Source organism: Staurois parvus, unplaced genomic scaffold (genome assembly GCF_062004578.1).
Source record: "Staurois parvus isolate SC_StPar_1 unplaced genomic scaffold, SC_StPar_1.0 ptg000276l, whole genome shotgun sequence".
NCBI classification, from domain to species: domain Eukaryota; kingdom Metazoa; phylum Chordata; class Amphibia; order Anura; family Ranidae; genus Staurois; species Staurois parvus.
In genome coordinates, this window is record NW_028318072.1 from 6,912,216 (window position 1) to 7,056,394 (window position 144,179).

Below are 144,179 nucleotides of genomic sequence, written 5' to 3' on the forward strand. Positions count from 1 at the left end.
TGCAACGCAGAATAGTCCGGATGGTGGATAAGCAGCCCCAAACATGTTCCAAAGACATTCAAGCTGTCCTGCAGGCTCAGGGAGCATCAGTGTCAGCGCGAACTATCCGTCGACATTTAAATGAAATGAAACGCTATGGCAGGAGACCCAGGAGGACCCCACTGCTGACACAGAGACATAAAAAAGCAAGACTACAGTTTGCCAAAATGTACTTGAGTAAGCCAAAAGCCTTCTGGGAAAACGTCTTGTGGACAGATGAGACCAAGATAGAGCTTTTCGGTAAAGCACATCATTCTACTGTTTACCGAAAACGGAATGAGGCCTACAAAGAACAAAACACAGTACCTACGGTAAAATATGGTGGAGGTTCAATGATGTTTTGGGGTTGTTTTGCTGCCTCTGGCACTGGGTGCCTTGACTGTGTGCAAGGCATCATGAAATCTGAGGATTACCAAAGGATTTTGGGTCGCACTGTAGGGCCCAGTGTCAGAAAGCTGGGTTTGCGTCCAAGATCCTGGGTCTTCCAGCAGGACAATGACCCCAAACATACGTCAAAAAGCACTCAGAAATGGATGGCAAAGAAGCGCTGGAGAGTTCTGAAGTGGCCAGCAATGAGCCCAGATCTAAATCCCATTGAACACCTGTGGAGAGATCTTAAAATTGCTGTTGGGAAAAGGTGTCCTTCCAATAAGAGAGACCTGGAGCTGTTTGCAAAGGAAGAGTGGTCCAAAATTCCGGGTGAGAGGTGTCAGAAGCTTATTGATGGTTATAGGAAGCGACTGATTTCAGTTATGTTTTCCAAAGGGTGTGCAACCAAATATTAAGTTAAGGGTGCCAATACTTTTGTCCAGCCCATTTTTGGGGTTTTGTGTGACATTATGTCATATTTGCTTTTCTGCCTCTGTTTTATATTTGTTCCAATACATACAAAGGGAATAAACATGTGTATAGCAAAACATGTGTTAATGCAATACCTTTTTTGTGTGAAATACTTGATTTTCAGGAAAAATATCAAGGGTGCCAACAATTTCGGCCATGACTGTATATATAATTACATGAACCTGCTTAGCATAATTATTAAGGTCTTTGAGTGCTAATTTTTCTGATGTAGTGTGGCTCAATGCTTGTGATCGCACCAGATCTAAATGTGGCACACAAGCTACCACCTAGCTACCTTAATAACTACCTGTATATACAGTAGCTTTTCATATGGCTTGCCTGTATTTAGAGGAAAGATCATATGATAATAAAAGAACACTCTTCAGCAGATAATGATTTACGCATAGGCAATGTAGTTAACCACTTCAAGTCCAGACACTTTTACCCCCTTCCTGTCCAGGACAATTTTCAGCGCCATCACATTTTGAATGACAATTGCACGGTCATGCAACACTGTACCCATTTGAATTTTGTAGCAATTTTTTTGAGACAGATGAAACTTTATTTTGGTGGTATTTATTCACCACTGGGATTTTTATTTTTTTTTGCTAAATAAAAGAAAAAGTCCAAAAAGTTTGAAAAAAAGTGTGTTTCTTATAAAATTTTGCAAATAAATAATATTTCTTCATAAATCTTGACCAACATTTAAATGATTATCATTTTAGTAAAAAAAATTAACCCAAATTAGTTTACAACCAAAAACTATACTTTAAAAAAATGTTTTTACATTTTTATTTAACTTTTTTATATTGCGGTGCTGCGTTCTCTCAGGGAGCGCGCACAAGCTGAAAATGCGGGCGCCGTTTATTAACGGCAACCTGCTCCTGCACTGTTCCTGTCCAGCCGTTTATGTACATGGGCCCGGCGGGAAGTGATTAAAATATTTTCCAAGAGATGCTCAGCTAATCACATTGAGTTTTCCTTCTTCAGAATTCCTTTACTATAAATTAGGTTTGGGCTCAAACATCGGCTGTTCGTGTGTTTGCCAAACATACAAATGGTAAGGGTGTTCGGTGGGCTGTTAGCCCGCCGAGCACTCCACAATGCTTTACACTTTCACAATGCATTGCTAGCCATGATTGGCCAAAGCAATGTACCTGACCATAGGTCAGGTGCAATGCTTTGGCCAATCACAGCAAAATGCACTGTGAGAGCCATTATTGGTCCCACACTATATAAGGCTGCTTATACAGCAGCCTTGTGTATTGTGTTGCTGGAGTTTAGTGGAGTTAGTGGTGTGTTAGGAGTGTAGTGTAGTGTAGTGTAGTGTAGTGCGTAGTTGTGAAGAGCAGTGTAGTGGTATCAGTGAAGTGTCAGTGTGTTTTACAGCACTTCTGCATCACCGCTGTTCCCTTTTTTTACTTTGCTATTTTTTTTTATTATTATTATTGCAGCATCAGGTTCTGTTGCTGGATCAGTAGTGTCCCCCCTACTGTGTGACAGGTGTTCCTTCTTCTGCGTCAGCAGTGGTTTCCATTTTCTTTATTTTTTTGGCTTTCTGAATTTTTTTTTTAATTTAATTAATTTTTTTTGCCAAAGCAGCAGCAGTATAGATATTTAATGCATAATTTCTGTTCCCCCTTGTGTGCCGCAGGTGTTTTTCTTCTGCAACAGCAGTGGTTCCCTTTTTTTGGCTTTCTGAATTTTTTTTTAAATTTAATTTATTTATTTAATTATTTATTTTGCCACAATAGACACAAAAATATTTGGGGCATAATTGCTGTTCCCCCTTCTGCATCACAGGCGTTCCTCCTTCTGCATCAGCAGTGGTTCCCTTTTTTTTCGCTTTATGATTTTTTTTTCCAGCAGCAGCAAAAAAAATGTCCCCATAATTGCTGCTCCTTCTGAGTCGAGGATGTTCTTTCTGCTGTGTCACCAGAGTTTTTTTGGCTTTCCTAATTTTTTTACATTTATTTAATTCAATATTTATTTTTGCAGCAACAGTAAAAAAAAAATCTCCATAATCACACTACCCCCTATTTTCTTTATTAAAAAAAAAACAATAATAAAAATGGTTTATAGTACACCAATCATACAATTATTGCACCCAAGTGCTAAATTCCCATCCTACACTTAAAATAAAAAGCTATAAAAATCCCCATCATGTCCAAAAGGCCAACAAGGAGAGGCAGACGCTCACAGGCAGCTAAAAGAGGGAAAGCAGCCTCTGTGTCCATAGTGAAAAGTGGTGGTCATGCACATGGTGTATCCTCTGCAGACAGGGCATGCTTGTCCTTTTTTTCTGGTTGGTGAAGAGTTGGTGGAGTGGATAACTGAGACATTCTCATCCTCTGTCACCCGGGCTCATACTAGATTGCCTTCCACCGCTCCTTGTCCACAGCTATCAAGCTGTGGACAACATCAAGCTCAAAGGAGTCAGCTGAGTTATTTGAACATAGTGTCAGTCCCATGCTGCTGAAGGATGAGCAGCAATTTCAATACTCCGATGTTGGTTCCCAGGTTGAGGAAGGGAGCGACGTGAGCCTAGAGAGATGTACCAACAACGGACAAAAAATTGACAGTCATGTTCCCCCTGTCGCAGCACACTGCCAAGTTGGCTCCAGTGATGAGGAGGGAGAGGATGATGAGGTCACTGACTGTACTTGGGTGCCTGAGAGAACAGAAGAGGAAAGTGAGGAGGAGGCACAACTCCAATGAGGCAGGATGTCCTCCAGGGGCAGATGTAAGGGCAGCCACATTGGATCACATGACAGAGCCCCACAGGTGAAGGTTGCTGCTGACACCCCTCTGAAATCCAAAAGTTCAGTGTGGGCTTTTTTCAACACATGTACAGCAGACTGCAACATTACTGTTTGCAGTTCTTATCTGAAGTGGATCAAGCATGGTCTAAACACCAGCCACTTGTGCACCACATGCTTGACAAGACATATGACAACCTGCCATGCAGCCCATTGGCAACAGCACCTGAAAGACCCACATCATAAAAAAGTGCAGACTTCTCCTTGCTCCTCATATGGGATCTCTACCCCTATTATACCTCAATTGTTCTCAACAGCCTCCACTCAGAAGAATGATGGTACAGGGTTCCACGGGTCCTTGTTCCCAATCTGCTAGCAGTACACTACCGGTTGATTTCACCAGACAAATGTCGCTACCCCAGTTACTGAACTGTAAAAAAAATACTGTCCCACCCATCCACATACTCAGTGTCTAAATGCTAGCTTGGACAAATTGCTAGCATTACAACTGCTGCCTTTCCATCTGGTGGACTCTGCCCTCATCCGTGAATTTGTGGAATGTGCTGTGCCACAGTGGTAGGTTCCAAAAAGAAATTTCTGTTTATATAAGGCCATTCGAGCTCTATACCATCATGCGGAAGGCAATGTTTTGGCCTTGTTGGACAGGGCGGCCAGCAGCAAGGTCCACAATACTGCTGACACGTAGTCCAGCAGGCAAGGTCAGGGACATTACATTTCCTTCCCGGCGCACTGAGTAACTCTGCTGGCCAGCAGGCAAGGTCAGGGACATTACATTTCCTTCCCGGCGCACTGAGTAACTCTGCTGGCAGCTGGGAAGAATACAGGACAGGGTTCAGTGCTGGAGCTTGTTCTGTCACCACGCCTCCAAAAAGCTGGTGGTAACTTTGCCACATCTGTCTGCTTCACTCCCTCCTCTTCCTCTTCAGCCTCTTCTGCTGAATTGTCCTCTAAACTAGCAGTGCTCCCTGTGCATTTAAACGGTCAGGCTAAAAAATGCCATGTGGTGCTTTAGCTGGTCTGTCTAGTAGACAGAAGCTACACTGGGGTAGAGATTCTGTCATCTCTGCAGGGGCAGGCTCAGAGGTGGTTGACTCTGCACCAGCTTGAGCCAGGAATGGTTGTATGCGATAATGGAACCAACCTTCTCTCCACCCTCCAACAGAGACACTTCACACATGTTCCTTGATTGGCACACATCCTGAATTTGTTGGTGCAGTATTTCTTGAACAGGTACCCAGGCTTACAAGGTCTGAGACAGGCCAGAAAATCTGTGGCCATTTCCGGCAGTCATCCACGACTAGTGTTTGATTGGCTGACATTCAATGAGAATTCAACCTGCCCACCAACCACCTCATTTTTGACATGCCCACCTGTTGGAACTCAACTTTGGCAATACTGCAGCATCTGCACACACAGTAGAGGGCCATCAATGAGTACCTGTGTGAGTATGGCACAAGGACAGGCTCAGGGGAGCTTGGCTTCTTTTCACTACACCAGTGGCTGCTGATAAAGGATGCATGCATTGTCCTGTCCCCATTTGAGGATGCCACAAGGATGGTGAGCTGCAACAATGCATGCATCAGTTGTTGGTTATGTGTTAGAGAAGACACTGGTAGCTTGTGATGAGGCAGAACTCTGTTTTACTTGTGTGGCTTAAGTTGCAAACATACAGAACACATTTCAGCAGACATCTTGGTTTTGAAGAGAGAGAGAGAAAGGAAGAGAGAGAACCAACAAGTTTACAGATATGTACAACTGGTAACCTTAGTGTACAGTGCCATCTACTGGTCAAGTGATATTAACACACAATACGCTATATAGTACATGCTGTTGCATACCCAACATCAGTGACACTAACCCTCTAGTCTTCCTGCTGGAGCACGCGTTGCGTGGAATCATGAACAGGGCACTTGAAGCAGAACAACAGGAGGAAGAGGAGGACTTCCTTTCCTCTCAAGGCCCCCTTTATGCAGTTAACATGCCTGCAGGGATGCAGAACACACAGGAGGAGGAGGAGGAAGAGGAGGAGAAGGATTTTGGTAGCATGGAAGTAGAGGATAACATAAGGCAGTCTTAAAGGGATGGTTTTAAGTCACCAGAAATCCAGCCAGGAGTTGTTCGCTGCGGGGAGGAGGAAGTTCCTGACAGTGTTATCCTCAGTGACCCAGAGGACTCAGAATCTCATGCCTCCTCAAACTTATGTTGTGCTCGCTGATTCTGCAACTTATGTTGTGTTGGGCTCGCTGATTCTGCAAAGCCTGCAAAAGGACCCGAGTATTCATGGTAGCAAGGAAAGAGATCATTACTGGTCGACAACCTTTCTTGATCCTTGTGTCACATACTTGGTTGGGGAGCCTGAAGTGGAGAGGAGGCGTCCTCTTACTACTCCTGCTCGGAGTCCCTGATAGTGGGAACAGAGGGCGCAGAGCCAGGAGTGGCACGAGTGCCGGGTAGGTCTGGAGCTGGCGGTAGGTAGGTGGAGTCCCAGGAGATCCGGATGCAGGCCTGGTGCGGATGCAGGAACGTAGGTGCAGCAGCAGGCACGTATGGCGGAAATAAGGATGCTGTCGGGGATCGCCGCACCGCTGGGCTCGGCGCAGGCGCAGTGCGCCGCCCTGTGCAGGAACGCGGGCGCCGGGACCTGGCCGACCCTGGCAACCAAGTTCACGCATGCGCAGTAGAGATCGCGGGCGCGTGCCTGGCACCAATGACAGCGCAGGGCGGGATATTTAAACGGCCCTGAGCTGTCATTCAGTGCCTCCTGGTCTCCTTGTATCCTGTGAACCTGTTGTAGTAAGTTATTGACCCGGATTGTGCCCTGGCCTTGCTGTTTTCTCCTGTTCTTGACCCTTGCTTGCCTGACCTCTCTCCTGAATGCCCCCTATTGAATCTGACCTGCTGTTGTTGACCTGGCGTGTGACCCGACTATTCTTTGCCCGCTGCTCTGTACCACACCGTCCCCATAGTTACCGACCCGGCTTGTATGACCTTGCACTTGCTCAGCCATCCATCCATCCATCCATCCATCCCTCTCAACGGGGTCTCCAGACCTCCTCATACCTGGCTCTCTCCCGTGGGAGCCCCTGGCGAATACCCCTACCACTGACGGGTGTCCTCAGTAGTCACGACCTGGTACCAGGGTACTCCAAGTCCATCCCCACCATCAGGGGCCCTGGTGAACAAGTACTCTGGGGCTTAGACTCCGTGCGCTGGGAACATCCGATCAGTGGAGTGCTAGTGGTACCGCCGGGCGGTCCCTTACAGTACCAGAAGGCCATGACTGAGCCTAGAGGAGGGCCCTCCCCGCTAGAGGAAATTTGCAGGCAGCTAGCTAATTTGACGCAGGCCGTAATGGCCCTGCAGGACAGATGTATGCAGCTGGAAAATCGCTTCCAGACTTGCTCTATCTCTGACCCGGCTCCACAGGCCCCGGTTTCTGCACCCCCGGCCCTGGTAGCTCAGGAGCCAGTCTCAGGGGCTCCTGCCCCGCTCCCTATGGCGGAACCCCGAGTACCCTTACCTTCACGGGGACCGCACACGCTTCCGGTCATTCCGTGATTCCTGTCTCTTGTTCTTTGAGCTACAACCCCGTACCTTTCTGACTGAAAATGTGAAAGTAGGATTCATCATTTCACTATTGCAGGGTGAACCCCAGGATTGGGCCCACCGGTTAAGGGGAAACAATGATCCTCATCTGGGATCAGTCAATAGTTTTTTTGAAGCGATGGCCATCTTATATGATGACCCACAGCGGGCAGCCTCTGCCGAAGCGACCTTGTATGCGCTCCGACAGGGCCGGCGGGCGGCAGAGGAATACACCTCTGATTTCAGGCGGTGGATGGGGGACACACGCTGGAACGAGTTTGCTCTGCTGCACCAGTTCCGTATGGGGCTCTCCGATCCCTTGAAAGATGAGCTAGCCCGGGTGGAAGTTCCTGAGTCTCTAGAAGACCTTATTGCCCTGACAATTAAAATTGACCAAAGACTGCGGGAACGCAGGCTCGAGAGGTCCGGCCAGGGTCACGGAAATGCCTGGGGTCCATTCCTAGGCCCCAGCCAATCAACCCGACAAAGCATCCAGAATCCACCACCAGGAGATGTTCCAGAACCTATGCAGCTAGGCCTGGCGCGGCCTAAATTACCACCGGAGGAACGCCAGCGCAGACGAGCCCAGAACCTCTGCCTCTACTGCGGTGAAGCTGGTCATATGGTGCGATCCTGCCCACAGAAAATGAGTAAGTGCACCCGCTCTTCTTTGTTATCTATTAGCAATACCTGTCCTTCGCAATACTTAGCAGTGCCCCTCTCCTTTCAGCTTCCAGAAAGGACCGTGGAGGTGACAGCCATAGTTGATTCGGGGGCTTGCAGCTGTTTCCTGGATTTAGATTTTGCTCACCAGCAGGGCATTCCCCTCCAACACAGACAGAAGGGCTTCAACATCTTTTTGGCCGATGGTTCCCAGATAAAATCGGGGGTAGTTAATCAGGAAACTCCCCCCATTGCCACTACCATTGCCAACCAACACCAGGAATTCCTCCGCCTGGATGCTATTGCGTCACCTCTTTTCCCAGTCATTCTGGGGCTCCCATGGCTACGGGCCCACAACCCCCAGGTTGACTGGGAAACCGGGTCAATCTCGTTCCCTTCCCCATACTGCCGGGAACATTGTCGCACTTCGGGCCCTGCAGGGCCCCAAGTTCTCGTATGCTCTGAAGGAGACTCTGATTTGAGACAGGTTATTCCCGCAGCCTATCATGGGTTCCTGGATGTATTCAGTAAGCGGGGAGCCGATACTCTACCCCCCCACCGCCCGTATGACTGTCCAATCGACCTATTACCAGGCTCTGAGATTCCTTTTGGGCGAATTTGTCCCCTATCTGAGCTTGAATTGGGGGCCCTAAAGGAATATATTGAGGACAGCCTCCAGAAGGGATTCATCCGCCCCTCCACTTCTCCAGCAGGAGCGGGAATCTTCTTCATGGAGAAAAAAGACAAAACCCTGAGACCTTGTATCGATTATCGGGAGCTGAACAGGGTCACGATCAAAAATCGTTACCCGTTGCCATTGGTACCAGAACTATTTCAGAGCCTAAAGGCTGCGGTCATATTCACAAAACTTGATTTAAGGGGAGCCTATAACCTGGTACGCATAAGGGAGGGGGACGAGTGGAAAACGGCTTTCCGTACCCGGTTTGGGCACTTTGAATACCTGGTCATGCCATTTGGGCTGTGCAATGCACCAGCCACCTTCCAACATTTCGTGAACGACATCTTCAGGGATTTTTTGGATGTCTTCGTTATCGTCTACTTGGACGACATACTAATTTTTTCACCCTCCCTGGAGGATCATAGGTTGCATGTGGCAAAGGTATTGGGGCGGTTGTGGCACCATGGGTTATATGCCAAGGCGGAGAAATGTTGCTTCGAGCAATCTAGCATCACGTTTCTAGGCCTGATTATCTCCACTGCGGGGGTCGCGATGGACCCCCAGAAGGTCTCTGCAATTTTAGATTGGCCTGAACCCACGGACAAAAAAGGCGTCCAACGGTTTATAGGGTCCGCAAACTTTTATCGGAAGTTCATCAAGAACTTCTCGGGTCTGGTCTCCCCTATTACTCAACTAACCAAACTTGGAACCCGGTTCAAATGGACACCAGAGGCTCAAGAAGCCTTCGAAGCCCTGAAAAAGCTTTTTACCTTGGCACCCATTCTGGGCCATCCGGATGCGGCCCTGCCCTACATCTTGGAGGTAGATGCATCGGAGAATGCGGTAGGGTCCATCCTGTCTCAGCGGAAAGGCACCAAAGAATTACTCCATCCCGTAGCATTCTTCTAGAGGAAACTCACCTCAGCGGAGAAAAATTACGATATCGGTGATCGAGAACTGTTGGCTATCAAAGCCGCGTTAGAGGACTGGAGGTACCTGCTGGAAGGTGCCTCACACCCCATATTGATTTTCACAGACCACAAGAATCTAGAGTATCTGAGGACTGCCAAGCGTCTACGCCCACGGCAGGCGAGATGGGCCTTGTTCTTTTCCAGGTTTAATTTTCATATTACCTACAGGCCCGGATCTAAGAATTCGAAGCCCGACGCGCTATCCCGTATGTATGAGGACTCCGAAGAAGAACTGGTACCCGACACTATCCTGTCTTCAGGGAACTTCTTGGCGCTCCAGACGGACCTTCGCTCCAAGCTAATAGAAGCATCTACGGCTACATCAACCCCAGTCGGGATATCCCTCCAGAACAAGGGGGGACTCCTGTGGAAGGAAGATTCAATCGTAGTACCTGAGGAGGTCCAGACCCTGGTTTTGGGGCATTGCCACGATCACCCGCTGGCTGGACACTTTGGCCCAGTCAAAACTCTGGAGCTTCTCCGACGCTCTTTTTGGTGGCCAAACATGGCTAGGGATTGCAAGCGCTACGCGAGATCCTGTACCATCTGCCAGAAGAGCAAACCATCGTGGAGCAAAGCCTGGGGGCTGTTGCGACCTTTGCCGATTCCCGAACGGCCTTGGCAGAGGATCGCGATGGACTTCATAGTCGAGCTCCCACCGTCGCAAGATCACACAGCCATTCTTGTGGTCATTGATCGCCTATCCAAAATGGCTCACTTCGTGCCACTAAGGAAGACTCCGTCAACAGCCGAGACGGCGCGAATATTTATCCAGGAAATCGTTAGACTTCATGGAGTACCTGAGGACATTGTCTCTGATCGAGGGGTCCAATTTACATCTAAATTTTGGAGGGCTCTGTGCAAGGCCCTGAACATCAAGTTGTCTCTCTCCTCTGCGTTCCACCCTCAGACCAACGGTCAGACTGAGAGGACGAACCAGACCCTGGAGCAATACTTGCGTTGCTACGCGTCTTTCCTGCAGGATGATTGGTTGTCTCTCTTACCCCTGGCGGAGTTCGCTTATAATAACGCAAGCCATTCTGCAACAGGGCAGTCCGCGTTCTTTTCTAATTATGGGTTTCACCCTGTCTTTCTCCCTGATTTTGTCTCTGAATGCCCAGTTCCGGCGACGCAGGATGCATTAACCTTCTTCTCCGCCAATAACAAAATACTCCAGGAAGCCATCGCTCGGGCCCAAGAGGACAATAAGAAAGCATTTAACAAGAAACGAAGAGGAGATTTGGCGTTGCAACCTGGGCAGAAGGTGTGGTTGGCCACAACCAATTTAAAGATGCTCTGTCCCTCGAAAAAATTGGGACCTAAATTTGTGGGGCCTTTTCGGGTAAAGCGGATGGTCAATGAAGTAGCATATGAGCTTATCCTTCCTGACACGTTCAGAATTCACCCAGTTTTCCACGTATCATTGCTGAAACCAGTGATCCCAGATGCCTTCCCAGAACGAGAATCCAGACCCCCGGAGGCCATAACTGTCGAAGGACAAGAGGAATTTGAGGTGGAAACGATGCTTAAGTGCCGAAGAAGGGGGGGCCAGACCCAATTCCTAATCAAGTGGAAGGGCTATGGTCCAGAGGACAATTCCTGGGAACCGGCTCATAATGTCCACGCACCTAGACTAGTCCGGGAGTTTCTTCGCGATCACCCGTGGTGGAGAGATCGGGTGGGCATCCGGAGGTTGCCCGTAGGGAGTGGCAATGTCAGGGATCGCCGCGCTGCTGGGCTCGGCGCAGGCGCAGTGCGCCGCCCTGTGCAGGAACACGGGCGCCGGGACCTGGCCGACCCCGGCAACCAAGTTCGCGCATGCGCAGTAGAGATCACGGGCGCGCGCCTGGCACCAATGACAGCACAGGGCGGGATATTTAAACGGCCCTGAGCTGTCATTCAGTGCCTTCTGGTCTCCTTGTATCCTGTGAACCTGTGAACCTGTTGTAGTAAGTTATTGACCCGGATTGTGCCCTGACCTTGCTGTTTTCTCCTGTTCTTGACCCTTGCTTGCCTGACCTCTCTCCTGAATGCCCCCTATTGGATCTGACCTGCTGTTGCTGACCTGGCGTGTGACCCGACTATTCTTTGCCCACTGCTCTGTACCGCACCGTCCCCATAGTTACCGACCCGGCTTGTATGACCTTGCACTTGCTCAGCCATCCATCCATCCCTCTCAACGGGGTCTCCAGACCTCCTCATACCTGGCTCTCTCCCGTGGGAGCCCCTGGCGAATACCCCTACCACTGACGGGTGTCCTCAGTAGTCACGACCTGGTACCAGGGTACTCCAAGTCCATCCCCACCATCAGGGGCTCTGGTGAACAAGTACTCTGGGGCTTAGATTCCGTACGCTGGGAACGGCCGATCAGTGGAGTGCTAGTGGTACCGCCGGGCGGTCCCTTACAGATACAGACTGGGACTGGACACAGGAGCGTGGATGCGGCAGCAGGCACGTATGGAGGTGACCAGGATGCAGACCAGGTGCAGGACTGTGGGTGCAGCAGTAGGTAAGTATGGCAGCAATCAGGATACAAGCCAGGTGCAGATACAGGTAAATAGGTGCAGCAGAGTCAGACAAGCCTGGTCAGGATCAAATGAGCAAATCAAGTACAAGGGAGCAGGCAAGCGGATAGTCAGGGATAGCTGGGGTCGGTGCAGGCAGAGTTCTTTCTTAGTCAGGTCAGATCAGAATACAGGCAACAGAATCAGGTTATGGAGTGCAGGACGTTATAGACCAAAAGGAATTGATTACACTGTATTGGAGGTTTAAATAGCCTGCAATGCGGTGACATGTACACTACTGAGCATGCATGCACTTGCACGCTCCTGTGCATGCGCATTTGCACCGCCGCGGCCCGAGGGGATCTGTAGCTGTCGCATGGCTGCAGGATCTCTGACACCTTGTTACAAAGATAAAGTTGCAGAGCTCGTCCTGCCTTCGCAGAGGGATCAGAAGGTGAAACATCTTCAGGACGCCTTGAAGAAAAATTTGTGTAACACCTTTCCAGACATTGGGAGGTTACCATTTCCTGGATAATGTGTTTCTGAGGCTTTATTTGGTTAAAGAAAGAACAGTGAAGAAGGTGGCTGGCTGACTGATGCCTTTAAGCAATTCTTTAGTCCTCAGGTCTGTTAGGTTTAAGCACCCATCGGCAGTGTGATGCTGATGTAACTGATTAAATTTGTTAGGGATCTGGGATCCTTTGAAGACTCTGCTGCCTATCCTATTCCTGATTATGCTAGCTTCCAACAATGTTTCTGGTTTAGGGGACCACCAACACCCAAGATCCAATTTATCTGCACCTGTTTGACAGTTGCATGTCATTTCAATTTTTTTATTTTTTTTCCCACATTTTTAACAGCAGGGTCCATTCCTGCGCCCAGCAAGAGTAACTGTGAGGAGTTACAGTGTTCAGGCACCACCAACACCCAAGGCCCAATTTTTCTGCACCTGCGTGACAGGTGCATCTAATCTCAATTTTTTACAATTGTTTTTCAAATTTTTAACACGTTTTAACAGCAGGGCCCATTCCTGCACTCATGAAGAGTAATTTTGAGAGGTACAGTGTTCAGGCATCACCAACACCCACCCGCATGTGACAAGTGCTTGTAATTTAAAATTAAATTTTTTTTTCCACATTTTTAACAACAATTAACAATTTTAAAAATATATATTTTTTAAAGCAGTGCCAATTCCTGCACTCATCAAGAGTAACTTTAAGTAATTACAGTGCAGACTCACCAGCACCCACGGCACAGTGTGAAGGCACCATCAACTGTTCGCCTGCCAAACATTTCACAATGCACTGCGCTCTCACAGTGCACAGTCCCCACCCCACACTATGTAAGGCTGCTTACACTGCAGTTTTATGTAGTCTGTTGCTGGACGCTGCCGAAGACAGAGGGGAGAATACCTACCCCGGAAAAATAAAATAAATAAAAATAATCAAAAAATGTATATATATATATATCAAAAAAGTACATTAAAAAAAGAAACCGCGTGCCCCCCTCCGGCAATTCATACCAGGCCCTACTTTTTCACTAAAGGGTTAAATTTCGAAAAAATAAAGATGCAAGATTTATGAAACATTCCTTTAATTGAAAAAAAAAAACCAAAACAACAGTTTTTGGCATGTCATTTAATAAAAAAAAAAAGGCAAAAAAGCCAAAAACAATGGTTCCATCAATGTAATACATTGTCAATCACAGCATCCACTGTTGTCTCGACAATGCTGACTTGCCAAAATAAAAAAAAAACAAAAACGTTGCCTGCCAACCCGTTTGCACTCAGCAAGTACTTGTCGCAATATGACAGGTCTGACAGTTGCCAGGCAGATGTAAACAACTGGGCAGAGGTAACGGTGATATCTGTGTCGCCGTGACAATGCTGGATGTCATGATTGACGATGGATTGCAACAATGGAACTTTTTTTGGCTTCTTTTTTATTAATGGACTTGTAAAAAATTGTTGTTTTGTTTTTTGTTCAATTAAAGGAATTTTTCAAAAGACTGGTCTCTTTTTTTTTACTGAAATTAACCCTTTAGTGAATGGGTAGTGGTACAAGTATCCCTTACGCATTCACAAGGGGTGGGGGCAGCATCAGGGTGCCCCCTTATTTTAAGAGGTACCCTGATGCTAATAAACCCCCCTGTCCGCAGACCCCCACAACCAGGCCAGGGTGGTGGGGAAGAGGCTCTTGTCCCCATCAGCATGGATACATCATCCCCATGCCGAGGGCCTGTGGCCTGGTAAGCTGCAGGGAGGGGGGCACTCAATTGCCCCCCCCCCTTTCCTGCCCTGTCAGGCCTGTGCATGGATCAAGAGTCTAGTAGGAATTTAGGGGGGACCCCACCCCCCCATTTTTTTTAGGTGGGGCACCCCTTAAACATCCTACCTGGCCTAAAGGGCCTTGTATGTTTTTTTCGGGAAAACCCCACGTACATATATATATATATATATATATATATACTGTATTATTTTTTTATTTTTTGGCAGCAGGTTCTGTACATTGTACAGATGTGCAACTTTACAGGTAGTTTAAGGGGACCACCCAGGTATATTTATTTATATTTTTCTTATTTTAAGCAATGAAAAATGACTGTCCCTTTAAAAACTTTATTTTTATTTTTTTTTTGTTTTTCACTGATTCATGTCTGTCAGTGCAGTACCCATACCCCTTTTATGGCCAATAACTGGCATAAAGGCCTTTAAAATGGGCACTTTTTAATTTGCAAGTTCAAGTCCCATAGATTTGCACTGACTTCAAAGTTCGCGCTCGAACATTCATTAGGTTCGAAAGTTTCAACCGTGAACTGAACATGGGGGTGTTTGGCCCATCACTACTATAAATATTGTACTCAGGACCAAAGACCATCAACATGTTATTAATGAAGTCCTACAGTAAGCCAATGTAGTGCATTTCTTCCTGGAAAACTTATTTTTTCTATTTTTTTTTGTGCTCATTCTTTCATGGAATGACTGTTTCCATTAAACTGACTATGATTTAATTGCTTTTTCTTCTATAGGAGCTAATTATGCTTTGTAGGTAACGTTACAAAACGTAGCAAATTATCAGAGCGACAATTAACACGGGTATTTTAAGCAAACCCATGAAAGAGTAAATTTAAGCTATTCCTTTGATGTATTAAAACTGGCACTTCACTAAAAGATGTCGGTACAAATGGTTAACGGCCATTTACTGCTAGTGTAGTTTCTGTCTGGATTTGAACTGGATCCACATTTATTTTGCAGTTGGTGGAATCTACAGTACAACTTCTTTGCGCCGAGAGCATGCAAATATGCAGTCTCTTGGCAGGTGGGCCTTGAGGTTGTGAGGCCACATATTTGTATACCAAAGTGTAAACAAACCTGTACCAAGAGCACGCCCCTGTGCGCTCCCAGAACAGTAAGCAGCACCCAATGGAAAGCTCCCGATCTCTACTTACAATTGAGTGCTTTCCAATCATGTAATTGCTGTGCCAGCCAATCATGGCAGTCAAATGATCATAAACCGTGCTTTGCCTCCAAGCATCAGAAACCCCGCAAAGGTCTGGGAGGCCCCAGGTGGTTAAGGGGTTAACAATTTAACTAAAGCTAGGGATTCCAGATCCACAATTTAAAGCTGATGTTTATTCTGCCTAAATGTACCTTCCCTGGTTCCCCCTTTCTCCTCCCATCACTTGATAATTAAATGTTTAACCAGTTCCCGACCAGCCACAGTACATATACTGTGGCAGGGCAGCACAGCTGCAAAAAAACACGTACATATACGTGATTTTGCATATCGGGTAGGGGCGCGCACGAGGTGCGCGACCGTCCTACCAGCGCCACCGATCGTGGCCGCAGGTGTCAATCACCGGGTCCCGCCCGGCGATTACTGGCAAACAGTGACAGAGAGGAGGGCTGCAGTGTTTACCCTGTCAGTTTCCAGCACACTGTTCCGGAGAGCGGAGTTCAGCTTTCCGGGACAGTGTGTTCCTGTGAAGCACACCCCCCCGCCCCCTAGTAAAACACTCCCCTCACACAGTTAATCCTTTGATTGCCTAAAAATGTTAACCCCGTGTCATTAGTACAGTGTCAGTGGGGTTTTTTTTGCACTGATCACTGTATTGGTGTCACTGGGGATGTCAGTGACCCCAAGTCAGTTTCCCCCCCAGTGTCAGAATGTCCGCTGCAGTCCCGCCACCATTATTAGTATAAAAAAATTAAAATTCCAGTATATACTGTATACCATCATTTGTAAACGCTATAACTTTCACAGAAACCAATTAATTTACATGTATTGGGATTTTTTTTTTAGCAAAGACGTGTTTCAGAATACATTTTGGCTGAAATGTATGACAAAATTAGATTTTTACATTTTTTTACTGGACATGTTTTATAGCAAATAGTCGAACATATTTTTTTTCTCAAAATTGTCGGACTTTCTTTTTTATAGCACAAAAAATAAAAAAGCACAGGCGATAAAATGCCACCAAAAGAAAGCTCAATTCATGGGGAAAAAAAGATGTAAATTTCATTTGGGTGCAGCGTTGCATGACTGCGCAATTGTTAGTTAAAGTAACTCAGCGAATGAACACAAAGCGCTTCTGTAAATAAATTCTTTCTGTTTTTATAACATACTTTTTTAGACCCAGTGATGTCAGTGATATCACTGGATTGATGTGTTTCTTTGTGCAAATCAAGAAGATCATGGCAGGTGGGAGGGGCCAGCAGGTGCTGTACATAGTTTCCTGAAAACATCATAGCACCCTGCTTCCGTCAAGAGACCCCATACCTGGTACAAGCAGTGGGTTAATCCATGGGAGGAGTTAGGCAAATATCACAATGTCTTGATGGGTAGATACCAGTCTGAAGGACAGGGCATTCCTTGACAGGCTTCAATTGCTTGCAAATTGTCTTAGAAAACACCCAAAAATGATGCTAAGCCCCCATGCTTGACATAACTTAAATTCAATGGAGGAGGCAGACCAGGTACAGTTAAGCTTGATGTCAGGAACCTTTTATCAGGTGGTAGAGGGACTGTGCTCATTTTCATGTGTATTTGCAAATTGCACATAGAAATGCATGCACAGCAGTAACAGAGAATGAACTATGGGAGAACTGGCATAGCTACCAACACTCAACATGGCCGCACTAATTTGCAATGAAATGTGCACAGAAATGGTGTATGGGTGCTTGGGCATGTGCCTATGCATGCTTGTGCGTATGCACGTCTGCAAAGTGTGACAGATGCTGGTGCCCTGTGGTCTATTTTAAGACAGTAGGTTGGCCCACAAGTTGCTAGATAATAATCAGCCCCCTATATCTTTTGCTCCCTGTTGCTGTATTCTTGGAATCCCCATTGCTGATCGGGCATGCCCTTGGACCTGTCCTGGCTTCTGTTCTGGCTCTGACCTTGCTTGTACACATTGGCTTTGCTTACTGTGTAGGACCCTGGCTTGATCTTGACTACGCTTCTGTTCCTGACTGACCTCCTGTGCATGACTCTAGTGCTGGCTCCTGATTCCGCTTCCTGTTCTATTCTAGCTTACATCTGACAGATGAGTGTCACCTGCCCCAGATGAGTGTCTCTGCATGCCAAGACTTCACTTGCACATCTACAGTGTCATGTGCCTTGCTGACGTCACTGCATTGTCAAGTCTTCCTTTGGTGCCTCATCTACTCTGATCTTCAGGCAGCTACACAGCTGGAAACCCTTGCTTTTTTGGGCACAGCACTCCCTGTCTCCACTTTCAGGGGTGCTTTACACTCAGCCACAAGGGGAACCAATTAAAAAGTGAATACTTGTGAGCCACTATGTCTCAGATGTTCAGTATAATATGTGCAATAGGTGGTAGTGAACTACCTGTTGTGTTAGGTGCGCTGGCACTTTCACAAACTCACTTAATTGTGTATATGTAAATTGATTAGACGTATTTATAATGCCGCGCTCCTACTATAAATACTTAATACTGTATTGTATATCACTCATAAACATCAATAAACTAAATAAATTAATAATAAATATAATAAAAATCAATAAATTAATTAATGTGATATAGTGAATGAAAAATCAAATCATGAATATGCTAAATTGTGCCATTAGTGCTCAAACAATATTATCAATGCCATATTCCAATTTCATGATTAAATAAAGAGTCTTTTATATCTTTGTGCAAAGGTGCATACAAAAATGAACAGTCTTATATATCTTTGTGCAAAATGTGCAATGTGCAGGTGAACTCCTTAATCCCTCTTTCCAGGTGCCGTGTAGTCTCAATATGCGCTCACCTTAATATTTGCCCAAATAAATTTAGGCAAATAGACTTGTAGTCCTTCTAGGACTGGTGGGATAGTGCTCCTTTATGCAGTATTCCAGATGGATGTGCAGACCTGCTCAGATCCTCCTCCTATAATCTCCTCTTAATTCATCCACGTGGCCACTCATAGATAGATTTTTGAAAGGGGTATCAGTATCTCCTATTTCCCCTCCTGGGGACACCTCCTTCTTATATCCACCTTTCCTCAATGTTGAGTATATAGATCTGGAACTCCGTGAACCCTTTTGTCACTTCAGTCTCCGACCAGGTACGTAACAGTATGCACCTGGAGGCATGAGCACATTCACCACAAATTCTGGTGCCTAGTGGACTACTGCTGGATTGTCTTTCAGCTTTTATCTCTTTTATCTTTGATCCTGAATCCTGCTTGACTCTGTTATTGACTTGGCATTTATCTGACCTGCCTCTGGACTACCACTGCCTGTTTATGACTGCTGCCTACCTGTGTTACCAACCTCAGCCAGGACTCTGCCTATGAATTCTGCACCTCATTTCCCCCATGTTGCTAGCATCTACTTGTCTCTGATTTTGATCCTGCTTGTGAGTTGATGCCTTCCTGCCCAACTGTTACAGAAATCAGCTCTGCTGTGTACTGATCTGGGTGAATTTGGGGTGCCCTCATCACTGCTCTTTTGTTTAGCTGACACCAGTGCACCCAAGTTCAAATCCAGGGTTCCAGCTTCTTACCACCTGCGCCCTTATATTGCCCTAGCAGTTCCTGTCTCCAGTGGTACCCAGACAAAAATTGTGCAAGTGGCCACCCTCATCATCTTAGGCTTCTCATAAGGGTATGTGACGCTGCAAAGGAAAAGGCTACATGATGCTGGACGTTCACCATTCAGTAAATGAGATTGTCTTTATCTGATTTGCTGCAACTTTTAATGCACACTGCATGAAGCTCACAGTATTTAGTAAAATTAGAATAAGCAATTTCAGTAGCGGAGATGAGCATGTACAGTATGCAAAACTGAGGCTAAGGCTGGAGCTCAGTTTTAAAACACAAATCTATCAACTGCTAACATTTTTGGATGTTGCCAGTTGTGGTACTTCAGCTTGCAGCACCACTAACCCAACTCTAGTGATGGGCCGAACACCCCCGTATTCAGTTTGCAGTCAAACATTCGAACCTAATGAATGTTCGACCGTAAACTTCAAACTCAATGCAAGTCTATGGAACTTGTAAATTCAAAAGTGCCAATTTTGAAGGCTTATATGCACGTTATTAGCCATAAAAGGGGTATGGGGACTGCCCTGAAGGACCTGAATTAGTGAAAAAAGTTTTCAAAAAGTACCTTTTTAATGGGACAGTCATTTTTCATTGCTTAAAGAAAAAAAAATATTTTATTTTCTTCCCCAGTGGGGCTCCTGCCCCCTAGGCAGACCAGCTAAAGCACTGTGTGGCATCTTTTAGCCTGATTGTTTCGTAGCCCCTTGAATGCTGAGGGAGCACTGCTGGTTCAGAGGACAATTCAGCAGAAGAGGCCATAGAGGAAGAGGAAGAGGAGGGGGTGGAGCAGACAGATGTGGCAAAATCACCACCAGCTTTTTTGGAGGCGTTGTGGTGGAACAAGCTCCAGCACTGAACCCTGTCCTGCATTCTTCCCAGCTGGCAGCAGAGTTACCCAGTGCTCCGTGAAAGAAATGCAACATCCCTGACCATGCCTGCTGGACCACATGTAAGTAGTGATGTGGTCCTTGCTACTGCCCACCCTGTAAATGAGACCAAAACATTGCCTTCCACATGATGGTACAGAGCTGGAATGGTCTCACGTGAAATGAAATTTATTTTCGGAACCTACCACTGTGGTACAGGCAGCCCATTCTGCACATTAATGGAAGATGGCAGAGTCCACCAGATGGAAAAGCAGCAGTTGTAACACTAGGAATTTAGCCAAGCTAGCATTTAGACACTGAGCATATGGATGGATGGGACAGTATTTTTTTTTTACGGTTCAGCAACTGGGGTATCTGGTGAAATCAACAGGTGGTGTACTGCTAGCAGATTGGGTGCAAGGACCTGTAGCACCCATTGCTATATCATCATCCCTCTGAGTGGAAGCTTTTGAGAAGAATTGAGGTATAATAGGGGTAGAGATCCCTTATGAGGAGCAAGGAGAAGTCAGCACTTTTTTATGATGTGGGTCGTTCAGGTGCTGCTGCCAACGGGCTGCATGGCAGATCGCCATATGTCTTGTCAAGCATGTGGTGCTCAGCAGCTGGAGTTTTGGCCACGCTTGATCCGCTTCAGACAGACTGCAAAAAGCAATGCTGCGGTCTGCTGAGCATGTGTTGAAAAAAGCTCACACCAATGAACTTTTGGAAGTCAGCGGGGAGTCAGCAGCACCCTGCACCCTGCACCCCGCCCTTACATCTGCCCCTGGAGGACATCCTGCCTCATTGAAGTTGTGCCTCCTCTTTACTTTCATCCTCTGTTCTCTCTGACACCTAAGTACAGTCAGTGACCTCATCATCCCCTCTCTCCTCATCACTGGAGCCAACTTGGCAGTGTGCTGTGGCTGGGGGAACATGACTGCCAATTTCTTGTCCGTCATTGGCACCCCCACTCTCTAGGCTCACGTCACTTCCTTCTTCAACCTGGGAACTAACATTGGAGCATTCAAATTACTGTGCATCCTCCAGCAGCATGGGACTGACACTATGTTAGAATAATTCAGGTGACTCCTCCAAGCATGATAGTGAGGCTATGGAAAGAGTAGGAAAAGGAGCCTGTGGTATGGGCCGCTTTCGCAGCTGTGGTGGAAGGCTAACTAGTATGAGACACAGAGGCTGCTTGCCCTCTTTTAGTTGTCTGTGAGTATCTTCCTCTGCTTGTTGGCCTTTTGGACATGATGGGGATTTTTATAAATGTTTATTTTGAGTGTGGGATGGGAGTTTGGTGCTTGGGTGCAATACTTTTGTGCTTGATGTACTATAAACCGTTTTATTATTGTGTTTTCTTTTAATAAAGAAAATAGGGGTACAGCAATTATGAAGAATATTTTTTTACTGCTGCTGCAAAGTGCTGTGATTGACCAAAGCATTGCACCTGGTGTGTGGTTAGGTGCATTGCTTTGGCCAATCATAATGCACTGTGAGAGCACAGTGCACTGTGGGGCATGGAGGGCAAACAGCCAAACACACAAACAGCCGATGTTCGAGTCAAACTTAAATTCGATTTGAATATCAAGCCCATCACTACCCATCTCTAGTAGAGTTTGCTGCAAGGTTTTAGGCTGACTCTAATATTTTTAGAGGGGGTAGTATTGAATATGACATACTGAAGATGCTTGAAGTCTTTAGTTTTGCTAATGCTATGGAATAATGGGTTCTTAAGAAGCCCTGCTGCCCTCATAACACTGGATTTCTGTCTATAGATGCAAAATAAATCTCCTGGCATCTGGAAAAGGCCCACTTGAGTCATATTAATTATGCAGTATTATAAAATGACATCAAGTGCCTTGACCTGAGATCACCTAAATGACCTGTTATAGAGAAGGAGACACTCTACACTATATGTAGATGAAAAGTGATAATTGAGATGTAGTTTAAAGACAACAATGTTGACCTACACAGTTACCGAGGCAGAAGCCATTCATGAAGTGGTTGGTCAAAAGCCTATGCAATTACATATAATAATTACATGTGATTAATGTACATTTCTTCTCTGCAGTCCTTAGAAGACCTGTGCCTTGCTCAGGATCCTCTTGGTGGTTTTTAAAAAGCGCTGGGGAAAATGCCAGTATGTGTAATGAAAGATTAAAAAATGTGTGTTAGCGTAGAATCAATTACAACATCAGGCACCTTAAATAATTTCGCATCTGCAGCAATCTATCAGTTTCATGGGCCTTGTCAATTTCAAAAGGCTTTAACATCAGTTTGACATCAATGAATCTAGCGGGAATTCAAAGAAACATCAAAGTAGCAGTGATAGAAATGAGGGATTTGCATATCTTGGGAATAATGTGAAATTTCATTGCCAGCTCTGTGTAGTCAAAAAGTCATTAACCCCTTCAGCAGTGAGATGGATTTAGGAAGGTGGGGCAGGTGATGTGCTGCAGTTTAAAAGGTATCCTGAATTTATTGATACTGCATCTCATCATTCTGTCTCAATTTATCAAAATATATGGGGCAGCACAGTGGCTAAATGGTTAGCACTTCTGCCTGGCAATACTAGGGTCGTCGGTTCGAATCCAAGCCATGGCACCACCTGCCTGGAGTTTGCATGTTCTCCCTGTGCCTGCATGGGTTTCCTCCCACACTCCAAAGACATGCTGGTAGGTTAATTGGCTCCTGTCTAAATTGACCCTAGTATATGTATGTATGAATGTAAGTTAGGAACCTTAGATTGTACACCCCTTGAGGGTTAGGGACTAATGTGAATGTACAATATATATTTGTGTAAAGCGCTGCGTAAATGGACAGCACTATATAAGTACCTGAAATAAATAAATATATGTTCCAAATAATTTACTTTGAGGACATGATTTGATAAGTGATGGTAGGGGATGATAATTGCAACAAAAGAGAATGGTAAAACAGTTACGCAAGTTGTTAATACTGTAAGTCATTTTCAAGCTGTTTGGTGATTATTCACAGTCAAAATCTAATGCTTAGCAATATATGGATAAGTTGCAGGTAAGAGTAACCCAGTCTGTGGGCTGAATGAAAAAAAAAAAGAACTTAACAGATTCCTCCATTCATATCAATCAATGTTGATGAAGGAGTCCCTACCAGAAAAGAGTGAAAAAAGTGTATGCCAAGCATAGCAGCTAGAGATGAGCGAATCGAACATGACGAAGTGGAATTCGTTCCGAAGATTTGGAAAAATTCTATTTGCGACGAATCCAAAGATTAGCAAACTTCGGATGCACGAATCGAATTTTCCCAAAAATGGCGGCGACATATGTGGCGACGGAGAAAATGGACAGAGAAGATGGGGCGGGGATCTCTGCGAAGGCGCGCAGACAAGGCGCGCTGACCCATAATGCATTCATGACATGTGATTGCATTAGCCAATCAGCAGCCAGCCAGCACTGTGTAATGGTGGAGCTATAAATCGCGGCCATCTTAGAATTCTCCATTAGCCTCCGGTCATTCAAGAGAGACAGACCTGTGTGTATTAAGGGACAGAGTTAGGGCCACAGAGACTTTAGGGCCACAGAATCGTTACTGAGGGCCACAGAATCGTTACTCAGGGACACAGAATCGTTACTCAGGGACACAGAATCGTTACTTAGGGCCACAGCTATCAAAGAATCGAAAATTTAAAGTGACATACACCCTTTTTTTTGTTGGTGGCTGTTGTGCACAGTTGGTGCTGCAGTTTGCCGATTGTGCAAAATAAACTGACTTTCTGCTTCACAACCACTATTGTACATTCAAAGAGTTAAATCCATTTACACGCCGGGTGGCGGTAATATTTTTTGGGTGATTAGTGCATTCCAGTGACACAAACGTACAGTTTCCAGCCAACGGCAAGCTGCAATTGACCGATTGTGCTAAATAAACTGACTTTCTGCTTCACAACCACTATTGTACGTTCAAAGAGTTAAATCCATTTACACGCCGGCTGGCGGTAATATTTTTTGGGTGATTAGTGCATTCCAGTGACAGAAACGTACAGTTTCCAGCCAACGGCAAGCTGCAATTGACCGATTGTGTACAATAAACGGACTTTCTGCTTCACAACCACTATTGTACGTTCAAAGAGTTAGATCCATTTACACGCCGGGTGGCGGTAATATTTTTTGGGTGATTAGTGCATTCCAGTGACATAAACGTACAGTTTCCAGTCAACGGCAAGCTGCAATTGACCGATTGTGCTAAATAAACTGACTTTCTGCTTCACAACCACTATTGTACGTTCAAAGAGTTAAATCCATATACACGCCGGGTGGCGGTAATATTTTTTGGGTGATTAGTGCATTCCAGTGACATAAACGTACAGTTTCCAGCCAACGGCAAGCTGCAATTGACCGATTGTGCTAAATAAACTGACTTTCTGCTTCACAACCACTATTGTACGTTCAAAGAGTTAGATCCATTTACACGCCGGGTGGCGGTAATATTTTTTGGGTGATTAGTGCATTCCAGTGACATAAACGTACAGTTTCCAGCCAACGGCAAGCTGCAATTGACCGATTGTGCTAAATAAACTGACTTTCTGCTTCACAACCACTATTGTACGTTCAAAGAGTTAAATCCATTTACACGCCGGCTGGCGGTAATATTTTTTGGGTGATTAGTGCATTCCAGTGACACAAACGTACAGTTTCCAGCCAACGGCAAGCTGCAATTGACCGATTGTGCTAAATAAACTGACTTTCTGCTTCACAACCACTATTGTACGTTCAAAGAGTTAAATCCATTTACACGCCGGCTGGCGGTAATATTTTTTGGGTGATTAGTGCATTCCAGTGACACAAACGTACAGTTTCCAGCCAACGGCAAGCTGCAATTGACCGATTGTGCTAAATAAACTGACTTTCTGCTTCACAACCACTATTGTACGTTCAAAGAGTTAGATCCATTTACACGCCGGGTGGTGGTAATATTTTTTGGGTGATTAGTGCATTCCAGTGACATAAACGTACAGTTTCCAGCCAACGGCAAGCTGCAATTGACCGATTGTGCTAAATAAACTGACTTTCTGCTTCACAACCACTATTGTACGTTCAAAGAGTTAAATCCATTTACACGCCGGCTGGCGGTAATATTTTTTGGGTGATTAGTGCATTCCAGTGACCTAAACGTACAGTTTACAGCCAACGGCAAGCTGCAATTGACCGATTGTGTACAATAAACTGACTTTCTGCTTCACAACTACTATTGTACGTTCAAAGAGTTAAATCCATTTACACGCCGGCTGGCGGTAATATTTTTTGGGCGATTAGTGCATTCCAGTGACATAAACGTACAGTTTCCAGCCAACGGCAAGCTGCAATTGACCGATTGTGCTAAATAAACTGACTTTCTGCTTCACAACCACTATTGTACGTTCAAAGAGTTAAATCCGGTTTTATTTTTGGGGTGCTTATTGAATTAAAGAGTATGTCAGACAACACGCAGAGGAGTGGCAGAGGAGGCAATGTTTCAGGAGCGAGCAGACGTGGCAGCAGAGGAAGGGGTCGAGGCAGCACTAGTCGCAGCCAGAGGTCAGTGCTCCCGGTGTCATCCAGCGGTCGTGTCTCCACCGACAACCCTGCCGTCATCGATTGGTTGACTCGGTCGTCTTCCTCTTCCCAGGTCACCTCTGACACCTACAGCCAACGGTCGGTGGGTACATCAGACGCAACCGTTAGTTGGCATGGCCCGGGAGCAAGCCCACTGAAATCACGTGTCCTCGACCTGCCCCTGTCCTTTGGTGTTCCCTCACCAAGCGAAGTATCGCATGCTGTGGGCTCAGCCCCACTGTACAGTGAGGAAGAGCTAACAGAGGGCGGTCAGGAACGGGGGGAGACATCCGCCTCTTCAGCAGCCAGGCGAAGAAGTAGTGGCGAGGAGAGTGGCTCGGTAGCCGGTCTAGAGACAGGTCTGTCTCCTGACCCACACGCAGCCGAGGGGGCTAGTAGTGACGCGGAGACCCTAATTGATGATGATGAGGCTGATCACACTTGGCAGCCTCGTCGTCATCAGGCTATTGCTTCCGCATCATCAGGAGAAAAGGGTGCCAGCTTGCCAGCGAGCAAAACAGTCGGTGGGTTGCCCAGGAGGCAGCAGGGTCGCAGCAGTGTCAGTGGAGATAAACGGCCACGAAGTAGAGCACCAGCTCCACTGCAGCCTACCACCACGGCCAGTAGTGGTGCCGGTGTGCACGGAGGAAGTAGCAGTCAGCCAGTGAGGAGTAGCGGGGGCAAAGTTTCCTACTCGGCGGTGTGGCAATTTTTCGTCAAGCCGCCCGAGGAAGTAAACGTAGCCGTATGTCGACTATGTGGCCAGAAAGTCAAGCGTGGCCAGGGGGCCAATGTTGGGACTACAGCGTTGCGTCAGCATATGCAGCGTCGCCATTCGGTGGCCTGGGAAAACCGTGATAAAGATACGGCGGTTCTGCCTGCCCCAGCCCCCGCTCCATCACCCGCTCCGTTACTTGCTCCGTCACCCAATGTCAATCGCCCTCTGTCAGCCAGTCAAGGCTCCAACACCTCTGCTGAGGGGAGTTGTCGCTCGTTGGCATCTTCCGCTCGTTCAGATGCTCCTTCTCCTGCTACTCCTCTTCACGGATTCCGTCAGCAGTCTTTCTTGGAATCCGTTTCCAAGAGACAACAGTTTGCGAGCACGCACCCGACGGTGCAGAAGCTGAACGTCCTCCTGTCCAAGTTGCTGGTGCTGCAGTCCCTCCCTTTCCAAGTGGTGGACTCAGCACCTTTCCGAGAAATGATGGCTTGTGCCGAGCCGCGGTGGAGAGTGCCAAGCCGGCATTTCTTCGCCAAAAAGGCAGTGCCAGCCCTGCATTCACATGTAGAAGAGATGGTGGGCCAGTCTTTGAGCATGTCGGTCTCTGCCAAAGTGCACGGCAGCGCCGACGTGTGGAGCTGTAACTACGGTCAGGGACAGTACATGTCATTTACGGCCCACTGGGTGAACGTGGTGCCGGCACAGCCGCACCAGCAACTTGGACAGGTCACGCCGCTTTTGCCTCCACGTTTGCACGTCCTTGGTCCAGCAAAGATGTCCGCCTCTACCATCTCTTCTTCCGCCGTGTCCTCAGCCGCCACCCCCGTGCCAAGTCCCATTACCCGACCGGCATATCACATGTGCAGGGCGCAACGGTGTCACGCTGTGCTGCACCTGGTATGCCTTGGCGAACGTAGTCACACAGGGGAGGAACTTCTGAGTGTAATGAACAGAGAAATCGACAGATGGCTGTCTCCGCGCAAACTGAAAATCGGAACCATGTTGACCGACAACGGAAAGAACATGGTGTCTGCTCTGCGTCAAAGAAGGTTGTGCCATGCGCCATGCATGGCTCACGTGTTCAATCTGGTTGTTAAGCGGTTCCTAAAATCCACCATCCCACTTCAAGACATCCTTAAAATGTCACGTAAACTTTGCATGCATTTCAGCCATTCCTACACCGCAAAGCACACCCTCCTTGAGCTGTAGCGGCAGAACGGAATTCCACAGCATCGCCTGATCTGCGACGTTGCAACAAGGTGGAATTCAACCCTTCATATGTTAGACCGCCTTTACGAACAGCGAAAGGCCATCACCGATTTCCTGATGTTACAAGCGGATAAAGGTACTCCCCCTTAGATGTCAGCCATTGGCAGCTCATGCGTGACACCTGCCGCTTGCTCAGGCCCTTTGAGGAGGCCACGCTATTCGTGAGTCGGCAGGACTATGGGATGAACGACGTCATTCCTCTGTTGCACGTCCTGGAACAAATGCTGTTAACAATGGCTGGTCAGGGTGCGGTAGACGTGGCGCACAGATCTCAACGCCACATGACCCCTGTGGGGGCAGGACAGGAAGAAGAGGAGGAGGTAGAGGAGGACATTGGTGCTCAGGAATTATTGAGTGAAATGGGTGGTTTTTCCACTCAGCGGACAGGAGTGGAGGAGCAGGAGCATCTGGTAGAGGAGGAGGAGGAGACAGAGGACCCAGACGCACCGTGGCAGTATGCTGTGGAGATGGAGGCAGGGAGTCCCTCGCATTCCTTGGCACAAATGGCCCATAGCATGCTCGCTTGCTTGCGTAGCGACAGCCGAATAATAACCATCAGACAGAGGGATGACTTTTGGCTGTCCACCTTGTTGGACCCTCGCTACCATTCAAAAATGGTGGCCTTTTTCACACCTGCTGAGAGGGAGGCCAAAATAAAGTACTATAAAAACCACCTATGTAGTCAGTTGGTCTCTGCCTTTCTGCGCCAACGTCCATCCTCAGACACTGTGGGCCCTGTGCGCTCGCGTTCCGCTGCCATGGCAGCAAGGGAGGGGTGGGGTGGTAGGAGCAGTGGCAGCTCCACCAGCAGCGGCTGCCTCAGTCTGCAGTCGATGATGAGTAGCTTTCTTCACCAGCGCAGTGAGGAAACTACTAACCAGCCGCAGCAGCAGCAGCATCAGGTGGACCTGGAGCAGGACCTCAAACAACAGGCTTGGGCCTACTTGGACAGCACCCTGCCAACCGAGGTAGACAATCCCCTTGACTACTGGGCAACGAAACTTGACCTTTGGCCCCAACTAGCTGAATTTGCCCTTGAAAGGCTGTCATGCCCGGCCAGTAGCGTGGCATCGGAGCGCGTGTTTAGTGCGGCAGGAGGTATTGTAACTCCGCGGAGGACACGACTGTCCACCCAAAGTGTGGAGAGACTCACGTTTGTGAAAATGAATCAGGCGTGGATTAGTCTGGATTTCAAACCACCAGTTCCTGACACAACTGACTAAATCCGCCATGAATCATGCCCCAAACATGTTATTAGGGACAAATGGAAGATCTCCACCTGATCCGTACATTTGTATATATATTTTATTGAGAGGCTGCTGGTCGGCCGACTCATGTTTTGCACATTTTTAATGACTTATACTCTGCAGGTCGGGCCCCTCATGAATTGGGGTTTTTAAATTATTTATACTTCGCTGGACGACCGTCACATGAATTGAACCTTTTTAATGACTTATACTCTGCTGGTCGGGCCCCTCATGAATTGGTGTTTTTAAATTATTTATACGTCGCTGGACGACTGTCACATGAATTTAAACTTTTTAATTATTTATAGTCGACCAGTTCCAGACCGATGGAATAGCAATTTTTTTAAATATTTATTTGACACGTGTTGTCCATCTCATCAATGAGGTGGACTGTTTATTTATTGGCCACGGTTTGGCCCCCCTCCTGTTTCTTACATTGTTAACTTGTTGTATCGGTCACGGTTTGGCCACATGTTTGGTTGTCTTGTTAAGATTTTCTGTAATGTACACAGTTACGCTTGACTTGTCGACTTTCCACAATCTACTAAGGTATAGCATCGCATCAAATTTTTTATTTATTTTTTTTGGTCTAAACCATTTCTTATAATGTCAATTTGTAGGATACGCCGCTGTAAGGCGACCTACTTTTTTGTCACTGTGTAGACATCTATTTATAGGCCGATGTTTGGCCAGAAAGATATATTTAGTAATAACCTAGCCGTTCAAGCCGCTCACTGAACACCTCGGGAATTGCTTTGTATATCTGTCGCCTTAGGGGCCGCTGTCTGGCGACATAATTTTTTGTCACTGTGTAGACATCTATTTATAGGCCGATGTTTGGCCACAAAAATATATTTAGTAATAACCTAGCCATTCAGGCCGCTCCCTGAACACCTCGGGAATTGCTTTGTATATCTGTCGCCTTACAGGCCGCTGTCTGAACAGCTCATGAATTGCTTTCTATATGTGTCGCCTTTGAGGCCGCTGGCTGGACAGCTGATGAATTGATTTGTATATATGTACTTATTGTCCGCTGTCCGGACAGCTCATGAATTACTTTTTGTATATAGCCTTCCAAACCACTCTCAGAATAAGTCATGATATTCATGCTGTGTATAGCCTTATAGGCCAATGGTCAATCAAGTCATGATTGTTATAGTGTGTATAGCCTTATAGGCCGCTGTCTTTACAACTTTATAATTCCATGCAGTATATAGCCCTATCGGCCACTTTCTGGCATCCAGTTGCTGTAGCCCCCATCACCACACTGTGCCACGGGCCTCTGTACCACCTTCTCATACTGCTGCCAGATCCATCCTCTGCCATGTGCGTCTTTGTCGTCTGCTCACGCTGCTGGGTTCCAGTTTTAAACCTAGGCCTGTGTATGGCTTCCGAATACTGCTGCCTCCACCGCCACCCTGCGCCATGTGCCTCTGTCGTCTGCTCACGCTGCTGACGGCTTCCGCTTTTTAACCTAGGCCTGTGTATGGCTTCCGAATACTGCTGCCTCCACCGCCACCCTGCGCCATGTGCCTCTGTTGTCTGCTCACGCTGCTGACGGCTTCCGCTTTTTAAACTAGTCCTGTGTATGTCTTCCGAATACTGCTGCCTCCACCGCCACCCTGCGCCATGTGCCACTTTCGGGTCTCCTCACACTGCTGCCAGGTCCATACTGATTCATGGCCCCCTGTACCGGCTCCTCATGAACGTGGTTCAGCGGGTTTGCATCACTTAACGGCAAATCGTTGACAAATGCTGGGACGTTCAGTGTTGTGCGCATTAAGCCAGACACCAAAGGGCAGCACAGACCTGTTATTACTCGCTCAAGCATGGCTGAACAAAACCAGTCTCTACCACAAATTGGACCCAGACCTGCCCAGGGTCTCGTAACTAGATTGCACGGAGGAGTAGAGTCCGTTATCGGAATTAAATAGACAAAACGCCACACCAAAAAGAGTGGCCATTTCCAACACTTATTCCAGAAAGAGGAACAACCCGTTTCATATACGGCCCGTAGATGTTTCACGTCTGCCACATTCAGTCGATTTAAGACGCAAGCTCCACTTCCTGTGGTCTCTGACCATCGATATACCTTTAAGTGTCAGCTTTGAAGCTATATTCCCTCCGGAGCACTGACACTGGTGCCCTTCCGTCAACATGCCTTTAAGTTTCAGTTTTCAACCATATTCCCCACAGAAGCCAAACTCTTGGGTATCCCAGAAGCTGCTCAGCGGGTCAGGGCAATAAAGCTCCCGGTTCGCAGGTTGTTCCGTCTTATGGATGGAAGCACGACGGTATATGATCTTCTTCGCACCCACGGCATCACCTCATAGAATCTCTGCATTGCATCTGCAATCACAACGCTGACTTCCCGGATCGCCACTCAGCCATTGGACTCTTGATAGTCGTCTCCCCACACTGCTGCTGGGGGGACTTTTTAACCTAGGCCTGTGTATGGCCTTCAATTGAAGCTGCTTCCGCTCCGCCACTCTGCCATTGGACTCTTGATAGTCATCTCCTCACGCTGCTGCTGGGGGGACTTTTTAACATAGGCCTCTGTATGGTCTTTAATTGAAGCTGCTTACGCTCCGCCACTCTGCCATGGGCCTCTTGGGTATCCCAGAAGCTGCTCAGCGGGTCAGGGCAATAAAGCTCCCGGTTCGCAGGTTGTTCCGTCTTATGGATGGAAGTACGACGGTATATGATCTTCTTCGCACCCACGGCATCACCTCAGAGAATCTCTGCATTGCATCTGCAATCACAACGCTGACTTCCCGGATCGCCACTCAGCCATTGGACTCTTGATAGTCGTCTCCCCACACTGCTGCTGGGGGGACTTTTTAACCTAGGCCTGTGTATGACCTTCAATTGAAGCTGCTTCCGCTCCGCCACTCTGCCATTGGACTCTTGATAGTCGTCTCCCCACGCTGCTGCTGGGGGGACTTTTTAACCTAGGCCTGTGTATGGCCTTCAATTGAAGCTGCTTCTGCTCCGCCACTCTGCCATTGGACTCTTGATAGTCGTCTCCCCAAACTGCTGCTGGGGGGACTTTTTAACATAGGCCTCTGTATGGCCTTCAATTTAAGCTGCTTACGCTTTGCCACTCTGCCATGGGCCCCTGTACCGCCTCCTCTTGCTGCTGCCAGGTCCAGAGTGTGTCATGGGTCCCTGTACGGCCTCCCATTGCTGCTGACTTCATCGCCAGACTCTGCCATGTGCCACTTTCAGGTCTCCTTACACTGTTGGTGGGTTCCATTTTGTGATAGGGTGCTGTATGGCCTTCCATTGCTGCTGCCTCCACCGCCACCCTGCGCCATGTGCCTCTGTCGTCTGCTCACGCTGCTGACGGCTTCCGCTTTTTAACCGAGGCCTGTGTTTGGCTTCCGAATACTGCTGCATCCACCGCCACCCTGCGCCATGTGTCTCTGTCGTCTGCTCACGCTGCTGACGGCTTCCGCTTTTTAACCTAGGCCTGTGTATGGCTTCAGAATAATGCTGCCTACACCGCCACCCTGCGCCATGTGCCTCTGTCGTCTGCTCACGCTGCTGCCAGGTCCATACTGATTCATGGCCCCCTGTACCGGCTCCTCATGAACGTGGTTCAGCAGGTTTGCATCACTTAACGGCAAATCGTTGACAAACGCTGGGACGTTCAGTGTTGTGCGCATTAAGCCAGACACCAAAGGGCAGCACAGACCTGTTATTACTCGCTCAAGCATGGCTGAACAAAACCAGTCTCTACCACAAATTGGACCCAGACCTGCCCAGGGTCTCGTAACTAGATTGCACGGAGGAGTAGAGTTCGTTATTGGAATTAACTGTGAGGGACTTTTAAACCTAGGCCTGTGTATGGCCTTCAATTGAAGCTGCTTCTGCTCCGCCACTCTGCCATTGGACTCTTGATAGTCGTCTCCCCACGCTGCTGCTGGGGGGACTTTTTAACATAGGCCTCTGTATGGCCTTCAATTTTAGCTGCTTACGCTCCGCCACTCTGCCATGGGCCCCTGTACCGCCTCCTCATGCTGCTGCCAGGCCCGTAATCTGCCATGGGCCCCCGTACCGACTCCTCATGCTGCTGCCAGGCCCGTAATCTGTCATGGGCCCCTGTACCGCCTCCTCATGCTGCTGCCAGGTCCAGAGTGTGTCATGGGTCCCTGTACGGCCTCCCATTGCTGCTGTCTCCATCGCCACACTCTGCCATGTGCCACTTTCAGGTCTCCTCACACTGCTGGTGGGTTCCATTTTGTCATAGGGTGCTGTATGGCCTCCCATTGCTGCTGCCTCCACCGCCACACTGTGGCTCCACACTCTGGTTTTGGCCTCGTGACTGCCCAAATGAGTGAAGTGTGCGGTGATTCTAAGATCGACGGCACTCATCTGCATGTCATACTGACTGACAGTATTATTTCTCTTCCCCAGCAGACTCCAAGGGCATTTAAATTAAAGGTACAGTGTTCTGCACTAATATAAAGGCTCTCTGAAGCCTAGAAACACCCTTTTTATAAGTTAAATTCGCAGCGAATATATTCGGCTCGAAGCGAATTTATTCGGCGAATTCGGCGAATCAGCCGAACCGAATTTTTGAATAATTCGCTCATCTCTAATAGCAGCTACTGAAACCTGACTACCCAAAGCTCCTAATGCTGGGCATGCAAATTCTATTTTTTCTTTTTTTAACTGTGGATGGAGAAGTTTCCCCCTGCAACGCTGCTGTCAGAATACACAGATCAGTGCTGCAAAGCAAACAACAACTGTTAACAACAACAGCACACAATAACAATGTAACAATATAACATTAAAAAAAAAACTTTTTTTGTACTTTAACTTTTTTTTGTAACCTAACTTTTCAGAACAATAATCTTTCCAGCATTTGATTTTAGTATCTCCAATTGTGTGGAGCTCCATTATGCGCTGTGCTGTACACTAGACAGTTCACTATGGTGTGGTCAAGACAAGAGGAAAAATAAAATGGGTGTCACATCTTATTTTGGGTTTACCACAGACACATAATCTTTTTTGGGGTGACCTTTATGTTGGGGTAGGTTGGAGGACATCTGGAAAATTCCTCTTATGCATCCAACTAACTGTATCAGGACTTGGGCTTTGGAGCACAGTGCCTTCTGGATACAAAGGATCCAGTTACTTTGTAAATAACAAATATATAAATTGTAAAACGGTCAGGTCTTAGCATGTAGGACCTTTACAAAATAATCTAGATTGGGTGACTAGGGAGAAAGTGAAGGCAAATTCAGCTCTGTGTATACAAAAGTACAAAAGAGCATGGGGGAGCTCATATCAATAAAGGGGATTTTTATTGACACAGCTCAAACTTTATATGGTCTAGAAATATTTAAACAGGATACATGCAAATAAAGCACCTGAACCAGATGGCATACATCCAGGGGTTCTAAAGAATTTAGCTCTGTCATTTCAAAGCCATTGTTTCTAAGTTTTAATGACTGACATAATACCACTGGACTGGCATAAGGCCAATGTGGTGCGTATATTAAAAAAAATGATATTAAAAATTTATATTAAAGTCTTTACCAAGTAACTATAGACCTGTTAGTTTAATTTTTATAGTTGGGGAAAATACTGGGAAAGAGAGTTTAGTTTAATGTAAGACCACACAGATGAGTTCTTGCTGGAAAAAAACAGACAGTATGGAAAGACAGAAGTTGTCAAACAAATCTGATTTCTTTTTATGAGGAATAAGCAAAACCTTATACAAAGGAGTGGCTGTGGATGTCGTATATTTGGATTTGCAAAAGTGTTTGACACATGGCTAATGTGTAAGGTAAAGTCTACAGGCTTGTAAAAATCAGTTTTTAAATGGATAGAAAACTGGATAAAAAACTGTATTCAGAGAGTAGTGGTAATGATTCATACTCTGAATGGTCTACAGTTGGTGGTGTACCCCAAGGTTCAATGTTGGGACCATTACTTTTTAATTTATAAATGATATAGGGTCTGGGATTAAAAGTATAATTTCAGACTTTGCAGATGACACCAAGCTGTGCAGTGGAATAACGTCCTTACAGGATGTCTCCAACTTACAAGCCAACCTCAATGCACTGTTTAATTGGGCAACTTTGTGGCAAATGAGACCTAATGTTGATAATTGTAAAGTTATGCACTGTGGGACTAAGAATATGCATAATTTAGGTTAGGGGTAGTACAACTGGGGCAATCAATGGTGGTGAAGGATCTAGGTGTTCTGGTAGATCAGAAGTGTAAGAATGGCATGCAATGCAAAGCTGTGGTTTCCAAAGCGAGCAAAATCCTTTCTTGTATTACAAGAAATACAGACTCCAGAGAAAAATATATTGTTTTATAAATCATTAGTAAGACCTCATCTGGAATATGCAGCTCAGTATTGGGCACCAGTTCACAAAAAGGATTCTGGGGAACAGGAGAACGTGCAGAGAACAGCAACCAAACTGATAAGAGGCATGGAGGAGCTCAGCTATGAGGAAAGATTAGAGAAACTTAATTTATTCTCTCTTGAGAAGAGGAGATTAAGGGGAGATATGATCAACATGTATAAATACATAGGTGATCCATATAGTGAACTTGGTGTAGATATTCAGTTTAAGGTCATCACAGAGGACAAGGGGGCACTCTTTACATCTGGAGGAAAATAAAAAATGTTTTCTCCAAATATGGAAAGGATATTCACAGCTGTGAAAATGTGTAATAGACTCTCTCAAGAAGTAGAATATCCAATTGACTCTTGGGGGATCAGGAAGGAATTTTTTCCCATGCTGGAGCAAATTGGATCATGCATTGCTGAGGTTTTTTTGCCTTTCTCTGGATCAACTATGGGTATAGAATTATGTATATAGGATTGTATAAATAAATATTTTTTCCTTTTTATTGGTTTAACTAGATGGTCTTTTTTCAACCAGACTATGTAAGCAAATTGTATAGAGCCAATTGAATTAAATATATAGACTTTTTTTTGCAACCGATGTGTTGCTCTTGGGGGAGGCTAAATGGACATGGACTCAAATATTTTCAACAACACCAGATACTCTGTGAATTTGGACCAATATGTCTGGGTGAATGTAAAACAGGATGAATACACCATGTCTTTTTAATTTTACTGCTAGTAGTTTTTCTTTCTGCAAGCAGGTGTTCTCCCCCTTTCTAAGGGGGGTGTTAACTAGGGATGCCACTGTGATTAGGTCGCATGGTGCCACAGCATTCATATTTTAGAATGTTTAAAAAGTGTCACACTTGCATAAAAGTTGTCCACGTACAAATGGTACCCCATATGGAATTCTTGGTGACTGCAGTTGCATTACGCTACTAATGCTAGCCACCTCACCAACTTGTACTGCATGACTGGTGATCACCACTTCACTATGAAATACTGCAACTCTGGTGTCTGAAAGGCCAGGATGTACTACTCTGCTGGTGCTTGCCAGATAACCAAAAAATGGTGCAGCACTAATACTTGCGCCCTGCTTAATCTGAGCATAACCATGTGTTTCTAGCACTTCAACAACATGGCGTTGGGTACGCTTGATTTTTGCAGGAACCTCTTCACCATCATCTGAGCTAGCTGTCAGGGTACTGCTCCTTTCTACAAGTTCATATTCTGAGCCTGGTTCTGACAGTGAGGCCTCCCCTTCACTCTAATCTATCATACTCAGAATCCTGTATGTCTCCTCACTAGTGTACCTTTTGTTGACATTTTGGGCGCTAACTTTACAGGTACCTACTGGTGACTATAGGAAAAAGAGCTCTTGGCTATCAATCAGGAACTGCTTGCATGCTAGAAATAAAATTAACTGCTAGTACTAGCATAGATCATGCCTGATCTTGGTAACACTGCAGTTTTGCAAACAATATATTAGAGGTGGCTGTGATCAGAAAAATTTATACTGACATTGCACTTGTTGGGAGGGAGGGGCCAAACATGAACATTGCATTTTTGGGGACACTATACTATTGAGGACACTAGCATAGTTCTGACATTGACCAAAATACTGATCCAGAAAGACACTATACTAGTAATGGCAGTGATCAGTGACCTATAGTGTGACTGTGATAGTGTGGTAGACAATCAGGGATTGTCAGAAGTTGTTGCTGACATGAAAAAGAAAAAAGTAGTCCAAAAAAAAAAGGACTGTTTGGTCATATGAAAGTACAATAAATGTATGAGAGCTTAAGCTCCACTCTCCTTAGTCACACAAACTGAAATTCACTGCAAATTATCACTGGCAATATAAAGCACTGAATACAATTCTGTATATAATGCTGTCTAACTAGATTGCACATTGCGCTGCAAACTCTCTCTAAAATACTGCCAGCTGTCCCTTATACTAAACCTCCACATATCGTATGTACTCTCCAGAGCCTCAGGAAATGCACAGCCAAAAGGGAAGCCAAGGGAACCAGGACAGCGACAACCAAAAGAAATGCTTCAGGGGTGCAGCCCTCCTGAGACAGGGAGATCAGCCACTAGATAGAGAATAAACAGGTGGCGCACACATCTAGTGCATTATCCAAGGTTTATTGAAAGGTATGAAAGGTAAAAACATACTCACAGACAAAGCATGTATCTAAAAAGCATTTGCATAATGATGATGGCCACAACGACAAGCAAGGTGTTCCAACTGTCAGTGCGGTCAAACGGCTGACGCGTTTCAGGGACGAATACCTTTCCTCAGAGCTACTGACCAGCCTCTGGTGCAGATGTGTAGTGGATGGATGATGGGAGCCTTGCTGGTGATGCCTCTTCGTCATTATGCAAATGCTTTTTAGATACATGCTTCGTCTGTGAGTATGTTTTTACCTTTCAATAAACCTTGGATAATGCTCTAGTTGTGTGCACCACCTGTTTATTCTCTAAACCTCCACATATAGACAAAGGCCTTCTGGAATAGTAGCGTTTTAGAGTGTGTGGGCTGCAACTGCGTTAAAAACCATCTTTATCCAGTGTCTTGCTCTTGACCACAGGTCAGGTGCAAGACTTTGACCAATGCCACATTTGCCAATATATTATATGATGCACAGTGATGTAATTTCTGTTGAATGTCCCAAATGTTTGAATTAAATCCCAACATTCAAACAGCTGAACTTAGATTTGGACTAAACTCTCAACTCACCCCCTAGTCACCGTCTTTCACCCCGTTTAGACATAGACCATTTGTGCCTCCCTTCCTCTTACTTCTTCCATTTCTACCTTTCAAGAATACATGAGACAAGGGAAGGAGACTGAGGTTACTATAGAAATCAACTTCCCAAATTACAAGTCTTAGCATTCTTATAAAGCAGATGGCATGCTGGGAACTGTACTTTACAAACAGCTGGAGAGAAACAGGTTGTCTATGCTTTCTCCTCTCCTTCCACTTGGTGTACATCTGTACTGAGGTCAGTATGCAAACACCCCAGCAGTGACAATGACATGCATCCTTTTAATAAAATTTGCGACTGAGGCATGCTGGTAGACTGCTTAATTAGTAAACGTTTGCTTAATTGTGTTTGTGGTGTCTGTTGTGTGAATTATGAATGATCTACATCTGTTCAGCTGTATGGAGACAGGATACAAAGCTCATCAGGGAGGTCACAGGGTGGCAGGCCTTATCCTTTTCATGATATTTGTGTTGAGAAAATTGTTTTAGTCTGTTAAGTTGTCATACTATATCTGATCTTCTTACATTTGCATAGCCAAAACTAAAATGGTATGGCAGTTTTAATTCTTAACAGGTGTCAGAAAAAAAACTAGGCAAGATGGTTGAAATGTTCAGGTCATACAAATAAAGCTTTCATTTCAGACAGCCTACTCTGAAATGCTGATAGCTATGCATTAGTATTTAATGTAAAACTGGGTCTCTGTAGATGGGCTTTTGTTCGGATCAGAACTGCTTCTCCTAAAACAAGGCAATGAGCCAAAAGCAGCAGATTAATGCTACTTAGGCTTTACTCACGCAGGCACTGAGCCCATAGACCTTGAATAGACTCTTTTTTACATGGCTTGAGCCACCAAGTGATGCATTCGTGGGGATGCAGCTCCTTCTGATTTGACTGGCATGCAGGTGCGGGTGAGTGGCCTATTTATGGTCTATGGGTCTCAGCGCCCGCATAATTGAGATTTTAGAAATAGTTCAAATACAAAATAGAAGGCGGTCAACTGTAGGTCATATTCACCCATAAATTTATTCTGAATGATGTCAGAAGATTACAAACTAATGTTAAATGCAAGCAGAATGCATCTCAATGCACAATTTTCCTACACAAGCCATTTAAATGTTTGCTTATCTGCATTGCTCCACGCCATCATTTCATATGTGCTGACAAGTCTTGTGCTGCGTATAACAATTTCATAGTGGATAGAAAACGTTTCCCTGTCTTGACATATGTGTAGAGCCAGTGTAGGAACTGTCACTTCTCCCTTCTGTTTGTTGGAACAACAGTGCATACGACTGTAAAGCTGACCCAGCAGAATCCAATAAGATAGGGGGTTTTGCTTTGTTTTTCATATTTAGTGTTTGCTCAGGTATATTTCAAATGTAACAGCTGAAGGTAAGATATGAGCAATCAATTTTTTTTGCATCTTTAGAGGGTTTTGTCAACTTTTTATATTAGAATAATACTGTAAATAAAAGAAGCTCTATAGGAGTCCAGTGTACTGCCTATGTGTGACAGTGCGCAATTAGCATCAGTAGACTAGGGATCAGGAAATAGGATATAGCTTTGAGTTTGGGTTGACCTTGAGTTTGACCTGAACCCAGGCTGTGCACATTTACCAAGCATAAAATAAGTATAAATGAACGAGCGCAAATAAATATAGATATAACCTTATAAAAAAGTTGATATGATAGTACAAAGCCGCTAGCATAAAAGGTATACCTCAGCACCTCCGTAGTAAATAAAAATCAAAACATGCAGCGCTGAAATTAAAATTGTGGAAATGACCATAAACAGTGCATGTTCATCAAGCTTGTCAGTTCATAGTGTAAATGAATATAAGAAGTCCTGTAATCAAAAGGTACTTAAAAACTGTAGAACTCACAATGTTGTGGTAAACTTCTGGCTGTTCCGTGAGGTGATAGTACAATTTGCTGTATTGCATGTGAGTGTTCTACAGTTTGCAACAATATTTTTGATCTTTAATAAACGGTATCACGCTATAAGCACTATTTTGCCTCCCTGGCTCGTTATGTTCTGAGCCACCCAAGGTGGAGGAGTCCCAGGAGTCTGGACGGCATTGGACCCTTCTGGGGAGCCTATGATGACCCCCATGAGTGAGTGACACCATCCCTGCGAGTCTGCTGCAGCCCTAGATGACGCCATTCTGATGACCAGATCCTGATCTGGTCATCAGAATTTACATACAACGCTCAGTTTGTATGTACTTCTGGTAAGTGCATTATTGTACTATCACCTCACGGAACAGCCAGAAGTTTACCACAACATTGTGAATTCTACAGTTTTTAAGTACCTTTTGATTACAGGACTTCTTATATTCATTTACACTATGAACTGACAAGCTTGATGAACATGCACTGTTTATGGTCATTTCCACAATTTTAATTTCAGCGTTACATTTATCAAGCAGATTTGACCACTGTGCCCACCTGAACCTCTGGCTTCTGCAGCTGAAAGGTATTCATTTAGTGGCAGTATCACTACCACCATTGAGTTAATTAATTTTTCGGTAAATAACTCCAGTCTGTTGCCCCTTTGTTTATATTCTGCTGCTGGTTGGGAAATGTAATTTACAGCAAAATTATCATCAGGGTAGATTGTCGGAGCAGGATAAGCCTGGTGCTGAATTTTCATGGAAAATAGTACTTGGACATTTGGGGACTAGATAGTCACTTTGTCTACCCTTGACCTTCTTCTGCCTGCTTGTAGCTTAGTGCGAATGGATTCAGGGCCTGTGCAAAAGGTCCTTCAATGTGTGCAGGAACAGACAACCTGGGAGTAGATATGTCAGAGAGTGTGCCCAGCAAGGTGGGCCTATGCCTAAAGTGGTGTGACCCTCCTGCGCTCACAATAATATTAAATAATATTACTAATTAAATGTGAGAAGCTGCCAACATTAAATCATATATCTAATGATCCTTAAAGCTAAAATGTTACATGTGAGTGGTTAGCGCAGTATGTGATCCTGCCTGGAGAAGGAGCTATTATTGGAGTCCTGATCCCTAGAGGGAGATCCGCATATATTGGGAGCAGTCATTTGGAGTGATATCAACCTGGAGGATCTGTGAGAGGGATCCTATATAAAAACGTTTTGACTCGCAAGGGTCGAGTCTGGAAGGTGAGAGGCTCATTCAGCCGGTGATCGGATGATTTTCTATACAGCCACCAATTCACGTTTTTTTCACACGGATATCAGCACGAGCTATTTTGTTCACTGGAGTGTGATTATTGAAAGTTGGACTTTAAAAACGCATGAAAATTTATTATTGTGTGTATTTTTGCACTAATTTGAGTTCACTTTTGCACATGATTCTGTTTTTATTTCACTTTATGAGATTTGTGGTGTGTGTATATATACATATGTACATATATTAAGTGCATCTTATGTGTCTATGTATATTTGGTAAAACACGCACTATTATCAGTCATTAGGACCGTTTTTTTCACCATCACTATAGGAGTTTTTGTGTGTTTATAAACACGAGGTTATTGAATAGATACGTTTATTCACTTATAATTGAGGGGATATATATATTTTTTCACATTGTTGTATTTTGATTTGCTAGTGATTAGCGCCACATTTTTCTCACATTTTACCTATGCCTAAAGTGTCTCTGACACCCTGAGAAGAGGACATTCTGAGAATAACAGTATGCTAATAGAGGAAAGATGCCACCTTTGGCCTTCAGCTGCAGACCCTGTGGATTGGTGTACAATGGCCTTGGGCTCAAGGACTAGCATACTATTGGTAAGCTGTCCCATGTCTGCGGTGCTTCCTAGAAGAGGGCAAAAAGGAAGATGGCTAAAAATGTGTAATTCTGCTCTGCACTGATACGATTGCTGCATGTTGAATTTAATTGCTGCACTAAAGTCAGAATATCAAGGCAATAATTGGACAAGCATTAATTGTAGTAAAGTGCTGAAAACATATCTATGAGTGGCTATTCCTTTTTTCATATGGGTCAATGATCAAGGATGTCGTGAGTGGACCTATGGCCAGGAGAAACATGCCCAAGATGGTGAGCCCAAAGACTGGTATGTGGTGGCTCTCTCAGAGAATAAGTGCCAATTGCTGTCCAATCCAGGTCACCCACAGGCTACCAGAATTGAGAGCTGTTGTCTAGCACTCACTTACACAGAGCTGCAGTTTGCCAGATCATGTGACTGGACCAGAGCACCTTAAAAATAGGTAAGTATACAGTTCTTTTTTGGAAGGTTAGACAGAATAGGTGGTGGGGAAGGGGATATGGAACATTTGCAATAATAAATATAGTTAGGCCTTTCTTCTACTTTAGGAAAACAGATAAATATACAGGTGAAATACATATATGCAAACTGTATTCTCTACTAAAGGATTTGTATTCTGTTCATCCAGCTGTGAGATTTACACTGCTCTGTCACAAAGCACAGTTCAGTTAAATAGTATAGGAGACCTGATTTTTTGCAGTTGCTGCAGTTCAGTAGACCCAACAGGACTCTTTCACATCGAAGCCTGTAAAAGGACAGAGAAAGGAGAAGCAGCAGGCTGCTTAGCTCATCTGTCACTCTGATCATTCCTCCTATCAGCATGCCTTTTGCGCTGCACCACAACTGATTCACTTTTGTGGTGTTTTTACACCCCTTGCCCTCTTTAGCCTGAGCTCTGCTGTACAGTGCATTGCAAGAGGCTGGTAGTAGGGCAAATTCAGGTATTTATACAGCGTGCATTTACAAAATACATTGAAAGATATATTACGCCTGGTTCACACTAGCGTGCAGGCTGCTTGCGGGTGCAGGAAGCACACCTGTTCCTATATCCGCAACCACCAGCAGCCAAATCGCACTGCTCTTACGAGATGTGCAGGGCTGCCATTCATTTTGAATGGTACCCCCATTCATCTCAGCTCGCAGCACGATCTCGGTTGCCAGAACTGCATGGTAAAGAAGAACATGAGGTCTCCCTGTGGCTGCATTTTTAACCACTTCAATACCAGGCACTTATACCCCCTTCCTGCCCAGGCCAATTTTCAGCTTTCAGCTCTGTCGCACTTTGATTGACAATTGCACGGTCATGCAGCACTACCCATATGAAATTTTTATCATTTTTTTCACATAAATATAGATTTCTTTTGGTGGTATTTAATCACCACTGAGTTTTTCATTTTTTGCTAAATAAAACAAAAACACCTGAAACGTGAAAAGAAATGCACTTTTCTTCGTTTTGGTTATAAAATTTTGCAAATAAATAACATTTCTTTCTAAATTTAGGTCAAAATGTATTCTGCTACATTTCTTTGGTGAAAATAATAATAAAAATTGAATTTGTATTTTTTTTTAAATGATTCTATTTTTTTTTTTATTTTTTATTACGATACATTTTTTCTTTTTTTTACTATTTTATTTTTCAGCACACTGTGACCAAAGCAATATAATGTTACCAGAGTAACATTGAACTACTCTGGGCAAGTGATCAGAATTTTTTTTTTAACACATTATGATTGCTGATACCAATGTATTTGACTGATATTTACTAAATTAAACTAATTAATTCACTCTTTTGTTGTGATTAGCTGTGATTGGGTAAATCTGATCATATGATACAGATGGGCTGTGATTGGCCCTGTCTGTATCATGTGACTGCCTTGACCAGTCACAGCTAACATAATTGTATACAATGGATGGCATGACAGGAAGCCATCCAGTGTATACAATTGACATGCGATCTTCTGTGATTGGTAACAGCTGTCACATGACACTGGCAATGGGCAGGTGTAGTGATATGTCATCAGCTGTGTCCCGTGGACACAGCCGGTGACAGATCGCGCCGCTGCGCAGCCCCACGGCTGCGTGAGCATCTCGTTTTGATAGGATGGCATATGACGCCCAGTCACAATGGTGAGTGTCCCACCCAGCTGTCAATCCACTATAGGCCTGGAGGGAAGGTGTTAAAAGGGTGCATGCACCTTTTTTGTGTGGGACATTCAAATGAATGGGCTGCCATGCCCGAACAAACGCACTAGTGTGAACGAGGCCTTAATATGTAGCACCCTGCTAACTGCTAGGCAAATTTAGTTCTTTTTTGGCTCCTCTGTAATCAGTGGAGCAGTTGTTGATTTCTTTTGGCTATTCTGGATTTCACAGGCTGCAGGTTTGATTGCTCTTCCCTGCCTTCTAGAAATTTTTAGAAAATAGGGGGTGGAGAAAGGCAAATGGGGAGCATGAATATTTATGGTGCTGCAGCCAAGGTGGCTGAGGAGCAATTAAATAGCCTGAGCTTTAGAACAGCAGGGTCTTCTATTTGAAGGCATTCCACCTGTTTGAGAGGGGCTGGCTATTCCTCCCCCCTTTCCCAAAGGTGTTTTACTGATACAAACTGTTGTTCGTCGAGGTCCTGATTGTGACAAAAGCCGGGGAGGCTTACACCTGAAAGTATCTCTGACACCCCAAAACTTCACCTAAAGGATCTAGTTCGCATAGCCTCAACTAGTAAGCATCTGGAGGAAGCTGAATGGTCACAGCTGCTCCTCTGGCCTTGTTGAGTACTCACCTTATTACAATGTCCTGGTGACTGTGACTATCGGGATAGCTGGGCCAAGTAGTTCTTCATTGAAGGGTCCCTACCTCTGGCCTTCCCTAGTCTCTCCTGGGAGAACTGTACTCTAAAGTTAATTAGATGATTTTTTGTTTACAAACTGTTTATTGAGAAAAAAGCCATCAATCTATATATAAAGATTGTACACTCCTTGAGGGTTAGGGACTGATGTGAATGTGTAATATATATGTAAAGCGCTGCGTAAATTGACAGCACTATATACTGTAAGTACCTGTAATAAATAAATAAACAATTAAATCCAGATGATTATATAAAAAGAATCATATACATAGCCAATGAGGAAATTAAAGAGAACAAAAATACAAAAACCTAGAGCCATACATTGTAATGCCTGAGTAACAAAATGGTTTAATATATAAACTGAAAATCAGCAGGACATACCTCATTCAAGTTGTACATTACACAGCCCTCAAAATTAGGAATACAGTAATAGAATTATGAAAACTGGTCAACCATAGTAGCCCAAGTGTCCTATTTAGCATTAAAGTGTTGGATTGTATCATGCAAGCATGGAAGAGACACTCCATTGTTACAACACAGTCAGTTCTGCAAAGCATTTGTGAAAATGGGACACTGGGAGCTTTCCAATTGAAGGCATTTGACCATAAGCAGGCTACACAAAAAGTATGGATGAGCCTTTGCATATAATAAGAGACTCCTGTGATAGGAGCAAACAGTAGACAATTAGAGGAATTCAATTGTACAACCTGATCTGTAACCATGAAGGAAATAATAATCCGCTGCCAAATTGGGGTAATCTTGTCACAATCCCAAAAAGTTTGAATAAAGGTTCCAAAAGCATAACAATCCCTAAAGCAAGTGTTAGGTACTGCAGGAAACATAGAGTGGAGGCGAAGAGGAGTGTAAAACAAGTGGGTAATCAATATTAAAGCTGTTTCTCTGTTAGAGATAGATCTAGTGTATTTACATTTTTAACATAATATGCCAGTCCTGCTCCGAAAATGTATACACTCTTCCTCCCTTTTGAGAAACTTGGGACATGTTCTGGAGGTGTAGGAGGATAGAAGGTGTTTATAAAGCTGAGAGATTAAGCCTTTGCCTCTGGGGGTCCTTTTGCACATACATGTGTATTCAGTAGGGAAAAGGACAGAGTTGCGGGAAGTGGTGAAGGTAAAAGCAAAAAATAGAGTAATCTGTAGGTAGCAGAAGTATTCCTCTCACGGGGCTTGGTATTGTTGTTGGTTTAGTAGAATATTTGTTTACAAAGATTGTTTCATAGAGAAGTGGGTCCTCCTGTTATAGTTAGTGGTCCTGGAATATCTCATACCAGCCTGCACCCTCTCCAAGTTTATTCAGCAATAAATCACAAAAATACATCACCTAGATTGCGTCTTCTGTAAGCATGCCTGAACTGGGCTCTGTGTGAGCTGGCAGACCCAATACTAGGGAGGGAGAACTTCAGTAATCATTATTATCTAGGATGCTACTATCAGAAATTGCACAGTGACTGTGCTCTTGTAATATTAAATCACCATCATCCAGTGGCCTTTCGGGGATACCACTACAAATTAATACATAACTGCACTATATCTTTCTTTTACTTAGATTTAGCCTAAGTGTAACTTTAACAGATAGCACTTTTAATTCAATAATGTTTAATGAGGTCCTCTTTGTTCTTGTAAATATGACTATTTCCAAAGTAATGTGTAGTGATAACACACCACAGCATTGGAAAGCCTCTAGTGTATATGACTTTACTTCGTTGTTGAACATGTACCTGATTTATTATTTTCAAAGAACACAAAAATGGGCTGTTTAGAAGCTGGGGATCTGAGTACTGTCAGACTATGCGGTAATGTGTCGGATGGGGCATCATTCCATTCTCTAACCTCACAATTGTTATTTACTTCAACTGCTAGCAATATTTCACAAGGGTTTAACCAACACACATTAAGACGGCAGAGGGCCTGACAAGCTCCTCTGCACTAATGACAACAGTGATTCACAACAAAAGGCCTCTTGGATATACTCATAGTTTAGCCCCTCTGTAGAAGTAGTAGAAATGTTCATGAAAGAAGTGTACTGGTTTTTCCTTAGTATGAGAAATTCACCGCTCATGTTTTCATATTTTTCAGTTATGGATAAAGAAATGCAGTATTCTTTTTCAGATACTTTTTATTTACATTACCTACTCTATTAAAAATGATTCAGTTCAGTTTGGCTTTTAAACTACATGTTGTATACAAATCTAGTTACAGCATGAGGAAAACTATACTGAGAGAGGATGGTTGCTGTCAACGGTGACCTCCCCTGCTAATAATACTAGTTGCCTGGTTTTCATACCAATCCAATGGTTTTAAATGATATGTTCACGTTTCATAACAAACCAGCCCGGCTCCCCCCAATCTCCAGCTTTGACAACTAGCGGGGATCTTCTCCCCCTCGCTAGCTGTCAATTTTTTTTAAAAAGTGGCCGTGCAGGGCTCTGCCCACCTGGCTGCATCACTCATTCACTGTGTTTTGTGAATGAGAAACTACAAGTCCCGACAGCCTTAGAGGCTTTCGGCTTGTAGTTCTCAATGAACTTTGGTGCGCTGTGGTAGTACATTGAGTCTTCCTGTCAGTACATCCACTTGCTCGTACATCCTGCACAGGCAAGCAGTTATACTGACAGGTTTGCAGGAGACCTGCATGGCACCAGCAATCTGCTGATCGCTGGTGCAATGCTTTGCAGGCTCCTGCAACAAAAATGTGTATGTATTATATTTTTGTATAAAGGTGAACTTATCCTTTAATGCCATGTGAGCCACTGACCTTGAACAGGTAAGGGCATCAAGATCCTCAGGCTTTTTCTGGATAAGTGAACTGAAAAAGCAGCACCCTGTATTTCTAGAAAAAATAAAAAAATAACTCTTGGCAAACCCTTCAACAATAAAACAAAATTATATTATGCAAAGAAATATAAATACTAAAATGCGATGTGTTATGTGCTCCTGCTGAAATCTAATCAGTGCTCCACATACTGTACTGCACTCAGTATATAAATTAAATAAATTGATTTAGCACTGCACCGCTACAAATAGCATTATCAATATATGTGATATGTCAATATTAAAAAGTACATGTGTCCTATGGTGAATCCCAGTGTTTACATAATATCAAGACCCTGTACAGTTCATTAGTCTAATGTAAAGGGTCTTCCATGAAATACCCCGCACTACATGAGAACACTCACCATCACCACTAGCAGCTTACCTTACTGATAAAACAGCACATAAAAAGTTCAAAAGTCCTCTAAGTGTCACCTTCATGTCCAAATAAAGAGCATCCGTTCAATCATGTGTCCTTTAAATTCATGATAGAAATTTCTCTCCCAGATATCCAATCTCAAAAAAAAACAAAAAAAAACTATATAGCGTGATACGCATGAAAATTCCAGATGACAATGCTGAAAAATAAAATGTAAGCAATCATATTGTTTTCTGTGAAACAACCAACATTTATTAGTAAAAACAAGTAGGAATACACTCACATTATTATGTGCACGTTCCTGGTGCACTACAGATATATCCCAGGCAACATGTCCCAACTGGTGTTCTAATGGAGGCCACAACTTGTGGACATACAGTATGCCTGCATCCAATCCAATCTCCTGTCCCTGTCCCCGTCCCCTTAAAACAGAGGATACTTTGCACCAAAGATCATAACTTTCTGCATTACCTCTCAAACATGGTCATGTTATCACTTCCGACATCAAAGGCTCGGCCCCTTACGTGTTATGCCACAGACATGGCTTCATTATGAACTGTACAGGATCGTGATATTATATAAACACCGGGACTCACTATGGAATGTGGACTTTTTAGCATTCATGTATCACATACACTATATCGCCAAAAGTATTGGGATGCCTGCCTTTACATGCAGATGAACTTTAATGGCATCCCAGTCTTAGTCCGTAGGATTCAATACGGAGTTGGCCCATCCTTTGCAGCTATAACATCTTCAACTCTTCTGGGAAGGCTGTCCACAAGGTTTAGGAGTGTGTCTATGGGAAGGTTTGACCATTCTTCCAGAAGCGCATTTGTGAGTTCAGGCACTGATGCCGGACAAGAAGGCCTGGCTCGCAGTCTCTGCTTTAATTCATCCTAAAGGTGTTCTATGGGGTTGAGGTCAGGACTCCACCCAAAACCTGTTCATCCATGTCTTTATGGACCTTGCTTTGTGCACTGGTGCTCAGTCATGTTGGAACAGGAAGGGGCCATCCCCAAACTGTTCCCACAAAGTTCAGAGCATGAAATTGTCCAGAATGTCTTGGTATGCTGACGCCTTAAGAGTTCCCTTTACTGGAACTAAGGGGGTCAAGCCCAACCCCTGAAAAATAACCCCACACCATACCCCCCCTCCACCAAACTTTACACTTGGCACAATGCAGTCAGGCAAGTACTGTTCTCCTGGCAACAGCCAAACCCAGACACGTCCATCAGATTGCCTCTAGGGTCCAGTGCCACTGCATCCGATTCTTTGCATGCCACTTGGTGATGTAAGGCTTGGTTGCAGCTGATCGGCCATGGAAACCCATGAAGCTCTCTATGTACTGTTGTTGTGCTAATCTGATGCCACACGAAGTTTGGAGGGCTTTAGCTATTGACACTGCAGACAGTTGCCAACTTTTGTGCACTGTGCACTTCAGCATGCTCTGACCCGGCTCAGTCATTTTACGTGGCCTACCACTTTGTGGCTGAGTTGCTGTTCTTCCCAGTTCCTTCCACGTTGTTGTAATACCACTAACAGTTGACCGTGGAATATTTAGTAGCAAGAGATTTCACGGATGGACTTATTGCACAGGTGGCAACCTATCATGGTACCACGCTTGATTTCACTAAGCTCCTAAGAGCAACCTTGCTTCTACAGCAGTTTGTAGAAGCAGTCTGCATGCCTAGGTGCTTGGTTTTATACACCTGTGGCCATAGAGGTGATTAGAACACCTGAATACAATGATTTGAAGATGTGTCCCAATACTTTTGGCAATATGGTGCATATTGATTATTCTATTTGCAGTGGTGCAGCGGTAATTTTATTTATAAGATGTATCACAAGAATAACATACAATCTTTTAATTTCTTTTATTAAACCTGAACTTCTCTTTTAAAGTAGTGGCAAAACCATCAACATTTTTGACTTGATATGCTATACATATAAATGTTAAGGACAGTAACATTCAGCTTGTATTTCGGTCTCATTCCCAGACAGAATATGGCTAATTACATGCATCCAAATATGTCTTCTTGAAACCTACAATCAGCAAATCAAATAAACTGGAATTGCCAATGAATTCAAGTATTTTTTTTTCCACGTTCCTAGGAATTGCAAGGTTTTGAGTCATGAACAGCTATTTTTCAAGCAGGCTCACTTCAAAAGGCATTGTAACAACTTTTTACAAAGCCCTTTGAAGTGTGTCTGCTTGAGAAATAGTTGTGTGAGACTTTAAATGTAAGATTTCTGGAAACTTAAAATAAAATAAAAATAGATTTACATTATGTCTCAATTTCTTTGCTTCAACTGGTTATTGTAAATGCACAAAGTGGCCAAACTCCTTATTGAATTGTAGAATTCTTGTGGTTTACATTAGGGGGTATACTATCTAATTTATTCTTATTATTACCAGTATTACTACTACTATTAGTGCCTGGTCATACCGGGTGCAACTTGCCATGAGATTTTCCATGCCATGCCAGTTTCAAATCGCATGGCAAGTCGCACCCTATTGTCTACAATTAAAGCGGTCATATCGGTGCTAATCCGACTTGGTCGGAGCCGCACCAATTTCCAAAGTAGTGCATGCACTACTTCAAGTGCAACTTGCATAGACATCTGTGTCTTGTAAGTCACAGCACAAGTCGGAATGACATCCGACTTAGAAATTGTGCGACTTCACTGGAAGTTGCACGATTTAAACGTCTGATCGGTGTATCAGGGCCCCCCTCTGTATCTCCTTTCCTAGCATACGATCAACAGTGGGAAACAGACTTACGGATAGTCTTAGATGAGAAATATTGGTCTTGAATCTTGACCATGGTGCAATCCAGCTCATGTGGATATGTCTGGTGGCTCAGGTATATTGGATTGGTATTTTTTTCAATGATTGCAACAGTGATGCAACCTGGCATCCTTTGCAGAGCAAAGTATGCCCTTTACTGTGAAGGCCAGCTGATTTTATTAATGCTAAATTCTAACGATTTATCATGTTCTCACTGCCACTAAGCAGATGAAAAGCGTGGAAAACTTCTACTCTCTCTATAACTGAAACCAGGTCTAGAATCAGGCAGATTATATTCCATGAAAAAGTGGAGGCTGACCTGTCTGGCATGATGAAGTACTCAGGTACCTGGTACTCCTGGTTCACTAATTTCCACCCTTCTTTGACTGAAGCAGATCTTCTAGGCTTTTAGGTACAGTCATACTGCAACCTATTTACCAAACCCCTCTTTCACCCTTTCCCCAAGTACCTATCATGTTTTCTATTAACTTCCCCCCACCCCTTTGCAATTTCAGGAACTTTTCTAGGTGGACATGACTCAACCAGCCAACAAAACCCATTACATGTTGTCTACCCATTATCAACTCTTTAAAAACAATTGAACCATAATATATTTTGTGTTTTTTCAGTATAAACTACTACTAAAATGCACTGTTGGTTGCAGTACTTGATCTGCTTTATATAAAAAGTTAACTTTTCAACCACACAGAATATCCAACAATGAGAGAAGAGAGATGGTTTCATGTTTCTTAATCTTCCTAGAGCCTTCTGACGCCACACCACATTATCTCCTGTTCCACCTCTCCCGACAGTTTCCTTTTTGAATTTAATGCAAATGTACAGAGATGACTAGAAGAGGGAGACAAATAAACTAAATGTTATAATGTAATTTAACCCTTAGCCACTAGCTCACAAGTTTCTACAGTTCTGATTACTATAGCAACATCATATTCAGTAGAGCTTTAGAGTGGCTTTACACTTATACATTGCATTAACATACCATGGATCGAGGATCACTGTGTTTGATAAATGGTGTGGTTATGTAGTTTCCTTCACTGCATAATGAATGGGCTGTCTTAACAGAACACATAATGTGGCAAATAATGCATGTTAACAAGCATACAGTAGTACACTGAAAAACAGCAGTAAAATGTGATTGGCTTTTAAAGTTTATGTAAACCCAATAACTAAAATCTCATATAAGCTTTAACATGTTAATGCAATTTCAAAACTTTTTTTTAACCTGCAACTTTCAATACATATTAACAGATGATCCTGCTAGTAAGGTTCTTGTTCAGTCATCTCCTCTATCACTATTGTGCTCCTCAATTGTGATTCTCTAACATGAACCCCTGGTGGAGAGAATCCAAACAGCTGTGAATGAGGTTAGGAAGTGACTGAAAATGGGTGGAGGAGATTAACAGCACTGCGATACAAAAAAGAACAAGAAAATGTTGAAAACAGTATTCTATTAAAAATTGATTATGATACACAGTGCTTTAGCAAATTAAACATCATCCAACAGTGAACAGGGGATGACTCAAAAAAAGTGAGGGAGAAGCCATATATTAGATCAGAGGACCTATAACTACTATGTTTTTGTATGCTAGCCAAATGCAGCTTTTGAACAGTGAGTCCTTAATAGCCAGGTACCTGTTAAAAATAAGAAAGCAGCTTTGGCTGGTATACTTACCTCCACTATTGCCTTATCCCCTGAAGACTTACTTGGTCATTATGTGGCCTCGCTCTTTTTGGCATTTAGAATTTAGCCACTGCTGGAAGGATGTAAGCACCCCCTAGCTGTCAGATGGGCTATACCATGTGGCCATGGCTTTACAATAAACTGGGTTAGCCTACTGAGCCCCACACACACAACCAAAAGGTAGGTGACTATACCATGATGGGATCTTTCCCTTACCAGCAGCCATCATTGCTGATTTTCTTGCAAAATGCTAGGTGCTCACCTCTGACTTGTCACAGACCAAGAACAGTTGTATTAAAGTAGTAATAAACTCTTTTGGAAGAAAACTGCTTACAGAAAGGTTTTAGTTGCTCTTTGTATGTCACTGCTGTAAACTAAGTACCTGTTCCTTCTGATTGTATACTGGGATGCACATGTGCAGCTCAATGATGCCGGAATAAAGTTACATCATCCCTGGTTTGCCAATCAAATGGTTGAAGACAGGGTATAGATGTCAACAGCAGTGTTAGAAATACAAGTGAGAGTTCAGATGTCACATTGTGGGAGGAGGATGCTTTGAGAAATGTGCGTGCCGTAATGTGCAGTGCACTGCAGTGCACATTATGGAAAGAACCCTAGGAGTCCCTAGGATTAAAGAGGACATTTACTCCAAAATGTTTTTTTAATGCCCTCTTATTCTTAAATCTGGGTTATCTTAAGTAATCATATTCACATGCCCTTCAAATTCAGTGTTCACCCACTGGGATCTGCTACTCCGTGCTGTACACTGGGTCCTGCACCACAATCTTCTTTTCTGACGTTAATTGGAGCTAACTGTCTCTTTCCGGTTCCGGCAGCCGACCCATTGATGATGCACCATAAGGTCTACCCTCCTCCGGCTGCAGCATTGAAAATGATGCCCCCTAGTATGTGTTGTGTTTATCAAGAGTTTATCAAGAGTGGAGGAGATGTCATTCCCACTTGGTGAGAATGCAGGCAAAGGGCAGGACAGAGCTAAAAAAAAAGGTTAGCACTATAGATTGCGGAGAGGGGATAGATTCCAATAAATTAAAGTATCGAGGTCTGCTTTAAGTTCTGCTTTAAAGCTAGAAGCAGCTGGGCAACTCTTTTTTTTTTTCAGAAGGACAGAAATAGTAGCTTCCATATTTCATTTCATGCACAGTGAAGTGAATTGTGCATATACAGGGATTCATTGAAGACAGAACTTGTGGTTATGAAGCAGGGGAGTGTGAAGCTGTGATCACTGGAACGTTGCAAATTCAGGTAAGTTTATCACAATGTGCAAGTATGCTGTCAGCTTTAAGAAAACAAAGGATATGCTGTGGTGTGTGATATTCATCCTTTACAGAAAGTGAACTTGGAGACATTAAATAATTCATAGAAGACCTAAACAGAGGTAAAAACATTTTCACCAAAAATGCCCCTGTTGCCAAGAATACACAGTATCCTAGTTCTCCAAGATAAAAATAACTAACTGCTAAACTGCATAAAAAAAAAAAGTTTATGCTGTTTAAGATTTTATGTTTCTTTTGTGCTATCCAAAACACATTATCTCATCAGTTTTCTGTTAATTTTACCAATGGGAAATCTTAGCAAAATAGCCTATTTTTCTGAACATCTCAAAAAATATTTTGACCAGACATAACCGAACATGAGCCTCACCCTACAGTGGTATCTCCACGCTAACCATAGAGCTATGGGAAAAAGAGGCAATTATCCTGGACAAATTGTGACCTGAACATACTAGAACATTTTATAATTGCCCGAAGGGTTTCTGAAGTTCTCCCACTGAAATCTCCTTGTAAATAATTTAAGTTAACTGATTTACTTTGCTGGAGAATTTACCAGGAACAATTTTTAAAAGGCTGGGCCTGTCAAAAGTTCTTTAAATTAATTGGCTCTTTAACTTCTCAACAAATCAAATTAGATCACATTTCAACTTCAATTCTCCACTGTTCCAGCTTCAATTAATGATAGATCGGTATGTAGGATTGCCATAAAGTACAAGTATAAACCACTGTACCCATGCACGGTAACGCTAAGTGATTTTACCCACTGGCATACAGAAAATCTTTATGCAATTAGCAGTGCTAAATCCACTTCAGACAATCTACACTTTTGTTACAGCTGAGACATGATTAGGCAAATAGCAATAAATAATCTGTGCCTACCTTGCAGTTAACCCTTTAGCTGACGTGTATTAGAGTCAATGTAAGGAAATTACTTCTATCGACAAAGCAGAGCTGTGTTCTGCACAGTGAAGCATTGCACTCTAATGCTGAAGGGAACATCATCAAGCATGGTCTTACAGACAAGAGCTGACAACATTTGGATGTCCATTAGAGTGGATCAGTGTTTAAAAGAGAACCAGTCATGACTGGGCTTTTGCAAGAAAAGTCTAAATGTAGAACTCTTAATAGAAAACAAAAATTGTGCTGCAGCACTTATTTATAAATACATCTGCACTAACAGTTTTCTCCTAGCCCTCTTGCAAAGTTCTACAAATACCTGTTGAGCTTGTCAATGAAGTCCACTTAGAGTGTTACTAAACCCAGGAACCTGCATTCACTATACCTGGTCTCCCACAGTACACAGAATATGGAAATGTAATTATTTTAGTAAATATAAACTGCTAAATACCTTTTCTCATCAGCAGTTAGAGCAGCCTTGTGACTTCTATCAGTGTTCAGCAGAACACTGGTTAAAGCTTGTAGGAGTTTTCTTTCTGCTCTAGGAGGATGTAAAACCCCTGACCTCTGTCTGGACAGTGCTGATTGGCCTTGTGCTGATCACATGCACTCTCCCACTCTCCCAAGAAAACAAATCCTCTCTAGCAATACATACCAAACTGAGCATGTGCAGAATGGCTATGGGTTCAGTCTGTCTGATCAGGAGAGAAGAAGTGGACATTTGAACAAAAGGAGGAGCAACTTGACCACTGCTGATTCACAAGCCTGTAGCTCTAAGTCCAGGGGTCTCCAAACTATGGCCCTCCTGGTGTTGAGGAACTGCAAGTCCCATGAGGCCTTGCAAGACTCTGACAGCCACAGGCAAGACTCCGAGAGGCAGAGGCATGATGGTACCTGTAGTACTTCAACAGCTGAAGGGCCATAGTTTGGAGACAGCTACTTTAATCAATCAGCACTTGGCCACAGCTAGTCCTGCTCACTGCTTCCAGGATTAACAGCCCTGCCTCTGTTGCTGAAACATTCCAACTATGAGCTGCAGTGTCTTGGAGGGGGAGAAAGTGACCCTCAAATAAAGGAGGATTTGGCTCAGTCAGTGAAGATAAAGGAAGTTTTTTTGTTTACTTTATGATGCTTTTGCGTCACAAAGTAATTGGATATGGGATTTGTTTAACCACTTCCCATCCGGCCCATGTATATAAACGGCCAGATGGGAGCGTTGCAGGATCAGGTGGCCGTTTATAAACATCCTGCTCTCTTCCCTGCCTGTGCGTGCTCCCTTGGAGCGTGCGGCACCATGGTCCAGTGCCTGCTGTGTCCTCAGAACACAGTGGAACACCGATCGCTGTATGGGACCTCTGTGTGAGGTCCCGATCATGTGATCACTGATTGGCCAATCAGTGATCACATGAATAGTAGTAAACAAGATGTCACTTCTGATATCATTACTTACTACGTGTGAAATCTGTGAATGATCACAGAGGTCACATGATACAAGGCTTTTCACAATAGCCTTGTGTCATGTGACAAGCTGTGACCAATCACAGCTCACACTGTATTTCTCAATGGCTGCAAAAATGCAGCCAGAGAGGAGGAGAAATGATTGCTTTTACAGACTTTATGGGTGTAAAAGCAATCAGTGTAAAAAAAAAAAAAATCTTCATCACCCCCACTATGGTGACATTGTACTGCTAGGGTGACAGTATGTTAAAATAAATAATAATATCCCTCCACTGGCTTCCGATTGCCCAACAGATCAAATTCAAACTGCTAACACTGACGTACAAAGCTGTCCATAATTCTGCCCCAAACTACATCACTGACCTAATATCCAAATACCACCCAAAACGCACTCTCCGCTCTTCACAAGACCTCCTTCTCTCTAGTTCCCTGATCTCCTCCTCCCATGCCCACCTCCAGGACTTCTCCATGGCATCACCCATCCTCTGGAACTCCCTACCCCAATCCATCAGACTATCACCCACTCTTCTCTCCTTTAGGCGCACGCTAAAAACCCACCTCTTCAGGGAAGCCTACCCCACCCCCTGCTAATTGCCGATCTCCTCCACTCTTCCTACTACTCCATCCCCCACAGGTTTTCCTCCCGTACCACTATCCCCTCCCTCCTTGATTGTAAGCTCCAAGGAACAGGGCCCTCGAACCCCTCGTGTATCGCACTGTATTGTTATTGTACTGTCTCATCTATCGTCCCCCATTGTAATGTACAGCGCTGAGCGAACTGTTGGCGCTATATAAATACTGTATAATAATAATAATAGTATTGTAACACATAAAAGAGAAAGAAAAACTTAAAGAGAACAAGATCCACAAATTGTCAACATGCAACAAGACAAAAATCATTATCCACAGAGAAAAGCGCCTGGAAATAAACTATCGTGAACATTGACTATTGAATAGTAGTCGTTGCCAACCCGTTGTACTGTCTTAAGTCTCCCGAGAAGCTCTATTTAGCCTGCCACTGGCAGAGGCCTGAGGGTGCTTCAGCAAACAAAGAATCACAAGGTGGAGACAGCCGTTGCCACAGCATGACTCAAACCGATATATTGAAAAAGATATATAGCATAGAAGAGAAAAACTAAAATTTAAGAACCATAACACCTCCACCAATGTAGGGTTGGGCTGACTCAGACTAACATGTCAATCCGACACTGGCATTGTATGAGCATCCAAGGAGGCTATACCCCTATCAGGAGTGAGAGGTAGGATAGAAATTAAAGGAAGGGAGGTGAGCACTAAAGAAAGGAAGAAAGGAGAGAGAAAAGAGGGTGGGACAGGGTGTGGTGTGCTCTGGATAAGAATGGGCCTAGCACATCTACCAAATGCTGATAGTACAAGCAGTCATTGTACGCCTAGATTGTAAGCTCCAGGGCCTGCTATCTTTCTTGAATTGAACTGTATTGTTGCTGTATTGTCTCCCGTTATATTGTAAAGTGCTGAGCAAACTGTTGGCGCTGTATAAATCCTGTACAATAATAATACACTGAGGTTCAAGAGGACTGTTGAAAGTGAATCGCCTTTTTTGTGATCATCTATAGTTCTGTATTCTGTCCAACAAGCCAAAGTCATATAATGCTTAGTCATACGGTCAATAAAAGTGGCTATCAGTTACTACATCCCTTCTGTCTTGTTGATTCTCAAAAAATAAAACTCTTAAAGAAGGGACACATTGTTGTCTCCAATAGACCGGGACACACTGGCGTGCTGCATTAATCGTATGTATTTGGGGAAACTTATGGTAGGATTTCCCCAAGAAAGTAGAGTGATGCAGCAAGTACTGTGCAGGAGAGTACTCCAGGGGGAGGTTGGTAACCTTGGTAACAATGTTATGTGCATTTTTCCAAAATGTGTGGGCAACTCCACAAAATGTGGAGAAATGATCCAACTGCCTGCTCACAGTGCCAGCTTCTCTTAGATAGCAACAAAGTAGGCACCATGGAGTACACCTTATCACAATGTTTCTGTATGGATACGTTAAGGTAGGGGTGGGCAACTGTGGTCCTCCAGCTGTTGTAGAAATACAAGTCCCATGAGGCACTGCAAAACTGACAGTTACAAGCATGACTCCCAAAGGCAGAGGCATGATGGGACTTGTAGTTCACCAACAGCTGGAGGGCCAAAGTTCCCCACCCCTGCATTAAGGGAACCTTTGTGTGTTATTCTACATGCTGATTCTCATTCCTGTTCTGATAAGGGTTGGGTTAAGTCATCATTCCAATTTCTAGAAGCTACATCCTGTTTAGAGATCTTGGTGTCTGCAAAAATAGCATACATGAAGGAGAGTAAATGCTGCTGCAGGGACTGAGCCAAACATTGGTCCTCAAAACCAGTAGTCGGTCTCCTCACCGCCTCTCTTCGAGAGGTGTGAAGTAGAAAGGATCGTAACTGAAGATAGGACCAGAACGGGAATGCTGATATGTACATCCAAAATGAGAGGGTCTGTAGGGTCACGAAAGAGCTATTGAAAAAAAATTCTTCAGCTCTGGGACGTTTATGGAAGCCACACTGGTGCTGGAAGGAAATTTGAGCTTGGGTGGGAAGTCTGGGTTATGGGCGATACAGGTCATGAACCTGATACAGATACAGTCGTCAAAGAAGCCATCTGAGATGAGCAGTGTGCCCAGAAGCCATTTAACACTGAAAGTAGTGGAGGGTGGGCCTTGAGTTCTGGGTAATTGATCGAACAAGAATTCCAGGGTAATGTGTTCAGATGGAATTGGAAAAAGGCCTGTTCTAACGGAACCCAATCTCCAAAGTGGTTCTAAAGCCTAAAGATTTTTTACATTCATGCATCCTATGAAGGTAAAAAACTTTTAGTGTGTAGCTTCCTCCAAAGCCCCCCTGTTATACTCACCTAAGCTCAATCTCGATCTAGCAATATGCACGAGAACAGAAGCTCTCCTGAGTCTCTGCCTCCACATTGGCACAGCAGTGAGAGCCATTGACTCCCACTGCTGTTAGTCATAGTCAGTGACACACAGAGGCGGCTCAGGAGCAACCACACACTAGTGCCCCCAGAGCAAGCAGCTTGCTCTGGGGACACTCAGCAGGGGGGAGGGGCCTGGAGCACCAGTGGGGGACCCGAGAAGAGGAGGATCAGGGCTGCTCTGTGCAAAACCTTTGCACAGAGCAGGTAAGTATGACAAGTTTGTTATTAAAAAAATCAGAACCCTTTACAATCACTTTAAGCTTAGTATGAATATGCCAGTCCACCAAAAGCATTGAATAGCATGTGTAGTAGTAGCATTTGAAATTGGAAAGCCTATGCCTCCATTTTTCTTAAGGTGGATGAGGTGACACAAGCTCACCTGTGGGGAAGGAAAGAAGGAAAGAAGTAAGCAGTTTGCGTAATCCTAAAAAAAGGAATTATGGGCATTAATGAGTCACTTGCATAATTTACAAGAGTCTCGTAAGAACAGTAATTTTTACTATTGTGCAGGTGATCATTATCTATCATTTTTACTATTGCCATCCTACCGAATCATGAAAAGCATGTTTTGTTCCAGCTGACTGTATCTTGCTGAAGGGTGGACAGCGGCAGGAGATAATTACGTGCATATAGTTCTCTAAGTTTTTCAGGAGCTGTATGCCCAGGTATGTAATGGTGTCCGTCTTCCACATAAATGGAAAATTATCTTGACACTATATTTAACTGCAGCAAGACATTGAGCGCATAGGATTTCATGTCATTTATCTTTAAATTTGAGAGCTCCCGATAGTATTTAATTTCTGGCAATGGGTTGGGAAGTGTAATTACCGGGGTGGTAAGGAAAAGTAAGATGTCGTTGGCGTAGGCAGCCATTTTATACTCCAGCACCGCTATATCTATTCTGCTGATTTTTGCATCAGATCGTAAACAGTGCAAAAATGGGCCATAGGGAAAGGATGAATAGGATTGGCTAGAGCGGGCAACTGGTGGGTCCCATTCATGGTGGGAAAGGCATTTTACAAGTGGTTGTTGACTCACACCTTGGTTTGAGGTGATATGTACAGGGTGAGGATCTTGGAGCACATATGGACTGTCAAGCCAATTGAAGTAAGTACGGCTTCCATTAAGTCCCAGGCTACTCTGTCACATGCCTTCTCAACATGCATGGACAGAAAAAAATGTGTTTGGACTTGTGAGTAAGCCAATGATGTATATTGAGGGCCTTGATATTACTGTCACAGGCCTCTCACTCGCCCAAGGGGTGAATCCCACTTGGTCCAACAAGCCTAATTTAGGCAATAAAGGAAGCAGTTTATTAGCCAGGATCTTAGTATATAATTTGAGGTCCACATTAAGTAAGGATATTGGTCTGTAATTAGTCACCAAGAAGGATCTTTTCCTTTCTTGGGTATGACCAGGGGCAGACTGACAACTCATGAGGCCCCCAGGCAATAGGGGATCATGGGGCCCCTGTGTCTTTGCCCAAACTCAAAAAAGCCTATGAAAAAGGTACCAGGGGCATCTCATGGGGCCCCCTATTGACCCCGGGCCCTCGGGCAGTGCGGAGTTTCCAAATGGTCAGTCCACCCCTGGGTATGACCATAATGTGTGCTTCCAACATAGGTATGAAGAAACCATGACCCTGCAGGACTGAGTTAAAGTCACTTAAAAAATATGAGCTTAAAATGTCTAGAATGCCCTAATAGTATGGTGACTAAGATGGGGTGTGGGGCACAATGAAGGAGCAGCACCAGATATCCATAGAAAGGAGCCACACCTCAACCCCATCTGAACTGTCAATGAATACTATACTGTATGCAAATAAGAATATTAGGCAAATTCCTTGAATTCAACACAGCTGGAATATGGTTAACTGCAGATGGAGTACATGAAAGCTAGTAGAGCACTCAGCCGGGAAGAGAGGGTTAACTTATTCTCCTTGGAACTCACAGATTCTCGCATGTTCGTCCAACTACAATATCTCAGTGTCCTGGTCAAGAATTCTCAACTGGTCTTCTCTGTTGATATTGTCACTGCAGGCGATCCTGACATCAATGGGTAACTGGTGTCCACCAAATTCAACTCGGTGGTGGACTGGAGGCCCAGGAGGAGAAACCCTGTACCATTTTGGCACCGGGATGAAAGGCAATTGCAATATACCAAAGAATCTTTCTAGGTCGTCAGGCATTTGAAGGACTGCTGTTTTCCCTTGACATGTTGCTTGTAGGGAAAAGGGAAACCTTCCCTTATAATTAATATTCCATTCCCTCAAAGCCGAGAGAATAGAATATAAAATTTTTCTATTTTGTAGAGTGATTGGTGACAGGTCTTGAAAAACATTCACCTCAGCCCCATTAAATGTGAACTTGTTCTTCTCTATGGCTCCCTGGCTGATCTCCTTTAGCTTAAAGTCCACCAGACAACAAACCACATCCCTGGGGGTTCATTGTCTCTGCCACAAGGCCGCAAAGCCCAATGAGCTCTTTCCATGTCCAAAGAAGTATCCCTAGGGCATTTAGGCAACTCACTAAAAAATAATTTAGCGAGTAGAGGAGAGTTGATCTTGTTCAACCATTTCAGGAATCCTGCATTTCCAAAGATTCTTTCTTCATCCCCTTTTTTCCAGATTCTCCAGCTTACTCTGCATCTCCATCAGCTTCCAAGAATACAGTAAGCCTGCATGTCCCTAATATCATCATTATGGTGGCTCATCCTCTCCCACACTTCCATGATGCGGCTGGCTACTCCCCTAAGCCCTACCTTCAGGTCCGACACAAAGGGCGCTTTAATAAGATCCACCTCTTAGTAAATGTTGAAACACTGGCCCTGTAAGAGCAACCAGATAGATCAATGACCTCTAGGAGCAGTTTATTCAGCACTAACCAGCTCCTCTGCGACACTCCTCAGCAAAAAGATTCCTTTTCAGCCAAGCTTTCTTCAAGTATTCACTTCAGTTTTAGTTTACATCCCTGGGTTCCAAGCACATGCCCAAAGCTGAGGCATGGCCCAAGTGAAGAGTGTGTTAGGAGTAGAGATGAGCGAATCGAAGTAGGCGAAGTGGAATTCGAGTCGAATATTGGAAAAATAGCCTACTTCGGACGCGCAAATCGAAATTTTTCCTAAAATGGCAGCGGACATGTGCGGCGACGGAGCGGGGATGTCTGGGAAGGCGCGCAGACAAGGCGCGCTGACCCATAATGCATTCCTTAATGACATGTGATCGCATTAGCCAATCAGCAGCCAGGCAGCCAGCACTGTGTAATGGTCGAGCTATAAATAGCGGCCATTTTAGAATTCTTCATTTGCCTCCAGCCATTCAAGAGAGGCAGACCGCTCTGTATTAGGGACAGAGTTAGGGCCACAGAAACGTTACTTGGGGACAGAGAAACGTTACTTAGGGACAGAGAAGCATTACTCAGGGACACAGAATTGTTAATGAGGGCCACAGAATCGTTACTTAGGGCCAAAGAAACGCTAGTTAGGGCCACAGAATTGTTACTCAGGGACAGACAGAATTGTTACTGAGTGCCAGAGAATTGTTACTTAGGGCCACAGAAATGTTAGTTAGGGCCACAGAATTGTTACTCAGGGACAGACAAGAATTGTTACTGAGGGCCACAGAACTGTTACTTAGGGCCACAGAAACGTTATTAGGGCCACAGAATTGTTACTCAGGGACAGACAGAATTGTTACTGAGTGCCAGAGAATTGTTACTTAGGGCCACAGAAACGTTAGTTAGGGCCACAGAATTGTTACTCAGGGACAGACACAGAATTGTTACTGAGGGCCACAGAACTGTTACTTAGGGCCACAGAAACGTTATTAGGGCCACAGAATTGTTACTCAGGGACAGACAGAATTGTTACTGAGGGCCACAGAACTGATACTTAGGGCCACAGAAACGTTAGTTAGGGCCACAGAATTGTTACTCAGGGACAGACACAGAATTGTTACTGAGGGCCACAGAATTGTTACTTAGGGCCACAGAATTGTTACTCAGGGACAGACAGAATTGTTACTGAGTGCCAGAGAATTGTTACTTATGGCCACAGAAACGTTAGTTAGGGCCACAGAATTGTTACTCAGGGACAGACAGAATTGTTACTGAGTGCCAGAGAATTATTACTTAGGGCCACAGAAAAGTTAGTTAGGGCCACAGAATTGTTACTCAGGGACAGACACAGAATTGTTACTGAGGGCCACAGAATTGTTACTTAGGGCCACAGAAACGTTACTCAGGGACACAGAATTGTTACTGAGGGCCACAGAACTGTTACTTAGGGCCACAGAAACGTTAGTTAGGGCCACAGAATTGTTACTCAGGGACAGACACAGAATTGTTACTGAGGGCCACAGAATTGTTACTTAGGGCCACAGAAACGTTACTCAGGGACACAGAATTGTTACTGAGGGCCACAGAACCGTTACTTAGGGCCACAGAATTGTTACTCAGGGACAGACACAGAATTGTTACTCAGGGACACAGAATTGTTACTGAGGGCCACAGAACCATTACTTAGGGCCACAGAAACGTTACTCAGGGACACAGAATTGTTACTGAGGGCCACAAAACCGTTACTTAGGGCCACATAATTGTTACTCAGGGACAGACACAGAATTGTTACTGAGGGACACAGAATTGTTACTGAGGGCCACAACCGTTACTTAGGGCCACAGAATTGTTACTGAGGGACACAGAATTGTTACTGAGGGCCACAGAACCGTTACTTAGGGCCACAGAATTGTTACTCAGGGACACAGAATTGTTACTGAGGGCCACAGAACCGTTACTTAGGGCCACAGAATTGTTACTCAGGGACAGACACAGAATTTTTACTGAGGGACACAGAATTGTTACTGAGGGACACAGAATTGTTACTGAGGGCCACAGAAACGTTAATCAGGGACACAGAATTGTTACTGAGGGCCACAGAACCGTTACTTAGGGCCACATAAAAGTTAATCAGGGACACAGAATTGTTACTGAGGGCCACAGAACCGTTACTTAGGGCCACATAAAGGTTAATCAGGGACACAGAATTGTTACTGAGGGCCACAGAACCGTTACTTAGGGCCACAGAATTGTTACTCAGGGACAGACACAGAATTTTTACTGAGGGACACAGAATTGTTACTGAGGGCCACAGAACCGTTACTTAGGGCCACAGAAACGTTAATCAGGGACACAGAATTGTTACTGAGGGCCACAGAAACGTTACTTAGGGCCACAGAATTGTTACTCAGGGACAGACACAGAATTGTTACTGAGGGACACAGAATTGTTACTGAGGGCCACAGAACCGTTACTTAGGGTCACAGAAACGTTAATCAGGGACACAGAATTGTTACTGAGGGCCACAGAACCGTTACTTAGGGCCACATAAACGTTAATCAGGGACACAGAATTGTTACTGAGGGCCACAGAACCGTTACTTAGGGCCACAGAATTGTTACTCACGGACAGACACAGAATTGTTTCTTGAGGGACACAGGATTGTTACTGAGGGCCACAGAACCGTTACTTAGGGCCACAGAAACGTTAATCAGGGACACAGATTTGTTACTGAGGGCCACAGAACCGTTACTTAGGGCCACGTAAACGTTAATCAGGGACAGACACAGAATTGTTACTGAGGGACACAGAATTGTTACTGAGGGACACAGAATTGTTACTGAGGGCCACAGAACCGTTACTTAGGGCCACAGAATTGTTACTTAGGGACACAGAATTGTTACTGAGGGCCACAGAACCGTTACTTAGGGCCACAGAATTGTTACTTAGGGACACAGAATTGTTACTGAGGGCCACAGAACTGTTACTTAGGGCCACAGAATTGTTACTCGGACAGACACAGAATTGTTACTCAGGGACACAGAATTGTTACTGAGGGCCACAGAACCGTTACTTAGGGCCACAGAATTGTTACTCAGGGACACAGAATTGTTACTGAGGGCCACAGAACTGTTACTTAGGGCCACAGAATTGTTATTCAGGGACACAGAATTGTTACTGAGGGCCACAGAACTGTTACTTAGGGCCACAGAAAGGTTACTCAGGGACACAGAATTGTTACTGAGGGCCACAGAACTGTTACTTAGGGCCACAGAATTGTTACTCGGACAGACACAGAATTGTTACTCAGGGACACAGAATTGGTACTGAGGGCCACAGAACCGTTACTTAGGGCCACATAAACGTTAATCAGGGACACAGAATTGTTACTGAGGGCCACAGAACTGTTACTTAGGGCCACATAATTGTTACTCAGGGACAGACACAGAATTGTTACTGAGGGACACAGAATTGTTACTGAGGGCCACAGAACCGTTACTTAGGGCCACAGAATTGTTACTCAGGGACAGACAGAGAATTGTTACTCAGGGACACAGAATTGTTACTCAGGGACACAGAATCGTTGAATTAAAGAGTATGTCAGACAACATGCAGAGGAGTGGCAGAGGAGGCAATGTTTTAGGAGCGAGCAGACGTGGCAGCAGAGGAAGGGGTCGAGGCAGCACTATTCGCAGCCAGAGGCCAGTGCTCCCGGTGTCATCCAGCGGTCGTGTCTCCACCGACAACCCTGCCGTCGTCGATTGGTTGGCTCGGTCGTCTTCCTCTTCCCAGGTCACCTCTGACACCTACAGCCAACGGTCGGTGGGTACGTCAGACACAACCGTTAGTTGGCATGGCCCGGGAGCAAGCCCACTGAAATCACGTGTCCTCGACCTGCCCCTGTCCTTTGGTGTTCCCTCACCAAGCGAAGTATCGCATGCTGTGGGCTCAGCCCCATTGTACAGTGAGGAAGAGCTAACAGAGGGCGGTCAGGAACGGGGGGAGACATCCGCCTTTTCAGCAGCCAGGCGAAGAAGTAGTGGCGAGGAGAGTGGCTCGGTAGCCGGTCTAGAGACAGGTCTGTCTCCTGACCCAGACGCAGCCGAAGGGGCTAGTAGTGAGGCGGAGACCCTACTTGATGATGAGGAGGTTGATCGCACTTGGCAGCCTCGTCGTCATCAGGCAATTTCTTCAGCATCATCAGGAGAAGAGGGTGGCAGCTTGGCAGCGAGCGAAACAGTCGGTGGGTTGCCCAGGAGACAGCAGCAGGGTCGCAGCAGTGTCAGTGGAGCCAAACGGCCACGGAGTAGAGCACCAGCTCCACTGCAGCCTACCACCACGGCCAGTAGTGGTGCCGGTGTGCACGGAGGAAGCAGCAGTCAGCCAGTGAGGAGTATCGGGGGCAAAGTTTCCTACTCGGCGGTGTGGCAATTTTTTGTCAAGCCGCCCGAGGAAGTAAACGTAGCCGTATGTCGACTATGTGGCCAGAAAGTCAAGCGTGGCCAGGGGGCCCATGTTGGGACTACAGCGTTGCGGCAGCATATGCAGCGTCGCCATTTGGTGGCCTGGGAAAACCGTGATAAAGATACGGCGGTTCTGCCCGCCCCAGCCCCCGCTCCATCACCCGCTCCGTTACTTGCTCCGTCACCCGACGTCAATCGCCCTCCATCAGCCAGTCAAGGCTCCAACACCTCTGCTGAGGGGAGTTGTCGCTCGTTGGCATCTTCCGCTCGTTCAGATGCTCCTTCTCCTGCTACTCCTCTTCACGGATTCCGTCAGCAGTCTTTCTTGGAATCCGTTTCCAAGAGACAACAGTTTGCGAGCACGCACCCGACGGTGCAAAAGCTGAACGTCCTCCTGTCCAAGTTGCTGGAGCTGCAGTCCCCCGCTTTCCAAGTGGTGGACTCAGCACCTTTCCGAGAAATGATGGCTTGTGCCGCGCCGCGGTGGAGAGTGCCAAGCCGTCATTTCTTCGCCAAAAAGGCAGTGCCAGCCCTGCATTCACATGTAGAAGAGATGGTGGGCCAGTCTTTGAGCATGTCGGTCTCTGCCAAAGTGCACGGCAGCGCCGACGTGTGGAGCTGTAACTACGGTGAGGGACAGTACATGTCATTTACGGCCCACTGGGTGAACGTGGTGCCGTCACAGCCGCACCAGCAACTTGGACAGGTCACGCCGCTTTTGCCTCCACGTTTGCACGTCCTTGGTCCGGCAAAGATGTCCGCCTCTACCACCTCTTCTTCCGCCGTGTCCTCAGCCGCCACCCCCGTGCCAAGTCCCATTACCCGACCGGCATATCACATGTGCAGGGCGCAACGGTGTCACGCTGTGCTGCACCTGGTATGCCTTGGCGAACGTAGTCACACAGGGGAGGAACTTCTCAGTGTAATGAACAGAGCAATCGACAGATGGCTGTCTCCGCGCAAACTCAAAATCGGAACCATGTTGACCGACAACGGAAAGAACATGGTGTCTGCTCTGCGTCAAGGAAGGTTGTGCCATGCGCCATGCATGGCTCACGTGTTCAATCTGGTTGTCAAGCGGTTCCTAAAATCCACCATCCCACTGCAAGACATACTTAAAATGTCACGTAAACTTTGCATGCATTTCAGCCATTCCTACACCGCAAAGCACACCCTCCTTGAGCTGCAGCGGCAGAACGGAATTGCACAGCATCGCCTGATCTGCGACGTTGCAACAAGGTGGAATTCAACCCTACACATCTTAGACCGCCTTTACGAACAGCGAAAGGCCATCACGGATTTCCTGATGTTACAAGCGGATAAAGGTACTCCCCTGTGTAACTTTGATGTCAGCCATTGGCAGCTCATGCGTGACACCTGCCGCTTGCTCAGGCCCTTTGAGGAGGCCATGCTATTCGTGAGTCGGCAGGACTATGGGATGAACGACGTCATTCCTCTGTTGCACGTCCTGGAACAAATGCTGTTAACAATGGCTGGTCAGGGTGCGGTAGACGTGGCGCACAGATCTCAACGCCACATGACCCCTGTGGGGGCAGGACAGGAAGAAGAGGAGGAGGTAGAGGAGGACATTTGTGCTCAGGAATTATTGAGTGAAATGGGTGGTTTTTCCACTCAGCGGACAGGAGTGGAGGAGCAGGAGCATGTGGTAGAGGAGGAGGAAGAGGAGACAGAGGACCCAGACGCACCGTGGCAGTATGCTGTGGAGATGGAGGCAGGGAGTCCCTCGCATTCCTTGGCACAAATGGCCCATAGCATGCTCGCTTGCTTGCGTAGCGACAGCCGAATAATAACCATCAGACAGAGGGATGACTTTTGGCTGTCCACCTTGTTGGACCCTCGCTACCGTTCAAAAATGGTGGCCTTTTTCACACCTGCTGAGAGGGAGGCCAAAATAACGTACTATAAAAACCACCTATGTAGTCAGCTGGTCTCTGCCTGTCTGCGCCAACGTCCATCCTCAGACACTGTGGGCCCTGTGCGCTCGCGTTCTGCTGCCATGGCAGCAGGGGAGGGGTGGGGTGGTAGGAGCAGTGGCAGCTCCACCAGCAGCGGCTGCCTCAGTCTGCAGTCGATGAAGAGTAGCTTTCTTCACCAGCGCAGTGAGGAAACTACTAACCAGCCGCAGCAGCAGCAGCATCAGGTGGACCTGGAGCAGGACCTCAAACAACAGGCTTAGGCCTACTTGGACAGCACCCTGCCAACCGAGGTAGACAATCCCCTTGACTACTGGGCAACGAAACTTGACCTTTGGCCCGAACTAGCTGAATTTGCCCTTGAAAGGCTGTCATGCCCGGCCAGTAGCGTGGCATCGGAGCGCGTGTTTAGTGCGGCAGGAGGTATTGCAACTCCGCGGAGGACACGACTGTCCACCCAAAGTGTGGAGAGACTGACGTTTGTGAAAATGAATCAGGCGTGGATTAGTCTGGATTTCAAACCACCAGTTCCTGACACAACTGACTAAATCCGCCATGAATCATGCCCCAAACATGTGCCACTTTCAGGTCTCCTCACACTGCTGGTGTGTTCCATTTTTTGTCATAGGGTGCTGGCAGATTACGGGCCTCCCATAGCTGCTGCCAGACCCCTAATCTGCCATGGGCCCCCGTACCGCCTCCTCATGCTGCTGCCAAGTCCAGAGTCTGTCATGGGTCCCTGTACGGCCTCCCATTGCTGCTGTCTCCATCGCCACACTCTGCCATGTGCCACTTTCAGGTCTCCTCACACTGCTGGTGTGTTCCATTTTTTGTCATAGGGTGCTGGCAGATTACGGGCCTCCCATAGCTGCTGCCAGGCCCCTAATCTGCCATGGGCCCCTATACCGCCTCCTCATGCTGCTGCCAGGTCCAGAGTCTCTCATGGGTCCCTGTACGGCCTCCCATTGCTGCTGTCTCCATCGCCACACTCTGCCATGTGCCACTTTCAGGTCTCCTCACACTGCTGGTGGGTTCCATTTTTTGTCATAGGGTGCTGGCAGATTACGGGCCTCCCATAGCTGCTGCCAGGCCCCTAATCTGCCATGGGCCCCCGTACTGACTCCTCATGCTGCTGCCAGGCCCGTAATCTGTCATGGGCCCCTGTTGTCGCTAGTTGGCATATTCCGCTCGTTCAGATGCTCCTTCTCCTGCTACTCCTCTTCACGGATTCCGTCAGCAGTCTTTCTTGGAATCCGTTTCCAAGAGACAACAGTTTGCGAGCACGCACCCGACGGTGCAGAAGCTGAACGTCCTCCTGTCCAAGTTGCTGCTGCCAGGCTCGTAATCTGTCATGCGCCCCTGTATCGCCTCCTCATGCTGCTGCCAGGTCCAGAGTGTGTCATGGGCCCCCGTACCGACTCCTCATGCTGCTGCCAGGCCCGTAATCTGTCATGGGCCCCTGTACCGCCTCCCCATGCTGCTGCCAGGTCCAGAGTGTGTCATGGGTCCCTGTACGGCCTCCCATTGCTGCTGCCAGGCCCGTAATCTGCCATGGGCCCCCGTACCGACTCCTCATGCTGCTGCCAGGCCCGTAATCTGTCATGGGCCCCTGTACCGCCTCCTCATGCTGCTGCCAGGTCCAGAGTGTGTCATGGGTCCCTGTACGGCCTCCCATTGCTGCTGTCTCTATCGCCACACTCTGCCATGTGCCACTTTCAGGTCTCCTCACACTGCTGGTGGTTTCCATTTTTGTCATAGGGTGCTGTATGGCCTCCCATTGCTGCTGCCTCCACCGCCACACTGTGGCTCCACACTCTGGTTTTGGCCCCGTGACTGCCCAAATGAGTGAAGTGTGCGGTGATTCTAAGATCGACGGCACTCATCTGCATGTCATACTGACTGACAGTATTATTTCTCTTCCCCAGCAGACTCCAAGGGCATTTAAATTAAAGGTACAGTGTTCTGCACTAATATTAAGTCTCTCTGAAGCCTAGAAACACCCTTTTTTAAGTTAAATTCACAGCGAATATATTCGACTCGAATCAAAATTTTTCCACGAATTCGCCGAATCAGTCGAATCGAATTTTTGAATACTTCGCTCATCTCTAGTTAGGAGTGAAGAGACACTCTAAACAAACATCCTGCCCTAACTCCATATGCTCTTGGGGCAGAATGTATAAACTTGGGTGTTAAAGAGAGAGCACCTCTGTTTGGATATTTTCCTGCAAGCAAGAGCAGTGCAGCACCATCCACATCACTGCACCTGCACCACTGCAACTAAAAGAGTGGAGCGTCCACTCCCCCTCTGCTTCCCACCAGTAATCATTGGAGGCTTTTGTGGTGAGACTGAGGGGGCCCGCCTCCTGGGAACTGGTGTGAGGGCTACTTGCCCATTGCTGATAGTGCTAGCGGGGGGATGAGCTACTGTAAGCAAGACACCAATTATACCACACTTATGCCAAACCTAGACTGCATTTTATCAAACCTTTACCATATCTGAACCACATCTACCTTACACCTGAGCCAGGAGTACACCATTTTTTTTTAATGTACTGTACCTAAACTGCATGCAGGTTAACTGGGACTGTCGCTAAGTGCACCAATGCTCTTAATGTGATCCGGCAGAAGAACATCTCATTGTCCTTCCCATAATAATTATTCAGCAAGTCCTCTTTGTTCCCCTGCCCCCTCTTCTACCATTCTCCTTTTCATTTGGAAAATGAATACCCAGTCAGTGTAGGACTATCATCGCTGCCATAAATGCACTCTGGCATAAATAAGTGGCTCCTACAGGGGAAGTGCTACACATATGTGAGTATTTTGTGTCATTTTAAAAAAATCAGATTAAATAGACTGGTAAATGTTTGTTAATTTCAATATGATTGTAGCATGTGTGACATTTTTTTTAATTTGATCTTTAGGAGCATTACAAAAAGTTCAAACTAATCTAGTCATGGGAACCTGAAAGAGGTACTACCCTGAGAATCTGGGTAGGGTTATCGCCCTAAGGACATGAAGAGAGCTTAAGTCCTGAGGATTTCATAAGTTTTCTAGTCCTGAAAGTCCGAGGAGGGTTCAAATCTTCAGGACCTGAGAGGGGTTCTATCCCTGAAGACCTAAGAACCTGGGGAGGGTTAAATCCTGAGGACCTGAGAGGGGTTCTTCTCTTGAAGACCTGAGGAGGGTTCTAGTCCCAAGAAGGGTTATAACTCTGAACCTGATGAGAAGTGTTCCTTTACTGAAGAAGTGAAAGGAGTTCTAGCCCTGAGGACCTGATGAGGGTTCTAGCCTTGCAGGCCCGAGAACGGTTCTAGCCCTGCATACCTGAGGAAAACTCTAGCCCTAAGGACAAGAGGAGGGTTCTATTCCTGAGGAGTTTTTAGCTCTGAGTATCTGAGTCGGGTTCTAGCTCTGGGGACTTAAAGAGGGTTATAGATTTGAGGACCTGAGAGTGTTCTAGCACTGAGAGCCTAAGTAGGGTTTTAGCCCTGAGCATCTGAGGAGGATTATAGCCTTGAAGATATGAGGAGGTTTTCATGCCTGAGGATATGAAGAGGGTTCTAGCTCTGAGGACCCGAGGAGGGTTCTAGTTTTGGGGGCCTGAGGAGAGTTCTAGCTCTGATGCCATGTACAGGGTTCTATCCCTTAGGACCTGAGGAAACTTCTTGCTCTGAGAACCTGAGAATTGTTTTAGCCAGAGAACCTGAAGAGGGTTCTAGATCTGAGGACCTGGGGAGAGTTTTAGCCCTGAGAAGGCTTCTAGCCCTGAGTACTTAAGGAGGGTTCTGTCTCTGAGGTCCTGAGGAAGGCTCCAGACATGGGAATCTGAGGGTTATAGCTCTGTGGACCTGAAGAGGGTTCTAGGCTTGGGACTTGAGGTGGGGTATTGCTCTGGATGGGGTTCCTATTCTGAGCATGGTGTTAGCCCTGAGAAACAGAAGAAGAGACAGATAAATAAATGAGTAAAACAGCCATTGGGTAGGCTAGTTAAAGCCAGTGTGGGTGAAGGGCACTCCCCATGTCATCCAGCCAGACTGGTTTTTGACCCTAATGGCTTTATCTCTAGTCATTCTATTGGCTAGAATTTAAATGGAGGGTTATATCATTTTTAATTGAATGTTTCCCCAGCGCTAAGTGGGTAAATGCCATAAAAGGGCAGTGCTTTTTTTATTATTATTATCCTTGCTAATGACTGGGTATTCAATAATGTATTCTGGCAGTTGGCAATCTCCCAGAATTATAGCTTTGTTTATAAGTGTTATCATCAGCCATCTGGGTTCAAAATTATGCATAGTCTTCTATGGACTGAAGATTGATTCATCCAAGTCATTATAGACAGCCCATGTAAACAGAAACTCAGGGAAACCAGCTTAATACACCAGTGAAATGCACATATGTTTACTATTTGATCTGTTGGTAATTTTCTTGAACCAGTCTTGTGATTCAAACACACTTAGTAGTCAAGATGATCACTGTACTACTTCTTGGTTTTTCATTTACTGCTTTCTGGGTCAGGTGTATTGACCACCTTCTTCTAGTGACCACGTTGTTCAATTTATCTTCATGTATAGGGACCTGTATTATACTTTATAATGTTCATGTTATTAAAACAATTTAAATTTCTGTTTTTTTACCACTCTTTTTTTTAATTGGTGGGCCGATTCATTACCAGTAAACAATATAGTTGTTAACCAATTGAAATTATTGTTTTTTTTTAAGGGGGACTTGCTTAATTGCTATTAACTCTAATAGCTACAATTGTTTATCAAATGTCTCTGGGCAATATCTAATTTCACTGTATTTTAGCTAAGGGTTTGTTGTATTTTTTACCTTAAACCAGATACAATTCACAATTTGTTTCTGGATGGAACTTTCTTCAAAATTATGTAACTATTAATTTTTATATGTTTTTGGCCATGTTTACCATATTTGTTGTATATTTGTTTTCATTTCACTATCATTTTCACTTTAAAATGTTACTAAACCCACAACAGTAAAATAAGTTTGCATATGCAGTAAAGTATGCTTGTTTTACTCACTGTGGAATGTAAGAGGTTAATCTTCTGCATTGTGTAAAAACGCTGTTTGATCCCATATTCTCTGATCCTCCCCTTCTTTTGCTGTCCCCAATTCATCTGCCATAGTTAGAGCAGCAATGGCAAGTTTGCACATGCTCTGTTTGGTGTGTATTGCTAGAGAGTTTCTTTTTTTTGGAGGGTGTATGTGATCGGTACAAGGCCAATTAGCACTGTCCAGACAAAGGGTTAGAGGTTATGCAGCCTCATAGGACAGAGAATGAAACTCCTCCTACAAGATTAACCAGTGTTCCACTGGACAAGACTGCTATATACTGCTGATGAGAAAAGGTATATAGCAGTTTATATTTACATTTCCATGTTCTATGCACTGTGGAAGACTGGATATGGTGAATGCAGGGTCTTGGGTTTAGTAACACTTTAAGCCAATATCACAACTTTCTAATTCAAAGTTAAAAAAAAAACAAAAACAATTACAAGTAACTGTTTTGAAATGAAAAGCAATTATTTCAACAATATTTAAATAGGCCTCAGAGAGGATTAAAATGCTTAACCACCATCACAATGCCATAAACCAGGCAGGTTGTAGAAAATGATTTGTCTTTTTTTATTTTTATCACCACTAACAAGTGACAGATTGTCACATAGTAAGAAAAATCTATATCTAGTTGTTAAGTGTTGCAATTTAAGAGAATAAATATCGCATGTGAAGTTGATGCAAAGCCATATTGATGACAAATTATAGGTTACCAGATCTTATTACTAGAAAATTGCTAATTTAACGTAAAGGATAAGTACAGTTTTATGGAACAGTGCATCCTCCAAACAGCTTAATGTAATCATCCACCTCTGTCAAGTAGAAATCCTTCTTTACATTGCCTGGTCTGCATGGGGTGTTGCTGCATGTACGTTAGATCCAGTTCTGCCACACATAGAAGGGATGGTTGCATATGTAAGGACAAAGCTGGGGGATGAGATCTGTGCTGACATTGCATCTATTGCAACTGTGCACATTTCCATAAGACTGCACATATTTTAAAAAAAAGTGGCCAAGTACTATTCTCCATCTCCACTCCTTTGTCCTGTGTTGGTGGTTTTTTCCAGGTTGATTGACAGCCACCTTCTCTCAGACCAGGGTTTCATGGAAACATCTCCTGGGATGTATCATCAAGCAGCCTTGGTTTATAATACTCCTGGAGAGGATGATGAAATGTAAGCACACTCATACAAGCTCCATTTTAAGCAAGATTGAAGGCTTTTATGTTATATTTTTAAATCTGCTAAAAGTCATCTGGCTCAAGCGAACATTTCACAATTTTTACCCCTGCCTAAAAAAACGGAGCAAACTTTAAATTGATTTCAGTCTTTACTTCTTCAAAGCACTGTTGCAAAGGGCTAGGATACATATGGAAATGCTTCTGATTTTTTTTTAGTTCTTAAAACAATGTCTATGGGCACCCTTTTACCTATGGCAAATACCATTTTTCTCCTTGTACCCCCAAACCTAAATCTTGTTATAGTCTTAGAATGTTCGGCAAAAGATCATGCAGAAAAAATGAAAATGACTGCCGTTATAACCCACTAGCCTAATAAAATTCCAGATTGCATTGATCAATTGGAATCTATGTCAGTGAATGAATAAATATTGTATTGTAAAATACATTGGAAAGTTGCATTAAATATAGATGGGCAGTGTTAGATATAAATAATAGAAAAGTCAATTTTCATGAGTGCTCGAGAAGATTTCTATAAAAGGAAGCACTCCTCAGATTATGCACTGATTGAAATATGTAACCTTTAAAATGTAACCCCGTAAAATGATTAAGATTGGTGAAACAGCATTGTTTTTGGCAGTGAAGTATACAGTTGATGCTGTGCTGTCACTTAGGGGGGAAAATACACGAAAAGAAAAAACAAAGATGACAATGAAATGCTGGGTAGGAGTTTCCTTTGAAATCCGTCAAGGATAAAGTTGTCCTAAATTAATTTTGCCTTGGCTATTACGGTTTATAATGCTGGTTTAAAGAGCATTAGCTTGATCCTCACTAAACAAGCAAAACGAATAGAAAAAAAAAACTCTGCATTCGATAGAGGATTCGGCCAAATGGTTTGTGTACACCATGGCTGACTTTAGCTCTGCAGGGGATATTTGAAACATTACTGAAATTACAGCTGTGGTGTATTAAACAATAACAAGACATTTTCCACTCTGCTTCCAAATCCCAGACTAGGAAATCCTTGTTGATTCTTAAGTACGCTATATGAGATGTTTTGAATGCCTAAGCACAATTTTGCAACGTTGACATGTGTTAGTAAAACCGTCCATATCATCACAACTACTTTGTACAGCAAGGTGGATTATACCGCATTTTTTTCAAGATAAATTGGGCTTCCATTTGGTGGTAAATGGTAATGGATATCTCCTAATTTTATTTATTATTAAAAGGAAAACTGGCCCAAAATAGTGAAAAAAAATTTTTTTTTTCATTTAGCTGTGTGTTTCTTGTTACTACCATAACCTACCACCAAAGAACAACCCAAAATAAATTCTCCAGCTCTTGCCAATCGCAGTGATACCATATATGTATGTTATTTGTTGTTTGTACCCGTAGTACAGCCCAGAAACAATAGTGTGCATTTTGTTTTTGTTTTGTTTTTTACCTAAAACCCACTGACACTAACTGACACTGATACCAATTTTTTTTTAAATCCTGATCTTGACCTTTGACCCTGACCTTGACCCAAACACTAACCCTGGCACTGAACTAGATCAAACCTTGATCTAGGTATTTTTTCTTTATTTATTCTTTTATTTGGTAATATTATTTTTTTTTCTCTCTATGCCAGGAGTTGGAGAGATACAATGTATCTCTCTTTTCCATTCACAGAGAGAGAAAAAAAACAAGGGGGCCGGGCTGTACAGTGACTGATCACTTCGATAGCCAATCAGAGGCTATCACAGCGATCATGTGACCCTGAATCGGTAGTCCTGGGTCTCGGTCGCTAGAACGTGACCCGGGGCTCGACACCACGGTCTTTGTGCTGGGAGCACTCTGTGCAGCGCTCTCCCAGCACAAAGACAGGTATGAAAATATGTTGCCCCACGGAAAAAAGCCCAGTTCTGTGAGGCTGCATATTTATGTTACATGGGTGTCAAAGGGTTAAACAGACATCGCTTTCAATGTAAACAAGCAGCAGTTTCAGAGACATAGGTAGCTGAACTTATATGTAAATTAAATCTTTTCTTGACTTATTGATTTTCCCAGAAGTCTGAACTAAGATACAAGTCAGATTTTGGGGATCTTCTGCAACAAAAATTACATTTTGGTGGGATACTCCCAAAGGGAAATCACATCTAAAGAGATTCAGACTCTGCTACTTTCCTCATCAGAACCCTACAAGTGCAGCAGCAGATTAATAATTATAAAGTCACTCTTTCAATTTCATGTTTGTGCTAGATAATTATGGGAGGAAATACATGTGACAAAAGAAAACATTTCAGTTAAACCAACATTTACATAAATCAGGCCCAAGTTAGAAAATAAGCAGAGCTGTCATGAACCCTTATAAGCCAGTACCTTCAAAATAACTGCTGATGGAGTCATGCCATCAACTGGTTATAAAACATTTAGATATAATACATTGCTAAAATTCAGTTTATTTATTTATTTATTTATTGAAGCTAAACTTTTTTACATCTCAATATCTCCACTCCATCCATAATGCCTACATCATGCTGTGGAGTTACATTCATAAAATGTGGCTATACCAATGTAAAAGAAAGCAACAATCAGTTAGACACCAAACACACCTACTATATATTACAAGGTCAGGCGGGTTAATGGAACACTGTTGGTCTAAACAATATGTGCAGCCTATTTCTATTATGTTTGCTCTCCAATGAATTGTAATTTTACCCTATTCAAGAATATATTGATTGTTGGATTTTAAAACCCTGTCATCTGGAAATATTTTATTTATTTATTTCAGGTACTTATATAGCGCTGTCAGTTTACGCAGTGCTTTACATATATATCGTACATTCACATCAGTCCCTAACCTTCAAGGGGTGTACAATCTAAGGTCCCTAACTCACCTTCATACATACACATACTAGGATCAATTTAGACAGGAGACAATTAACCTACCAGCATGTCTTTGGAGTGTGGGAGGAAACCAGAGTACCAGGAGGAAACCCACGCAGGAACAGGGAGAACATGCAAACTCCAGGCAGGTGGTGCCATGGTTGGGATTTGAGCCAACAACCGTAGTACTTCCAGGCAGAAGTGCCAACCATTTAGCTACTGTGCTGCCCAATCATCCGTTTCTGTGACTCCACTAATGGTGTGAAATTTGAACGAACATTCTTAGAAAAGATTTTCGAAAGCTAATTCTTTCAGAAATCGACTTGTGCATGGCAGGCTTTATTCTGCAAGGAACCAAAGACCAGGAAAACTTCTCTTTTAATCCTATTTATTTTACTGTCACTTATCATCTGTTTTGTAATATCTTTTCTGTAAATATTTTCCTGCACTACTTTTCGTTTCATTAAAATTATATTTCATAACCATTAAGCTGAATCTCGAATCTGGAAAAAAAAGAATATTTGTCTCTGTGGGGGCTCTTGTAATTTTATAACTCTATTACATTTCTCTCTTCATTTCACAACGATTGTCACTGACATTTACTAAAGGTCAGGATTTTAACAATAGATTCAGTAAATGGTGCATGTTTCCACTGTAACATGTGGTAATGGCTATTGTTGTTGTTAATAGCTTGTTAAATTAACCGCTTAGGGCCCTCCCACAGTACATTTACTGCTAAAGGGCGGGCCTTGTGTGCAAAATCATGTATATATACGTGATTTGCGCTCCCACAGTTTTCGCAGGCTGGGAGGTGCGCACATGCCCCCACCGACCCACGTGTGCCCCGATTTGATCCCATATAGGCCAGTGATGTCTGGCCCAAGTCGGATGATCGATCCCTGTCCTATCCTGTCCTGCGTCGACAGTTTCACAGGACAGGAAGTGATGAAATCTTCTCTCTCTGGGCACATTCTGTCCCAGAGAGAGAAAAATCAATACAAAACATGAGTAAAAGTAGCACACAACTACAGTTAGAACACTCTGGGACACATTTAACCTGTTGATCACCCCCCCCCTCCGTTAACACACTCACTGCCCTGTCACCAGTGTCATTAGCACAATGTACAGATTTTTTGCTGATCATTGTATTAGTGTCGCTGACGAATTCAGATAGTGTTAGCATCAGTTAGCGTCAGTTAGCGCCCCTCCCAGATAGCATCAGATTGTCCGTTAGTACACCAGTAATCACATTCAACCCCTTGATTGCCAGGAACACGCTCACATACACAATAAACCTCCATTGATAGTATAGTGTCTGAATGGATCAATATCTTTGATCAGATCAGCACTATACCAGAGTTCACATTAGTATAGTGTCCCCGAAAACTCAGCATTAGCGGGATCAGCCCTGGCACCTGCCAGCACCTGCGTTTAGCCCTTACGCTCCCCCCCTTCTCCCCCAGTGTCAGTAGGTCACTGTCACTTGATACACTGCACACAAAACCACAGTGTTCGCAGAATCAAGCCTGATCTCTGTTAGCACTTGCCGGTAAATTTTTTGTAGAGGTTCAAACAGTCCCTGACAGCCAGGTGCATCAAGGACTGCTTCCGTCGCTACCACACACTAGTGGAGTATTAGTATAGGGTACAGAATGGCACAAATCAGGGTACATAATTAAACAGGGTCTCGAAAGATGTTAGGTAGTCAGAAAACTTGCTATCGCATTTGGAGAGATCCTACAATCTGTTTTAAAAAGTTAAAGTTTAAAAAAAAATAATAATGATAAAAAGTACAAATCCCCCCAAAATCAAAAATTTAAAAAACCAAAAACAGTTATAGTTTTTTTGTTCTTGTCATTGTTAATGTTCTACTGTTACACTTTTACTGTTTTATTGTTACTGTTTTATTGTTAACCATTGCTGTCTTCTTTGCAGGAATGCTTTCAGTTGCAGCACCGACCTGTTTATTCTGACAGCAACAGGAACTTGCTCTCAGAATATACATAAGTCAATGTGGGCAGCGCTGTTGGATGAGATATTTTATCCGCAGTTAAAAAAAGAGCATATACGCAGAAGCATGGGGGCCTGGGGTGGCCAGTGGGCAGATGGCCCCTATGCTTCGGCATATATATTTTTATTATTTTTATTTTATTTTTAAATATATTTTTATATTTACTGGCACATTTCATGTTTCCCCACCATTAGAAGTGGGTGGATGCAGGGAGGTATATTCAAATTGTGGGAATACCACACTCTTTCTGGCAGAGATTTCTTCTCTTTTTTTTCATTCAGCCCATATGCTGCATAAAAAAAAAAAAAAAAAAAGAACATAGCATATACACCCAACAAGAACCAGCAACGTACTGGTACATCACTGGACTTTGAGTGGTTATACCAGGATAATGCCTGACACTGCAGGCATCATCCTGGTATCATTTTTTTTCAGCCGGCAATGGGCTTTCATGTAAAAGCAATCCTAGTGGCTAATTAGCTGCAGGTTTGCTTTTACAAGCAGCTGGAGAAGATGCCCCCCCTCCCCCACTGCCTTCCATGGCCTTCTTGGGCAGTCCCGTGCCATAGGGGGAACATGAGAATGCAGTTGGTGTTTCTGCCAGCTGACCATAGAGCTGATTGGAGACCGGAATGGTGTCAATCATCTATATAGTCTAAGAAATCGGAAGCTACGAGCATTTAATCACTTCAGTTTTGCAGGATATAAACAGCACTATTTGTAAACTGGGAAAGCAACTGATCACACCGAGATTAGATAATGTAAGGGCAGAGGAGATATCTAGAGTCTGAATATATGACAATGCCCATTGAAGTTATAGGGGATATTTGAATTCCAATTGATAGCATTAACAGTAATTAAAAAAAAATGAAAGGGACAGTTTAAAAATAATAAAAAAAAATCAAAATAACTTGAAAAAAAAAGTACCCTCACCTCCCTCCGCGTGCGCACCTTCGTGCGCGAACGTTGACCCCGTGCTAGTATGTAAACAGCGGTTGCACCATGCATGTGAGGTATCGCCATGAACGTCAGATCAAGGGCGGTGAATCTAGCACTAGAACTCTGGCATAGACTCTAGCATAGAACTCCGCTATAAATCCAAAATGGTAGATTGTAAAGGCTTTTAAAGCGTTGCCTATGGATTTTTATAAAGGTATGCAGTTTGTTTTAAAGCATGTCATGTTTGGTATCTATTTACTCAGAATAGCATCATCTTTTATAAGTTGCCAAATAATTGGCCAATATATTGTGTTTTAAGATTAAAACAAGTGTAATTTTTTTACAAAATTTGCGTTTAAAGAATCGCTACGTGAGTACTATGTAACATAAAAAATTTCAGCACCTACCATTTTATTCACTAGGGTGTCTGCTTTAAAAAATATATAATGTTTGGGGGTTCAAAGTAATTTCCTAGCAAATATATTGATTTATTTCATGTTAACAAAAGTGTCAGAAAAAGGTTTGGTCTTCAGGTGGTTAGAAGAGTGAGTGATGTGTGGCATAAACTTCTAATGCTGGGCAAAAAATGCCTCCACACCCCAAAATTACCCCTTTTTGGAAATTAGACACCCAAAACTATTTGCTGAGAGACATGTTGAGTCAACAGAAGAATTTTTTTTTTTTTACCAGAAATTTTTAGAAAATTACCAAAAAAAGATTTTTTTTTTGTTTTACACAAAATTGTCACTTAAATAATGTATTGCTCACACATGCCATGGGTATATGTGTAATTACTCCCCAAAATACATTCTGCTACTTCTCCTGAGTATGGGGATACCACGTGAGAGACTTTTTGGCAGTCTAGCCAAGTACAGGACCCCAAAATCCAATAAGCACCTACAGGCTTTTAAAGGGCTTTATTTCCTCATTACACTTTCTGACTACCTATCACAGTTTCGGAAGTCCTGAAATGCCAGGATAGCACCAACCCCCCAAACGACCCATTTTTGGAAAGCAGACACCCCAAGGAAATTGATAAGAAGCATTGTGAGCATTTTGCAGATCTCGATTAGTGCCACAAGTTTTTGGAAAATGAAAAAAGAAAACAAAAATATATATTTTCTTTTCTTTTTTTATATTTTATATTTCAAATTCCTTGGGGTATCTACTTTCCAAGAAGGGGTCATGGGGGGGTGCTATCCTGGTATTTCAAGGCCTCTGAAGCTGTCATGGGTAGTGAGGAAGTGAAATGAGGAAGTTACGCACCTTCAGGCTTTCAAAGTGGTCATTGGATTTCAGGCTCCTGTATGTGGCTAGGCTCTCAAAAAGTCTCACACATGTGGTATGCCCATACTCAGTAGAAGTAGCAGAATGTATTTTGGGGTTGTAATTTCACAAATACCCGTGGCTGTTGTGAGCAATACATCATTTATGTGACAACTTTGTGTAAAAAAAAATGTTTTTGTCATTTTCCAAAAACTTGTGGAAAAAGCCTCTTAGCAGATAGCTTAGGGTGTCTGCGTTCCAAAAAGGGGTCATTTGGGGGTGTTTGCACTGTCCTGGTATTTTAGCACTTCAAGAAATGTGATAGGCAGTCAGAAAGTAAAAACTGTGTAAATTCCATTATCTGTACCATAGTTTGTAGATGCTATAACACAAAGCAATCAATATACATTTATTGGGATTTTGTTTTACCAAAAACATGTAGCAGAATACATTTTGGCCTACATTTATGACATTTATGAGTTTTTTGGATATTTTTTATGACAGAAATGAGAAAATATAGTTTTTTTTTTCAAAATGTTCAGTCTTTTTTTGTTTACAGTGCAAAAAAAATAAAAAAAATAATAAAAAGCGCACAGGTGATCAAATACCACTGAAAGAAAGCTCTATTTGTGTGAAAGAAAGGACGTAAATTTTGTTTGGGTACAGCATTGCATGACCGCGCAATTGTCAGTTAAACTAGTGCAGCGCTGAATAGCAAAAAAAGGCCTGGTCAATAAGGGGGGTAAATCCTCAGAATGACAAGTGGTTAAGCATTGATAAAAATGCTTGAGCGATCATGGCGTAAAACTAAATCCCTGAAAGACTTTACCCTCTACAAATCCGCTCTTCTTAAATACAACTCCAGCCTCCAAGCTGCTAAGCAAACCTACTATAACACTCTCATCAAGACCCTCTCATACAATCCTCGTCAACTCTTCTCTACCCTTAATTCCTTACTCCACCCCCCACTGCCTCCACCCACCAACTTACTTACTGCACAGGAGATTGCCAGTCACTTCAAGAAGAAGATCGACATAATTCGTGATGAGATCGCCAGTGTCAAGCTTCCTCCTCTAACCAACATACCAGGCCCAACACCAAACTCAACACTCTCCTCCTTCGACCCTGTTACCTCCAAGGAAGTTACCGATCTCCTTTCCAAGGCCCACTTCACCACCTGTCCCCTGGATCCTGTCCCCTCACGACTGTTTCAGCCTCCTTCCTGCTCTATCCTAAACTCTCTAACCCACATCTTCAACCTCTCACTCTTCATGGGCACCTTTCCCTCCCCACTCAAACATGTACTGGTTACCCCCATTGTCAAAAAACCCTCGCTGGACCCCACCTGTTTGAATAACTTTAGACCCATTTCCCTGCTCCCGTTTGCCTCCAAGCTTCTTGAGCGCCTTGTTCACAACCATATGAACTGCTACCTCACCGACATCCACCTTCTTGATCCCCGACAGTCTTGCTTCCGTCCACAACATTCCACAGAAACTGCCCTATTAAAACTCACTAATGATCTACTAACTGCTAAAACCAACGGCCATTACTCCATACTCATACTCCTTGACCTTTCTGCTGCCTTTGACACAGTCCACCACCCACTCCTCCTTAGTAAACTCCACTCCATTGGCCTCCATGACTCGGCTCTCTCCTGGTTCTCCTCTTACCTTTCTCAGCGCACTTTCAGTGTCACATACAACTCCTCCTCCTCCGCTCCTCTTCCTCTTTCTGTTGGGGTACCCCAAGGTTCTGTTCTTGGGCCCCTCCTTTTCTCTCTCTATACCTCCTCCCTGGGCCAACTGATCACCTCCCATGGCTTCCAATACCATCTCTATGCTGATGACACCCAGATCTATCTTTCCACTCCCCAGCTCACCCGCACAGTCTCCTCACGTATCACAAATTTACTAAGCGACATATCAGCATGGATGTCACATCACTACCTTAAACTCAATCTTTCAAAAACTGAGCTTGTAATATTTCCTCCTCCCCGATCCCCCACTCACGACTTTACCATTAAGATCAACAGCACAACCATTGGTCCTTCCCCTTATGCCAGGGTGCTAGGCGTAATCCTAGACTCTGACCTCTCTTTTGGGCCCCACATCCACTCACTGGCTAAACCCTGCCGCCTCAACCTCCGGAACATTTCCAAAATCCACCCCTTCCTGACCAATGACACCACAAAACAACTTATACATGCCTTGGTTAGATTACTGCAACTCCCTCCTCACTGGTCTACCGTTACACAGGCTATCCAGCCTTCAGTCTATTATGAATGCTGCTGCTAGACTCATACACCTTACCAACTGATCAGCGACTGCTGCCCCTCTGTGCCAATCCCTTCACTGGCTTCCAATAACCCAACGTATAAAATTCAAAATACTAACCACAGCTTACAAAGCCATCCACAACACTGCCCCTAGCTACATCACTGACCTCATCTACAGATATCAGCCAAATCGCCCACTCCACTCCTCCCATGATATCTTCCTCTCTAGCTCCCTCATCTCCTCCTCCCACGCTCACCTCCAGGACTTCTCCAGAGCCTCTCCCATCCTCTGGAACTCCCTACCACAGCATGTCCGGTCAGCCCCCACCCTGTCTGACTTTAGGCGATCTTTGAAAACGCACTTCTTCAGGGAAGCCTACCCCACCTCCACCTAAGAACTGTACTTGAATCACCTCCACCAGATCATCCCCCACAGCTATCACCTTTTGTATCATCTCCCCCTTCCTTTAGATTGTAAGCTCCATGAGCAGGGCCCTCCTATTCCTTATGTACTGAAATGTATTGTAATTGTACTGTCTCCCTTATATTGTAAAGCGCTGCACAAACTGTTGGCGCTATATAAATCCTGTATAATAATAATAAAAATGGAAGCTGATTGGTTTCTATGCAGAGTTGCACCAGATTTTGCACTGTCCAGTTTTAGTAAATCAACCTCTTAATCTCCTTAACACTACACACAGGAGTAGCTAGAATTAGAAGGTGAATGACAGAAAGGAAATACTAACCATGGATCAAGATAAGGATAGAAAAGACTAAAGACTAAGGTTAGGGTTAAATGCTTCCCGGTGTATTATGCATATTGCATTGTTGCCTTATTGGGAACCAGTGCAGAATTCCCAGGAATGTGGCTGTTAGTGACCCTCACAAAGCTATAATGGTTTGTTTATTTGGAACAAGTTTTTGATTCAGAGCTCCATGTCAGCATAGCACAGATTGAAAGCAGACATTCCCAGATTTTCCCTATGTCACAGTGTAGAGCTATGGGTTTAGTTTATGAAAACTCCTTAGTCCTCATACACACTGGATGTTTTTACAGCAGCTGTTTTTCACTTTTGACTTTTTTTATACTGCTAGTAAACCCCTCAGCATGTTATCCTATGTGTCCGTGCACATGTGGACTGTAATCAACGTTTTTTGGCAGGGACATTTTTTGGCTGGAAAAAAAGCCCAGGACTAGTAGGATTCTAGAGTTTTTTTAGCTGTAAAAATGCTCTAACACTGAAAAATGCTGCACAAAGCCTCATACCAGTGGTTTTGGTCAAAAAAATCTGCAAAACAACACGACTGCGGAAAAACGCGGCAAGACGCCGCTAAATGCTAATGCAAAAATGCTAAAAAAAGCTGATAAACTCACGTTAATGTGGCTTTACACAGCTAACATTACCAGTGTTATCAAAACACCCGAAATTACATACAAAAATTAATGATAACAAAGTGCCATGCACTGAAAAGAATAGGCTGCCCTAAAGGCAATAAGCAAAAAATGTGCACACACTATCGCACCTGCATAGGTGTCAATAGAGCCTAAATCATCATGCAAAACATTTTGTGAAATTAAAAGTAAATTATAATTAACCACTTGCCCTCCAGAAGATTTACCCCCCTTTTTGACAAGGCAATTTTTTTGCGATTCAATGCTGCATTACTTTACCTGAAAATTGTGCGGTAATGCACCGCTGTACATAAATTAAATTTAAGTCATTTTTTTTCAACAAATAGAGATTTCTTTCTGTGGTATTTTTTTACTGCATTTTTTTACTTTTTGTGCAATTAACAAAATATCTGACAATTTTGAAAAAAAAAAACAATATTTTTTACTTTTAGCAAGTGTACTTATGCAAATCATCAAAAAGCCAATAACTGTTCTGCCTCTCCATCTAAGCACTGAAAGTATTATTTATCTAACAAATCCAGTCATAGTGAAATATCTTAACCTACAGTCTCAGAAGCTTGGCATACAGTGACAGAATCCAAATGCCACCTTGCAGATCATAAAACCTTTAACACAAACAGATCACAACAGATGAACATCAGATAGGTCAAAATCATAGTGTGGCTAGCTTCAGCAGAATGTAATACATGAATGGAGGTGAAAGCATGAAGAAGAGTGGTACTAACTATACTGAGCATCCCCTAGCTATGGAGTGAGGACAAAATCAATTCAATGACACAGACAATATATGTGTAACATGATAATATTACATGGCAGCTCTAAAGATGTCAGCATGAATCCCAACCATGGCACTCCCTGCCTTAGGTTTGGATGTTCTTTCTGTGCCTGCGTAGGTTTCCCCTGGGTACTCCAGTTTCCTTCCACTCTCTAAAGACTTGCTGGTAGGCTCCTGTCTATTTAGAAAAAAGGGGATTTGTGAAAAGAGACAATACTAAAGATATAATAGATTAAGCTATTACCATGATGGTAAATCCCAATCAGGGAATCCAAAAATTATACTATGGATACATAGTATAATTTTTGGATTCCCTGATTGGGATTTACCATCATGGTAATAGCTTAATCTATTATATCTTACATTACGGTATGCCTATGGTATAATTTTTGGATACACCTCCTTTGGGAAGTGTTCACCTATGTGTCTGTGCTACAGGGACATTAGACTCTTGTAGTCATTTTTTCTGCTGCACATGCATTCAGACCGGTTTTGGTGTCATTTTATATGGTTTTAGGTCTGTGTGTATTGTCTCATACTGTGGTGATGGTAAACCAGGGCGATTGCCCATATGTCATATTTATATATGTGTAATAAAGCATAATTTTTGGAAATTTTTCTGAGTGTCACGTTCTGTTCACTATGTAGCCGCTTTTCTGTGAATCTCTTTTCACAAATCCCCTTTTTTGTATGCCTCTTTTGGCTACTGAATGGAGACCAAATATTGGGTGACACGATAATTTATTCAACAACCTCTTTATAATTATCTTTAGCATTCCTGTCTATTTAGCCCTAGTATGTGTGTATGAATGGGAGTTAGGGACCTTAGATATTAAGCTCCTTAAGGGCAGGGACTGATGTGTATGAGAATATGTATATATATATATATATATACACACACACACACACACACACTTTATATTGCCAAAAGTATTGGGACACCCCTCCAAATCATTGGATGCATATGTTCCAATCACCTCCATGGCCACAGGTGTATAGAGTCAAGCACCTAGGCATCCAGACTGCCTCTACAAACATTTGTGAAAGAATTGGTCAGTCTCAGTAGCTCAGTGAATTTAAGAGTGGTACCATGATAGGTTGCCACCTGTGCAATAAGTCCATCATTGAAATTTCCTTGCTACTAAATATTCCATGGTCAACTGTTAGTAGTATTATAACAAAGTGAAAGCAACTGGGAACAACAGCAGATCAGACATGAAGTGGTAGGCCATGTAAAAGCGCACAGTGTGCAGACGTCGCCGAGTGTCTGCAGAGTCAATAGCTAAAAACCTCCAAACTTCATGTGGCCTTCAGATTTGCACAACAGTGCATAGAGAGCTTCATAAAATATATTTTAATGGCAGCTGCATCCAAGCCTTACATTACTAAGTGCAATATAAAGCATTGGATGCAGTGGTGTAAAGCACGCCGACACTGGACTCTAGAGCAGTGGTGTTGTGTTCTCTGAGGTGATGAATCACGCTTCTCTGTCTGGCAATCCAATGAACGTGTCTGAGCTTGGTGGTTGCCAGGAGAAGGGTACTTGCCTGACTGCATTGTGCCAAGTGTAAAGTTTGGTGGAAGGAGGATTATGGTGTGGGGTTGTTTTTCAGAGGTTGGGCTTGGTCCTTTAGTTCCAGTGAAGGGAACTCTTAAGGCATCAGCAAACCAAGACATTTTGGACAATTTCATGCTCCTAACTTTGTGTGTGGGAACAGTTTTGGGACAGCCCCTTCCTGTTACAACATGACTGAGCACCAGTGCACAAAGCAAGGTCTATAAAGACATGGGTGAGCGAGTTTAGGGTGGAGGAACTTGACTGACCTGCACAGAGTCCTGAGCTCAACCTGATAGAACACTTTTTGGATGAATTAGAGCAGAGAGGGTGAGGCAGGCCTTCTCGTCCAACATCAGTGCCTAACCTCACAAATGTGCTTCAGGAATAATGGTCAAACATTTCCATAGACCACACTCCTAAACATTGTGTACAGGCTTTAGAAGAGTTGAAGCTGTCATATCTGCAAAAGGTGGTCAAACTCAGTATTGAACCCTAAGACCAAGACTGGGATGACATTAAACTTCATGTGTATGTAAAGGCAGGCATCCCAACATGTTTGGCAATATAGTGTGTGTGTGTATATATATATATATATATATATATATATATATATATATATATATATATATAATTCTAATTTGCTATAACAGTCCCTGTTTTGTCACATTGGCCAGTGAATGATAAAAAAAAATGGCTGGAAAAGTTGGGGCCCTTGAAGTAAGCAAAACTGTTTCTAGCAGACAACAGATTAATGTGTACTGTATGATATGACCCAGGGCACCCTCTTCTGGTTTTCCAGACGCATGCTATAATTCAGTAAAAAGAATATAAAGTGGATACAAATTTCTGTGATCTCTCTCCTTTAATCTTGCTGAGTTAGCCCCCTTTTCTTTCTCACAAGCTGGGGGAATGCTCTCTAGTACAATATTTGTTTTCCAAAGGGGCACTGGATTGTCCCTAGAGAGCAAGCAATGCAACTCCATTGGGCCAGAATTATTTCACAGAACCAATAAAAGTCAGTGGGCAAGATAGTTCTTACCACAATAGACACCCCCTGAATTCCAGGCATTTCCTCATAGGTTTTTGAAAGGTTCCTCCCTCACAAGCTAGTGCCCAGAAGTAGTACCCAGTGGTCTCCTGATGGTCAGGGGTCTGCTGATAGTCACAGTCACTCGCAATGTCCAACAAGTGAAACACCGATCCCCAGTGCGGGCTTTCAAGATTCAAATCCCCTCACATTTAGCATTGCACAAAATATAATGGCAATAGCAGTCTCTGATCAACACTCTTCTCCTGGGCAGTACAACATCTGAAAGTTCCAGCAACCTCTGACCACACACCACTGTTACTCCTTACTGCAACCTTCTAGAGCTTTCTGTTCCTTTCCTTTCAGCAGCCTCCACACCACACCTCTCCTTGCTCTGTTGCATCAGCCAATTACTGTTCTCCAAACCCAGCCAAAATAGCTGACCCCTGCACTGAAGACACTCTTTAGATAAGCATTGCAAAGTGATCTGCATTAATGAATATTCAGTATAACCCTGTCTACACTGCAAAAGGATAATGCAGCAGCAACTAAAGAATACATTTTGCAGCAGTTGTCAGCTACAGGTCAGGTTGCATAATTATCACTGAAAGGTAAAAATAAAGAAAAACCCACATTTTGTGTTGTCCCTAGCCCAGTAATGGAGGAAAATCTTATTCACATTAGACAGATTAACTTTCACTTCCTGCTTTGGCAGGAAGTTAAGGGAAATCTCCCCAATGCGACACAGTGGCAAAAATAAAACTGACAGGAGTTATAACCCCATCTTAACTCTCTCCAAAATTTTCAGTTTTGATTAAGTGTTAGAGAAATAAATTGCATGCTGGGGTTTTAGATCTGTCAGACAGTTCACCAATGAGATTTCTCTGTGGTATTATGTGTGTCCCATCTTTCATGGCCATAATGAAGATGTTGCTATACTCTAAATTTCTGAAAAAAATTTCAGTTTTGATTAAGAGCTAAAGAAATAAATTGCACGCTGGGGTTTTAGATCTGTCAGACAGTTCACCAATGAGATTTATCTGTGGTATTATGTGCGTCCCATCTTTCATAGCCATAATGAAGATGTTGCTATATTCTAAATAGATTCATGAATTTCTTGATTGTTCTCGATTAAAGCCATTATTTCATTTTGTAGCAGCCACAACAACTAGCCAAAACCATGAATTCTAGTGGGATATTCCTTAGAGATATAAATAAGCCAAAACATGATTTGACTTGCTAGCAGGGGCGGACTGACCACTAATGGGGCCCCCCTCAGCAATAGGGGATCATGGGGCCCCTGTGTCCTTGCCCAAACTCACAAAAGCCTATGAAATTGTACCAAGGGCATCTCATGAGGCCCCCTACTGACCCCGGGCCCTCGGGCAGTGCCCGAGTTTCCAAATGGTCAGTCCGTCCCTGCTTGCTAGCCACCCCACAAATCTAAAATACCCTTGACCTTTATAGCAAATAAGGTGGACATTCTGGCATAGTTTCCTTAGTAGCATTTGGGATTCACAGGCAGATGGTTTGTGTTTATTCTCTTTAAACTGAAAAATTACTTCTGATTGGTTGCTATGAGGTAGTGTACTGCGAATAAAGCCATTTTGGAAAGGTTAGAACCTCTGTTAGGGTTTTATCACTATCTGTCCCTTACTGGACATATTCAACCTCACTATTGGTCCTGGTGAGCACTGCAATGGAAATGAGAGTAAATCTCCCAATCGGGCAACTGTACAAGAAAGCATTTCTCCTCATTTTAGAGATTTCATTTTGCTTCTTGTTGCATCTTTGGGGCAGAAAGCAAAGGGAAATCTCCACAATGGGACACAGAGCTATATCCATACTATCCACCCATGCTATATCCAAAACTAAAAATAAAGTTTTGGCTTTACATACACTTTAAATGAAAGAAGATATATAGCCAAAGCTATTTTGGCTATACTTCTCCTTTGGATCACTGGAGTGCAGTTCATTCAAGTGCACTCCTGTAATCCACTGTCATTTAATGTCACAGACATTTCAGGATCCACTTAGATGCCTGGACCAGTTGCAAGCTGCTGAGAGCCTGAGCCATCCACTCCCACCCCTTCCACAGTCAGTGACTGACAATCTTCTCTCTGTGCTCAGATTGGAGGAGGAGAACTGAGCGATCAGTAATGTTTGATTGGTTAGTTCTTTGGATTGAGCCAACGGGGGAGAGCTGCAGCTGGGAATCGGCGCTGCAGCCATCTAGGTATGTATGATATTTTTTTTTAAATTTCAATACTTCTCTTTGAAAGTAATAATATAAGAAACAGTGAAGAAGACAGTGAAAAGTTCCCCAGTGCCAGTTTCAATCTTCAGTAGGTGAGGAATGGAAGATACTACAAGTTCCACTCTACTTTTAGGACCAAGCAGACAACAAGGTACTTTGAAAGCAGAAATTCCATCTATTGAAATACTAGTTTATTTCTGTTTTACAATGCTAGACAGAAATGTTTAAGCCACCAAGCCCGCCTATTCTACAGTGTATGATTTTCATTAATTCCCAATTAGCTTCATAGTGCAATCTGCTTATATGGGTTAATAATGCCACTGGGATTATGGCATTGTACACTAATTACAGCATATCAGTGTGGATCATTGGATGTCATACTGCTTGTACACCCTACCCTCATCAGTGAGTCATTGAACCTGAGCAGACCTGCCGCTTCTAATTGTCTGGTAAATGTAGTGACAATGTTGTCATCCACTCAGGAAAGGCAAAGGCAGTGTCTTCAAAATTCCTATATTGCCTGGGCATCAAATATGCTTCATTACTTTTTAAACAGCCTCATCAAGATCACTTCGAAGCCCTGGGGTTACAGCTTATGTACAGCTCATTACCTCATTAGTGGCCACAATAATCTTCTAACTATTTTACTGCCATGCATTTGCATAATGAGGGCAGCATTTCTTTATGTTTACAGGTCAGATGTTCAAAAAGTTACAGTTTTCATTAGAATCTTCAGTCACTTCAGTCCTACCAAGAGGCGAGTGTCCTAACCTCAAGCGCTTTCCCACTTTGACCCTTCCTCCACAAAGTAAAACATAATATAGGACATGGCTGTCACACACAGAGTGCAGTTAGTAGAATGAAAAATTGGTATATTCCTTTAATGAGAATAGAGGGAAAATCTTTAAATGGGAACATTTGTTTTTGTAATTTCCTGTAATTTTAGGGAGATATCTGATTACTTTGTGATGTATCTATAGGACAGCATGTGAAAACTCCACACAGGACACAAAAGATGATGGGGTTGTAACCATTCCATATAAATATATCCTAGTTGTCAACATTTGGAATGGTTAATTGGGATGTCTTGAAGGTTCTGGCAAGAAAAATGTCTGCCTGTCTTGTAAAGTAAAAAAATCAATCATGGTCAAATAAAAAGGGCGTGGCTTCTCACGATATGGCTTTTTATGCCACACCTTTCTCCCTATGTTTTGTTATAGTTCAGACAAAATAGGGCCTTAGAGTACACTGAAGACAAAGTGGGAGTAGAATAATTGTATTGATGGTGTAGGCGGGAGCAAAATAAGTCTTTATCTTTGATGTCAGTGGGTTAAAATCAAACTCATATTGTTGTTGTAAGTGGGATAAACTACGCCTCATGGTGATGTCAATGGGAGTAAAATAAGCCACCTCATAATGTTAGTAAAATGAATTCTATGGGGTTGATTTACTAAAGGCAAATAGACTGCGCTTTAAAAATTACAGTTTCTCCAGAGCTCAGTAAATGAGGTAAAGCTTCACTTTGCAAAGAATACCCAATTGTGTGCAAGAAAAGTAAAAAAAAAAAAAAAACATTTTTCCTTGCACATGATTCAATGATTGAAGTCAGCAGAGCTACTGCTCATTTACTAACCTCTAGAGCAACTGCACTTGCAGAGTACAACTGCACTTAGCAAAGTGCACAGTTTATTTTGCTGTAGTAAATCAACCACCTTACTGTTGGTGTCATTAAGAGCAAAATAAACCTCAAATCATTGGTCTCAGTGTGAGAAATATATACCCAAAATTGGTGCAAGGAGGAACAATATCAACCAAAATTGTTGGTGTATGTGGAAACAATAAAGTCCCAAATTATTGTCAATGGGAGCAAAATAAACCACAAAATCAACAGTGTTAGTGGCAAAAAGAATATATATATGTTCAGCAATCACTTACAGTGATGTATGCACCAGAATACAGCATAAACAGGTTTACAGGAACCAAGTGGGGACCATGTTGCCAGTCTGTCAAGTACGTGTGCTGGGTCCTGTGAGACAGTGTTCAAAATCTTGTAGGATCTGGGACACTTGGAAACCATGCACAGACTTTAATAGCCCTGTTACTTCAACAAAGAGATATTTAATCTGTTATGCTCATGTATGAACTCTTACAAGAGGATGAGGATCCTCTGTGATTTTAAATCATAATCCTCTTTAAAATCTCAATCACTAAAATCTCATATAAGCTTTAACATGTTATAGTTTGTTCAGAATTAACTTTCATGTTTTTTAAATATGTAGCTTTCATTAAAATATTAGCTAGTGATCTTGCCTTGAAATACTTTGTTTAACACCTTCCCTCCTGACCTATAGCAGATTTACGACTGGGCGGGACACTCCTCCTTCTGAGTGGACATCATATGATGCCCTGTCAGAAGGTGCTACTCAAGGGGCCGCAGGGTCGCACAACGGTGCAATCTGTCACTGGCTGTGTCCATGGTGCTATCCATTGTATACAATTGTGTTGTTGGTCACAACGGTAACATGGTACAGAGAGGACCAATGGCAGCCCATCTGTTTCATGTGATGAACTTTGCCCAATCACAGCTAATCGCAACAAAAGACACTGATTGAATCAGTTTCATTCAGTAGCAATGGTTGCTAATATCAATGAAATACATTGGCATTAGCAATCATAATGTGTAAAAAAAAAAAATCCTGATCACTTGCCCAGAGTAGTACAATGTTACTATAGTGCCATTATATTTCTCTGGTCACAGTGTGTTGAAAAAATATAGTTAAAGAAAAAATGAAAAATTCTTCTTCTTCTTCTTTTTTTTTTTTTACATACTGTCATTAGTCAGTGTCCCTGATCACCACCACACCAGTTATGTGCTGTACTGGACTGGTGACAATATGTAAAAAAAAAGAAAATTGTGAATTTGTTAATTTCTTCATTTTCCAAAAAAGTTTAACAAAAAAATTACAACGTCAAAAAACTCACCATGCCTCTTACTAAATACCATGGACTGGCTATTTTCCAAAAATGGGTCTTTTTGGGGGAGAGGGGGTATTTGTACTATTTTGGTGTTTTCGAGCCTAAAGAAATGAGATTGGCCATTAGTACAGATTAATTGATTGTCAGATATAAATATACCATGGTTTATGGACTCTATAACTTTCCTAGAGACTAAGTAATATACACTAATTTAGGGTATTTTCACCAAAGAAATGTAGCAGAATATATTTTGACCCTAAATTTCAGGTTATTTATTTGCAAAATTTTAAAACATAAAAAAGTGTTTTTTTTCCAAAAGTTTTTTTTTTTTTATTTAGCAAAAATAAAAACTTAGTGGTGATTAAATACCCCCAAAAGAAAGCTCTATTTGTGTGAAAAAGTTTTTATAAAAACTCTTTATGGGTACAGTGTTGCATGACCATGCAATTATCATGCAATTATCATTCAAAGTACTACAATACTGTAAGCTAAAAATCAAATACTGGGCAGGAAGGGGGTAAAATTGCCCAGTATTTGAAGTGGTTAAGTACATAAGTGGAATGCACGAGGGGGTTTGTCTACATGTTTCGGGGCAGCCCATCTTTTTTTCAAGCTTGTGTGATGATTTGGAGGGTGCCATGAGTACCACAGAGGAACTACAACATTCAGCATCACTACAATATGCACAAAATTGTGAATATGACCTCCTTCAGCTTCTAACCATATGGAGAGGCATCTGAAGACATGGCTGGAAGTTGCGGAACATCATATTCACACATCATTTGTGGTCCAGCCCTGCACTCCACAGAGGTTCTTGTTTCCTGGTGCTGAGACCCTTCCTGGTTACACTTTACTAACTGGCCAGCAGTGGGGATTCAGCTTCCTGACATGGATTGACATATACCTACAGATAGCAGAGTTGCCAGAACTAGGATTTTTGATGAAGCGCTGTGTTATATCACTCTTATGTGAGTAGCCATTTGTCTTTTTATTTATTAAAAGTTGTTTTAATGCTACACTTAGTCTGATGTTCCCCTGCATTGTACAGAGTTTTCTTCAGTCTTTGAGGTGTTGCAGCAAGTATACTAGGATGGAAACAAAGTTAGCCCTTTATGGACTATTGAAGACTTACTGAGGGAGATTTACTAAAGCTGGTGCCCACAGAATCTGGTGCAGCTGTGCATTGTAACCAATCAGCTTCCAGGTTTTATTGTCAAATCTTAATTGAACAAGCTAAAGTTAGAAGCTGATTGGTTACTATTAGAGATGAGCGAAGAAATGAAAAATTCGATTCGACTGATTCGGCGAATTCGTGGACAATATTCGATTCGAGTCGAATAAATTCGCTGTGAATTTAACTTAAAAAAGGGTGTTTCTAGGCTTCAGAGAGACTTAATATTAGTGCAGAACACTGTACCTTTAATTTAAATGCCCTTGGAGTCTGCTGGGGAAGAGAAATAATACTGTCTGTCAGTATGACATGCAGATGAGTGCCGTCGATCTTAGAATCACTGCACACTTCACTCCTTTGGCCAGTCACGGGGCCAAAACCAGTGTTTGGAGCCACAGTGTGGCGGTGGAGGCAGCAGCAATGGGAGGCCATACAGCAACCTATGACAAAATGGAAACCAGCAGGAGCGTGAGGAGACCTGAAAGTGGCACATGGCAGAGTGGGAGCAATGGGAGGCGGTACAGGGACCCAGGTCACACTGTGGGCCCAGCAGCAGCGTGACCAGGCGGTACGGGGGCCCATGGCCGATATGGGGCTTGGTGGCACCTATGGAAGGCCTGTAATCTGCCAGCAACCTATGACAAAATGGACAACCGCAGGAGTGTGAGGAGATTTCAAAGTGGCACATGGCAGAGTGGAAGCAATGGGAGGCCGTACAGGGACCCAGGTCACACTGTGGGCTCAGCAGCAGCGTGACCAGGAGGTACGGGGGCCCATGGTCGATATGGGGCCTGGCGGCACCTATGGAAGGCCGCTAATCTGCCAGCAACCTATGACAAAATGGACAACCGCAGGAGTGTGAGGAGATTTCAAAGAGGTACATGGCAGAGTGGAAGCAATGGGAGGCCGTACAGGGACCCAGGTCACACTGTGGGACCAGCATCAGCGTGAACAGGCGGTACGGGGGCCCATGGCCGATTTGACCTCATTCATCCCATAGTCCTGCCGACTCACGAATAGCGTGGCCTCCTCAAAGGGCCTGAGCAAGCGCAGGTGTCACACATGAGCTGACAATGGCTGACATCTAAGTTACACAGGGAGTACCTTTATCCGCTTTTAACATCAGGAAATCTGTGATGGCCTTTAGCTGTTCGTAAAGGCGGTCTAACATATGTAGGGTTGAATTACACCTTGTTGCAACGTCACAGCATGAGGAGTCGGTACGGGGGCCCATGGCAGATTACATGTCTGGCAGCAGCAATGGGAGGCCCGTAATCTGCCTGCACCCTATGTCAAAAAATTAAACACACCAGCAGTGTGAAGAGACCTGAAAGTGGCACATGGCAGCAGAGTGTGGCGATGGAGACAGCAGCAATGGGAGGCCGTACAGGGACCCATGAGAGACTCTGGACTTGGCAGCAGCATGAGGAGGCGGTATATAGGGGCCCATGGCAGATTAGGGGCCTGGCAGCAGCTATGTGAGGCCCGTAATCTGCCTGCACCCTATGTCAAAAAATTAAACACACCAGCAGTGTGAAGAGACCTGAAAGTGGCACATGGCAGCAGAGTGTGGCGATGGAGACAGCAGCAATGGGAGGCCGTACAGGGACCCATGAGAGACTCTAGACTTGGCAGCAGCATGAGGAGGCGGTATATAGGGGCCCATGGCAGATTAGGGGCCTGGCAGCAGCTATGTGAGGCCCGTAATCTGCCTGCACCCTATGTCAAAAAATTAAACACACCAGCAGTGTGAAGAGACCTGAAAGTGGCACATGGCAGCAGAGTGTGGCGATGGAGACAGCAGCAATGGGAGGCCGTACAGGGACCCATGAGAGACTCTGGACTTGGCAGCAGCATGAGGAGGCGGTATATAGGGGCCCATGGCAGATTACGGGCCTGGCAGCAGCTATGTGAGGCCCGTAATCTGCCTTCACCCTATGTCAAAAAATTAAACACACCAGCAGTGTGAAGAGACCTGAAAGTGGCACATGGCAGCAGAGTGTGGCGATGGAGACAGCAGCAATGGGAGGCCGTACAGGGACCCATGAGAGACTCTGGACTTGGCAGCAGCATGAGGAGGCGGTATATAGGGGCCCATGGCAGATTACGGGCCTGGCAGCAGCTATGTGAGGCCCGTAATCTGCCTGCACCCTATGTCAAAAAATTAAACACACCAGCAGTGTGAAGAGACCTGAAAGTGGCACATGGCAGCAGAGTGTGGCGATGGAGACAGCAGCAATGGGAGGCCGTACAGGGACCCATGAGAGACTCTAGACTTGGCAGCAGCATGAGGAGGCGGTATATAGGGGCCCATGGCAGATTAGGGGCCTGGCAGCAGCTATGTGAGGCCCGTAATCTGCCTGCACCCTATGTCAAAAAATTAAACACACCAGCAGTGTGAAGAGACCTGAAAGTGGCACATGGCAGCAGAGTGTGGCGATGGAGACAGCAGCAATGGGAGGCCGTACAGGGACCCATGAGAGACTCTGGACTTGGCAGCAGCATGAGGAGGCGGTATATAGGGGCCCATGGCAGATTAGGGGCCTGGCAGCAGCTATGTGAGGCCCGTAATCTGCCTGCACCCTATGTCAAAAAATTAAACACACCAGCAGTGTGAAGAGACCTGAAAGTGGCACATGGCAGCAGAGTGTGGCGATGGAGACAGCAGCAATGGGAGGCCGTACAGGGACCCATGAGAGACTCTAGACTTGGCAGCAGCATGAGGAGGCGGTATATAGGGGCCCATGGCAGATTAGGGGCCTGGCAGCAGCTATGTGAGGCCCGTAATCTGCCTGCACCCTATGTCAAAAAATTAAACACACCAGCAGTGTGAAGAGACCTGAAAGTGGCACATGGCAGCAGAGTGTGGCGATGGAGACAGCAGCAATGGGAGGCCGTACAGGGACCCATGAGAGACTCTGGACTTGGCAGCAGCATGAGGAGGCGGTATATAGGGGCCCATGGCAGATTAGGGGCCTGGCAGCAGCTATGTGAGGCCCGTAATCTGCCTGCACCCTATGTCAAAAAATTAAACACACCAGCAGTGTGAAGAGACCTGAAAGTGGCACATGGCAGCAGAGTGTGGCGATGGAGACAGCAGCAATGGGAGGCCGTACAGGGACCCATGAGAGACTCTAGACTTGGCAGCAGCATGAGGAGGCGGTATATAGGGGCCCATGGCAGATTAGGGGCCTGGCAGCAGCTATGTGAGGCCCGTAATCTGCCTGCACCCTATGTCAAAAAATTAAACACACCAGCAGTGTGAAGAGACCTGAAAGTGGCACATGGCAGCAGAGTGTGGCGATGGAGACAGCAGCAATGGGAGGCCGTACAGGGACCCATGAGAGACTCTAGACTTGGCAGCAGCATGAGGAGGCGGTATATAGGGGCCCATGGCAGATTAGGGGCCTGGCAGCAGCTATGTGAGGCCCGTAATCTGCCTGCACCCTATGTCAAAAAATTAAACACACCAGCAGTGTGAAGAGACCTGAAAGTGGCACATGGCAGCAGAGTGTGGCGATGGAGACAGCAGCAATGTTAGGCCGTACAGGGACCCATGAGAGACTCTGGACTTGGCAGCAGCATGAGGAGGCGGTATATAGGGGCCCATGGCAGATTAGGGGCCTGGCAGCAGCTATGTGAGGCCCGTAATCTGCCTGCACCCTATGTCAAAAAATTAAACACACCAGCAGTGTGAAGAGACCTGAAAGTGGCACATGGCAGCAGAGTGTGGCGATGGAGACAGCAGCAATGGGAGGCCGTACAGGGACCCATGAGAGACTCTAGACTTGGCAGCAGCATGAGGAGGCGGTATATAGGGGCCCATGGCAGATTAGGGGCCTGGCAGCAGCTATGTGAGGCCCGTAATCTGCCTGCACCCTATGTCAAAAAATTAAACACACCAGCAGTGTGAAGAGACCTGAAAGTGGCACATGGCAGCAGAGTGTGGCGATGGAGACAGCAGCAATGGGAGGCCGTACAGGGACCCATGAGAGACTCTGGACTTGGCAGCAGCATGAGGAGGCGGTATATAGGGGCCCATGGCAGATTAGGGGCCTGGCAGCAGCTATGTGAGGCCCGTAATCTGCCTGCACCCTATGTCAAAAAATTAAACACACCAGCAGTGTGAAGAGACCTGAAAGTGGCACATGGCAGCAGAGTGTGGCGATGGAGACAGCAGCAATGGGAGGCCGTACAGGGACCCATGAGAGACTCTGGACTTGGCAGCAGCATGAGGAGGCGGTATATAGGGGCCCATGGCAGATTAGGGGCCTGGCAGCAGCTATGTGAGGCCCGTAATCTGCCTGCACCCTATGTCAAAAAATTAAACACACCAGCAGTGTGAAGAGACCTGAAAGTGGCACATGGCAGCAGAGTGTGGCGATGGAGACAGCAGCAATGGGAGGCCGTACAGGGACCCATGAGAGACTCTAGACTTGGCAGCAGCATGAGGAGGCGGTATATAGGGGCCCATGGCAGATTAGGGGCCTGGCAGCAGCTATGTGAGGCCCGTAATCTGCCTGCACCCTATGTCAAAAAATTAAACGCACCAGCAGTGTGAAGAGACCTGAAAGTGGCACATGGCAGCAGAGTGTGGCGATGGAGACAGCAGCAATGGGAGGCCGTACAGGGACCCATGAGAGACTCTGGACTTGGCAGCAGCATGAGGAGGCGGTATATAGGGGCCCATGGCAGATTAGGGGCCTGGCAGCAGCTATGTGAGGCCCGTAATCTGCCTGCACCCTATGTCAAAAAATTAAACACACCAGCAGTGTGAAGAGACCTGAAAGTGGCACATGGCAGCAGAGTGTGGCGATGGAGACAGCAGCAATGGGAGGCCGTACAGGGACCCATGAGAGACTCTGGACTTGGCAGCAGCATGAGGAGGCGGTATATAGGGGCCCATGGCAGATTAGGGGCCTGGCAGCAGCTATGTGAGGCCCGTAATCTGCCTGCACCCTATGTCAAAAAATTAAACACACCAGCAGTGTGAAGAGACCTGAAAGTGGCACATGGCAGCAGAGTGTGGCGATGGAGACAGCAGCAATGGGAGGCCGTACAGGGACCCATGAGAGACTCTGGACTTGGCAGCAGCATGAGGAGGCGGTATATAGGGGCCCATGGCAGATTAGGGGCCTGGCAGCAGCTATGTGAGGCCCGTAATCTGCCTGCACCCTATGTCAAAAAATTAAACACACCAGCAGTGTGAAGAGACCTGAAAGTGGCACATGGCAGCAGAGTGTGGCGATGGAGACAGCAGCAATGGGAGGCCGTACAGGGACCCATGAGAGACTCTGGACTTGGCAGCAGCATGAGGAGGCGGTATATAGGGGCCCATGGCAGATTAGGGGCCTGGCAGCAGCTATGTGAGGCCCGTAATCTGCCTGCACCCTATGTCAAAAAATTAAACACACCAGCAGTGTGAAGAGACCTGAAAGTGGCACATGGCAGCAGAGTGTGGCGATGGAGACAGCAGCAATGGGAGGCCGTAAAGGGACCCATGAGAGACTCTAGACTTGGCAGCAGCATGAGGAGGCGGTATATAGGGGCCCATGGCAGATTAGGGGCCTGGCAGCAGCTATGTGAGGCCCGTAATCTGCCTGCACCCTATGTCAAAAAATTAAACACACCAGCAGTGTGAAGAGACCTGAAAGTGGCACATGGCAGCAGAGTGTGGCGATGGAGACAGCAGCAATGGGAGGCCGTACAGGGACCCATGAGAGACTCTGGACTTGGCAGCAGCATGAGGAGGCGGTATATAGGGGCCCATGGCAGATTAGGGGCCTGGCAGCAGCTATGTGAGGCCCGTAATCTGCCTGCACCCTATGTCAAAAAATTAAACACACCAGCAGTGTGAAGAGACCTGAAAGTGGCACATGGCAGCAGAGTGTGGCGATGGAGACAGCAGCAATGGGAGGCCGTACAGGGACCCATGAGAGACTCTGGACTTGGCAGCAGCATGAGGAGGCGGTATATAGGGGCCCATGGCAGATTAGGGGCCTGGCAGCAGCTATGTGAGGCCCGTAATCTGCCTGCACCCTATGTCAAAAAATTAAACACACCAGCAGTGTGAAGAGACCTGAAAGTGGCACATGGCAGCAGAGTGTGGCGATGGAGACAGCAGCAATGGGAGGCCGTACAGGGACCCATGAGAGACTCTAGACTTGGCAGCAGCATGAGGAGGCGGTATATAGGGGCCCATGGCAGATTAGGGGCCTGGCAGCAGCTATGTGAGGCCCGTAATCTGCCTGCACCCTATGTCAAAAAATTAAACACACCAGCAGTGTGAAGAGACCTGAAAGTGGCACATGGCAGCAGAGTGTGGCGATGGAGACAGCAGCAATGGGAGGCCGTACAGGGACCCATGAGAGACTCTGGACTTGGCAGCAGCATGAGGAGGCGGTATATAGGGGCCCATGGCAGATTAGGGGCCTGGCAGCAGCTATGTGAGGCCCGTAATCTGCCTGCACCCTATGTCAAAAAATTAAACACACCAGCAGTGTGAAGAGACCTGAAAGTGGCACATGGCAGCAGAGTGTGGCGATGGAGACAGCAGCAATGGGAGGCCGTACAGGGACCCATGAGAGACTCTAGACTTGGCAGCAGCATGAGGAGGCGGTATATAGGGGCCCATGGCAGATTAGGGGCCTGGCAGCAGCTATGTGAGGCCCGTAATCTGCCTGCACCCTATGTCAAAAAATTAAACACACCAGCAGTGTGAAGAGACCTGAAAGTGGCACATGGCAGCAGAGTGTGGCGATGGAGACAGCAGCAATGGGAGGCCGTACAGGGACCCATGAGAGACTCTGGACTTGGCAGCAGCATGAGGAGGCGGTATATAGGGGCCCATGGCAGATTAGGGGCCTGGCAGCAGCTATGTGAGGCCCGTAATCTGCCTGCACCCTATGTCAAAAAATTAAACACACCAGCAGTGTGAAGAGACCTGAAAGTGGCACATGGCAGCAGAGTGTGGCGATGGAGACAGCAGCAATGGGAGGCCGTACAGGGACCCATGAGAGACTCTAGACTTGGCAGCAGCATGAGGAGGCGGTATATAGGGGCCCATGGCAGATTAGGGGCCTGGCAGCAGCTATGTGAGGCCCGTAATCTGCCTGCACCCTATGTCAAAAAATTAAACACACCAGCAGTGTGAAGAGACCTGAAAGTGGCACATGGCAGCAGAGTGTGGCGATGGAGACAGCAGCAATGGGAGGCCGTACAGGGACCCATGAGAGACTCTGGACTTGGCAGCAGCATGAGGAGGCGGTATATAGGGGCCCATGGCAGATTAGGGGCCTGGCAGCAGCTATGTGAGGCCCGTAATCTGCCTGCACCCTATGTCAAAAAATTAAACACACCAGCAGTGTGAAGAGACCTGAAAGTGGCACATGGCAGCAGAGTGTGGCGATGGAGACAGCAGCAATGGGAGGCCGTACAGGGACCCATGAGAGACTCTGGACTTGGCAGCAGCATGAGGAGGCGGTATATAGGGGCCCATGGCAGATTAGGGGCCTGGCAGCAGCTATGTGAGGCCCGTAATCTGCCTGCACCCTATGTCAAAAAATTAAACACACCAGCAGTGTGAAGAGACCTGAAAGTGGCACATGGCATCAGAGTGTGGCGATGGAGACAGCAGCAATGGGAGGCCGTACAGGGACCCATGAGAGACTCTAGACTTGGCAGCAGCATGAGGAGGCGGTATATAGGGGCCCATGGCAGATTAGGGGCCTGGCAGCAGCTATGTGGGGCCCGTAATCTGCCTGCACCCTATGTCAAAAAATTAAACACACCAGCAGTGTGAAGAGACCTGAAAGTGGCACATGGCAGCAGAGTGTGGCGATGGAGACAGCAGCAATGGGAGGCCGTACAGGGACCCATGAGAGACTCTGGACTTGGCAGCAGCATGAGGAGGCGGTATATAGGGGCCCATGGCAGATTAGGGGCCTGGCAGCAGCTATGTGAGGCCCGTAATCTGCCTGCACCCTATGTCAAAAAATTAAACACACCAGCAGTGTGAAGAGACCTGAAAGTGGCACATGGCAGCAGAGTGTGGCGATGGAGACAGCAGCAATGGGAGGCCGTACAGGGACCCATGAGAGACTCTAGACTTGGCAGCAGCATGAGGAGGCGGTATATAGGGGCCCATGGCAGATTAGGGGCCTGGCAGCAGCTATGTGAGGCCCGTAATCTGCCTGCACCCTATGTCAAAAAATTAAACACACCAGCAGTGTGAAGAGACCTGAAAGTGGCACATGGCAGCAGAGTGTGGCGATGGAGACAGCAGCAATGGGAGGCCGTACAGGGACCCATGAGAGACTCTGGACTTGGCAGCAGCATGAGGAGGCGGTATATAGGGGCCCATGGCAGATTAGGGGCCTGGCAGCAGCTATGTGAGGCCCGTAATCTGCCTGCACCCTATGTCAAAAAATTAAACACACCAGCAGTGTGAAGAGACCTGAAAGTGGCACATGGCAGCAGAGTGTGGCGATGGAGACAGCAGCAATGGGAGGCCGTACAGGGACCCATGAGAGACTCTAGACTTGGCAGCAGCATGAGGAGGCGGTATATAGGGGCCCATGGCAGATTAGGGGCCTGGCAGCAGCTATGTGAGGCCCGTAATCTGCCTGCACCCTATGTCAAAAAATTAAACACACCAGCAGTGTGAAGAGACCTGAAAGTGGCACATGGCAGCAGAGTGTGGCGATGGAGACAGCAGCAATGGGAGGCCGTACAGGGACCCATGAGAGACTGTGGACTTGGCAGCAGCATGAGGAGGCGGTATATAGGGGCCCATGGCAGATTAGGGGCCTGGCAGCAGCTATGTGAGGCCCGTAATCTGCCTGCACCCTATGTCAAAAAATTAAACACACCAGCAGTGTGAAGAGACCTGAAAGTGGCACATGGCAGCAGAGTGTGGCGATGGAGACAGCAGCAATGGGAGGCCGTACAGGGACCCATGAGAGACTCTAGACTTGGCAGCAGCATGAGGAGGCGGTATATAGGGGCCCATGGCAGATTAGGGGCCTGGCAGCAGCTATGTGAGGCCCGTAATCTGCCTGCACCCTATGTCAAAAAATTAAACACACCAGCAGTGTGAAGAGACCTGAAAGTGGCACATGGCAGCAGAGTGTGGCGATGGAGACAGCAGCAATGGGAGGCCGTACAGGGACCCATGAGAGACTCTGGACCTAGCAGCAGCATGAGGAGGCGGTATATAGGGGCCTATGGCAGATTAGGGGCCTGGCAGCAGCTATAGGAGGCCCGTAATCTGCCAGCACCCTATGTCAAAAAATTAAACACACCAGCAGTGTGAGGAGACCTGAAAGTGGCACATGTTTGAGGCATGATTCATGGCGGATTTAGTCAGTTGTGTCAGGAACTGGTGGTTTGAAATCCAGACTAATCCACGCCTGATTCATTTTCACAAACGTGAGTCTCTCCACACTTTGGGTGGACAGTCGTGTCCTCCGCGGAGTTACAATACCTCCTGCCGCACTAAACACGCGCTCCGATGCCACGCTACTGGCCGGGCATGACAGCCTTTCAAGGGCAAATTCAGCTAGTTGGGGCCAAAGGTCAAGTTTCGTTGCCCAGTAGTCAAGGGGATTGTCTACCTCGGTTGGCAGGGTGCTGTCCAAGTAGGCCCAAGCCTGTTGTTTGAGCTCCTGCTCCAGGTCCACCTGATGCTGCTGCTGCTGCGGCTGGTTAGTAGTTTCCTCACTGCGCTGGTGAAGAAAGCTACTCATCATCGACTGCAGACTGAGGCAGTCGCTGCTGGTGGAGCTGCCACTGCTCCTACCACCCCACCCCTCCCCTGCTGCCATGCCAGCGGAACGCGAGCGCACAGGGCCCACAGTGTCTGAGGATGGACGTTGGCGCACAAAGGCAGAGACCAACTGACTACATAGGTGGTTTTTATATTACGTAATTTTGGCCTCCCTCTCAGCAGGTGTGAAAAAGGCCACCATTTTGGACCGGTAGCGAGGGTCCAACAAGGTGGACAGCCAAAAGTCATCCCTCTGTCTGATGGTTATTATTCGGCTGTCGCTACGCAAGCAACCGAGCATGCTATGGGCCATTTGTGCCAAGGAATGCGAGGGACTCCCTGCCTCCATCTCCACAGCATACTGCCACGGTGCGTCTGGGTCCTCTCTCTCCTCCTCCTCCTCCTCTACCAGATGCTCCTGCTCCTCCACTCCTGTCCGCTGAGTGGAAAAACCACCCATTTCACTCAATAATTCCTGAGCACAAATGTCCTCCTCTACCTCCTCCTCTTCTTCCTGTCCTGCCCCCACAGGGGTCATGTGGCGTTGAGATCTGTGCGCCACGTCTACCGCACCCTGACCAGCCATTGTTAACAGCATTTGTTCCAGGACGTGCAACAGAGGAATGACGTCGTTCATCCCATAGTCCTGCCGACTCACGAATAGCGTGGCCTCCTCAAAGGGCCTGAGCAAGCGGCAGGTGTCACGCATGAGCTGCCAATGGCTGACATCTAAGTTACACAGGGGAGTACCTTTATCCGCTTGTAACATCAGGAAATCGGTGATGGCCTTTCGCTGCTCGTAAAGGCGGTCTAACATGTGTAGGGTTGAATTCCACCTTGTTGCAACGTCGCAGATCAGGCGATGCTGTGGAATTCCGTTCTGCCGCTGCAGCTCAATGAGGGTGTTCTTTGCGGTGTAGGAATGGCTGAAATGCATGCACAGTTTACGTGATATTTTAAGGATGTCTTGCAGTGGGATGGTGGATTTTAGGAACCGCTTGACAACCAGATTGAACACGTGAGCCATGCATGGCGCATGGCACAACCTTCCTTGACGCAGAGCAGACACCATGTTCTTTCCGTTGTCAGTCAACATGGTTCCGATTTTTAGTTTGCGCGGAGACAGCCATCTGTCGATTTCTCTGTTCATTACACTCAGCAGTTCCTCCCCTGTGTGACTACGTTCGCCAAGGCATACCAGGTGCAGCACAGCGTGACACCGTTGCGCCCTGCACATGTGATATGCCGGTCGGGTAATGGGACTTGGCACGGGGGTGGCGGCTGAGGACACGGCGGAAAAAGAGGTGGTAGAGGCGGACATGCTTGCTGGACCAAGGACGTGCAAACGTGGAGGCAAAAGCGTCGTGACCTGTCCAAGTTGCTGGTGCGGCTGTGCCGGCACCACGTTCACCCAGTGGGCCGTAAATGACATGTACTGTCCCTGACCGTAGTTACAGCTCCACACGTCGGCGCTGCCGTGCACTTTGGCAGAGACCGACATGCTCAAAGACTGGCCCACCATCTCTTCTACATGTGAATGCAGGGCTGGCACTGCCTTTTGGGCAAAGAAATGACGGCTTGGCACTCTCCACCGCGGCGCGGCACAAGCCATCATTTCTCGGAAAGGTGCTGAGTCCACCAGTTGGAAAGGGAGGGACTGCAGCACCAGCAACTTGGACAGGAGGACGTTCAGCTTTTGCACCGTCGGGTGCGTGCTCGCAAACTGTTGTCTCTTGGATACGGATTCCAAGAAAGACTGTTGACGGAATCCGAGAAGAGGAGTAGCAGGAGAAGGAGCATCTGAACGAGCGGAAGATGCCAACGAGCGACAACTCCCCTCAGCAGAGGTGTTGGAGCCTTGACTGGCTGATAGAGGGCGATTGACGACGTCGGGTGACGGAGCAAGTAACGGAGCGGGTGATGGAGCGGGGGCTGGGGCAGGCAGAACCGCCGTATGTTTATCACGGTTTTCCCAGGCCACCGAATGGTGACGCTGCATATGCTGACGCAACGCTGTAGTCCCAACATGGGCCCCCTGGCCACGCTTGCATTTCTGGCCACATAGTCGACATACGGCTACGTTTACTTCCTCGGGCGGCTTGAGGAAAAATTGCCACACCACCGAGTAGGAAACTTTGCCCCCGCTACTCTTCACTGGCTGACTGCTACTTCCTCCGTGCGCACCGGCACCACTACTGGCCGTGGTGGTAGGCTGCAGTGGAGCTGGTGCTCTACTCCGTGGACGTTTGGCTCCACTGACACTGATGCGACCCTGCTGCTGTCTCCTGGGCAACCCACCGACTGTTTTGCTCGCTGCCAAGCTGCCACCCTCTTCTCCTGATGATGCGGAAGAAATTGCCTGATGACGACGAGGCTGCCAAGTGCGATCAACCTCCTCATCATCAAGTAGGGTCTCCGCCTCACTACTAGCCCCCTCGGCTGCGTCTGGGTCAGGAGACAGACCTGTCTCTAGACCGGCTACCGAGCCACTCTCCTCGCCAGTACTTGTTCGCTTGGCTGCTGAAAAGGCCGATGTCTCCCCCCGTTCCTGACCGCCCTCTGTTAGCTCTTCCTCACTGTACAGTGGGGCTGAGCCCACAGCATGCGATACTTCGCTTGGTGAGGGAACAGCAAAGGACAGGGGCAGGTAGAGGACACGTGATTTCAGTGGGCTTGCTCCCGGGCCATGCCAACTAACGGTTGTGTCTGACGTACCCACCGACCGTTGGCTGTAGGTGTCAGAGGTGACCTGGGAAGAGGAAGACGACCGAGCCAACCAATCAATGACGGCAGGGTTGTCGGTGGAGACACGACCGCTGGATGACACCGGGAGCACTGGCCTCTGGCTGCGAATACTGCTGCCTCGACCCCTTCCTCTGCTGCCACGTCTGCTCGCTCCTAAAACATTGCCTCCTCTGCCACTCCTCTGCATGTTGTCTGACATACTATTTAATTCAACGATTAGGTGTCCCTGAGTAACAATTCTCTGGCACTCAGTAACAATTCTTTCTGTCCCTGAGTATGAATTCTGTGGCCCTGAGTAACAATTCTGTGTCTGTGCGAGTAACAATTCTGTGTCTGTGCGAGTAACAATTCTGTGTCTGTGCAAGTAACAATTTTGTGTCTGTGCGAGTAACAATTCTCTGGCACTCAGTAACAATTCTGTCTGTCCCTGAGTAACAATTCTCTGGCACTCAGTAACAATTCTGTCTGTCCCTGAGTAACAATTCTCTGGCACTCAGTAACAATTCTGTCTGTCCCTGAGTATGAATTCTGTGGCCCTGAGTAACAATTCTGTGTCTGTGCGAGTAACAATTCTGTGTCTGTGCAAGTAACAATTTTGTGTCTGTGCGAGTAACAATTCTCTGGCACTCAGTAACAATTCTGTCTGTCCCTGAGTAACAATTCTCTGGCACTCAGTAACAATTCTGTCTGTCCCTGAGTATGAATTCTGTGGCCCTGAGTAACAATTCTGTGTCTGTGCGAGTAACAATTCTGTGTCTGTGCAAGTAACAATTTTGTGTCTGTGCGAGTAACATTTCTCTGGCACTCAGTAACAATTCTGTCTGTCCCTGAGTAACAATTCTCTGGCACTCAGTAACAATTCTGTCTGTCCCTGAGTAACAATTCTCTGGCACTCAGTAACAATTCTGTCTGTCCCTGAGTATGAATTCTGTGGCCCTGAGTAACAATTCTGTGTCTGTGCGAGTAACAATTCTGTGTCTGTGCAAGTAACAATTTTGTGTCTGTGCGAGTAACAATTCTCTGGCACTCAGTAACAATTCTGTCTGTCCCTGAGTAACAATTCTCTGGCACTCAGTAACAATTCTGTCTGTCCCTGAGTATGAATTCTGTGGCCCTGAGTAACAATTCTGTGTCTGTGCGAGTAACAATTCTGTGTCTGTGCAAGTAACAATTTTGTGTCTGTGCGAGTAACAATTCTCTGGCACTCAGTAACAATTCTGTCTGTCCCTGAGTAACAATTCTCTGGCACTCAGTAACAATTCTGTCTGTCCCTGAGTAACAATTCTCTGGCACTCAGTAACAATTCTGTCTGTCCCTGAGTAACAATTCTCTGGCACTCAGTAACAATTCTGTCTGTCCCTGAGTAACAATTCTCTGGCACTCAGTAACAATTCTGTCTGTCCCTGAGTATGAATTCTGTGGCCCTGAGTAACAATTCTGTGTCTGTGCGAGTAACAATTCTGTGTCTGTGCAAGTAACAATTTTGTGTCTGTGCGAGTAACAATTCTCTGGCACTCAGTAACAATTCTGTCTGTCCCTGAGTAACAATTCTCTGGCACTCAGTAACAATTCTGTCTGTCCCTGAGTAACAATTCTCTGGCACTCAGTAACAATTCTGTCTGTCCCTGAGTATGAATTCTGTGGCCCTGAGTAACAATTCTGTGTCTGTGCGAGTAACAATTCTGTGTCTGTGCAAGTAACAATTTTGTGTCTGTGCGAGTAACAATTCTCTGGCACTCAGTAACAATTCTGTCTGTCCCTGAGTAACAATTCTCTGGCACTCAGTAACAATTCTGTCTGTCCCTAAGTAACAATTCTCTGGCACTCAGTAACAATTCTGTCTGTCCCTGAGTATGAATTCTGTGGCCCTGAGTAACAATTCTGTGTCTGTGCGAGTAACAATTCTGTGTCTGTGCAAGTAACAATTTTGTGTCTGTGCGAGTAACAATTCTCTGGCACTCAGTAACAATTCTGTCTGTCCCTGAGTAACAATTCTCTGGCACTCAGTAACAATTCTGTCTGTCCCTGAGTAACAATTCTCTGGCACTCAGTAACAATTCTGTCTGTCCCTGAGTATGAATTCTGTGGCCCTGAGTAACAATTCTGTGTCTGTGCGAGTAACAATTCTGTGTCTGTGCAAGTAACAATTTTGTGTCTGTGCGAGTAACAATTCTCTGGCACTCAGTAACAATTCTGTCTGTCCCTGAGTAACAATTCTCTGGCACTCAGTAACAATTCTGTCTGTCCCTGAGTAACAATTCTCTGGCACTCAGTAACAATTCTGTCTGTCCCTGAGTAACAATTCTCTGGCACTCAGTAACAATTCTGTGTCTGTGCGAGTAACAATTCTGTGTCTGTGCAAGTAACAATTTTGTGTCTGTGCGAGTAACAATTCTCTGGCACTCAGTAACAATTCTGTCTGTCCCTGAGTAACAATTCTCTGGCACTCAGTAACAATTCTGTCTGTCCCTGAGTAACAATTCTCTGGCACTCAGTAACAATTCTGTCTGTCCCTGAGTATGAATTCTGTGGCCCTGAGTAACAATTCTGTGTCTGTGCGAGTAACAATTCTGTGTCTGTGCAAGTAACAATTTTGTGTCTGTGCGAGTAACAATTCTCTGGCACTCAGTAACAATTCTGTCTGTCCCTGAGTAACAATTCTCTGGCACTCAGTAACAATTCTGTCTGTCCCTGAGTAACAATTCTCTGGCACTCAGTAACAATTCTGTCTGTCCCTGAGTATGAATTCTGTGGCCCTGAGTAACAATTCTGTGTCTGTGCGAGTAACAATTCTGTGTCTGTGCAAGTAACAATTTTGTGTCTGTGCGAGTAACAATTCTCTGGCACTCAGTAACAATTCTGTCTGTCCCTGAGTAACAATTCTCTGGCACTCAGTAACAATTCTGTCTGTCCCTGAGTAACAATTCTCTGGCACTCAGTAACAATTCTGTCTGTCCCTGAGTAACAATTCTCTGGCACTCAGTAACAATTCTGTCTGTCCCTGAGTATGAATTCTGTGGCCCTGAGTAACAATTCTGTCTGTGCGAGTAACAATTCTGTGTCTGTGCAAGTAACAATTTTGTGTCTGTGCGAGTAACAATTCTCTGGCACTCAGTAACAATTCTGTCTGTCCCTGAGTAACAATTCTCTGGCACTCAGTAACAATTCTGTCTGTCCCTGAGTAACAATTCTCTGGCACTCAGTAACAATTCTGTCTGTCCCTGAGTAACAATTCTCTGGCACTCAGTAACAATTCTGTCTGTCCCTGAGTAACAATTCTGTCTGTCCCTGAGTATGAATTCTGTGGCCCTGAGTAAGAATTCTCTGGCACTCAGTAACAATTCTGTCTGTCCCTGAGTAACAATTCTCTGGCACTCAGTAACAATTCTGTCTGTCCCTGAGTAAAAATTCTGTGGCCCTAATAACGTTTCTGTGGCCCTAAGTAACAATTCTCTGGCACTGAGTGAAAATTCTGTCTGTCCCTGAGTATGAATTCTGTGGCCCTAACTAGCGTTTCTTTGTCCCTAAATAACGATTCTGTGGCCCTCATTAACAAGTCTGTGTCCCTGAGTAATGGTTCTCTGTCCCTAAGTAACTTCTCTCTGTCCCCAATTCTCGTTTCTGTGGCCCTAACTCTGTCCCTGTCCCTAGTACAGAGCGGTCTGCCTCTGTTCAATGACTGCAGGCAAATGAAGATTTCCAAAATGGCCGCTATATATACCTCGACCATTACACAGTGCTGGCTGGCTGGCTGCTGATTGGCTGATGCGATCACATGTCGTTGAGGAATGCATTATGGGGCAGCGCGCCTTGTCTGCGCGCCTTCCCCGACATCCCCGCTCCGTCGCCGCACATGTCAGCCGCCATTTTCGGAAAAATTTCGATTCGCGCGTCCGAATTAGGCTGTTTTTCGGATTCGGCACGAATCGAAATTTTTCCGATATTCGACTCGAATTCCACTTCGGATACTTTGATTCGCTCATCTCTAGTTACTATGCACAGCTTCACCAGATTTTGTGTATACCCGTTTTTAGTAAATCTCCCCCTATGAACTCATGTTTTTGCATCCATTTTATCACTTTCCTTTAGCTAGCACATTTCCTTTTAGCTAGCTTTCATTTTAGCTAGCACAGAATCTATCCTTTGTGCCATTTTTAGTTTTTAATAAAGGAACACAAGAGTGTGTGCTGTGCTGCGTAGGGAAAAAAGAATCCCAGAGGGCCAGACTCTCTACATGACTTGTAAATTCCATAGAGAGAAGAAGAAGGGTGCTCTCTGGGTGCATAGCAGAAGACCCACAATGACATCAGCTGTAGTTGCAGGCTTGAAGGCAAGCCAGGAATGTGTGGTCTATCCATCTCGTCTGGCCTTCAGGAAAGATGTTTTAGTAACTTTGAGGTATCCCAGGAGTGGATTGCGCTGTCTGCAGTCACCAAGCCTATTTTGGGCAGAATTTTTTAGACTGTGAGTCATCTAGACATCCATGCAGCATTGGATTAAGGAGAGGACTTTGGACATATTAGGTACCAACTTGTCTGCGGTTACAGAAATTGTAGTGCAGTCAAAGATTATGTTTAAGGGGATGGTACTGCCCTTTCCTTTGATGTGGATTGCAAGTACCCTTGCTTTGAGGGTGAACCCTCTCCCTCCATTGTGAAATCAGGGACCCCATCTCTGGCAAGTCAGTTCTCTAATTCCGCTGGCAAGTGGCTAGTCAGGGCTTGAACACTGTAGTTAGCCTGAATTTGTCAACTGGCTTATATTATTCGGGTATTTACCTCTGTTTCTGCTGTTAATGGAATACATAATTTGTTCTGAACTTTTACAGCCAGAAAGGGGATATGAATGGCATTGTTGCACTTATAATTGGTTCAGCTTTTGACATTTGATTATCTGTGACATTGTTGAAAATGTTTAGCCAGTATTTCCCTTACAGGGCTTATTATTACTTAAATAAAGTTAATTTTATTCATACTGGTATGTTGGGTCCAGTGAGGGTGGGTCACCCCTGGGAGTTTCAGGGAGACCTATCTATCCAGAAGCTTCTTAGATAGTTAGTGCTCTACATTAGGCTCATCCAGGATCCTTCTGGCCCACTTCACTGTGAGTGTTGGGTGTGCTAGGAAGTGCAAGCAAAGCCAGCATGAGAGACCCAGTCTCTCCCATCTCTGACATTTCTTTATCAATACTTCTAATATATACTCTTGCCCTTTTCTTTAACAATATGGGAAGGCTGGTCAAAACAAGTGAAAAAAAACTATCTTCGCCTGTTAACTATGGTTACAGAAAGCTTAGAATTTTCTCTTGGGCATATGAACAATACTGGGATGAAACAGGGTATGGAATTACTGGATGAATTGGATGTCCCTGATGCACAAAAGAAACAGAAGACTACTGAAAACTTAAAAGGAAAAGCCATAGAGGCATTGAGGAATCTCCAGATCAGCCAACAAGACTGCACTGTGTGACTGACTCAGTATTTTACAAAGCTTGTTTAAGTGAACAGAGAAAATTTCAGAACTTGTGTATCAATTTGAACACACTTACCAGAAAAAAAAGGAAAAACAGTGTCTATCCTGATCCAGTTAAAGACTCAGGAAGGCAGTGGATACATTATTTATCCAGAGTTGATAAGGAGTATACAGGAAGTAGAAGGATGTAGAGAAAGGTATTGTTCAGAGACAATGGGTCGGGTTGGTGAGTGCAAAAGATATCAACTCAGAAATAGCCACGCTGAAGACACGGGCATCTCAAATAATGGAGATGATGACCCTGCTGACAGCAAGAACCACATCACAACTTAGATAGACAATGTAAGTAATGACTCAGATGGAAACATGTCAGGCATCTACAAGCTCAGTGAGCTATTATAGTTGTGGAGGTGTTGGCCACTACAAGCACAACTGAAAATTTCTGCTGGAGCTTAAAGTAGAAGTCTAGTCTCTACCTAAGTAAGCTTAAAACTGCTCCCACCCTATTCCTAACTCCTATTCTAACTACCCTGTAGAAAGAAGATGCTTATACTGACCTTTTCTCAGAGTGCTCTAGTCTGGTCACGTGACAGCTCTCAGTGGCAGCTTCAGGGGAGAAGAGGGACAAATGACAAAAGATGCCCCATAATAAGCCTATGGGTGATGTCACTACCCAGGCATTCCATTCATTGTCGGGGCTCCCTCTTCTCCTCCAAAGCTGGCTACTGGGAGATCACGTGTCCGAACCAGAGAACTCTGAGAATAGGTAATCCATGGCCATTGAACATGGATCCCCTGATGCTCAATTGCATCGCACCACAATATTAGTGGTTAAAACCCACTTTGTAACTGACATACCATGGTGGGAGTTTTCTCTGCTCCCATCTTGTGTTAGAAACACTCACAGGTTTAGTTGGTTTTTCAGTTGCAACTACTGATTCTTTGGGAGCCAATGACATTCAGTGAGTGGAGTGGGGCTGGTGGTCCCTTTAGGGGCAGAAGCCATTGATCCCAGGCTGATCACCCCTGTATGGCAGGACCTTTCTTTTTCTATGGCCATTGATTGACAGGCTGCTGTGGCAGCTCCGAACCTTAAAGTGAAACCTTACTCTCTCAATCAATATGAACTATTTCTAATCCTTATGCTGTTAGGATTAGTAAATAGATATACATAAATATCTCATATTTACTTTTTTTTTTTAATCTTTATTTTCACAAAAGTGAATACAGAAGAGAGACAATATACCCATTCCCAGGGAGAAGACCATAATGACCTCCAAAGAAATACTACAACAATCTAACATGCTACAGAGGTCAAGTACAGCGACCAACTAATAACAAGGATCGTTAGATGATCCGCCTAAGGCCTTGCAGAAACCAAGAGGGAATGTAGGGAGAAAGGAGAGTGAAAGGAGGGGGAAGAGGGAAAAGGGTAGTACACTAAGAAGGTGGTAAACAGAAGAAAAGGGTACAATAGGAATCAAAAAGTATACATAACCTATTCTGGTCAGAAAGTCCCTGAAAGAGACTGATAACGGAAACATGCCATTTTGAATGAAATACTACAATTATAACAATAGTTGTCTATACATGTCAGAGGTAAGAAAATTTAGCCACAAGGACCAACACCCAAAGAACTTGTCATGACTGTGTGCACATTGATGTCTCCACTCCTCAGCCTCCATAATATCATGTACCTTCTGCAGCTACTCTTTTACTGTAGGTACTACAGGAGATTTTCAGTGAATTGGGATGTCATTTACCAACATTGAGGAGATAGGACATCAAGGGGCATTTATATAACCCAGCCAATTGCTTTGTGTCATGAAATAGAATAGGTAAAGGATTGTCAGTCAATTGGAATGGTGTAACCTCATGAATAATATTCTGGATGGGTAGTTAGCTGGACAACCCCACCAAAAGTGTAGGAAAGTGCTCCTCTGCCCGCAACCTCTCCAGAAAAGCCTGGATACTATTGGGAAAATACAGGATAGTCTGTCAGGTACCCTTTACCATCTGGATAGAAATTTGAAACACGATTCCTGAGCTTTTGAGTTAACCGATGAAGTATAAACTAAGGATATTATTTTATCAATACTATAGACCAACAGGTCTCTACCTAACTCTTTCTCCCACTCCCAGATGTAATAGTCAATTTCAGTAATTTATATAAATTGGAGAGACAATGAATAGAACCTGCCCTATCTAGGTACATAGACTCAAACCTAGATAAGGAGTTGCAAGATCTCATACCTGTTCGTATGGTGTCAAAAATGTGCTGAGCTGTCTAGGTTTCCAACTATCCCAGGGTGATGTCCCCCATTCTGTGTGGAGATCTATTAGTGACTTCAAATGCATGCTGGACATAAAACAGCCCCAATGGTATGAAGCTCCTGCAGAGCGCAGGGTGTCCAGTAGAGGGTTCAAGGTTTTCCGTAGCTCCAAAGTGCGGTGGGATAGATCAGGAAAAAAGTATAGATTTGAGCCCTCAAATGCCAAGTAAGGGCATTTGCGCATACCCCTCAAGGAGGTAGGTTGGGACTCTCCAGAAAGGAAGGAAGAGGAAGGGTTTGCCATGATGGAGCTGGCTGGCTCACCTGCCTATGGCCCAGAGAGAAATGGGAAAATGCTGCCCTTAAGGCACTTGTTTGAAGGGTTCTTCCATCTTCTGCAGCATCACCACTGAAGGAATAGGGTGGCTCTGTTGACTGTGATCAGTGTTTACTTGTTTTAACCTTTTTTTTAATTCCTTCATTTACTTCCTGGTAATACCCAGATCCATGGAAAGCTGCACAAGCAGTTATATCCACTCCGAATGTATGTTCTGTAGCATTGCACTAAGCAGACATGCAAACTCTGTGCCTTTTTCCTAGCCATTTTCATAGTGACAGAGCCTCACACTGTCACAGTTTTTATTGCTGTATTTGCTGCTCACTCTCTCTATTTGTCCTGTTTACCATTTTCATTGAACGTGAAAATAAAAACAAATACCAAAACCCTCCATTACTCTAATCTAAAATTAAAAACAATGTTCTACTTGAACCTAGTGTAGTTTGGGGACAGGGTATAGAACCCCAGTACATGATCCATGAGAGAAGAGAGATACTGGGTGCTGGACAGAGTGGACTGTGAGATGGGCACTAAGCTCAGGGAAAGAAGGCAGCAGAGTGACACAGGAAGGAATGATTGACAGGTTTCAGAGCTGCAGAGAAAAACAGAGAGAGCTGCAAAGGAACTTAGGAGCACATGCTGTGTTGTGTGGGGAATGGCTAGCCAGAGGTGTGGACTGTGAACTACACAGAGGGTGGAAGAAGGGTGCTTTCTGGATGGGAATTAGATACAGGCAAATGCTTAATAGGGGAGCCGCAATATGTGTGTTTCCTCTTGCCTGGCTTCCAGGGAAGATGGGAAGCTGCATGAACAACACAGAGGCATCCAAGGAGATCATCCAAAGTAAACAAACACCAGCACTCTAATCTTCATGCTCCACATGTAAAACAGTATCTGTCACTTGGTGAGGTGCAGCCCTCTAAATATGGGGGAGTCTTGATACTAGCAAAAGCAAAACACAAAAGGGCACACTCTCCTCGTGCATTACTGTGGTTACAAATTAATTTATTAAAAATGTAACAAATGGATACTCACAAAACAAATGTAAAAAACAAACATGACACCAAATATGTCAATGTTCCACACCTGGAGTCCTGTGATGATGGTGCCCGGTGGGAAAAACTGATGCGTTTCGGGAGTTGAATTTCCTTTTTCAGAGCTAAGATGGTAGAGAATGTCCATGCCCCATATATAGGGAGAATTACTGATTGAAATCATCACCACACCCCCTAGAGGGGGTGTGGTGATGATTTCAATCAGTAATTCTCTCTATATATGGGGCATGGACATTCTCTACCATCTTATCTTTGAAAAAGGGAGTTCAACTCCAAAAACGCATCAGTTTTACCCACCGGGCACCATCATCACAGGACTCCAGTCATGTGACATTGATCCATTTGGCTTCATGTTCATTTTTTACATTTGTTTTATGCGTATCCATTTGTTACGTTTTTAATAAATTCATTTGTAACCACAGTAATGCACGAGGAGAGTGTGCCCTTTTGTGTTTTTCTTTTGCTAGCATCCAAGGAAATGCCTGTGCTGTATCTGCTTCCAACCAGACAACTGGAGCAGAGTCTTCAGGACATTCACACTGCATTGGTGTGGTGAGAGGCCTTTGGTCACCCTTTTATGTATCAAGATTGTGTGAGGTTGTGAACATTTTGCTGCCATAAGAAGAGTTCTGCATAGTGGACTGCACAGGATATTTACCTCTGTTGCTTCTGTTATTACTATGTTAAAGTAATAACGCCTACTTTATTCACTACTGGTGTGCTGGGTCCTGTTAGAGCGGGTCACCACTGGGAACGGCAGGAGGACCCGACTATCCAGCAGCTCCTTAGAGAGTTTATACCATCATGAATCCTGCCCTGAGAAATGCCTAGTAATTATCTCTGAAGTACATGTGGACAAGAGGTGGCTGCAAAGAGACTGAAGGGGATCAGCAGCACTGAATTGCAACATAAGATTAAAAACCAGTATTGTATTAAAAAAAGGTAACTGTTTTTATACAGAGAGATCCAGCAAGTTTAATTACTAAATACCTGAGATGCTTGGCACTAGTACATGTACCTCTGACTTTACTGTGTGCAGGGTAATAAACTGTGAACTACACATTCACTGTTCCTTTGCCTATCTCCATTACCTTAATAAGCCACTGAAATCATTACATTAAAGACTACATTATCATAAATGTTTTCTTGTATATTAAAATATGCTCTGTTCCTTTTATGGTGACATTTTGCTTTTATTATGCCAAGCTGCTCAAGTGCTGAGAGCATAGACACTTTCTGTCTTTGGAGAATAGCTATACACAGCTCACAGTTGAACAAGTTCCATAATAACCCCCAAAAGGAGAAGACCACGGGAAGTGGGGATTTTAAGGTGCTGTCATACAAAAAACAAAAGTGTGAATATAAAAACCTATTTTTATTATACAGATTAAAAATAATGATGTCACTATATAAAAGCATTTAATACCAGCTACAGTACAATAAAAGGCACATATGCTTCAAATCCAAAAAATGAAAAGCGGGTGGATTGACGCATTTAGCCAAAAAAGAGCTTCTTTAGGATACACTTTCTTTTGCAAGCTTTTTATTTGTAACTGATACAATACAATCAATAAATTAATACATGATCAAAATACAATTCATAAAAAAACATAAACTATACCCTAAATATTATGATTTACATACACTTGCCAAAAGTATTGGGACACCTGCCTTTGCAGCACGAGAACTTTAATAGCATCCCAATCTTAGTCTGTAGGGTTCAATATTGAGTTGGCCCACCCTTTGCAGCTATAACAGCTTCAGCTCTTCTGGGAAGGTTGTCCACAAGGTTTAGGCGTGTGTCTATGGGAATGTTTAACCATTCTTCCAGCATTTGTGAGGTCAGGCACTGATATCGGATGAGAAGGCCTGGCTCACAGTCTCCACTCTAATTCATCCCAAAGGTGTTCTGTTGGGTTGAGATTAGGACTCTGTGCAGGCCAGTCAAGTTCCTCCACCCCAAATTCTCTCAGCCATGTCTTTCTTTGTGCACAGGTATGCAGTCATGTTGGAACAGGAAGGGTCCATCCCCAAACTGTTCCCACAAAGTTGGGAGCATGAAATTGTCCAAAATGTCTTGGTATGTTGATGCCTTAAGAGTTTCTCCATTACTGAAACAAAAGAGCCAAGTCCAACCCCTGAAAAACAACCCCACACCATAACCCCCCTTCCACCAGACTTTACACTTGGCACAACGTAGTCAGGAAAGTACCATTCTCCTGACAACCACCAAACCCAGACACATCCATTGAATTGCCAGAGAAGCATGATTTGTCACTCCAGAGAACATGGCTCCACTGCTCTAGAGTCCAGTGGTGGGATGCTTTACACCAATGTATCTGATGCTTTGCATTGCACTTGGTGATGTAAGGCTTGGATGCAACATGGAAGCCCATTCCATGAAGCTCTCTATGCACTGTTGTTGTGCTAATCTGAAGGCCACATGAAGTTTGGAGGTCTTTAGCTATTGACTCCGCAGATAGCTGGCGACTTCTGCGCACTGTGCGCTTCAGCATATACTGACCCTGCACTGTCCTTTTACATGGCCTACCACTTGGTGTCTGAGTTGCTGTTGTTCACAGTTGCTTCCCCTTTGCTATAATGCCACTAACAGTTGACCATGGAATATTTAGTAGCAAGCAAATTTGGATATAATTATGGATAGACTTATTGCACAGGTGGGAACCTATCACTGTACCACACTTGAACTCACACAGCTCCTGAGAGTGTCCCATTCATTCACAAATGTTTGTAGAAGCAGTCTGCATGCCTACGTATTTGATTTTATGCACCTGTGGTCATGGAGGTGATTGGAACACTTGAATCCAATGATTTGGAAGGGTGTCTCAATACTTTTGGTAATATAGTGTATCTCTAGACACCCTAATGGGTGTTTACCCTCGATGCCAATTTGAGTCTTTTTTACCATTCATTGGCCTCCTTATAACCATCTCCCTTTAAACCACTAAGAGGTTCTGTGTGTGGACTAGATCTGTAATACCTTCCATGCACATTGGGAAGGCATTGTGTGTCCCATTTGGCAGTCTGTCTGGTATTTTCTCTGTGATTGGCTGGTGAATTGAGGGTGGATGGAACCCGGTGCACATGCACCCAGCCATGATGTCAGATGCTGGCCAATGCAGGGGCTATAAGAGCCCCCACCCTATTCACTGGGGGGATATTAAGGGGGTGGTAGGGAAATACCGTGCCCAGGTAAGGTCTTCAAAATTGGGCACTGGGTAAAACTGAGGGGCACAATAATCCCCAGAAAAAAAAACACAAAATGTCCGTACGAATGCCACTAAGTGCCACTAACCAGAAACATCCCCAAAAGGGACTCCAGGGAACCAGAGAAACCTCCTAAGAAATAAAGTCACCATCCCAGGCAGATTCCAGCCCAAAGGGTGTGTAGACAAGGCAAAACTGGCACAATTAAAAAATCTGCATACATACATACATGATCCAATCCTTATCGGACAAATATAGGCAAATCAAAATAATACAATAATAATACCATTGCCACACAAAAGAAAGAAAGACATATTTACAAAAAAACACCAGTTTTGTATATACTTTTAACCAAAATATTACAAATTTTGTTATAAAATATACCTTGGATATGAACCCTGCCCATCATGACTGGCCAAAGCAGTTAAATACAATGCAAATTTAAAGGAATGGTTTATAACTGATGGAATCATTAAAGTGATACCAAAGTCGCTTTTTTCTTTTAAAATACCAAACTTCCTGCCAAGTTCCCCTAGAGCAAGCAGTTTGCTATTGGGGCACCCGAGCTGGCACGCTCCTGAGCTACGGCTCTGCTCATCCATCACACACAGAACCACGGCTTGGCCACTACCTCTCCTGATTGGCTTACTGGCTGTGATTGATAGCAGCAGGAGGCAATGGCTCCCGCTGCTGCCTCAGCCAATCAGGAGTGAGATTCCCTGGAGAATCAGGGCTTTCATGGACACTGCTGGATCAAGAGGGGGCTCAGGTAAGTGTTAGAAGGGGCTGGGGGGCTGCTAGAAGGCTTTTACAGAAGGCTTTTACCTTCATGCATAGAATGCATTGAGCGCCTTTAGAACCACTTTAAGTCCTGGGTACTGTAGGGCATGTAACAAACAAATCCATTTTGTTTCGTTTGGACTGGTATCCAGAGAATAAGGGGGGGGGGGCACATATCTCTTGACACTTTAATGGGTGTCAAGGGTGTCAATTTCAGTTGTTTTTACCATCCAGAGGCATCCAGTAACATGTCTGTGCCTGGCTATGATGTCAGATGCCGGCCAGGTGGAGGGGCTATAAGAGCCAACCGGTCAGTGGCCTTCTTGCCCTATTCCTGAAGGAGCCATAGATACATACACAAATTTTCCCAACATATGTAGCAATATAAAAATAGATATCCACTGAAGTAGCTGACTCAAAGCACATACCAATTGGGATAAACCTCATAAGAGAGCCAACCAGTCGCCAAACATGCAGAAATGTGAGCAGATCTGTCAGGAAAAAGCCCCTCTTCAACATAAGCAATGTGATATAGAGTATACAAAGCCAATTCAGCTGTAAACCAGTAAAAAATAAACAACTGTGCAGTTGAAAGATAACCTTGTAGAAAAAGAAAAACTGGTAAAAAAAAACTGAAGTACAAAAAAGTAACCATCAAACAATGGTCAACGAGACATAGATTACATACCATCTTACCTGAACAAAAAGAGGATATTCCCCACGCTGCCTGTCATCATTCTGAACACGAATAACCAAAGTGGCTGTGCCTGATGTCAACAGTGTGCATCCGCCTTTTAAAGTTCCAAAAGTGGCTCCACCCCTGTCTGTTGTCCCCCGAGCCCTGCCCACCGAGCCTAAGCTGGAAAGCCACGGTCTGCTTGTGTTGGGACGTTCCTCCCAGGTATGATACACTTCCGGCGTGAATTGAAAGTGACGTCAATACCCCTGTCATGCATCCAACCCAGAACAGCTGGAGCACAAAGTATACACAGCACACACACACACACAGGAAGCATGGGTTCAAATATGGTTCACAATAGTGTGATAGAGAAGGTCCAGTAGGACCTTAGGACAGCTTTTCTCAACCAGGGTGCCCAAGCACTCTGGGGTGCCTTGAGGTTTCTTCAGGGTTGCCTTGGCAAAATATCTAAAAATTGCCCAAAACTTATATACAAGCCAGCGGGTGGAACAAGCCTACCTTTTATTTACACAAAGCCACAGGTTTTCATTGTGCACCATTATGACTTTCTAGCTGCCGACGTCCTGACAACCAATCATCAGCTGCTGACATCAGTTGATAAGTAGGATGTCAGCTGCCTGCGACAGCATCCTAGTTTGACCCTCCCCTGCCCCTCTCCATCAGTGCTGGGGTCACATTAGCTCAGTGATGGAGAAAAACTGATGGAGAAGAGAACAAACTGGAATCCTACTCAGTACCAGTGTGCAAAAGTGTATTTCCTTTGGAAGAATAAATCATCTCTAATGTTGGGTGTCCTACATGTGTGGATGTTGCAGCACTATATAAAACAATAGTTTTTCACATTTTAGAATGGGGTGCCCTTTTAAAATTAAGGACAATCTTGAGGTACCCCATTTTAGAATGGGGTGCCTCAAGACTGTCCATAATTTTAAAGGGTGCCTTGACTGAAAAAAGGTTGAGGAACACTGACTTAGGAAATAACATTCTCTGTACTTTAAAAACAGAAAAAAAAGTAAAAAACAAAAAATCTTTAATTTTTTGGTTTGACCAATGACCATTGTAAAATGATTAGCAGTGCTATAGATGAAAGGTACTTTGCCATTTGTTCCGTTAATCACAACACCAAAATCAGGTTTCTGGTTTGGTGTTATTAAAAAAGTGAAACCTTGAGCTTATGCCAAATCATGTGGGTGTAATCTGGTTTGTGGCTCCTTTAACTTTCCTGCAGTACTATGTACCCCATACTCATTTATGTAGGGAAGCCAACTTATTAACTAGTTGCCGACCGCAGATAGCCGAATGACGGCTGCACTGCGGCCGGCCAGTTCTGAGTGGACGTCATATGACGTCCTCCCAGAACGCGCTCTCCTGCGCGCCCCAGGGGGCGCGCACCCGGCGATCTCCGTGAACGCTGTGTCCTACGGACACAGCTGATCACGTGATGTGGTAAAAGGCCAATCACAGCGGCCTTTTACCACGTGATCAGCGGTATCCAATGACACGCTGATCAGAGGGAAATGCAAGTGCCGGTTCTCGGCTGCACTTTCCTCACGCTGATGATCAGTGCCCTGATGATCGGTGCCCAGCAGTGCCACCTGCAAGTTCCGCCCACCTGTGCCCAGCAGTGCGCCCACTAGCTCCGCCCACCTGTGCCCAGCAGTGCACCCACCTGTGCCCAGCAGTGCACCCACCTGTGCCACTCTGCAGTGTCACACACCTGTGCCCAGAAGTGCCACCTACCTGTGCCCAGCAGTGCCACCCACCTGTGCCCACCCACCTGTGCCCACCCACCTGTGCCCACCAGTGCTGCCCACCAGTGCCACCCACCAGTGCAGCCCAGCAGTGCTGCCAGTCAGTGCCACCAGTTCAAATTTTTTGCAATTTTTTTATTTATAGCGCAAAAAGTAAAGCGCCCAGTGGCGATTAAATACCACCAAAAGAAAGCTCTATTTGTGAGAAAAAAATGATCAAAATTTCATATAGGTACAATGTTGCATGACCGCGCAATTGTCAATCAAAGTGCGGCAGCGCTGAAAGCTGAAAATTGGCCTGGTAAATAAGGTTGTATAAGTGCCTGGTAGGCAAGTGGTTAATAAAAGGGGCTTCTGGATTCTGATATGCCCCCACAATGTAAATCCCCGCAACCACCAGCCAGGGTTGTCAGGATGAAGCCCTTATTCTCATCAAAATGGGAACAAGATACTTTGCTGAGGAGTTCCCCCCAAGAAAGTTACCTTTCCCATGTTGAGGTCATGAAGCCCGGTATGGTCTAGGAGGGACACACCAGGACACAGGACAGGGGTTTGCAGAAAATGCCAGACAGGACTGCAGGAAAGGTAGGAAGGAACAGCGGCAAGTACAACACGTGAACACATCCTGTAAAGTATATGTAGGCTCCTTTCAAAAGCATGCAGGTGATGTTTGGGTTTATGCTGCTGTTGGTTATGTGTTATAGAAGACACTGGTAGTGATAGCAGAATTCAGGCTTTACTTGTGTGGCTTAAGTTACAAACATACAGAGCACATTTCAGCAGACTGTATAACAGACTCATTACTTCCTGAAGAGATGATAGAGAGAGGGAGGAACAAACAAGTTTTACACATACACAACTAGTAACCTTTAGTGTACAGTGCCATCTACTGGTCAAGTGATATTAACACAGAATACTGTATATAGTACATTATAGTACATGCTGTTGCATTCCCAACACCCCTTCTCAACGGAATGTGCATAATTATATGACATTTAGTCTCTTTTGTAGAAAACAATGACATTCCCTTGGCAAAGGTTTGGTGAGTGTGTCTGCAGTCATCTCCTCTGATGGGCAGTACTGGATGTTGATAACCCCTTGTTCTTGCATGTCTCTGAGCAGATGATATCTTACATCAATGTGCTTGGTTCTTGGGTTAATCTTCTCAGAGTGTGTAAGCTTTATGCATCCCTGATTGTCTTCAAAGATGGGTGTGGGTTGTGACATATTCAGTCCCATGTCTAGTAGAAGTTGACGAATCCAAATGGCTTCTTGACATGCATGTGCTGCTGCTATGTATTCCGCTTCAGTTGAAGAGAGTTCAACAGTCACTTGTTTCCGATGGTATTGCGACCAGGAGGGAGTTCTGTTAGTGACCAAGTTTTATTTTCTTGAAGTGATTTTATTTCTTCTTCAGCTGCTTTTCTCCACTGATCGGCTTCCCTTCTTGGCAAAGTTTCTATGTCTTCCCAGGATGTTGGCTCCTGTGTTTGATGTGTTTTAGCAGCGTATGATAACCTGCGGGGTGGTATCCCTTTTGTCATTCGAGAGGATCTTCTGATTCCTTGTTGTTCAGTGGGTTCTATTGGATCGTTGATTGTAAGTTCCACTTCTTGTTCTGGCTCTTGTCCTGCTTCGCATGAATCAGTGTCTCTTGCTGATTCAGCGTGTAAATCCTCTCCACATTTTTCAAGAATTGTATTATCTGGTGCTTCACTTTCATCAAAATAAACACTGCCGCTTACTGTGACCTTGTTGGTCTTTGGACAAAGGATTCTATATCCCTTACTCTGCTCACTGTAGCCGACCAGAATGCCTTCTGTGGCTTTGTTCTCCAACTTGGAGCGTTTCTGACTTGGAATGTGGGCATATGCTTTACAGGCAAACACTCTGATGTGTCCTATGTTAGGTTTTGATCCATTCCACATTTCATATGGTGTACTCCCAATAGCTTTTGATGGGAGACTGTGTTGTAGGTATGTTGCAGTCATTATTGCTTCTCCCCAGTATTTGTTAGGTAATCCAGCGTCCATAATCATACATCTTGTGATTTCTACAAGAGTGCGATTCTTTCTTTCCGCTACACCGTTTTGCTCAGGAGTGTATGGTACGGTTGTTTGGTGTATAATACCTTGTTTCTTTAGGTATGATTCCATCTCTTTATTCATATATTCCCCTCCATTGTCAGTGCATATTATTCCAGGTTTCCTTTGAAACTTGTTGCTTGTCATAGCTACAAACTCTTGCAGTTTTTCTAATGTCTCACTTTTGTGCTTCATTAGATACGTTATTGTGTACCGGGAATAATCATCGATGAAAGTCAGTAAATATCTGTTCCCGCCAGGTGTGATGGTTTTCATTGGTCCGCACACATCACTGTGTATCAGTTCCATGGGTTTAATGGTTTTACTCTGACTGGTCTGTGGAAGAGAGGTTCGGGTGGCCTTTGCTTTGATGCAACACGTGCACTTGCTGAGTGTGTGGCAAGGCAATATTTTCATGTCTTCTGATAGACCTCTCTTTGCAAAGTCCTTTATAGCTTCTGGGTTTCGATGCCCCAATCTTCTATGCCACAGGTGGATGCACTTGTCATGTGGGTTATGAGTTGCCGCATTAGTCTTCTCACTTTCAGTGATGAGTTTGTACAGATGTTCATTTAATCTTCCTCTTGCTAGAATTTGCTTTCCATTTTGAATTGTGCATTCAGTACCTCTGAACTGGACAGTGAGTCCATTGCTTGCAAGGGTTTTAACTGATAGGAGGCTTCCTTCTAGGCTTGGAACATATAGAACATTCTTTACAAGGATGCTCTGCTTGCCCCCTGATGGCGTTTTGCAGTTCAGAAATCCCTGACCTTTACCTTCTGCTGTAATACTTTTCCAATTTGCTAGGAAGACTTTATCTTTTACACTAAAATCAATTTCTGTGAAGAATGTCTCGTCACTTGTCATGTGACTTGTTGCCCCTGAATCAATGTACCATCCATGTGAGGTACTATTCTGAGTCACTTTAAAAGTACCACTCCATGATGCACTTTCATTTTCTTTCATGACTGCTTTAGCTCTTTCTCTTGTGGGTAGCTCCCGCTTTCGCTGCTCAGCTTTCCAGATTGAACAGTTCTTTTTCAGGTGACCGGCCTTTTTGCAGCGAAAACATACCCTGGTTTCTTTGCTTTGTCTTATGCCTTCATGCATCTTCAGAGCTGCCTCTGGTCTCTCGTTCTCTTCACTATGCAAATTTTCCTTTCTTCTGCTGTATTCATCAATTAATTTTCCCTTAACATATTCTAGCGTCAGTTCAGTTTCCGGTCTAGTTTCTAGAGCATTTATGAGGGCACTGTATGATTCTGGAAGGCTGCACAGAAGTAGCGCCACAACATGGCCATCCTCCATTTCTTCACCTATTGCACTCAGCTGGTCCACAATTTCCAGCATAGCATTTACATGTTCACCCATTTCCTGCCCTTTTTCCTGCCTCATCTTATGCAGTTTGCGTAGCAGATATAGTTTACTGTTAAGGTTTGCATGTTCATGCAGTGTTTGTAATGCAGTCCACATACCTTTAGCTGTGCTTTCTTTCCTTATATGAATGAGTTGATCGTCCTCCACTAACAGGCTTATGACTGCTTTTGCTTGCCTGTTTTTTCTGTCCCATTCTTCCGGGTTGTCATTGGGTCTGTGTGTATCTAGTACCTGCCACAAGTCATCTTTGGATAACAGCATTTCAAGCTTAAACTTCCATAGCTGGTAGTTGGTGTTGTCGAGCTTTGCTATTGTGAACTTCATATCTGAAGCACTTGCCATCTTTCAGTGAATTGGTAGGATTGTAAATACAGCACTTACTTGCTTGTAGTTTTCCTTTTTCCAGTGTCTGGAGCTGGGCCCATAACCTGTTGGTTATCTGTTATAGAAGACACTGGTAGTGATAACAGAATTCAGGCTTTACTTGTGTGGCTTAAGTTACAAACATACAGAGCACATTTCAGCAGACTGTATAACAGACTCATTACTTCCTGAAGAGATGATAGAGAGAGGGAGGAACAAACAAGTTTTACACATACACAACTAGTAACCTTTAGTGTACAGTGCCATCTACTGGTCAAGTGATATTACCACAGAATACTGTATATAGTACATTATAGTACATGCTGTTGCATTCCCAACAGCTGCCTCTCCCAATAGAATCCCTATAAGTTCCCTATGGACAGAACAGATAGGGAGGGGAGATGAGTCACTCTCAAATAAAGTAAATCCAAGGCCGACCATATATTATGCAATTTTCTTTCTTTCCCCTAACGTTGAAAGGAAAGAAAATTGCTGCATTCCTCCATCAGTGTTGAAGGGAGAATCTCTCCCGCAGTGCTATTGTGTTCTGCTGGTGTGGAGCCTTCCCTGCCTTCAGAACACAATGATTAGTGTTGCCAGCTATAACCAGTGGCACAACCCTTTCGGGGAAAACCCAACAGGCTGGATGTACACAAGCTGATCGCTAGATCAAATTATGTACAACCAGGGTGTTCATATATGGATTGAAATGCATCCAGTCCCTGTTGCCAAATTTTGATCCATGTATGGACAGCTTAGATTTTTCAGAAAAGTCAGCAATTTGCACATGGTAAATATGCTTAAAGGAACCTAGAGCTTCACCTGGAGGCTGAAAATGTAAATATAAACTATCTACATGCCATATTTAATTTTCACCTAGAAATTAAAATATATTTATTTTTAGCCCTGTGGCATTGAATGTACGCAAATATGCGACCCCACTGGACTGGGCTTTTTTCCATGTGAATAAATATATGCGTATCTGTGCGCGCGGCATGCTCCCAGCACAGAGACTGGGGTCTCACCGAGAGCTGGTTCCAGGTCACTTGATCGCTGCGATAGCCTCTGATTGTCTATCACAGTGATCAGTCACTGTGAAGCATGTCCCTGTGTTTTATCTCTCTGAATGGAGGAGAGAGATACAGTACATTGTATCTCCCTCCTTGCAGAGAGAAAACATTTTGTATTAAAAAAAAAATAATAATAGTAATAAAAAAAAACCTAAATTAAGGTTTAATCTAGGTCAGTGCCAGAGTTAGTATTTGAATCAAATTCAGGGTCAGAGGTCAAGGTCAAGGGTCAAGGGTTAGGGTTTTCTTTTGGGTAGGATTTAAAAAAAATATTTTTTTAAAATTAGAATCAGTGTCAGTTAGTGTCAGTGTCAATGTGTTTTTAGGTAGGATAAAAAAGCAAAATGTACACTATTGTTTCTGAGCTATACTACAGATACAAACAACAACTGACATGCACATATGTGGTATCACTGTGATCATCAGGAGCATAAAAATGTATTTTAGGTTGTTCTTTGGTGGTAGGTTATAGTAGTAGCAAGAAATATACAGCTAAATTTAAAAAAAAAAGATTTTGCGCCAGTTTTCCTTTGATAATAAAAAAGAAAACAAATCAGGAGATATCCTCTACCATTTACAACCAAATGAAAGCCCAATTTGTCCTGGAAAATACAAGGTATAATCCATCTGGATGCACAAAGTAATTGTGAGGATGTCATATGTCAAAGTTGCAAAATTGTACTTAGGCATTAACATTTGCTTTACCCTTAGGTGGGAAGGAGTAAAAATCAGTTTGAGGAGCATCTGAGTTTTGGTTCCTAACAGCTTCATTGGACTTGTACTTGATCTCTTTCTAAACTGCATGGAAGCTGCTGAAGCCACCCTGTCCTTAGCACGTGAGTCTATTTAAATTAAGTGGTTCTAAGCTGCAGTCATCTTAGCTGAAATGATAGTTCAGCTTTCTTAGGTTTCTTCTAGGCTCCAGTTAGTCTTAGTTTCTGTCTGCAGCCAGTAGGTGTTACTGGTCCCGTTGGCAATAGTATGAGAGCTGTACTAATCAGACCTATGAAGACTTATCTCTCCCTGGTCAACTACTAGGATGTTTATTGCCAGTGGTGTATGCAGGGAAAAGGTTTAATTATTCTGGGTGTGACCTTGGGAAGGTAGTTCTCCCCTGGACCTTCTAACTAGGAGAGAATACACTCAGACCCATTTGTCACAAATGCGAGATCGCTGCCACCAATATGCGATGATCCCACGATCGCTGTCACCAGTGTGTCATGGGAGCGGCGTCAGACCCCAGCCCTTCTCACCAAACTCGTGACCGAAGGACTAGCCAATCTAAAACTGCGCTGTCACGTGCGTAACAATGCCACACTCAGCTGCACCCTGCACAATGACTTTCCAGCTAATTGGACCACAATCGATGCACCGGCAGCCTGAATGCGATTGTTACTGGGTCAGGTTAATTACGCAATTAACCCTTCACACTGCCACCTCCTCCTTTTTTACAGAGAAAGAGGAAACTCAGCGATATCAGCTATAACACTATAATGGTTGAGATAATCGTCTGTATAAAATGGTCACCGCAGGCTGGTTATACAGAGGGTTAAACAAACACAGTAGTGTCTCTTTTAGAGGCAGGAATTCGTAAATTGCAATTAAGAGCTATAGAAACAGTTCAACACTTTCAGAAGGAAAGATTTATTACTAAAAGGTCAAACGGGTGCAATAAAAATATTTACAGAAAAAGATGTAACTAAGATATATATAAATATACAGAGACCAACAGCACAGCAAAGAGATATCAGAGAGAGGTGAAAGGGTTAAGGTACTTACCAAAGTCCTGGGTTAGCAGATCCAAGTTTCAGAGTGAAAGGGCACGGGTCTCCCCAGGTGGTACTGATGTTAAAATGGGAGACGTCTTCAACTTTTCTCTCTTAGGCCTGACAGCCCAATTTGTAGTTCCCCAGCAGGTGGTGTCTCTGAAGTCAAGGACCAATACCCCGTTTAGGGCATGGAGGTCTGGGCGGATACCTCAACTAGAGCCAAAATCTCTCATAACTCATATTTTGGCCCGTAACTTTCCATCTGCACAAGTGACATTCCACCCGCGGGTAGATTATTATGCAGACTTGTTTGAGGATTGATTAGATATGAATTATGAAATTATACACTGAACGGTTCACGAGATCTACTTTTCAGCTTTCCTATGTATTCGTGACCTACCAAAATGTTCGTCTCCTCTTAGCCAATCTGACGATACGTCCGGTTTTTATGTAAGTCTCTCATATTCCAAGATATGAAACATAGGGGAAAAATGGATTTTAACAAAGGTTATCTGGTCCTGTTTCCTGGGAATGTTCTTTGAACTCCTGGGAAAGCTTGCCTTATCTTATACGAGGTGTTACATTGCACAGGTTCTTTGGACAGCTAGGCCCCAGCTCCCTTGGGGACTTTATAGCTCCTAGCCTCCTGCTGGGCCCTGGCCTCCTGTGACACTCCTAACACGCCAAATGTCTCTGTGACTCTCAGAGAGGGAGGGGGAGAATGAGGGGGAAATATGTTTGTCAGGATGGTTAACCCCTTTGCAAGATGGAGGTTGAAGCCAAAATGGTTGAACCGCGTCCATCTCTGTGTGTACGCTGGTTACACTATTGCCTAAGAGGGTGACCATGTGGTTAGGCAAATGCCTAGGTTTGAATCCTTGCTTGTGTAACCTGGGGATTAAGGAGGCATGGAGAAACTTCCCATGTCTTGAGGAGTCAGCGAAGCTTGAACCTCACTGGCGTAAGGGTTTTTTCCCTAGGGTGTTGGCATCTGAACTGTGCTTTACAGCCAAGAGATAATGTGACAGAATACTGGGTCAGCTTCAGGGCTCTTGTTCTCCTCTTCTGGAGTCTACTAGTCCATGGGTGTCATGTGCCTAGTATTTTTCATAATGAGGTCAGCAATGTCTCTTTCTCCAATGCCAAAAGATAGGCTAAACATGGTCATATTGCTGTGAAATATTAGTCATGCAGTACCTGTGAAAGAGAAACAAGAAAGTCTACTGCAGTTTGCAGTCATTGAACAGTACTGTGATTAGCATTCACTGCAGCAGGAAGTAAAGCTTTGCTGCAAAAACTACAGTACTATTAAAATTCTCTGTTAATTACATGGCGTTAATTATATAACCACTTAGCCGTTTCTCCTCTTTTAATGAGCACAGCTGTTTTCTGTCCAGCTACCACAAGGAGAATTTCCCCTTGCTAATTTAAAAGTAATACATCGGCAGAAAACTCAGGGGATCTAGAGACCATGCTGGGTGCATTTTTTTTAATGCTCAATTGTACCTAAATGGGCACAGCTTAACCCACTGTCTACTGCACAGACATAGAGAGGTATGTATTGCATACCAATGACTCCTAGGCCCAAAAGGGTTAAGGTAGTTAACAACTTGAGCTTGCTCAGCTAATGATCTTTTAATATACCAAAACAGCTATAAAACTTAACGTTTGTTTTGATTAAAAAGACCCTTGGGAAGGAAACTCACATTTCTGAGAGAAGCACATAAGTCTGATAAATTCCTTTATTTTTCTCATTCTCTTCCTGCTACATCTCCTGCCACATCACCAGCATATAGGGTGAAAGAGATTAAATATTGCCAAAATAGTTGGTAAAACTGTGAAAAGCAACTTAACAGTCAAATACAGGTCAACAATCCTGAAATAAATCTAGTTTTATTAGATGGTCAATTAAGCTGTGGAAGCTAGAGCCGAGTGGGCCGCTTAAAAGGAAAACTATTCTTACTTTTAGTGCTAAAAATATGAATTTAACCCCTTCTCACCTAAGGGTAAAACAAACGTTAATGACTAAGCACAATTTTGCAACTTTGACATGTGTTAGTAAAACCATACATATCCTCAGTTGTTGTATGTACCTGTAATACAACCCAGAAACAATAGTGCACATTTTGCTTTTTTACCCACCTAAAACACACTGACACTGATGTTATTTTTTTTTTAAATCCTGCCCAAAAAAAAACCCCTGACCTTTGACTCTAACCTTGATCTTTGACCCTGACCCTGACCCAAACATGTCTCTCTCTCCTCCATTCAGAGAGAGAGAGAAAACATGGGGCGGGCTTCACAGTAACTGATCAGTGTGATAGCCAATCAGAGGGTTTCACAGTGATCAGGTGACCCAGAACCAAGAGTTCTGGGTCCCGATCATTAGTATGGGACCCAGGGCTCCTGGTGAGACCTGGTTTCTGTGCTGAGATATATATACTATACTTGTCAGGAAGGGGTTAAGTGAACCTGAAAGAATGCTGCATTTGCTTAGCTACACAAGCCCCATAGCTGGTTGAGTCCAGGTAAATTATCATTTGCATTGACTGCAATACCCACCCCTCAGACTGCATTTCTCCAGCAGACAGCACTCCTCTTCCAGGTTGAATTAAGTCCAGGGTCAGTCAACCTGCTTCTTGTGAGCCCAAGCTGTTTTAACCTGGAGTTCAACTTTAAAATTTGAACTGCTGTGTTGACCTGTGCACAGAAACTATTAGGAATGTCTAACCCCAGGGACATTGAAACAAGGCCGTTATAATTACATTGCCAAGAACAAGGCATCACCTTTTTGTTGTCTGTGTCTCCACTGGAGATATTAGAAACTAAAATATTGTCCAGAGCTATGTCTTCTCCATGTCGCAGAGCTTTCAGTGAGATCATATAAGGATTCAGGATTAGGATATTTCTTGAGCGCAGCTAAGAGTTTTATACCTAGGTTCTGGAAAAAAAAAGGGGAGGTGCCGACAGAGGAAGATTGGATGGTCAGAATGAATCAGATTTGTGCGACGGAAAGATTATATTATATGCATATGGATATGATGGAGAAGTATAATATAAAGTGGAAAAAATGGGAAGAATATAGAGAAAAAGTGAAATATATGATGATGATTTATACCCCTCGAAATAAAAGTGGATTTTAGAAATGGTTTTTAGAGAAGAGAATTGCAGAGTGGTGGGGGGGGGGGGGGGGGGGGGAGGGTAGGGGAAGTGGGATATAGATAAATTATGTCAATAAGAATATTTCGATTTGATGTTGTTTTTATAGAAATAGGTGTTTGTAATTTGTATTTGGATGAAAATTAATAAATATTTATTAAAAAAAAGAAAAGAAACTAAAATATTGCCTTGCAAATAGAGTATCCAGATTATAAGAGTTCTTTGTACTTACAGACATGAAAGACTGCCATTATCCCTTTTGCCATACTAGACTAGGTCACCAACATACAATGATGTAATGTATTTAGACCTTTCTTACTGTACACAAATGACCAGGCTTACAAACGAGTTGAGAGTGATGTCTAGTAGTTTTGCATCTTTACTAAGTTCATTCCTGACATCACTCTTGACCCAGCCACTGCTTTTATTCTAAATAAGCTGGAGGAAGCTAAAAAATACTTTGATTAAGGCCTGTGTACAGCTGTAAGTCCAATGTTTCAAACAATGAAGCTGTGGGATTAAGCAAGCAGTTTATAATATATTCCCCATCACTACACCTTCAGTCCTTTATTAAAATGTTTGGCAGCTCAGAGACCTGACGTGTATTAGCCATTCACTGAGCACAATTTCCTGCAGCCCCGAATCGTCCTGAGCTGATGCAGATGTCAAACTGTGGGATTGATTTTCTGTTTATGCATTTTCTGTTCACTTGTTGAAAGATAATTCAGGTCGAGCAAGAGGTACAGGAAAACACTGACAAAAATATAAGAAGGCTTAAGCTTTAGAGGAGATGTCAGCTTTTAAACAGAACATAATGATGCCAGTTCTGATAGAAAAAGGGCACATGTGACTGTCGAATATGAGAAGTGCTGGCAGGTCTAAGAAGCAGCCTTTCAAAGGAGGCAGTGTTGAGTCATGCAGTATATTGTACCAAGATTATTAAAATTTAACTCTAGCTTTGTTAAGAAAAGAAAATCTACATATCTACTGGTCAACTATATACATTGAAATGATTCTGAGAATATTGCCTTAAAATAAGGGTATCCCCAGGAGAAAAAAAAATCCAGTGTAAAAAAATCTCCAATATAACTCGATTCTAGGAGCTCAAGATACACATTTTCAGTGCTTAACTCTTTTCCTTTAAAATATTTTAGGATTATCACAGATTGACAACTGCTACAAGTTTTTGGGTGTTCCTACTTTGACGTAAGTCTAATGATCCTGAGGTTTATACAAATTCATACTCTGTTAGGGAAAGGGCTTCCACTATGACCAAAACAAAATTGGGAACCTTGATCTCCCCAATTGAGGCTTTGGGCATTAGACTAACAACCATACCCTCTTAAAAAATGAGTGGTTTTCAACCCTAAACAGGAAGCCAAGGTCCCTTCATGGGCAGCAGAGTCACGGAGTAAGTAAGCCACAAGACACATTGGGGTTATTTGCTAAAACTGGAGAGTGCAAAATCTGGTGCAACTCTACATGGAAACCAATCAGCTTCCAGGTTTTATTGCCAAAGCTTGATTGAACAAGCTGAGGTTAAAAGCCAACTGACTACCATACACAGCTGCACCAGATTCTGAGGGAACCAGTTTTAGCAAATCCACCCCACTGTTTTGCAAGTAAGTATGCATGAACATATTTGAACTTGCAAAGAGCTTTGATGCTGCTTTATATACTTTGCAAAGATTTCAGCAAACTGTACTGCAGATTTCTACCTACCTTGTTGTTGTTGTAGATATTGATCAGGTGCAATATTTCATAGCTGCTGATTTTTGTTTTTTTAACTTAATGATTTCCAACTAAGTGGTTTAGCATAAACACATATACATAAAGATGCAGCACTAATAAATAAACAAGAAACAAATGTGTGAACAGGGGCGGACTGACAACTCATGGGGCCCCCGGGCCATAGGGGATTATGGGGCCCCTGTGTCCATGCCCAAACTCAAAAAAGCCTATGAAAAAGGTACCAGGGGCATCTCATGGGGCCCCCTGCTGACCCCTGGCCCTCGGGCAGTGCCCGAGTTCACGAAATGGTCAGTCCACCCCTGTGTGTGAATATTATTCACTATCATAAAGTCCAATATTGCAGTGTCCAACAATACTGCGTGCATCAATAGTGACCAGCAATATAAAGTGTCCAGCAATACTGTATGAATCAATAGTGACCAACAATGTAAAGTGACTTCTGTGTCAATTCTCAACCACTATGCACACACACAGAAACAAGAAGCAAACCGGCTCTGTATAGAAATCCCTCCCAAGGATGTATCCATCCACTGCAGGAAACTAGGGAAATGACCAAATGACCTCCACTGTAGTATGGGCTCCTATGTGTACATTTTTACAAATGAACCTCCCCTTCACCAGTCAGTGACTGATCCAAAGTATGGCACCTCCTGAAGAAAGAGCTCACATAATAGAGCCCAGAGACAGCAGCATATAGTGTAGTATTTTTATTAAAAGCAAATGCAGCCACATGGACCATGAACAAGATACAAACACAAACACTCACAAAGATGGCCGCCGGACCAACGCATGGACTCGGCAGCATGATGTCAGCAAGTAGGCTCCTCCCTGATGTGTTTTGTGCACACACACATTCTCAAAGGGACCCGCCTCATACTAACGCCATCACAGTGCATGACTTAAGTAGCCCTCAGGTGTGCGACCGAACAGGTGCCATTTTCTAGAAGGCATGTAGACGAGGCACAATTTTTCGTGGACCAATCATCACATCCATATTCTGGATCAAAAACAATCGTTATAAGTATGACCATCAGAAAAAAAGATTATTTAGTTTGGATTATCGAGGTTTAATTAGATAACCCATGGCCAGAGCTTTTAAAACAGAGCTCAAACTTATTGAATATGTGATATTAACCTGAATCAACAGGACACTATAAATATTAATGTAATGCTCAAGGATCAAATAACAAGACCTAATCCAGGAAATATATATTTGCAGCTATAATCCATTACGATTGTGATGAGGTTGAAGCTGATATATATATATATAATACAAGAAATAAAAATCAATAAAAAATTTCAGACATAATAGATCCTAATTGTGAATAAAATAATTTTTTAATTTTTGAGAATACGGAGATATTGTGACAACTTAGAAGATTTCCATTAGCAGGTCAAGATCCTGAGAGATAGATTTTTAGAAAGAGGATACAATCCCTCAATGTTGGAGTCAGCCATTCAGGAGGCAGCCATCATGGACAGGTCTTCTTTGCTAATGGATGGAGTGATAATAGGCCCAAAAAAACTGCCCTTTTATTACTAGTTTCTTGGTCCAACAAAGAGACATAGAGAGAATCTTAAAAAGAAACTGGAGAATCCTCAAAGAGGATCCAGTGCTAGCAGGTTTTCTACCTGATAGGCCGGAAGTCATTTTCCGATGAGCACCTCCGTCTAGACAAAGGATAGCCCCCAATATAGTGGATCCACCTAAAGAGATTACATTTTTTTCTGGATTAAAAGGTTTTTTTTCCTTGTAATAAATGCATGATCAGTAGATGTGATAACATTCGGAAGAAACCACTATATTAATTATTTTCCCACTCTACGGGTAAGGAGTATATGATTGACTCCTTGATTACATGCAATAGTAGATATGTGGTATATATTTTAGAGTGCTGTTGTAAAAAGCAATATATGGGTAGAACCTCTAGGAGGCTGAGGGATCGCTTAAGGGAACACCTTTATAACATCAGGAAGTGATTTAAGGAGCATTCTGTTTCTTAAAATTATAGAGATCATCTTAATAAAGATCATTCTTGTTTAAAGTTTGTGGGGATAGATCTCATTCGTCCCCATTGGAGGGGAAACAATAAACACAGGGCAGTATCCATGCTTGAGCCAAAATTGGTTTATGAAATGTGCACTTTGGTTCTCTTAGGACACAATATTGATATAGATGTCAACTGTTTTATTGATAATAGTTGACATATATGTTTTTCCTATTCGGCCAAAAAAGTTCTTTATTACTGTACTGGTCTATTGTATTCCATGTGGATATTTGTATGGTTTTCTGATTTTCATCATTCTGTATGCGATATGTATTTTGAGGATCTTTAGGCAATGTATTTGCATTACTGATTTATTCAGGTGATTTTATTCAAAATTAGGATCTATTATGTCTGAGATTTTTTATGAATTTTTATTTTTTGTATTATATATATATTAGCTTTGACCTCATCACAATCAAACCGGATTATAGCTGCAAATATATAGTTCCTGGATTAGTTCTTGTTATTTGATCCTTGATCATTACATCAATATTTATAGTGCCCTATTGATTCAGGTTAATATTGCATATTCAATAAATTTGAGCTCTGTTTTAAAAGCTCTGGCCATGGGTTATCTAATTAAACCTCGATAATCCAAACTAACTAATGTTTTTTTCTGATGGTCATACTTACAGGTGAAACTTGAAAAATTAGAATATTGTGCAAAAGTTCATTTATTTCAGTAATGCAACTTAAAAGGTGAAACTAATATATGAGATAGACTCATTACATGCAAAGCAAGATAGTTCAAGCCATGATTTGTCATAATTGTGATGATTATGGCTTACAGCTCATGAAAACCCCAAATCCTCAATCTCAGAAAATTAGAATATTACATGCAATCAATAAAACAAGGATTGTACATAGAACAATATCGGGCCTCTGAAAAGTATAAGCATGCATATGTACTCAGTACTTGGTTTGGGCCCCTTTTGCAGCAATTACTGCCTCACTGCGGCGTGGCATGGAAGCTATCAGTCTGTGGCACTGCTGAGGTGTTATGGAAGACCAGGCTGCTTCAATAGCGGTCTTCAGCTCTTCTGCATTGTTCAGTCTCATGTCTCTCATCTTTCTCTTGGCAGTGCCCCATAGATTCTCTATGGGGTTCAGGTCAGGCGAGTTTGCTGGCCAATCAAGCACAGTAATCCCACGGTCATTGAACCAGGTTTTGGTGCTTTTGGCAGTGTGGGCAGGTGCCAAGCCCTGCTGGAAAATAAAGTCAGCATCCCCATAAATTTCGTCTGCGGAAGGAAGCATGAAGTGCTCCAAAATCTCCTGGTAGACGGTTGCGTTGACCCTGGAAGCACAGTGGACCAACACCAGCAGATGACATGGCTCCCCAAATCAACACAGGCTGTGGAAACTTCACACTGGACTTCAAGCATCTTGCAGTGTGTGCCTCTCTATTCTTCCTCTATACTCTGAGTCCTTGGTTTCCAAATGAGATGCAAAAGAAAAGAGGACTTTGGACCACTGAGCAACAGACCAGGTCTGTTTTTCTTTAGCCCAGGTAAGACGCTTCTGATGTTGTTTGTTGTTCAGGAGCAGCTTGACAAGAGGAATACGACATTTGAAGCCCATGTCCAGGATCCGTCTGTGTGTGGTGGCTCTTGATGCACTGACTCCAGCCTCAGTCCACTCCTTGTGAAAGTCCCCAACACTTTTAAATGTCCTTTTCCTGACAATCCTCTCCAGGCTGCGGTCATCCCTGCTTCTTGTGCTCCTTTTTCTTCCATATTTTTCCCTTCCACATAACTTTCTATTAATGTGCTTTGATATAGCACTTTGGGAACATCCAACTTCTATTGCAATTACCTTTTGAGACTTTCCTTCCTTATGGAGGGTGTCAATTATGGTTTTCTGCACAACTGTCAGGTCAGCAGTCTTTCCCATGATTGTGATTCCTACTGAACCAGACTGAGAGACCATTTAAAGGCTCAGGAACCCTTTGCAGGTGTTATGGCTTAATTAGCTGATTAGAGTTGGACACTTTGAGCCTAGAATATTGCAACTTTTCACAATATTCTAATTTTCTGAGATTGTGGATTTGGGGTTTTCATGAGCTGTAAGCCATAATCATCACAATTATGACAAATCACGGCTTGAACTATCTTGCTTTGCATGTAATAAGTCTATCTCATATATTAGTTTCACCTTTTAAGTTGCATTACTGAAATAAATGAACTTTTGCACAATATTCTAATTTTTCGAGTTTCACCTGTATAACGATTGTTTTTGATCCAAAATATGGATGTGATGATTGGTCCACAAGAAAATGGTGCCTGCTCATCCATGCACCTTCTAGAAAATGACGCCCGTTCAGTTGCGCACCTCAGGGCTACTTAAGTCGTGCACTGTGATAACATCAGTATGAGGTGGGTCCCTTTGAAAACGTGTGCGTGCACGAAACACATCAGGGAGGAGTCTACGTGCTGACGTCACGCCGCCGAGTCCATGCGATGGTCCGTCGGCCATCTTTGTGAGTGTTTGTGTTTTTATCTTGTTCATGCTCCATGTGGCTGCATTTGCTTTTAATAAAAAATACTACACTATATGCCGCTTTCACTGGGCTCTTTTATGTGAGCTCTTTCTTCAGGAGGGGCCATACTTTGGATCGATCACTGACTGGTAAAGGGGAGGTTCATTTGTAAGAATGTACACATAGGAGCCCATACTACAGTGGAGGTCATTTGGTCATTTCCCTAGTTTCCTGCAGTGGATGGATACGTCCTTGGGAGGGATTTCTATACAGAGCCGGTTTGCTTCTTGCTTCTGGTGAGTGCATAGTGGTGGAGAATTGTCACAGAAGTCACTTTACATCGTCACTATTGATTCACACAGTATTGCTGGACACTTTATATTGCTGGTCACTATTGATGCACGCAGTATTGTTGGACACTGCAATATTGGACTTTATGATAGTGAATAATATTCACACATTTGTTTCTTGTTTATTAGTGCTGCACCTTTATTTATATTTTTATGTAGTGGAAGAAGAGGGTTTGCCTCTTCATGCTAGCTGCTCATTTACTTCTTTGTGCTCACTACATATTGATTTTTTACACGTAGCATAAACACATATGTTAAATCCCAGAAAATATATTAAACAGTGTTTTCTGAAGTAAGACTAGAAAGATTCTTGAGCAAACAATTTTGGTTTTAAAATATTCTTAGGTGTCCTTGCATGCATGGCATGTTTATGATCTACGATCCTATTCATATTTATTCTAGGGACAGTGAAGGCCACATCAAAACCTTAATCTTTTTAGATAATTTTGAAATGTGTTTGAGATCATTCCATTGCTTGTTTATATAACATCTTACCAAAATGCATTGTTTCTGAATTGTAAATTTGATGATATTTATAGGAATCCATCTATTAATACTATATATCTAGAATGCTAAAAAGCACTAAAGGATAATATTTTAAGCCCTGTTAGCAAAAAATTATTTTTTTCCCATTTTTTCACCAAATGGTAGGAGTTTGTAGTCAAATTCACATTTTTATTTCATCAAAATTAAATTCACAGTTCTTGGTTTCATATGTCAGTGTTACCTAAGTGCTGCATAATTCAGGTGTTAAATTTATTTATTAGGTCAAAGGCAAGGTTTTCTTAGGTTGACATATGTGAAGATCATTTTTGTGCACAAAGCTATACACAGTTGAACATTGCATCACTACCCCTTTGACAGCAAAACCTTCAGCTGCAGGTCATTTGCAATATAGGGGTTCTTGCATAGTTAACCTGTCTACAAACTGAAATATTAGGTGTTTTTCTTGGTTTTCCATATCCTGTATATATACAGTTAAACTTCTGCCATTATCTTCCCTTATTCAATGACACTCTTGATAGCAAAAATTACAAGGTGGCGAGAAGAGCTAACCTGGTTAAAATGATTATAATGCCTCAACTCCAACATTTACTCCACAACCCCGCTGTAGTTATTCTGTTAAAAATCTTCAGGGTAATTAACTCTATATTCAGATCTTTATTGTAGAATAGAGGCAGTGCAAGACTTAGATTAGAACAATTACAGAAATCTATAGATAGGGGCGGTTAGCCTTTCCAAATCCATGGCTTTACTACTTGGCTTCCCAATCACAACATATGGTGGGTGCAGGGGCAGACTGACCATTTGGAAACTCGGGCAGTGCCCGAGGGCCCAGGGTCAGTAAGGGGCCTCAAGAGATGCCCCTGGTACCTTTTTCATAGGCTTTTTTGAGTTTGGGCAAGGACACAAGGGCCCCATGATCCCCTATTGCCCAGGGGCCCCATGAGTTGTCAGTCTGCCCCTGGGTGGGTGGTTTGGCAATGCACTCCGAAATTGAGGGAGGGACCTGGGACTCTATCCTGTCCATTATGCTGCATTTTAGTGGCACTCTTTCTGAGGGCCTGGAAGCACAGCTTTGTTCTAAACCTAACAAACAATGGCCGATATATAGGCTCCAACATAAGATACGGGAAAAGGTGAAACAATTACAAAAGGTCACAAGCTATACTAGCTATAGTCCTATATGGCATAATCCTGAGTTGGCAAAGCTACAATATGCAACTAGGTGGTGACAGTTTGGTGTTACACATCTTAAACATATATTTGATTGTGGAAATCTACTTTAATTTGCCCAATTACAGTCCAAGTATGGCATTCCACCTACAATGTATTTCTATTACCTCAACTGTAGCATGGAGTTAAAGCCCAACAATCTATAGATGCTTTGGATCTGTCACCAACTCCTGTTTTCAGTTTAGTGCACTTCCACAAACGACTTCATCTTCAGATGCTATGCCATATTACTAGGGGAGTATTTGGAGAGATTCCCTAGGTCAGTGTTTAATAGATGGGAGAAACTTGTGGGTGAAATTCCTGATGAGCAAAGGGAAGAAGCTCTAGAATCTGTACGCCTATGCTTTCTGAATGTTGCCCACCATCTATCCCAGTTATATATTTTACTGAGAGTACATCACACCCCACTCAAATTACACACTATGGGCTTACTCCTGGATCCTATGTGTGTGTTCTTAGTGTGGTAGAGAATGGGAACCTTATACATTTACTGTAGCAGTGCCCGAAGCTACACCGTTATTGGGAAACTATTGTCATCACAGTTAACAATGTCTTCCAGATTATCATTGCTACAGACCCTAAACATTGTGTCCTGGAAATTCTAGAGAAAGCGATAACAGATTTGTACATTACTGATACGGTTTCTAGGGCCTTGTTCCAGGCACATAGGCTACTATTGCTCCATTGGACCTCATGGACTTCCCCTACATCACAGATTTGGCTTGAGCTTATGGGCACCATATTACATTATGAGAATTGATATATCTACATAGGGATAGCCCACTTAAATATAAGAACCCAAGGGGAATCTGGCTGGCTATTCCAGGTCTGGCTCCAGTCAATCTGGTGTTGGATAGACTATTGCTCTAAATTATTATTTCTCAGGTTATTGTGGACATGTTTTCAGACGATAGGTACAGGAAAGGGGGTGCCCCACGTAATTACTGTGTATTTTGTTCTGATGGAAATGTGAGCCTGATATGTTGCTTGTATTCTTTACTATTTCACTCATGTATGGTATATTGGGTGTGTGAACTTGAGCTTGAGATTCACAGTACTGGTTAATTTGCGAGTGTGGACTCTCTGCTATTGCATTGTTCTTAGATTATATGATCTAATGTTATTTTAATAAAGACCTTCTTAAAAATAATTCATGCAGAAAACGTTAGGATATATTTTTAGACATTCCTCAGCTTTATTTTCAGTTGGTTTGAGAAGCCAATGGCTGTTGGGTGTAAGTATAACATCTTGAAAGGTTCCAGAGATATTATTCAGGTTTGTAAATTCCTATTCTGACTTTAAGCTAGTGTATCAACCAGCAGGGGATCTACTGGGGATACTGTACCTTATTCAACAGGCAGCATGGAATCGAATGCCTAGTTATGTCACGTTGTCACTTATTTGTAGATTTGGAAACCCCTGGTAATGCTAATGTGAAGAGTGTGGGGGAGTTGAGCAATGCTATGAGCTGCTAGGTGTTGATGATAATAGCCTGCATGTTTGAAGCTAGACTGATAAAAATACAGAACACAAAACAGAAATGAAACAGGGCACAATAGATCTATGAAGACAATATGTGGCTGATTATTGTACATTGGGTTATTGTAGGGTAAACGTTCACTTCAAGGTAAACTGATTGAATTTTATTACTTTAGCACAATTGCATTGATATCTCAGTAATTTCCTAATGCTACAAACTTTAAAATCCCTTATTGGTAAATGTCCATGGTTAAGATGGTACAGTAGCTAACTTATTTTGGCTAAGCAGCTTTAGCCATTGCTTATGTACCACTGTCTTAATCATGGACTTTTACCTAATAAGGATTTGCAAATGAGCTCCCATGTTTGCTCATTTGGAAGTTTTACAAGGGTGAGCTGTAGAGCTGACACTCCATAGGTCATATTGACTGAGAGGTAGAACTTATTTCGTACTTTTGAACAGCTCACTAACTGCTTTAATTGCTGCTGAAATTGCTATTTAATAATATTTACCCTCACAGTTAGTATGAAAAACAAAAAAAATAAAGCTTCTTTAGCAGTTCAATGGCAAACAATCATTAATCTCTGCTGGATACATATCCTTCTATAGTGATTAATTTAATTTGACCTGTGTAAACTTTATATTCACAGCAGATCTATTATGTTAAAAGATGTCACAGTTTATTGAGGCTTGTTGATTGTTTTCCCATTTTTTTCTTCATTTATATTATTTGATAGCAATGACTGGCAGGTGATCCTCTTGAATAATTCTAAAGTAATTTTAATAGAGTGGAGAGTTTAGAAAAAAGGACATTTGCTAAGAAATAAATCATTTTTTATGTTGTTGTGTGTAGCATTTTTGGAAATTAATAGTTCTTTGGAATGATAATGTGACTAGACCAGAGAAATCCCTGTTCATGTTAAAATCCTGGAGCTAAGCAAGTGGAGAAAGTCTACTTTCCTATTAAGACAAGCATAGCAAGCTAATATCTTCCATCTGACAATGGGGAATTCATAAATGCATGTGTTTTGTGTTTTACCATGCTTTATTTTCATTGTTTATGTAGAAAGAATATATTAGCTAATTAATATAAGGGATTTTATTATATTATTATCTCAAAGACCATTTGCAGGCCACATCATTCTTTATCACTTCACAGATTAGCACTGCACCAACATGTAGTCTGCCACTGCAGTGAGGACCACTTCTGTACTGATTGCCACTGCATTGACTTGACATTTTTACATTGGCCACCTCTGAACTAAGTTGCTCTTATGCCCTTTCCATCACTGCCTTGATGTTCACTTCTGCACTATATGCTGCTGTAACAATACCCATTCACCGTCACTGCAACAATGTGCACTTTCACAATTGCTGTCAGTGTAGAAAATCACTCTTCTGCTCTGTCTACTCAAATGTTTGTTTTTGCTTTTATGACTACTAATACACACTTCACTAATGGCTGTCACCAATGCTGCACCCCATCATCTACCAAAAACTGCC